Raw genomic sequence first — 144,179 nt, 5'->3', positions numbered from 1 at the left:
TTCCAGTGGATCAGAGACAGATTTTACACTTAAAATCAGCACAGTGGAGGCTGAGGATTTGGGGGTTTATTATTGCATGCAAGCTACACAGTGATACAAACTTTAACCAAAACTTCCTTGCCTAGGGCAGGCCAGCTGACAATGTGTTGCTTGACTGGAGAGGAGCAGAGCACATTGTATCTGTGAGAGAGGGAGGGGCTGAGAAACATGAGTAATTGTTTGCAACTGAGAACTCTAACTAGCCTCATCTGGCTAGATGAGTGGCTTGTCTAGATCTCAAGTGCCACCTATTTTCAGTCCTTGTAATAGCGATTGTGTCACCTCTGCATCAGAAAAATTTATTCTCATTAATCTAGCTAATTTTTGATGCTTTTAACTATTTTCATCAATTCTTTCAGTTTCATTTTTGTTGCTTTCTTTTAAAGAAGTATGTATGTTTATTAAATTCTTACTCAGATTTTTAAATGCTTAGATATCTATCCATATGGTTTTTTTATTCTTTCTAAGTAGACTTGGGAGCATTATTTTAAATATCTTTTAAAATAAATGTGTAGATTTTATTTTCTATGGGACATTGTAATCAGAAGTTCAATATGCTCATTTTGAGATTCACTTTTACTTGCTTTTCAGTGTTTCTTAAGTCTTTATGCTGATGTTGGTTATTCTGGCATAATTGCTGGGAGCTGGACCCATGAATGGGTTTCAGAGTGGATGTAAGGAACAGAGGAGGGGAGGGATGAGTAAGACACCAAGACTGGGATGCTTTGCATCTCTAACAATCAGAAATCAGCACCTAGTGTTTTTAAGATGCTTAGATAGGTTATAATTCTAAACAATTCTACATATACTGTAAAAGGAGTTCTGTTCTCTGATCTGTTGTCATTTGTCTTGTCCTGCTGAACCTTGTCAGCCTCTCTGGAGGTGAAACTATTCTAATTATTTTGCTTCATGGACTGTTTTAAGGGCAGAAAACAATCCTCAAAGCACAGAGAAAATTCCCAAGTAGGGTAAACTAAGATTACTTCCTTGAGTACAGGAGTTGTACATTTAGGACTTTCTTAGGGGTATACAGAAACAATTTTGTCAGAGAAAAGATGATTTAATCATTATTCCAATAGTTCTGCAATGGTGTAACATGCAGATACTAAAACTGATAATAAAAGGCCTCAGGTCAGCAATCACAGTATGTGGTTCAGCTTCACTGGTACCTTGTTAAAACAGTTACATTTTTCCCCTAGGAAATGGCTCTGCCACATATTTGTTGGCTTTACCAGTTTTATTTATGGTTTTCATAATGAAAGATATTCTTGTGGAAATATGCCTGGCAGTAGCCTGACAGCTAAAGGCTGTAATTAGTTTTTAGTGTGTATGCTATGCTAGTCTTCAATTATAGTAAGCATCAACAAATCCTTCAAGAGTCCCAGTGGCTGAAGCTTTGAAATCTGAGGTATGCTCCTTCTCAGTCATTGTATTCCCTGCATTCAAAGGCAGGTTTGGGGCAGGACATTAGGGTATCTATGGCTTTAGCAGGTTTCTTCACTGTTTCTCAATCTGTGAAGGATCCACATTCCTCTGTGTCTCAGGGTGCCTGTGGGATTACAAATGGAAAGGATACTTTGGTGAATGAGCATACAATGTGGACAGGATGCCCTCTTTGAAGAAGTATAAGAGTAAGAACTTTACAGCAACTCCCCTCAGTGCCTGTGAGGGATGATTCAGCAGCAAAAAAAAGACTTCTGCGACATCTATAGGATCAATAGAAACATAGCTTTGATTTCTATACTTTGACATGTACAGCAGTTGCTTTTGCATGCAAGTTGTTCTCATAAGGTAAATCAAGGTGCAGACAGAGAGCACGTCATATCCTTCTTGCAATGCCATATGATTTGTCTAAGTTCCTTAATATGTTCATGATGTCTCATTTCACCCCAGTGGGTTTTCTATATACTCCAGTGGAACATTATTTATTCTTTGCCCTAACTCTTGTGTAATGACACGTATAACAGGCCCCTCTCAACAGTTATTATTGTGGAGGTCTCCAGTGTCCTTGTGGATGTTATCTTGAATCAATGAATTTCTCTGTATTAGTCTGTCTGTGTATTAATCTGTCTATCTATCTGCCTATCAGTCATCTACCTAATTTCTTTCGTAACTATCTGGCCATCAATCTCTCTTTTTCTATCTATCTATCATCTATTGACCTATTTATATGTCTATCATCTTTTCTTCTCTTTCTCAATTACTCTGTCTGTCTCTCAACAATTACATATATGTATATGATTTTACTATTTCTAGCATCTTCCTACTCCTGCTGACCTCATCTTTCCAATTTATCCCCTTCTACTTTCATGCCCTTTCTTGCAGAGAAAGAGCCACAGATTCTTATGGTCATAGTTGCAATGCAAGTATAGCCATTTTCGTTTAGGAAATAAACCTGCTCAAGAATTTATTGAAAAAAGTTTCTTTGCCTCTCTCCTTCCTTGCCTTCTCTATGAATCCCTTCCTCCCCCTTTTTATGCAACTCACCTATCCTCTCCATATAGTCCTCCCTCCCTCCTTACCACCAGTCACTTTAAAAATAGTCTTCCACCACACTTAAAGATTTCTGTTGAAATGTGGGTTTCTGTTCATTATTAATAGTTAACAAGTGTCAATCATTCAGTTGTTCAATTAATGCTTTCTTAATTGGATGAGCAAAAGTTCCTCCAAAACAGAATGAACATGGAGATAAAGACTGAAAAAATTAAATTTAAGTCATGAATTTTACTGAATAATGAAAATGAAAGCCAGCATAGTCAAACACTTAATCTCAGAAAGTAGATGGAGACAGGGTTTCAACTGAGGTGCTTGAATTGTTCTGCAAAATAGTGGGGAAACAGAACTGATATATTTTATTTCATATGTTACAGGAGCACAGTGAATTGAACAACTTTTGGTGGCAATTGGAAATTATTGATGCACATAGGCACAAAATATGACAGAAAAGTAGAATAATAAAGATATATAATATATAAAAATATTTCAGAAAGTACAATGAGACAAAGATTTTCATAAAAATAAAAGGTATTGAGCACTTCACTTCCATTAGCTGATCAGCAAGAAACAAAATCAGGGACAGGATCCTTCTGGTTTCCATCAGCACCTGGAGCTGACCCTTGCCACAGCTCTCCATACCCATATCCTGCTGGGAGAGAGCTGGTATCTGAGGAGTGCTCACAATGCAAAGATAAGGACACCACGCAACCCATAAAACTCTTGTCCCAAAATTTTTCCTGTTTAATATAAATGCAAACACAAAGTCTGGGTGTGGTAACTGTATATGGGATGGATACCCAGGTGAGGCAGTCTCTGGATGGCCTTCATAGAAATCTTTAATTTGGAGAAAACTACTTTTTAAAGTCAATGATAGTGAGTAGGGAGGGAGTACTGGGGAGAGAGGATAGTGGGAAGACTGGATAAAAGAGGTGAGTGAGGGATGCATAGAGAAGGAAAGGAAGGAACTAGCCAGAGAAACTCTTTTTAATAAATTATAGCACAGGTTTATTTAAAGTAATGACTTCCTAAAGGAAAATGCAGCCTTTCATTGCAGGCATGATCATAAGAATCTGTGGTTCTCTCTCTCTCTCTGCAAGAAAAGGCATGAGATTAGAAGGGAGACCAACTGGGAAGATGAGGTCTGCAGCAGTAGAAAGAAGTTAAAAGATAGACATAGTAAAATGGTACAAATGTATGTAATTGTTGAGAAAGAGACAGACAGAGAATTTTAGAAAGAAAAATAGATGATAGATAGATAGATAGATAGATAGATAGATAGATAGATAGATAGATAGATAGTTGTAACGTAAGTAGGTAAATAGGATGAATGATAGGCAGCTAGATAGACAGACAGACAGATTCATTGATTCAAGATAGCATACACGAAGATGCTGAAGACCTCCAGAATGTAACTGATGAGAGTTGCATGTTATGCTTGCTCTTACACAAGAGGGAAGAATAAATACTCTTCGGTTGGAGTATATAGAAAAAACACTGGAAGAAATGAGACATCATGAAGATACTAAGGAACTCAAACAAATCATATGGCTTTGCAAGAAGGATATTGAGAGTTCTAACTCTGTACCTTGATTTACTGTATGAAAACAACTTGCACATGAAAGCAACTGCTGCAGTACATGTCAGAGTATACAATAAGAACTATGTTTCTATACTTCCTTTAGGTGCCCCAGAAGTCTTTGTTGCTTCTGAATCTTCCCTCACAGGCAATAAGGGAAACTGCTGTAAAGTTCTCACTCTTTTACTTCTTCACAGAGGGCATCCAGCCAGTATTGCATTCTCATTCACCAAAGCATCATGTCTGTAGTGGCTAGTTCTGGTTGTCAACTTGACTATATCTGGAATGAACTACAATCCAAAATTGGAAGGCTCACCTGTAATCATAATTTGGAGACCAAGAGATACAAATTTTTGACCATGAAGATCTTGAAGCTTACTGGCTATGAATTCCAGAAGATTAAGACAGAGAGATCTCTGCGTTCAAAGTCATCTGGTATTAAGTGTGGTGGCACACACCTTTAATCTGGACCACACCCTCAGCTGGAGACCTACATAAGGACATTGGAAGAAGGAAGAGACTTTTTCTTCTTTGCCTGCTAGTCCTGTGGGACTGAGCAATTACTAGATCCTTGGAATTTCATTCACTGCTGCTGCTGACCATTGCTGGGAGTTTGACTACAGACTGCAAGTCATCAACAAATCCCCTTACTATATGGAGACTACCCATATGTTCTGTAACTCTAGAGAACCCTGACTAATACAATGTCTATCAATAATCCCACAGACACCCTAAGACACAGACTAATGTCTTATTCCACAGATTGAGAAAGAATGGAGAAATCCGCTAAAGACACCAATGATGTCCTGCTCAAACCTGCCTCTGAATGCAGATAACACAGCAACTAAGAAGAACCACATCTCAGTAGGTGGACAAATTTCAGATTTCAAAAGATCAGCCACTGGGATACCTGCAGGCTTTGCTGATGTTGATTACAATTGAAGAAATACACAGACTACAATAACATACACACTGAAAACTAAATACAACCTACAGTTGCCAGACTACTCAGACATTCATTATAAAAACCATCAATAAAACTTGTAAAGCAAACAATTTCTTGGAACAGCTATTTCCTAGGTGAAAGGTGGAAATCATAAAGACAGAATAACTGTTTGAGAAGGTACCAGCAAAGCTGAGCCACATGCTATGATTGTTGACCTGGTGCCACATAATATCAATTTGAGTCTTTGCATATTACATTGGGGAACTATTGGAATAATGATTCAGTCATGTTTTCTCTGACAAAATTGTTTCTGTGTTCCCCTAAGAAAGTCCTAAATGTACTACTCCTGCTTTCAAGGATTTAACCTTAATTTATACTACTTGGGAATCTTTTCTTTGCCTTTGAAGATTGTTATATGCCCCTACGGACGTTCTTGAAACAAAATAAATAGAATAGTTCCAACTCAGAGGAGGCTGACAATGTTCAACAGGGCAGGACAAATGACAACAGTTCATGTCGGTGAACTTGTTTTACAATATACATATAATTTTGTAGAATTATGGCCTGAAAGATAAAAGACAATACATACTAACTACCTAGTAAGAACTCAACAACTAAAACTAGAATGACTAAGATAATATGATGCCATGTATAGGTGTTCCAAGATTATATAAAAGAGTGCAAACAATTACGCTGATACCAAAACCACACAAAGATCCAACAAAGAAAGAGAACTTCAGGCCAATTTCTCTTATGAATATTGATGCAAAAATACTTAATAAAATTCTTGCCAACCAAATCAAAGAACACATCAAAACGATCATCCACCATGATCAAGCAGGCTTCATCCCAGGGATACAGGGATGGTTCAATATAAGGAAATCCATCAATGCTATCCACTACATAAACAAACTCAAAGAAAAAAACTATATGATCATCTCATTAGATGCAGAAAAGGCATTTGACAAAATCCAGCATCCTTTCATGCTAAAAGTATTGGAAAGAACAGGAATTCAAGGCCCATACCTAAACATCGTTTAAGCAATATACAGCAAACCGGTAGCCAATATCAAACTAAATAGAGAGAAACTTGAAGCAATCCCACTAAAATCAGGGACTAGACAAGGCTGTCCTCTCTCTCCATATCTTTTCAATATAGTACTTGAAGTTCTAGCTAGAGCAATTAGACAACATAAGGAGGTCAAGGGGATACAAATTGGAAAGGAAGAAGTCAAAATATCACTATTTGCAGAAGACATGATAGTCTACTTAAGTGACCCGAAAACCTTCACCAGAGAACTCCTACAGCTGATAAACAACTTCAGCAAAGTGGCTGGTTATAAAATCAATTCAAGCAAATCAGTTGCCTTCCTATACTCAAAGGATAAGCAGGCTGAAAAAGAAGTTAGGGAAATGACACCCTTCAAAATAGCCACACACAATATAAAGTATCTTGATGTGACTCTAACCAAACAAGTGAAAGATCTATATGACAAGAACTTCAGGTCTCTGAAGCAGGAAATCGAAGAAGACCTCAGAAAATGGATGAATCTGCCATGCTCATGGATCGGCAGGATTAATATAGTTAAAATGGCCATCTTGCCAAAAGCGATCTACAGATTCAATGCAATCCCCATCAAAATCCCAACTCAGTTTACCACAGAGTTAGAAAAAGCAATTCTCAAATTCATCTGGAATAACAAAAACCCAAGATAGCTAAAATTATTCTCAACAACAAAAGAAATTCTGGGGGAATCAGTATCCCTGACTTCAAGCAATACTACAGAGCAATAGTGTTAAAAACTGCATGGTATTGGCACAGGGACAGACAAGTTGACCAATGGAATAGAATTGAAGATCCAGAAATGAATAAACACACCTATGGTCACTTGATCTTCGACAAAGGAGCCAAAAACATCCAGTGGAAAAAAGATAGCATTTTCAACAAATGGTGCTGGATCAATTGGAGGTCAGCATGCAGAAGAATACAAATTGATCCATTCTTATCTCCATGTACTAAACTTCACTCCAAGTGGATCAAGGACCTCCATGTAAACCCAGACACACTGAAACTAATAGAAAAGAAACTGGGGAAGACCCTTGAGGACATGGGCATGGGAGGGGGAGTTCCTGAACAGATCACCAATAGCTTATGCTCTAAGATCAAGAATTGACAAATGGGAGCTCATAAAATTACAAAGTTTCTGTAAGGCAAAGGACACTGTTGAAAGGACAAAATGGCAACCATCAAATTGGGAAAGGATATTCACCAACCCCACATCTGATAGAGGGCTAATATCCAATATATACAAAGAACTCAAGAAGTTAGACCCCAGGGAACCAAATAACCCTATTAAAAAAAAGGGTACCAATCTAAACAAAAATTATCACCTGAAGAAATTCAGAGGGCCAAGAGGCACCTTAAGAAGTGCTCAACATCACTAGCCATTAGGGAAATGCAGATCAAAACAACCCTGAGATTTCACCTTACACCTGTCAGAATGGCCAACGTCAAAACTCAGGAGACAGCAGGTGTTGGCAAGGATGTGGAGAAAGAGGAACACTCCTCCACTGCTGGTGGGGCTGTAAGATGGTACAACCACTTTGGAAATCAGTCTGGAGGTTCCTCAGAAAACTGGACATGACACTTCCGGAGGACCCTGCTATACCTCTCCTGGGCATATACCCAAAGGTTTCTCCGGCATGCAATAAAGATCCCACCCTCCCCATATGTCCCATTATGTTCATAGCAGCCTTATTTATAATAGCCAGAAATTGGAAAGAACCCAGATGCCCCTCAAAGGAGGATTGGATACAGAAAATGTAATATATTTACACAATGGAATGCTACTCAGCAATTAGAAACAATGAATTCACAAAATTTTTAGGCAAATGGTTTGACCTGGAAAATATCATCCTAAGTGAGGTAACCCAATCACAAAAGAATACACATGGAATGCAATCTCTGATAAGTGGATATTAATTAGCCCAGAAGCCCTGAATACCCAAGGCACAAATCGCATAACAAATGACTCCCATGAAGAAGTATAGAGAGGGTCCTGATCCTGGAAAGGATTGATCTAGCATTGGAGGGGAATATAAGGACAGAGAAAAAGGAGGGAGGTGATTGGAGAAGGGATAGAGAGAAGAAGGTTTATGGGACATATGGGGAGGGTGGGATCTGGTAAATGGGAAATCATTTGGAATGTAAACAAAGAATATAGAAAATAAAAATATTAAAAAATAGAGTGCAAAAAGAATAAAGTATTTGGAATTGTCATTCTTGGAAAAGACTGATTTACACCAGGTTATTATAATGATAATTAATATAGAAACAAAACAATTCCTTTTTTAAACAGATTCTTACAAGATTACAAATAAAAAGTACAATTTCTAAGTCTGAACACTCAGGCTTAGGAAAATCTGCAAATAATATGATTGACCACTAAACCATAATAACATAATGCTTAAAGAAGGGTGATTCACCTGGACTAACTCAGATTCTATCTTTATTCTAACCATCTTGAAACTACACAGTGCTCCCAGCCGAATAGTATATTTTGATTACTTTATTGATTGCTTAAGTACAAATGATTCATCGAATATTAAGAATAGGGAAATGGGGATCAAGGACTTCATCATAAAACTAGGTACACTGAATGTAATAGAAGAGATAGTGGAAAAGATCCTCAAATTCATGGGCACAAGAGAAAATTTTCTAAACAGAGCTCCAATGGCTCAGGATCTAGGAGTAAGAATTGATGAATGCAAGCTCATGAAACTTTAAAGCTTCTGTAAGCCAAAAGAAATCATCAATAGGACAAATCAGCAACTTACAGATTAGGGAAAAAATCTTCAATAACCCTATGCAAAGTACATAATGAACTCAGGAAGCTAACCACCACAAAACCAAACAACCCAATAAAAAAAATGGAGTATAGAACTAAACAGAGAATTCAAAACTGAGAAATCTCAAATAGCCAAGAAACACTTCAAGAAATGTTCAAAGTCATTTCTGAATAGCGAAATGCAAATCAAAACAACCTTGAGATTCCACCTTATGCCAATCAGAATGACTAAGATCAAAAATTCAAGTGACAGCACATGTTGGCAAGAGTGTGAAGAAAGATGAACATTCCTCCATTTCTGATGGGATTGCAAACTGGTACAACCACTCTGGAAATCAATCAGAAAATTGGACATAGCACAACCTGAGAACACAGATATACCACTTCTGGTCATATACCCAAAAGATTCCCCACCATGCCACAAGGACACATGCTCCCTATGTTCACAGCAGCCCTATTTGTCATAATCAGAAGCTGGAGACAACCCAAATGTGCTACAATGGAAGAATAGATTCACCAAATTTGGTTCATTAACACAATGGAATACTATTCATCTACTAAAAAAAAAAAGGACATCATGAGTTTTGTAGGCAAATGGATTGAACAATAAAATATCATTCTGAGTGGGGTACCTAAGACACAAAAGACATGCATGGTATGTGTTCACGAATGGATACTAGCCAAAAAATACAAAATACCCAGGACAAAATCCACAGAACTCAAGAAGGTTAACAGTCCAAATAGCCCAAGTGAGAATGTTTCTATCCCACTTGGGAGGGCAAAAAGAAAGCAGAGGGAAGAAGGACAAAAGGACCTGGGATGGAAGAGAGGAGAGCATGAGGGGCAGGGGAAATGGGAACACAACCAGGTATTGGGGGGACCAGGAGGGAGGCTCCAAGGGCCAACAGAATGAATGGGAGGTAAGAGAATCTCAAGACTCAAAAGGAGAGACCCTAGATGAATTGCCCAACAGTAGGGAGAAGAAACTTGTAGAATCCATCTTCAGTAGAAAGACAGGGCATCAAGTGAAGAGAAGGGGTTGCCTTCCCTTCCCTGTCCAAAGTCAAAAACTCTGATCCAGAATTGTTCCTGTCTGAAAGAACTGCAGGGACAAAAATAGAGAAGAGACTGAAGGAAATGTTATCCAGTCACCAGCCCAAATTGGGACACATCTCAAGGGAGGCTCCAAAGCCTGACACTATTACTGATGAACTTACGGACAGGAGCATAGCATGGCTGCCCTTCAAGAGGTCCAACAAGCAGCTGACATAGAAGCAGATACTTAAACACAACCAATGATTTTAAGTAACGTACCCATGTGGTTGAATTAGGGAAAAGCTGGAAGAAGTTGAGGAGGAGGGTTATCCCATTGGAAGGCCAGCAGTCTTAACTAACCAGGACCCCCAAGATCTCTCAGAAATGGAGTCACCAACCAGTCAGCATGCATAAGCTGGTCTCAGGACCCCAACACATTCATTAGAGGACTGCCTGGTTTGGCCTCAGTGAGAGATGATGCACCTAATCTTTGAAAGACTTGATGTTCTAGGGAATTTGAAGACCTGGCAGGTTGTGGAGAGATGTGGTGGTATAGGGACATCCTCTTAGAGACTGGGGAGGAGGAATGGGATTAGGAATTGTTGGAAGGTGCATTGGGAAGGGGATAACATCTGGACTGTACAAAAAGATTAAAGATAATAACAAAAAAAAGGATATTGATTTAGCGTTGATGATTACAAAGGTTTTGGGGTTTTGGTTTTGGGGTTTTGTTTTGTTTTTTACCTTGCTTGACCTGGAACCTTGAGCATACTATAAAACTGTGCCATGGATGAAATGATATAATCTGTATATCATTTCAAAATATGATGAATATTTTTGAATTTGTATAAAGAAATTTTCTGACATGCAAAGCATCCGTGTCTTGTTTTCTTACTCATCCCTCCCCTCGCTTGTTCCTTACATCTACTCTGGAACCCATTCATGGGTCCAGCCCCCAGTAATTATGCAAGAACCATGAAGATCAAAATAAAACTTAAGAAATATTGAAAATGAAGTAAAAGTAACTCTCTAAATGAGTCTACTGAATTTCTAGTTACAATGTGTCTCCAAAAATAAAATCTACACATTTATTTTAGAAGACATTTAAAACAATGCTCCCAAGTCTGCCAAGGAAGATTAAAAAAAAAAAAGCATGTGGATTGACAACGAAGCATTTAAAATTCTGACTGAGAATTTAACAAACACACATACGTCAGTAAAAGAAAGCAACAAAATGAAGCTGAAAGAATTGATGAAAAAATGGTTAAAATCATAAAAATCAGCTAGATTGATGTGATGAAATTCTCCTGATGCAGAGGCAACAACACAATGGCTATTACAAGGATGAACAGAAGAAGAAAAAAGACTGGAAATTGGTGGCACTTGAGATCTAATCAACCCACTCATCCAGCCAGATGAGTCTAGCCAGCGCTCTCAGCTGCAATTATTCATATTCCCCAGCCTCTCCCTCTCTCACATACACAGACTGCTCTGCTCCTCTCCAGTCAAGTGACACATTACCAGCTGGGCTGCCCCTGCAAAAAAATAAGTTTTTGTTAGGGTCTGTGTTACTGTGTAAGGAATATATGAACCTTGCCAGCAGTAATAAACTCCTAAATCCTCAGGCTCCACTCTGCTGATTTTAAGTGTAAAATCTGTCTCTGATCCACTGCCACTGAACCTGTCAGGGAACCCAGGGTCCACTTTGGACACCAGATAGATTAGTCGCTGTGGAGACTGCCCTGGTCTTTGTAATACCCAATGCAAATAGGTCTTTCCATCACTATATAAGAGGCTCTGACTTGACTTGCAAGAGATGGAGGCTGGTTGTCCAATGGTAACCGACAAAGACAGTGGAGTCTGGGTCATCACAACATCACCTTTGGTTTCTGAAATTATAATGCAGTAGTGTAAAGTCAAGTACCTTTCTGAACAATCTTTGTGACATCTATTATTTTATTCCTTTCAAGTAAGATCATGGCAGTTTTGTAACTTAAGAATATTATATATCAAAGGTTTTTTCACAAAACAAGTGATTTGAAGGTTTTAAACATCAGTCTATACCATTCCATCCAATCTATGTCAGATTATTGTCCTTAACACGGCTACTGTTCATCTGGAATTTCTCATTAGAATGTAACAGAACTTCACATGCCCATCCCAAAAATGTGATCTGTCCCATCACGTGAATGGACAGCACACACAGGCAGCCAGAGATCACCCTCCATCCCCATTCCCCTTCACCTTCAGCTCTCCTTACCCTGAATCCAGAGCATTAGCAGAAACAGGAACTGAGCACAACTCATCATTCTGAAGAAGTGAAATTAGGAGAGTGATCAGTGAAGGCAAGAGGACAGTTGAGATTTTATCTCAGGCCAGCAGGGCAAGGACCTCCCTAGGGAGCAATAAGCAAATGCTCTGGTTTGTATAACAGTGCACACAGAGGGGACAGTTTTGTTGGCTTCTTAAATGTGAAAAATAACTCAGAAAGTGAAATTAATAAAACCAAATGCGGTGACTAAAGAGAGAATAGCAGGATGAAAAAGGACTGTTAATGTAGTTCAATATAATTATCAATACAGATCAGCAAATTAGTATGTTTGTATAGTTAGAAATTTACTTAAAATTTGTCTATACACACATGAATAAATTGCAGAGAAGGAGAGGAGTATAATTGAGACACATAGCTACTTATCATCAGGGATGAAATGAGCTCCAAGAACTTTGTGTACACAGTCTCAAGCTCAGTACAAGAATACAAGATAGAACCAAATCATTCAACTCTTTTCAACTTACTGACTGTACTCTGACTCTTTATAAGAAAATATACTTTTAATTATAATTGAGAGAACACACTTAGGTGATTAATGTGATTCAAAAAAGTATATACTATAAGTATTATTATGCTTACTCTACATTCACAAAAATACACATATCTAATTATTAATGTATGTCTCATGCATAAACATATACATTTTTCTTATAACATTGAAATATTTTTGATCAGTTTCTCTTATTTTTACATATCAAATGAACTCTGGCCTTCTAGTAGTTCAGATTTACATGATTTTATTGGATCCTTTCTTTATTTACATTTCCAAGTTTATTCCTTTTTCCAGTTTCCCCCACAAGAACCCCCTATCCCATCATCCCTCCCCAGCTTCACTGTAGGTGTTCCTCCACCCACCCATTTCCACACTCTCCCTCCCCTTCCCCTCATCATTCCCTTACACTGGAGCATTGACCCTTCAAAGGACCAAGGGCCTCTTCTCCCATTGATGTCCAACAAGGTCATCCTCTGCTACATATGTGGTTGGAGCCATGAGTCCCTCTATGTGTACTCTTTTGGTTGCTGGTTTCGTCCCTGGGAGCTCTGAGGGCTCTGTTTAGTTAATCCTGGTTTTTTTATGAGGTTTCCAAACCCCTTCATCTCCTTCAGTCCTTTCCACAACTTCTCCATTGGAGACCCTGTGCTCAGTCCAATGGTTGGATGCAAGCATATGCTGCTGTACTTGTCAGGCTCTGGCAGAGCCTCTCAAGAGACAACTATACCAGGATCCTGACAGCAAGCACTTCTTGGCATCCAAAATACTGTCTGGGTTTAGTGACTATATATGGGGCAATCTCTGGATGGCCTTCCCATCAGTCCGTGATCCATACTTTGTCACCATATTTCCTTCCATGTATATTTTGTTCCCCCTTCTAAGAAGAAGCAAAGCATACAAACTTTGGTCTTCCTTCTTCTTGAAATTCATGTAGTCTGTGAGTTATATCTTGGGTATTCCTTGCTTTTGGGCTAATATACACATATCAGTGAGTGCATATCATGTGTATTTTTTTGGGACTAGGTAACTTAACTCAGGATATTTTCTAGTTCCATCCATTTGCCTAAGAATTTCGTGAAGTCATTGTTTTTAATAGTGGACTAGTACACCATTGTGTAAATATACCACATTCTCTGTACCCATTCTTCTGTTGAAGGACATCTGGGTTCTTTCCAGCTTCTGGATAGCTTCTGGATATTATAAATAAGGCTGCTATGATAATAGTGGAGCATGTGTCCCTATTATATGTTGGAGAATCTTTTAGGTATATGCCCAGGAGTGGTATAGCTGGGTCCTTCAGTTTTCTGAAGAACCTCCAGACTGATTCCAGAGTGGTTGCACCAGCTTGCAATCCCATCAACAATGGAGGTCTGTTCCTCTTTCTCCATATCCTCACCAACATCCATTGTTACCTGAATTTTTGATCTTAGCTATTCTGATTGGTGTGAGGTAGAATTTCAGGGTTGCTTTGATTTGCATTTCCCTGGTGACTAAGTATGTTGAACATTTCTTTACATGCTTCTCAGCCATTCATCTTTCCTCAGTTGAGAATTCTTTTTATCTTTCCCCCCCATTTTTAACAGGATTATTTGGTTCTCTGGGGTCTAACTTCTTGAGTTCTTTTTATACATTGTATATTAAGCCTCTATCAGATATAGGATTGGTAAAGATCTTTTCCCAATCTGTTGGTTGCCATTTTGTCCTATTGACAGTGTCCTTTGCCTAATTGAAGCTTTGCAATTTTATGAGGTCCCATTTGTTGATTCTTGATCTTAGAGCATAAGCCATTGGTGTTTATTCATATGTTTTTTTCAATTCTCAAATTTCATTTGAATGAAATCATACAGTACATGTTCTTCATGAATTAACTTAATTTTCACACTGGAAATGTTTCATTAAATGTTCACTCATGTTCTGTAAATAGATAAATAATATACCTCTGTTGCAGAATCTTCTGGTAATAACATTTATTCTTGCATAAGGACATTTTCTTTTTTCTTTTTTTTTTTTTGCCTTGAGTAGTTATCAATAGAGATACAATGAATGTTTTTATTTGATTACACTTAAACAGATATCTCCTTTTTTGCTTGTTCATACTGGTTTATTTGATGATGGATATGAATGTGTACATCTTATTGGGGTGTTTATGCTATGATGACCCAGTGTCCATGGTCCTTAGTGAGGTGTCATGGATATCTAAACCAGAGAACATAAAGGCAGTTAGGGACTGGCTCCAGTCCTGCTGATGAGGATACATTTCTATCTTGAGTGGATACATAGGGATGTACTTGACAGCTTCCTTATGCGATATAAAAATGAGTTCATTGACTGCAAATGGCTTTATGCAGCAATGACAATATTTTGTAAGCACAACGTTTTCACAGTCAGTGAGACATATATTTCTTTATACTCAAGAATAACTAATTATTCCATTACTATTTTAATATTTTGTTTTGTTTAGTGGTACAGAGAATAACTGTGCCCCAAAGTATCTGTGTAAATATGTTGATTATACTTAATTGTCAGCTCTCTTTGTATAATTTACTGTTCATTTTAATTTTTTCTCTAGTCATTCACTTCTTAATATGAACTTCATTTAGTTGCTACTACCTTCCAGATTTTTGAAGAAATGTTGCCACTGCTATTAAATAAATGACAAAATATTAAGTATAGCTACCTGTAGAAATTTGTTCATTACATTTGGCAACTGATGCAGTCTTGTTGCCTGTGTTAGCAATTATTTTCATAACTGTATTCTCACAAATATTTAGGGACAAATGACAGCTCAAGGACACCAAAAATAGAGCCTCAATTAGCTATACAGAAAGACTTTGAACAAATTGCTGTCCCCTCCAAAAATGTCAGAACAAGTGCATGCCTTTATAAAAGCCATTGTACATAGGGACAATTAACTCAGCTATCATGTAAACTACCTGAAAATTACCACAAAGCTGATGTAAACAAGGAACACTACAGCACTCTTAAAGTATAATACAGGGAATTTCTGTTTATCCCAAGTGTTTGAGATAAATTAATATAATACAAATTTTTGAGCCCTGAAAGAAGTTGTAATGCTAGATTTTAATAATGTGGCAAATGTCAGTCTGTAGAAAACATTGAGAAGAGACTTGGACATTTTCAAAACCTTTATTTCTTAAAGAACTACGAACTTTAAACATCGATAAACTCTTCAACAATGAAGACAATCTTTTTACTTATTTTTGCATAATGTATTTATTTTTGAATTTTAGTATAATTAGATCACTTTTAAAAATGGAGTAATGACTTCAGCGTGCACCTCATCAAAGAGAATATACATAGAGTAGTTCAGTATGAAAAACTACATACTATATTTTTTTGATCCTGGGCATGTGAGTTAAGTGATTAATACACTGCTATGTGTGTGTGAGAATACTTCAAGTACAGAAAACTGACAAACAAAACAATCCAATGTATGTAAGACAACATGAAATTCTATTCACTATTGATAGAAATGCAAATGGTCACATCACTTTGAAGGACAATCTGGTGATATTACTAGAAAGCATGATCTTTCTCTGTCATCCTGTGATCTCTTTAGTCACTTAAATGAGATTTAAATAAGTCACTTATTTAAATAAGTCACTTTAAATGAGATTTAAAGTCTTATATCCATACAAAAAGTAGCATGCCACATCAATTGCACCTTTTCTTTTTAAACTTTTAAAGCCTGGAAAAACATGATCCCCTGCTAGGAAGTGAATGGATAAATAACCTTGGGCATACCTAGCCATGGACTATCAGTGAGCACAAAGAAGAAATGAGATATTGATATCTGAATATCTACTGAGGTAATAAAGTTGCAAATTCCATAGTGAAGCCAGTCTGAATACTTCATTACCTATCTATTCAAATTATAGGATAATCAAGAAAACACAAAACTAAAACCAGAAGAAATCATTTTCCTGTTATTAGAGAGGAAGTGTTATGCATGGACTTCACAGTATTTCAGGACAGGGGAACAGCTCAGTATGTTCCACAATGGAGAATACATCCCAATATACTCCTTTTCAGAGGCAAAGCCATTATTTTTTTTTATTATTTATTCGATATATTTTTATTAACATTTCAAATGATTTCCCCTTTTCTGCCCCCCCCCCCCACTCCCCGAAAGTCACATAAGTCCCCTACCCTCGCCCTGTTCTCTCACCAACCCCTTCCCACTTCCCTGTTCTGGTTTTGCCTTATACTGCTACACTGAGTCTTTACAGAACCAGGAACCACTCCTCTGTTCTTCTTGTACCTCATTTGATATGTGGATTATGTCTTAGGTATTCCAGTTTTCCAGGCTAATATCCACTTATTAGTGAATGCATACCATGATTGATCTTTTGAGACTGGTTTACCTCACTTAATATGATGTTCTCCAGCTCCATGCATTTGCCTAAGAATTTCATGAATTCATTGTTTCTAATGGCTGAATAGTACTCCATTGTGTATATATACCACATATTTTGCATCCATTCTTCTGTGGAGGGATACCTGGTTTCTTTCTAGTTTCTGGCTATTATAAATAGGGCTGCTATGAATATAGTGGAGCATATATCCTTGTTACATGCTGGGGAATCCTCTGGGTATATGCACAGGAGTAGTATAGCAGGATCTTCCAGAAGTGACATGCCCAGTTTTCTGAGGAACCTCCAGACTGATTTGCAAAGTGGTTGCACCATCTTGCAATCCCACCAGCAGTGGAGGAGTGTTCCTCTTTCTCCACATCCTCGCCAACACCTACTGTCTCCTGAGTTTTTGACCTTAGCCATTCTGACTGGTGTGAGGTGAAATCTCAGGGTTGTTTTGATTTGCATTTCCCTAATGATTAATGATGTTGAACATTTCTTAAGGTGTTTCTCATCTCTCTGAAGTTCTTCATGTGAAAATTCTTTGTTTAGCTCCGTACCCCACTTTTTAATGGGTTTATTTGTTTCTCTGGGTTCTACTTTCTTGAGTTCTTTGTATATATTAGATATTAGCCCTCTGTCGGATTTAGGGTTGGTGAAGATCCTTTCCCAGTCTGTTGGTTGATGTTTTTTCCTTTTGACTGTGTCTTTTGTCTTACAGAAACTTTGTAGTTTTATGAGGTCCCATTTGTCAATTCTTGATCTTAGAACATAAGCTATTGGTGTTCTATTCAGGAACTTTTCCCCTGTGCTCATGTCCTCCAGGATCTTCCCCAGTTTCTTTTCAATTAATTTCAGTATGTCAGGTTTTATGTGGAGATCCTTGATCCATTTGGAGTTGAGCTAGGTACAAGGAGATAAGAATGGATCGATGCGCATTCTTCTGTATCCTCCAATTAAACCAGCACCATTTGTTGAAAAGACTATCTTTTATCCACTAGATGCTTTCAGCTCCTTTGTCGAAGACCAAGTGACCATAGGTGTGTTGGTTCATTTCTGGGTCTTCAATCCTATTCCATTGATCTGCTTGCCTGATATTGCACCAATACCATGCAGTTTTTATCACTATTGCTTTGTAGTAGAGTTTAAAGTCTGGGATACTGAATCCCCCTGAAGTTCTTTTACTGTTGAGAATAGTTTTAGCTATCCTGGGTTTTTTGTTATTCCAGATGAATTTGAGAATTGCTCTTTCTAGCTCTATGAAGAACTGGGTTGGGATTTTTATGGAAATAGCATTGAATCTGTAGATTACCTTTGGCAAGATGGCCATTTTAACTATATTAATCCTGCCCAATCCACGAGCATGGAAGGTTTTTCCATTTTATGAGATATTCTTCAATTTCCTTCTTCAGAGATCTGAAGTTCTTGTCATATAGGTCTTTCACTTGTTTGGTTAGAGTCACCCCATGGTACTTTATGCGGTTTGTAGCTATTGTGAAGGGGGTCATTCCCCTAATTTCTTTCTCAGTCTGCTTATCCTTTGAATATATAAAGGCTACTGATTTTCTTGCATTGATTTTGTAGCCAGTCACTTTGCTGAAGTTGTTTTTCAGCTGTAGGAGTTCTCTAGTAAAGTTTTTAGGGTCACTTAAGTATATGATCATATCATCTGCAAATAGTGATAGTTTGACTTCTTCCTTTCCAATTTGTATCCCTTTGACTTCCTTATGTAGTCTAATTGCTCTAGCTAGGACTTCAAGAACTATATTGAAAAGTTATGGAGAGAAGGGGCAGCCTTGTCTAGTCCCTGATTTTAGTGGGATTGCTTCAAGTTTCTCTCCATTTAGTTTGATGTTGGCTACCGGTTTGCTGTATGTTGCTTTTACTATGTTTAGATATGGGCCTTGAATTCCTGTCCTTTCCAAGACTTTTAGCATGAAAGGATGCTGACTTTTGTCAAATGCTTTTTCAGCATCTAATGAAATGATCATGTGGTGTTTTTTTTTTTTTTTTGAGTTTGTTTATGTAGTGGATAGCATTGATGGATTTCCTTATATTGAACCATCCCTGCATCCCTGGGATGAGGCCTACTTGATCATGGTTGATGATCGTTTTGATGTGTTCTTGGATTCGGTGGGCAAGAATTTTATTTAGTATTTTTGCATCGATATTCATAAGGGAAATTGGCCTGAAATTTCCCATTCTTAGTTGCATCTTTGTGTGGTTTTGGTATCAGCATAATAGCGGCTTCGAAGAAGGAGTTGGGTGGTGTTCCTGCGGTTTCTATTTGGTGGAAAAGTTTGAAGAGTATTGGTGTTAATTCTGCTTTGAAGGTCTGATAGAATTCTGCACTGAAACCATCTGGTCCTGTGCTTTTTTTGGTTGGAAGCCTATCTATGACCACTTCTATTTCTTTAGGGGTTATGGGTCTGTTTAGATGGTCTATTTGATCCTGGTTTAATTTTGGTAATTGGTATCTATCTAAGAAAATGTACATTTCCTCCAGATTTTCCAGTTGTGTTGAGTACAGGTTTTTGTAGTAGGATCTGATGATTTTTTGAATTTCCTCGGTTTCTGTTGTAATATCTCCGTTTTCATTTCTAATTTTGTTAATTTGGATACTTAATCTGTGCCCTTTGGTTAGTCTGGCGAAGGGTTTATCTATCTTGTTGATTTTTTCAAAGAACCAGCTTTTGGTCTTGTTGATTCTTTGTATGGTTCTCTTGGTTTCTACTTGATTGATTTCAGCCCTGAGTTTGATGATTTCCTGTCTTCTTCTCCTCCTGGGTGAATTAGCTTCTTCTTGTTCCAGGGCTTTCATTTGTTCCATTAATCTTCTAGTGTAAGCTCTCTCGAATTTCTTTTTGGAGGCACTCAAAGCTATGACTTTTCCTCTTAGTGCTGCTTTCATTGTGTCCCATAGATTTGTGTATGTTGTGCCTTCATTTTCATTAAATTCTAAGAAATCTTTGATTTCTTTCTTTATTTCTTCCTTGACCAAGGTATCATTGAGTAGAGTATTATTCAGTTTCCTTGTGTATGTGGGCTTTCTGTTGTTTTTACTGTTACTAAAGACCACTTTTACTCCATAGTGATCTGATAGGAGGCATGGGATTATTTCAATCTTCTTATATTTGTAGAGGTCTGTCTTGTGACCAACTATATGATCTGTTTTGGAGAAGGTACCATGAGGTGCTGAGAAAAAGGTATATTCTTTTGCTTTGGGATAAAAAGTTCTACATATATCTGTTAACTCCAATTGGTTCAAAGCATCAATTCGTTTAGTTGTTTCCCTGTTCTGTTTTCCTGATCGATCCATTGGTGAGAGTGGAGTATTGAAGTCACCCACAATTATTGTGTTAGGTGCAATGTGTACTTTGAGCTTTAGTATAGTTTCTTTTATGAATGAGGGCACCCTTGTATTTGGGGCATAGATGTTCAGGAGTAAGAGTTCTTCTTGTTGGATTTTTCCTTTGACCAGCAAGTAGTGACCTTCCATTTCTCTTTTGATGACATTAGGTTGAAAGTCAATTTTATCTGAAATTAGAATGGCAACTCCGACTTGTTTCCTGGGACCATTTGCTTGTAGAATTGTCTTCCAGCCTTTTACTCTAAGGTAGTTTTTGTCTTTGACATTGAGGTGTGTTTCCTGTATGCAGCAAAATGTAGGGTCCTGTTTACGTAACCAGTCTGTTAGTCTATGTCTTTTTATTGGGGAATTGAGTCCATTGATGTTAAGAGATTTAGTGGTTATTGCTTCCTATCATTTTTGATTATACTTTTATACGTGTATGGTTATCTTTTTTGGTTTTGATGAAAGAAGCTTAATATCCTGCTCTTTCCAGGGTATAGTTTCCCTCGTTGTAATGGTGTTTTCCCCCTATTATCCTTTGTAGGGCTGGGTTTATAGAAAGATATTGTGTAAATTTGGTTTTGTCATGGAATATCTTAGTTTCTCCATCTATAATAATTGAGAGTTTCGCTGGGTATAGTAGTCTCGGCTGGCATTTGTGTTCCTTAGAATCTGCATGAGCTCCGCCCAATATCTTCTAGCTTTCATGGTCTCTGGTGAGAAATCTGGTGTAATTCTGATAGGTCTTCCTTTATATGTTACTTGCCCTTTTTCTCTTACTGCCCTAAGTATTTTCTTTGTTTCGTACATTTGGGGTTTTGATTATTATGTGATGGGAGGTATTTCTGTTCTGGTCCAGTCTGTTTGGAGATCTGTAGGCTTCTTGTATATTCATGGGCATCTCTCTCTTTAGGTTAGGGAAGTTTTCTTCCATAATTTTGTTGAAGATATTTGTTGGCCCTTTAAGTTGTAAATCTTCACTCTCATCAATACCTATAATCATTAGATTTGGCTTTTTCATTGTTTCCTGGATTTTCTGGATATTTTGGGTTACAAGCTTTTTGCATTTTGCATTTTCTTTAACTGTTGAGTCCATGGTTTCTATGGTATCTTCGGCATCTGAGATTCTTTCTTCTATTTCTTGTATTCTGTTGTTGATATTTGCTTCTATGGTCGCTGATTTCTTCCCAAGGTTTTCTATCTCCAAAGTTGTCTCCCTTTGTGTTTTCTTAGTTGTTTCTACTTCTGTTTTTAGGTCTTGGAAATTTTTGCTCAGTTCTGTCATTTGCTTGTTTGTGTTTTCCTCTAATTCTTTAAGTGATTTTTGTGTTTCCTTTTTCATGACTTCTGCCTGTTGATCAAGGTTCTCCTGTATTTCTTTGCGTTTTCTCCTTATTGGCTTATGTATTCTCCTGAATTTCTTTCAATGATTTTTGTGTTTCCCTTGTAAGGGCTTCTAATTTTGGAGCCAATTTCTCCTGAATTTTTTTAAGTATGTCCTTCATGTGTTCCTGTACCAGCATCATGACCAGTGATTTTTAAATCCAAATCTTGTTTTTCTGGTGTGTTGGGGTATCCAGGACTTGCTAATGTTGGAGAATTGGGTTCAGAGGCTGCCATAATGCCTTGGTTTCTGTTAGTAATGTTCCTACGTTTGCCTTTAGCCATCTGGTTCTCCCAGGAGTTAGATGGTCTTATTGTCACTGGCTGGTGCTTCAACCTACTGTGGATTTTTAACGTTATCTCTGCAACACTGGATGACTGGGTTTCTTCTGGCACAGATTACTGATATGCTGGGTTCCTCTTGTGCCTTGGAGCCCTTCTCAGTCTTGCCTCAAGCAATGTTATACTTAGGTTGTCAAGGTCAACCAGGTGTTCTCTGTCTGCTCTATTATGGAGTGAAGATGTTGTGGTGGGGGTCACTCCCTCTGTTGATTCTCACATAGGACACAGGTCCTGTGATGGACTGGCTTGTAGTTGAACCGCCTATGTGCTCAGTTCCTGAGCACAGGCAGACCCCTGGCAGTTTGCACCACCAGAAATCTAAAGTTCAGGGTGATACAGTACCTAGTGATCGTTTTGTGTCCCGGCAGGCAGTGAGTATGGCAGCGGGGCTTCTCTCCTTCCACAGCTCCCTGGGCAGGACACCGGCCCTGAGCCCTGTGGGCTGGCAGACAAAAGTCACCTACTTGCTCAGTTCCTGAGTGCAGGCAGACCCCTGGTGGTTTGCACCACCAGAAATCTAAAGCTCAGGGTGATACAGTACCTAATGATCCTTTTGTGTCCCTGCAGACAGCAAATATGGCTGTGGGGCTTCTCTCCTTTCACAGCTCCCTGGGAAGGACACAGGCCCTGAACCTGGCGGGCTGGCAGACAAAAGCCGCCTAAGTGCTCAGTTCCTGAGTGCAGGTAGACCCCGGGCAGTTTGCACCACCAGAAATCTAAAGCTCAGAGTGATACAGTACCAAGTGATCCTTTTGTGTCCCGGCAGGCAGTGAGTATGGCCACAGGGCTTCTCTTTTTCCTGTGTTTCTTTAAGGGATTTATTTGTTTCCTCTTTAAGGGCATCTACTTGTTTATAGCATGTGAATATAAGCATGGCATGACTCTAGTAAGAATGGCCACTATAAGATATACACAACATGTTCAAACAGTCAAAATGCAGTGCCCAAAAAGAAATATGGCACCCCCTCTTGGACATCTGATCAAACTGCATTCCTGAGGCATGGGACACTTAAGGGAAAGAGAAACAAAATGTAATTCACTGACAGCAACAGGAAAAGTTACAAGGGAACTTGGAGAGGGCTCCAAGAAACATGTAAAGCTCATTTCAAATTTTAGTTGTTTTCCACAGAAAGGACAGATGAAATTAAGAATGTTACATCTTCATTTTTTATTCGATATATTCTTTATTTACATTTCAAATGATATGCCCTTTTCTGGGATCCCCCTCCCCAAATGTCCCATAAGCCCTCTTCCCTCCCCGTGTTTCCCAATCACACCCACCCTTCCCATTTCCCTGTTCTGGTATTCCTGCACTGAGCCTTCCTAGGAACAAATTATCATTCTGTGGTAAAACTGACATTTGAATTGGATTCCTTTACTTTGACTCTCAAACATGAAATGCTGTTATTAAGTTTCCTTAAATGCATTTAGGACAAGGTCAAGTATATGTGTACATAAATAGAAACACTCAAGAAGGATAATTTTAGTAGCAGATATTAAGGAGCAGACATAAAAATGGGACAAATGCATTCCCAAAACAAAACAATCAAACCAAAACACACAGCACATTTCCATTTACAGTGGAGGCCAGTTCAAGAGGAATGACAAACAGCTTTATAACTCATGGAAAGTGACCAACCATTAGCATGGCCATGATGCTTGTCCCTGAGAGAAGCAGGTCCCAAAGGACTGAATGTTCTGAGGACTCCATACTGTTATGGAGCACAGCTCTTCTCATGGCTCTGTCAGTCTTCTCATCCTTCCTCACCTGTGGGTTGTGTGAGGAACCTAGCGGGACTCCCAGCCCCTCACTGGGCAGTATCATTGGCACTCACAATAACAGTGCTTGATCTTCCTCAAGCATTGCTGCTAGAGCAGGTTAATGGTTCAGTCTTCACCCTAGGAGAGAACTTTGAAATGTAGATTATCAGCAACATCACCACCCTCAGAAAGAATTTGAAAAAAACTAATTGTTAATGAGGGTACATTGAGAATTTTTTGTTAGTGACTTTGAAGTAAAAAAAAAAATCTTAGGGAACAATTTCAAGTTCAGAAAAACAGTCGAGCTGATATTGATAATAGTTGAACTAGGATTTTTTGAAGTTAGGAAACAAGAACAATGGTTGTCTAACAAGCATTGACTGACATGACTGTAACTGAGGGCAGACTGAGGATTTAGGTGATGGTTAATGTCCTGGACCCATTTTTGCCCTCAGCATTCTGATATGATTTAATAAAAAATTGTTACTGAGTAGCTGTGCTCCCTGAGGATTTAAAGTAGGTATGACTGACTGCATTTTTTATACAGAGTTTTAAATTTGTGATACTTTTAAAATTTTTATGAGATTACTTTTTAAGATAAATACTAAAATAATTGATTCATTCTTTCTAACTGCAAATTGCTGCCTATGAGTAAATAAAACAGGCTGAAAAATTACCTTGTTAGCATACAATGTGTTAATCTTTAACAAGTTGTTTAGTTATGAATGCTTGTGGATTCTTGGAAATAATTTTGGATTTTTTTTTTACCTGCAATACATAATGATTTTTCATGTAGTGATATTAGGGGCATACAGTTGTTCCATAATCCTTCATTAGAAGAAAAATAGAAGGTTATCACATTGAAATATTCATATTGTTTGAATGATTTTGCTTGGATATATAAGCTATGAGAGAAAAAATAAAGTTGTTGGATCCAACTTGTTGGAGTTTGCTCCATCCACCAAAAGTGTAAATATGTGTGTGTGTGTGTGTGTGTGTGTGTGTGTGTGTAAAATGATTGGAGCCAACTCATTCAAGCAACTCCATCTACTCAGTGTGTGAATGTGTATATATGTGTATACATACATATGATATATATATGTATTTATATGTGTAAAGTCTTCAAGCCTGCTTGTTGGAACTTGTCTTACTACTTATACACACACAATCTCTCTGTCCTGTATGTATGAACATGTGTGTGTGTGTGTGTGTGTGTGTGTGTGTGTGTGTGTGTGCAAAATGGTTGGAGCCAACTCATTCAAGCTATTCCATCTGCTCAGTGTGTGAATGTTCATATATGTCTGTACATACATATGATGTATATATGTATGTTTATGTGTAATGTCTTTGACGCTTGCTTGTTGGAACTTCTCTTACTTCTTATACACACACAATCTCCCTCTCCTGTATGTATGAACATATGTGTGTGTGTATATGTGTGTGTGTGTGTGTGTGTGTGTAAAATGGTTGGAGCAAACTCATTCAAGCTACTCCATCTACTCAGTGTGTGAATGTGCATATATGTCAATACATACATATGATATATATGTATATATATATATATATATATATATATACATGTATATGTGTAAAGTCTTTGAAGCTTGCTTGTTGGAACTTGTCTTCTTATACACACACAATCTCTCTCCTGTATATATGTACGTGTGTGTGTATGTGTGTGTGTGCTTATCTTCCCTTTTTCCCCTTTTTTCCAGTTGTTAGTTGCCATCTACAGTGGCACCCAATCACTGACTCAGTTTACCTTGGTTGTCAAGGCTGATTTTTGACAGGTTACCTACAATAATTCTTTTACCAAAACTCTGTCTTAAAAGCAATAAAGATTCAATAGGTGGCAAAACTAGAGATTATGTACATAAAAAAGAGTCTTTTTTTCATCGAAGCTCATTCAAATAGAGCAGTATAGTGGCAGAAATATGAGGGGAACTGCTTATTTGAAATCTAAGTGCACATTTCCTGAGTGTTAAAAAATAAAGCTCCTGAAGACAGCTTGCCAAGATGCTATTGGTTAATCCAGTGAAAACTGCCATGAAGGGTCAGCTGACATGCCAGTATGCTTGGGCTCCCAGGAGACCAAAAATGGCTCCCAGATATGCTCAACAAGGACAAGACTGGGCATTCCCAAACTCCTGAACATTCAGGCACTGCTGAGTTTTGAGGAGTTGAGAGCAGAGTCAGGGATCTGTGGGCTGAGGGCAGAGTCTACTCCAGGCCAGGGAAAGGGGAACTCTGACTCCTCATCTCACTGGTTATTGTCTGTCCCGACCTGCAGGACAGTCAACAGGATTCCTTAAGCCACCTAGAAGAAAGGTGATGGGGTGACAAGACAATAGAGGCCAGACAGCCTGTCTAATCCCGATCAAGCTGTCAAACTTTAATTTTTACACAAGTCAATATAAAGGGAAGCATACAAAGTTTGGGAGAGGTAAAGGGGGAACAATCTCAGGGGGTTGGCATCATTTCTAAGAAACAGTTTCTCATAATTTCTGGTAAAGCTAGTTATTGCTGTTGGAATTCTGGCATGATAAAAGGGGGGTCATGAGGCAGTGAAGTGGAAAGGGGTTGCTATTGTAACCTATCTACAGATGAACTTCAAAAGTAGGGGGTTTTAAGATTTACGTAGGAATAGTTCCTGGCATGGAGATCTAAGTGAGAATGACTCCTGGTATAGAGGTCTCCTGGCACTGAAAGCCAGGTAGGGATGGCTCCTGGTATGGAGAGTTCTTGGCATTGAGTTCTAAGTGAGGATGGCTCCTGGCAATTGTCCTTAGCTTAGCTGTGATTGTGGCTGGAAGGACAGATAGGCATTTTGTGGGAGACTTCGGCTTCAGCTCAGTAGTCAAAGACCCCCTTCCATACTCCTCATGGCAATTCTAATGAAAGAGACAGTCCACAATTCTAAACTGTTTATTGACTGTTTATTTTGAACAAATGGATACATATCAAATGAACTTCTCAAGGTAGACCTGACAATAAATATCATTGTAGGGAGGAATGTCTGGGAAGGGAAACTTGGCTAAACCCTCAGGGCCTCTAGGTATTGTGTTTGAAGCATGGTTCACTTGCAGACGGACCACAACAGGCCAAAGATTTCCAGGTGAGGTTTATTGTAGAAAAAAAAAGGGCAAATGTGGCTGTGAAGAAGAAGGGGATAAAGGAGAGAGAGGTCAGAGTGGTCTTTCTTTGTTTGGATAGAGACTTAGCTGTTCAAAAGTAATGGTGGGAGGTGAACCAAGTGGATTCTGGGAATATGGTGACAGTTTCCTTGGCATCAGATGTGCAAGTTGCTGTCATCTATATATGATGTCACTAGGTTATGAGCCAATCCTGATACCAATACAAGGTACCTCATTAGCATGGAGAACACTTTTCTGGGTCTATGTGACCACAGGTCATATTTCCTGATGTGGGAAGTGTGGCACCTGTTCCAGGCCAAGAATTTGACAGGGAGCAGGAAGGCAGCCATCATCTCAGGAGTGAGTTTCTGGGTTCTCAACCAGCTCTATCCAGCTAGTTTCCTGGCATGGTTTACCATCCCACAAATAATTGCCCAGTAATGCTGCCCCCAATATCACTGCCCCTTGCTGGCTGATGGACTGGAGTTTCTCATTGGTTTTCCATCCCCATATAAACTTCAACTCTGCTCTACATTGAGTTTAGATTCCCTGAATACAGAATAAACTCTAAACATAATGTGTTGTTTTGTTAGGATCACATACTTTGCTCCCTTTCCACCAGCTGAGCAAGATGCCCAAAGGAAAGAAGGCCAAGGGGAAAAAAGTGGCCTCGGCCCCCTTCAAGAAACAGGAGGTCAAGAAGGTGGTCAATCCTTTGAGTAAAAGCCTAAGAACTTCTGCATTAGGCAGGACATCCAGCCCAAAAGAGACCTAACACACTTCATCAAATGGCCTGCTACATTAGGCTGCAGCAACAAAGAACCATTCTCTATAAGCAGCTCAGAGTACCTCCTGCCATTGACCAGTTCACCCAGGCCCTGGACAGGAAAACAGCTACTCAGATGCCTAAGCTTTCCCATAAGTACAGGCCAGAGACAAAGCAGGAGAAGACACAAAGGCTACTGTCCTGTACTGAAAAGAAAGCCACTGGCAAAAAGGACATCCCAAGTAAGAGAACACCTGTCCTCCAAGCAGGGGTCAATACAGTCACTGCCTTGGTGGAGAACAAGAAGGCTCAGCAGGTGGTGACTGCCCATGATGTAGACCCCATCGAGCTGGTGGTTTTCCTGCCTGCCCTGTGTCAAAGGATGGGGGTGCTCTATTGTATCATCAAGGGAAAGGCCAGGCTAGGGCGCCTGGTTCACAGGAAAACATGCACCACTGTTGCCTTCACACAGGTTAACTTGGAAGACAAGGGTGCTCTGGGTAAGATGGTGTAAGCTATTAGGACCAATTATGATGACAAGATCTGCCGCCACTGGGGAGGCAATGTCCTGGGTCTTAAGTCTGTGGCTTGCATTGCCAAGCTGGAAAAGGCAAAGGCTGAAGAACTCACCACTAAATTGGATTAATTGTACAGTAAGTTTCCTGTACATGTATATACAAATATAATTGCAAAATTATCTTCTAAAAAAGATTACATGTGTTTAAGATGTTGGTGCCTCTAAAGTTGGTGTTACAGGCAGTTGTGAGCCACTGACTATATTGGGAAATAAACTTGGGTCATTTGGAAAAGCAAGAAATCTCTCCAGCCCTAAATATAATCTTTAACTCTCATTGTACAAAATACTTTTGAACAAATTATTTACTCATGAATCCTTAGTTAGTAGCACAAGATAAGCATTGCACTTAGAATTGTGCCATTTTCTGCTTGACTTGCTGATCTCAACAACTTGGACTAAGCCTTCTCTGCTGTTTTTCATCCTGATGATGTGTTTGAACTCTTAATCTTCTCACCCCAACTGCATGTGATACTATCCTCAGCTGTAACTATTTTTCAAGCAATTTATCTGAGTTGTATTTTTAACAATATTTCTCAATTTTTTTTTAAAAAAAATCTTATTTTGGAAAAGCAAGGTTTATCTTAGGACAGGAGCTAGTGTCCTGTTGTTCCAATTAAAAAGTGCGTGAAGCTTGCAATGTAGCTCAACCTGTATAGTGCATGCCTACCATGTATGAAGCTCTGCATTCCATTCCTAGTATTGCAAAAACTTGGTGTGATGGACATAAGCTTGTATTTCCATTACTAGAGAGGTAGATGTGAGGAATTCAAACTCCTTCTTTGCTACATAGTGAGCTGAAGACTAGTTTAGTATATATGAAATTTTCCCACAAAAGGATTTGGGGGGGGGGCAGATATAGTAGCACACAGGGCTTTTTGAAAGATATTTAACTTATTCTTTGTGAATTTCAGATGATTCATCCCAATCCTACTAATATCCCCAGCCCTTAGTACCTGCCTTCTACCGTTGCGACCAACCAACACCCAAAGGAAAAAAAATCCATTGTGGAATCTGTAGTATGTAACATTGTGGACCAGAGAATACTCTATTTTACTTGCACCAGGCACACATATGGTATACAGACATGCAAGCAGCAAAACACCCATACATGTACAATTAAACAGAGCCACCACAATGTGGATATGGCATCACATTATCCAGTTGTCACCACATCATTTAACCAGGCAATCACATTATATCATCCTGTCATCACAATATTCAAATATCATATCACATGCCTCTCTGTGATGTCATAAAGAAGAACTGAGATGAGAATTTTTTAAAGACTCACTGTTATATTACGTGATGGTGTGACCCTGCAGGGATCTTGTGGCATCACAATGCTCAATAAACACTTGAATGTTCTCTATAACAGTTCAGGGTCCCACTGATTGCCATTGTGCATTGGCACATTGATTCATGGTGTTATCAAAATACTCAGTTGTGTCCTCACAATACTAAATCATATTATTACAAAGATTCATTTTGATATCACAAACCTAAATCATTAATTTAGGTCTTCAACTGGACTGACATATTGATTCATTGTGCAATTATAGTGATGAATTTTGGTGTCAAAATGCTCCATTAAGTCAACACATTGCCATATTACATATATATTAACATGCAATGAAGGCACTACAATGATGAAGTATGCCTTCGCAATGTTGAATTGTAATACATCAGAACATTATACCACTAAACTGCATTGTGACATCGTTAAAGCATTATTTTGACATAGTGAGCCTGTTTGCACTGTAACATGTGATTTTCCTTATTATGTCACAATCCTCAAATACTATTTCTCTGCTTCATTGTGACACCACAGCATAAATTAGATTATTCAATTCTGTGCATGACGGCCATGATCTGTTCTATACAGGCAGTTGAGGTAGGAAGAGATGGAAGTCCAGCATGAGTTACAGAGTAGAATCTCTTTTAAAACCAAAGAAGAAAATGGGCTGGAAATAAGATTCTCAGTGTGCTTTCCTGGCATGAGTCCCTGAATTTCATCTCCAGCACTGAAAAAATTGGTCATGGTGGTGCACAGTGGAGCAGGAAGACTCTAACTTCAAAGTTATTATAGGTATGCAGTTAGTTAAAGCTGGTCTAGTATACAGGACACCTTATAAAAATAGGGTAATAGTATAAAGTACTTTGAACCCTTGAGTTCCAGTATAAACATTTATGTGTGCGTGATAGTAATATATAGTATTTTGATATAGATTTGATATAGATTTATATATAGATAAGTAGTGATAGTAATATATAGTATTTTGTTTTTGAGACAAAGTTTTTCTGTGTAGCTCTGACTGGCAAGAAACATTATATAGACCAGACCATCCTAGAACTCACAGAGATCCAACTGCTTCTTCCTCCCAAGTGCTGAGATCCAAAGTGTTTGCTAGCAAGGTGTTTGTTTGCCAACATTATTTTTGATGTAAGACAGACTTTCCTATGTTATAGGTTGCCTTCCACCTCTCTTTGTAGACAAGGATGTCCTTGAACATCTAATCCTCTTGCTTTAGCCTCAGTGCAAATATTAGAGGTATGAACTATCATACCTAGAATATGGCTATATAAGCAAATGTCCCACTCAAATTCCCAATGAAATTCATACTAGTGCACTATGAATAAGGCCCCATTCATAGCTTCTCTGAAACTTTGATGAACCATCCAAAACTTCTGGCCTCTTTTTTTCATTACCACAGGGAAATGAAACCTGACATTAAAGTCATCTCCAAACAAATCTGAACAAGTTAAGTATCTTTATCTAATGTTTGGCTGTGGATTTCTGTTTCTGTTTCTATCAGCTGCTGTGTGGAGCCTCTCAGAAGGCAATAATGCTGGGATCCTATCTACAAGCATAGCAGAGGATCATTAATAGTGTCTAGGCTGGTTCTTGCCCTTGGCATGGGTCTCAATTTGGACAAGTCATTGCTTATCTATTCCTTCTGTCTCTGTTCCATTTTTATTCCTGCACATCTTATAGGCAGGACACATTGTAGGTTGAAGGTTTTGTTGGTTGTTAGGTGTACTAATCTCTCCACTGGGAATCCTGCCTGACTACAAGAAGTGGACATTTTAGGCTCCATATCCTCCACTACTAGGAATCTCAGTTAGAATCACCACAGGTCCGAGGTCCCTGGCAAGTCAAAGAGATATCCTACCCTGCTCTGCCCACCACATATATTCCTTCTTGCTTTCCTTACACTTGGTTCGCCCCCCCAGATTTTCCTCCTTGTCTCCTACAAACCCAGTTCCTTCCCTCAATTAACCTCGAATATCTATTTTATTTTCCCTTCTAAAATATTCAATTGGCCTTTTACATCAGATGTGGTATACCTGTGCCACATCTGGCATGGAGAGTGTCCTACTTCCTGATACTCTCTAGAGAAGCAACAGGAGCAGAGCATTAGGTAAGAATCACTGCCCACCCCCTAGACACCCAAAGCCACTCAGCTCTGGGACTTATTACCCAGAAACCTCCAGATCGACACTCCCCTTTTGGGCCTTCTACCCCTCCCTCCTCCCCCTTCACTGCCCCTTTCCTTAGGATGTGGTAGACCTGTGACACATCTGGCACCAAGAAGACCCTACTTCCTAATACTCTGTAGAGAACCAACAGGAGCAGGGCATTGGAGAACTGACAGGAGCAAGGCATTTGAGAATTGGCAGGAACAGGTTATTTGAGAACTGGGAGCAGCAGGACATTCGAACAGATAGAAGCAGGACATTTGAGAACCAGCATCAACAGGGCATCCAAGATCCATTAGTAGAAGATCATTTGAGAACAAGCAGTCTGCAGGGCATTCAAATCTTGCCAAGTCTGCCAGAGGGAAGACCCCATCACCTGATACTTCCTAGAGAATCATCTGTTTGCAGGGCATTGTACAGAAAGAGAATCCCAGGAGTACAGAAGTACAGACCTGCAGGACAGAGAAGATAGAGACAGCAAGACCAGCTAACACCAGAGATAATGATATGGCCAAAGTGAAACACATAATCATTACCAACAGAAACCAAGACAACATGACACCATCAGAACCCAGTTCTCTCACAACAGCAATTCCTGCATACTCCATCACATCAGAAAAGCAAGAACTAGATTTAAAATCACATCTTTTATTGCTGATGGAAGACTTCAAGAAGAACATAAATAACTCCCTTAAAGAAATACAAGAGACCATGAGTCAAAAGGTTGAAGCCCAAAAATCCCTTAACGAAATAGAAGAGAATATGAATCAAAAGGTAGAAGCCCTTAAAAAGGAAACACAAAGGTCTCTTAAAGAAATATGGGAGAAATCCTTAAAGAATTTCAGGGAAAAGCAGAAAAGCAAGTGAAGGAACTGAACAAAACTATCAAGGATCTAAAACTGGAAACAGAATCAATAAAGAAATTACAAAGTGAGACATCTCTGAAGATAGAAAACCTTAAAAAGAATTCAAGAGTCATAGATACAAGCATCAACAACAGACTACAAGAGATAGAAGAATCTCAGATGCTGAAGATTCTACAGAAAACATTATTTCAAAAGAAAAAGAAAATGCAAAATGCGAAATGTGAAAAGCTTGTAAGACAAAACATCCAGGAAATCCAGGACACAATGAGAAGAACAAACCTAAGGATTATAGGTATAGAAGAAAGGAAGGATTTACATCTTAAATGGCCAATAAATATCTTCAACAAAATTATAGAAGAAAACTTCCCTAACCTAGAGAGAGAGATGCCCATGAACACACAGGAAGCCTACAGAACTCCAAACAGACTGGACCAGAGAAAAAATTCCTCCCATCACATAATAATCAAAACACCAAATGCACCAAACAAAGAAAGAATATTAAAAGCAGTGAGAGAAAAACGTCAACTAACATATAAAGGCAGACCTATCAGAATTACACTAGACTTCTCAACAGAGACTATGAAAGCCAGAAGAGCCTGGGCAGAAGTGATACAGACCCTGAGAGAACATAAATGTTAACCCAGACTACAATACCCAGCAAAACTTTCAATTAGCATAGATGGTGAAAACAAGATATTTCACAAAAGCAAATTGACAGAGTATCTTTCCACAAATCCAGCTCTGCAAATGATAATGGGTGGAAAATACCAACACAAGGCAGCAAACCTCATGTAGAGAAATCAATAAGGTAATCTTTCATCAAATCCAATAGAAGATAGCTACACAACCAGAATGTCACCTTTAACTAAGTAGATAACAGTAAGCAACAATGGCTTTTCCTTAATATCTCTTAATATCAATGGTCTCAATTCCCCTACAAAAAGAAATAGACTAACAGACTGAATACATAAACAGGACCCAATGTTTGTTGCATACAAGAAACCCACCTCAGTGACAAAGATAGGCACTATTTAAGAATCAAAGGTTGGAAAACAATTTTCCAAGCAAATGATCCCAAGAAACAAGCTGGAGTGGCCAGACTTATATCAGATAAAATTGACTTTCAACCAAAAGTTATCTTTCAAAAAAAGATAAGGAGGCACACTTCATACTGGTCAAAGGAAAAGTCTACCAAGATGAACTCTCAATTCTAAACGTCTATGCTCCGAACGCAAGGGTACCCACATTCATAAAAGAAACTTTAATAAAGTTCAAAGCTCACATTGCACCCCACACAATAATAGTGGGAGACTTCAACACCCCACTGTCAAAAATGGACAAATCATGGAATCAGAAACTAAACAGAGATACACTGAAAGTAACTGAAGTTATGGACCAACCGGATCTAATGGATATTTATAGAACATTCCACCGTAAAGAAAAACAATATGCCTTCTTCTAAGCACCTCATGGTTCCTTCTCCAAAACTGACCATATAATTGGTCACAAATCAGGCCTCAACAGATACAGAAATATTGAAATTATTCCAAGTATCTTATCAGATCACCAGGACCTAAGGCTGGTCTTAAGCTCAAACAAAAGCAATGGAAAACACACATACACATGGACTTTGAACAATGCTTTTCTCAACAATAACTTGGTTAAGGAAGAAACAAAGAAAGAAATTAAAGACGTTTTAGAATTAAATGAAAGTGAAAACACATCCTAACAAAATTTATGGGACACAATGAAAAAAATACTAAGAGGAAATCTCAGAGCTCTGAGTGTCTCCAAAAAAGAGAATGAAGAGAGCTTACACTAACAGCTTGACAGTGCATATGAAAATGCTAGAACAAAAGGAAGCAAATACCTCCAAGAGGAGTAGACAGCAGGAAATAATCAAACGTAGGCATGAAATCAACCAAACAGAAACAAAAAGAACTATACAAAGAATCAACAAAAGAAGGAGCTTTTTTTTTTTTGAGAAAATCAACAAGATAGATAAACCCTTAGCAATATTAACCTGAGAGCACAGAGACAGTATCCAAATTAATAATAAAAATATTATTTATTTATTTATTTATTATTTAAAAATAAATCAGAAATGAAAATGGGGACATATCAACAGAATCTATGGAAATTCAAAAACTCATCAGATCCTACTACAAGAGTTTATACTCAACTAAGTTTGAAAACCTGGATGAAATGGACAACTTTCCAGATTCATACCAGACGCCAATACTAAAACAGGATCAGCTAAATTATCTGAATAGGTCCATAAATCCTGAGGAAATAGAAGCAATCATTAATAGTCTCCCATTAAAAAAAAAAAAGCCCAGGACCAGATGGGATTAGCAGGAGGGAATTCTATCAGATCTTCAAAGAAGAGTTAATACAGATACTCTTTCAACTTTTCCACAAAATATAAACTCAAGCAACACTATCCAAATAATTCTATGAAGCCACAATAATACTTATAGCTAAACCACACAAAGACCAAACAAGGAGAACTTTAGACCTGTCTCCCTCGAGAATATTGATGCAAAAATACTGAACAAAATCCTGGCCAACCAAATCCAAAACTGCATCAAAACTATAATTCACCATGATCAGGCAGGCTTCATTCCAGGGATGCAGGGATGGTTCAATATATGGAAATCTGTCAATGTAATCCACGGCATAAACATACTAAAGAAAAAAAAAACCCACATGGTCCTTTCATTAGATGCTGAAAAGGCTTTTGACAAAAATCCAGCATCCCTTCATGATAAAAGTCTTGGAAAGATTGGGAATCCAAGGCCCATACCTAAACATAGTGAAAGCAATATATTGCAAACCAGTAGCCAACATCAAACTAAATGGAGAGAAACTTGAAGCAATTGCACTAAAATGAGGGACCAGACAAGGTTGCCCAATCTATTCAATATAGTACTTAAAGTCTCTCCCAATCTGTTCAATATAGGACTTAAAGTCCTAGCCAAAGCACCAAAAGGAGGTAAAAGGTCTACAAATTGGAAAGGAAGAAGTCAAAATATCAATATTTGCAGATGATATAGTATACTTAAGCAACCTCAAGACTTCCATCAGAGAACTCCTAAAGCTAATAAACACCTTCAGCAAAGTGGCTGGATATAAAATTAACTCAAGTAAATCAGTAGCCTTCCTCTACTCAAAGGATAAACAAGATGAGAAAGAAATTAGGGAAATGACACCCTTCACAATAGTGGCAAATAATATTTCATACCTAGGTGTGACCCTAATGAAGCAAGTGAAAAATCTATATGACAAGCACATCAAGCCTCTGATAAAAGAAATCAAAGAAGGTCTCAGAAGATGGAAAGATCTCCCATGTTCCTGGATTGGTAGGATCAATATTGTAAGAATGGCCATCATTCCAAAAGCAATCTACAGATTCAATGCAATCCCCATCAAAATCCCAAATCAATTCTTCATAGATCTAGAAAGAGCAATTCTCAGATTCATCTGGAATAACAAAAAACCCAGGATAGCAAAGACTATTCTCCACAACAAAAGACCTTCTGGGGGAATCATCATCCCTGACCTCAAGCTCTACTATAGAGCAATTGTGATAAAAACTGTTTGATATTGGTATGCAGACAGGCAAGAAGATCAATGCAATAGAATTGAGGAACCAGAAAAGAACCCACACATATACAGTCACTAGATATTTGACAAAGGAGCTAAAAACATCCCATGGGAAAAAAACAGCATTTTTAACAAATGGTGCTGGATCAACTGGAGGTCTGTATGCAGAAAAATGCAAATCGACCCATTCTTATCTCCTTGTACAAAGCTCAAGTCCAAGTGGATCAAGGATTTACACTTAAAATCAGACACACTGAAGCTTATAGAGGGGAAAAGTAGGGACAAATCTTGAACACACGGGCACAGGGGAAACGTTCCTGAACAGAACACAAATGGCTTATGCCCTAGGAACAAGAATCAATAAATGGGACCTCATAAAATTGCAAAGCTACTTGAAGGCAAAGGCCATGGTCAATAGGACAAAACAGCAACCAACAAATTGGGAAAAAATCTTTACTAACCGACTTCCAATAGGGGGCTAATATCCAACATATACAAAGAACTCAAGAAGTTACTCTCCAGAGAATCAAATGTCCGTATTAAAAAATGGGGTACAGAACTAAACAGGAAAGTCTCAACTGAGGAAACTCGAATGGCTCTAAAGAACCTAAAGAAATTTTCAGCATCCTTAGTTATCAGGGAAATGCAAATCAAAACAACACTGAGATTCCACCTTACACTAGTCAGAATAGCTAAGATGAAAAACTAAGGGGACTGCAGATGCTGGTGAGGATGCGGAGAAAGAGGTGGGATTGCAAGCTGGTAAAACCACTCTGGAAATCAGTTTGAGGATTCCTCAGAAAATTAGACATACCACTCCTGGGCATATACCCAGAAGGTGCTCCTACATGTAATAAGGAAACATGTTCCACTGTGTTCATAGCTGCCTTATTTATAATAGCCAGAAGATGGAAAGAACCCAGATGTCCCTCAACAGAGCAATGGATACAGAAACTGGTATATATACCCAATGGAGTACTATTCAGCTTCTAAAAAGAATGAATTCATGACATTCTTAGGCAATAGATGGAACTAGAAAGTGTCATCCTGAGCAAGGTAACCCAATCACAAAAGAATGCACATGGTATGCACTCACTAATAAGCAGATTAAATATAAATAAATAAATAAATAAATAAATAAATAAATAAATAAATAAATAAAATATTCAATCATCTTCCCTTGGGCCCTCTTTGTTATTTGGCTTCTTGGGGTTTGTGGATTATACCATGGTTACCCTGTACATTATGACTAATATCCACTTATAATTGAGTACATACCATGCATATCTTTTTGGGTCAGGGTTACCTCACTTGGAATGATATTTTTAGTTCTACCATTTAGCATAAAAATTGATGATGTTCTTGTTTTATAATGTCTAACTACTATTCCATTCTATAAATGAACCCCATTTTCTTTCTCTATTCTTCAGTTGAGGGAAATTTGGTTTATTCCAATTTCTGCCTATTATGAATAAAGGTGCTATGAACATAGTTGAGCAATGACTTTGTGGAATGTTGGAACATATTTTGGGGTATATTTTTAGGAGTGGTAGAGCTCAGTCTTGAGGTTGAATTATTCCCAATTTTTTGCAAAACTGCAAGATTGATTTCCAGAGTGTTTGTAGAAGTTTACAGTCTAACAATGGAGGACCATTTCCCTTGCTCTGCATCCTCACCAGCATGAGCTGTTGCTTGAGTATTTGATCTTCGTCTTTCTGACAGGATCAAGTTGAAATCTCAGAGTCATTTTGATCTGCATTTACCTGATGAATGAGGATGCTGATCATTTCATATAAATGCTTCCCAACCACTAGAAGATCTTCTGTCAAAAATTAAGTTTATATCTGTACCTTGTTTTTAAATTGGAGTTACATAGTTTGTTGATATCTAGATTCTTGGGCCCTTTATAGATTCTGGATGTCATCCTTCTGTCAGATGTGGCATTGTTGGAATCTTTTCCTAATCTGTAGGGTGGTGTTTTGTCTTCTTGATAGTGTCCTTTGTTCCCTTATAGAATTTTTTTTGCAGTTTTATGAGGACCCATTTATTAATTGTTGGTGTTAGTGCCTGAGATATTGCTATTATGTTCAGGAAGTTCTCCCCTCTGCCAATGCACTCAAGGCTATTCCCCACTTTCTTTTCTATCAAGGATTACTAGGTGAGACCCTTACCCCAATTCCCTGCCTGCCAGCTCCTCTGGACAACTCTATCAATGGTGAGCTCTATCCTGATCCTCTGAACTTCATTTCCCTGACCAAAGCTCTGCCTGAATATCTGCAGGCCTGCTGCTGCTGGGGACAACCAGGTTAGTTTCTCAAACTCCAAAATCCTGCCTGCTGGGTTTCCTGAAAGCCCAGCAACCATGAGGTCTGCCCTGTCTGCTCTTTATTCCATCTTCCTGTCCTGACCTCAAACTACAATCTAGAAACTTGCCACTATCAGCAACCAACCATTGAGAACCCAACCCCAATTCCCTACTTGGATATTTAGGCCAAGTTTCAAGAAATGTGCTGCCAACTCTACTCCATTACCTGGGCCACAATTCTACTTACATCCCTGGAGGACTTCTGCTGCCCAGGATTAACAGAAGTCTGCAACCGCCAGGGAACACCAGCTCTACCTGCATCATTAGAGGTCTACTTCCAAAGGGACAGGCATCTGCAAAAACTAGTGACAACCAAATGGCTAAAGGCTAGTATAAAAATATAATCAACAAAACCAGGGCAATATGGTACCACCAGAACCTATTTATCCTACAACAGCAAGCTCCGAATATCCTAACACTCCTGAATTGCAAGTAAATGGTCTTATGTCTAATTTTATGAAGATAGTAGATACCATTAAAGATAAATTATTAAATCTGTTAAATACATACAGGAAAACACAATCAACCAGGTGAAAGAAATGAACAAAACTGTTCAAGTCCTAAAAATGGAAATAGAATCAATAAAGAAAGCACAAACTAAGGCAATCATGGAGATGGAATGCCTAGGAAATTCAGTTTTATTCACTTATAAAGACCTATGGAGGATATTAGAAGGGAGGCTCCATCATAAGGATGGGAACCAGACCCAAAACAACACAGAAATAGATAATTCCATATGAAAAAAGAGAAACACACACACACACACACACACACACACACACACACACACACATGAGTACCAGCACCAACATCAAAATAACAGGAGCTAACAATCATGGACAATTAACATCTGTCAACATCAATGGTCTCAATTTCCTAATAAAAAGACACAGGATAACAGAGCAGAAGTGTAAACATGATGCACCATTCTGCTGCATACATGAAACACATCTCAACAAAAGAGATGAACATATTTTTTTCAGAGTAAATGCCTGGAAAAAGATATTCCTTATTACTGCGGCAAAATCTTCTGGGTATATGCCCAGGAGTAGAAAAGCAGCATCCTCCGGAAGTATTATTCCCAGTTTTCTGAGGAGCCATCAGACTGACTTCCAGAGTGGTAGTACCAGCTTGTGACCCCACCAGCAGTGGAGGAGTGTTTCTCTTTCTCCACATACTCGCCAGCACCTGTTTTCTCCTGAGTTTTTGATCTTAGCCACATTCTGACTGGTATGAGGTGAAATGTCAGGGTTGTTTTGATTTGCATTTTCCCGATTGCTAAGTATGTTAAACATTACTTTAGGTGCTTCTCAGCCATTTGATATTCCTCAGGTGGAAATTTTTTGTTTAGCTCTGTACCTGATTTTTAAGGGGGATATTTGTCTCTCTGGAGTCTACCATCTTGAGTTCTTATATATCTTGGATATAAGGGAAAATTAGTCTAAGGTTCTCTTTTTTTGTTGGATCTTGTTTGGTTTTGGTATCAGCAAAACTGTGGCTTCATAGAATGAGTTGGGTAACATTCCTTCTGTTTTGATTTTGTGGAATAGTTTGAAGAGTAGTGGCATTAGGTCTCCTTTGACTGTCTGATAGAATTCTGCACTAAAGTCACCTGGTCCTATTTGTTTTTTGGATGGGAAAATGTTAATGATCACTTCTATTTATTTAGGGGTTATGGGTACATTTAGATGGTCTATCTAATCCTGATTAAATTTTGGTGATTGGTATCTGTCTAGGAAATTGTGCATTTCCTCCAGATTTTCCAGTTTTGAGTATAGGCTTTTGTAGTAGGATATGAAAATTTTTTTGAATTTCCTCAGTTTCTGTTGTTATATCACACTTTTCATTTCTTATTTTGTTAATTTGTGTACTGCCTCTGTGCCTTCTGGTTAGTCTGACTAAAGGTTTATCTATTTTGTTGATTTTCTCAAAGAACCAGCTCCTACTTTTGTTGATTCTCTGTGAAACTTTTTTATTTCAACTTGGTTGATTTCAGCCCTGAGTTTCATGATTTCCTGCCTTCTACTCCTCTTGGGTGTATTGGCTTCTTTTTGTTCTAAAGCTTTCAGGTGTTCTGTTAAACTGCTAGTGTATGCTCTCTCCAGCTTATTTTTATAGGCACTCAGAGCTATGAGTTTTCCTCTTAGCACTGCTTTCATTGTGTCCCATAAATTTGGGTATGTTGTGCCTTCATTTTCATTAAATTCCAAAAAGTCTTTGATTTCTTTCCTTATTTCTTCCTTAACCAAGGTATCCTTGAGTAGAGAATTTTTCAGCTTACATGTGTATGTGGACTTTTGTTGTTTTTGTTACTATTGAAGACCACCCATATTCCATAGTGATCTGATAGGAGGCATAGAATTAGTTTGATCAGTTTATATCTGCTGATGTCTGTTTTGTGACCTCTTATATGGTCAATTTTAGAGAAGGTACCATGAGGTGCTAAGAAGAAGTTATATCCTTTTGATTTAGGATGAAATGGTCCATAGATATCTATTAAGTCGATTTGGTTCAAAACTTCGGTTACTTTCACTGTGACTCCGTATAGTTTGTGTTTCCCTGATCTGTCCATTGAAGAGAGTAGAGTGTTTAAGTTCCACACAATTACTGTGTGGGGTGTAATAAATGCTTTAACCTTTAGTAAGGTTTCCTTTACAAATGCAGATGCCCTTGTACTTGGGGCATAGATGTTCAAAATTGAGAGTTCTTCCTGGTAGATTTTTCCTTTGGCCTTCTGTACTTTTTTGATGACTTTTGGTTGAAAGTATATTTTATCTAATATTAGAATGGCTACTCCAGCTTGATTCCTGGGACTATTTACTTGGAGGACTGTTTTCCAGCCTTTTAATCTTAGGTAGTATTTCTCTTTCACACTGAGATGCATTTCCTGCATGCAGCAAAATGTTGGATCTTGTTTACAAATCCAGTCTGTTAGTCTGTCTTTTTATTGGGGAATTGAGTCCATTGATGTTAAGAGATATTAAGGAATAGTGATTGTTGCTTCCTGCTGTATTGATGTAATTTTTGTGTTTGTGTGATTATCTCTTTTGGGGGGTTGTTGAAAGGAGAATACTTTATTGCTTTTTCTTGTGTGTAGTTTCCTTCCTTTTGTTGGTGTTTTCCATTCATTATCTTTTGAAGGGCTGGATTTGTGGAAAGATACTGTCTAAATTTGTTTTTGTCATGAAAAAACTTGGTTCTCCATTGATGGTAATTGAGAGATTTGCTGGATATTGAAGTTTGGGTTGGCATTTGTGTTCCCTTAGGGTCTGCATGACATCTGCCCAGGCTCTTCTGGCTTCCATACTCTCTTGTGACCTGTATCTGCCCACTGTTCTAAAAGAATAGCAGCCAGCAACCTAATCTGCCTGCCTCATTGAAGAACAAGAAGAACTGGTTTCCAGCCTTCAGGTGAGGGGCTTGGCCTGGCTTTTTTGCTTGGAAAAGAGAGGCATTAAAGATGGAGACTTGAACCAGAAACCATGTGTTTTTGTGTCTCTCCATGTGATTTCTCTTGCCCCCCCCCCATTCCTATTCCCATCTCTCCTTCCAGAGAACCCGTTGTTAGAATGTGTGAGCTGGGCTCTACATATGGCACTCAATGTGGATTATAACTGGAAACGGAGAGGCAGAATGAGGTATCTTGTCTGGATGGAGCTCCAAAAAAAAAAAAAAAAAAAAAAAAGAAAAAGAAAGAAAAAGAAAAAGAAAAGAAAAAGAAAAAGAAAAAGAAAAAAGAAAAGAAAAAAAGTTTATGTATCCGGCATGGTAAGCAACAGGTTATTAATTTAGCGCTAATAATGTCATTTATTTCTAAAGAATGTTGCTGCAGAATTGTGTAGAGATACAGGCTAGACTGATTCAGTGTAGGCCCTAAACTGAGATCAGCTAGGTTTTGAAGACAACAATGGAACAGGGAATTAATTTAGTTAGGCAATTGTCTGCAGTCTAGAACTGCACCAGGCAAGAGAAATAGGGCATAAAATAATATAAAACAAAATAAAAAGAGTAAAAAACAAAAAAACAACAAAAATTTCTAGAAACAAAGAAAAGAAAGAAGGAAAAATGGATTTGGTTACATTGCAGGCGCGCTTTACTTTCTGTTTTCGGTGCACCGACTGTCCTCGTGCACATTTGTGTCATCTTGTTTTTGTGTGAATGACTGTTTATTTGTTTCATGTTGAAAAAATAAAAATTGATGACAATTTTATCTGCTGGCACCTCTTGAGCCAGCCACAGGCTTATTTAAAGCTGCGTGCAGCATGCTAACCTTTTTTTTTAAAGGCCACTAGCCTCCAGCTTTGGAAAACTTTGGTTTAACTTATAAGATTTGTGTAATTGCTTTGTACTTGTTTTTAATTGGTCTTAATGTTATACGGTTTTACAGGTCTTAACTATGGAGTTATAGATATAGAGGCTAGATTTGGCTGATGGCTTAGAGCTGCAGCCATATAGAACACATGGTGACCCGCTAAGTTTGCTTCAATACAAGAAGCTGATATCTTAGATTGTTTTAATATATTTTATTTATAAAAATTTCTTTTGTTTTATAAAATATTTGTTTATAAAAATGTTTGTTTATAGAAAAAAACAGGCCTTTGCTTATTGGTTTTTTTAAAATCATTAAATAAATAATTTTCAAAGGTTATTAAAATAAGTTAATTGTCTAAGACATCTCTTTAAGCTTGCCACAGGACAACTTAATCGTCTGTTTTCAAGGCAGATATAAATCAACAGGCAAAGGATAGATAGTTTTACAGATAAATGCTACTATAATCAGCTATTTATGATATATGTTCACGGCCATTCCTTGGCAAAAGTAACATTAATATAGAATCACATTTTTTGCTCTCAAAATAAAGTTTTTTTACATTCTTCAATAAAGATATTGATGTGTTGTTAAAATGTTATAGAGATATTTTAAAGAAATGTTTTCAGAGCCTTATAAAATGTTTATTCCTTGCTTTAAGCAACAATTAAATTATTTATTATTAATGGTTGATCTATTACATGGCAAGCCTTTTTAGGCAAAATTAATAATTGTTATCCAAAAAATAAGTTTTTACAATTTGCTGTATATTTCTATACATAGATCCCATAAAGATTATATCAACTATGGGAATAAAGTTTATATAATCAGATCACACGTCTATTCCTTTAAGTTTTCCCTGCTTTAGCACTTGGGTACTATAGCAGCTATTTCTAAGATGTTAAAAATAAATCTTTTAATCATTATATATATATATATATATATATATCATGGTTTACAATTGCTTAAAATTGTTCTCTTTTTAATACTACTAATTCTTAATTTTTACAATTGTTTATACAAATATAATTCAAATTTCAAAGGATATGTTCTCTAAATATCCTTTATATATTTAAAAGCTAACCCAAAGCCTGGAGAGACAGCCATGGGTGCTGAGAGCTGGACTCTTGTATTTTATGTTTGTAAGCCTGGAGAGATAGCTCAGCCACTAAAGGCTAGGCCCTCATTCATGTAGCATGGGAGTTCATATCCCAGCAACAACATGGTGGCTCATAACCACCTATAGTGAGATCTAACGCCCTTTTCTGGCATGTCTAAAGACCACTACAACATCCTTATTTATAATTAAATCTTTAAAAAGGTGCCTGAACAAACCCCCTTGGGGCAGGGCACATAAAATGTGTATCCCAAACAGGCTATATAGAAACATTCGAATGTACAAACATATTTAATATTTATATCATCAAAAGGGTAATGGCTAAAAAATAATTTTATATTTTTATATACATCAAATTATAAAGATTTGTTCTTGATGTACTCAATTTCTACTTCTACCACATAATGGTGTTGATTCTAGAGGACTTAATTAACTTTTACAGATAAATGATACTCATATTTCTAATTTAGAAAATCAAAATATGTGCATATAACTATGATTCATTTTTGGGCATTCTAGTTGCAACTGCTCTAGCAAAAACGAACTGAGAATGCTACGTTTATTTTCTATAATTACATAGTTATTGCCTATGTTATATGCTTGGTGTTCCAACGTGGACAGGAACAAACATTAAACTGGCCATTTAATAAATAAGGGTTATTCATTTGAGATATCTTTGACAATTTGATTCTTTATTATTCTCAAAGATGAGGTAATATAAAACATTTAAAAAAAAACAAAACAATATCCTCTTAAAAAAGAAAAAGAGAGGGGAACTGCTATCCCCATGCATATAATTTGAATTATGCATATATATTTTAAGGTATATATATATATATATATTTAAAGAAAAATGTAAAATTTAGATGCCAAGGAAATGCTTGATAAATATATATGACATCCTATCACTAGGCATGCTGGTACCTAGATAAGATGGAAGAATTCATTTATTGACATGGCTATTATCCTCAAGATAGATTAATAATGTTTTTTAGATGTGCATGAGGTTGTATTTCCTAATATGACCTTTATAGCCTCTGCATAATAATATTCTTTTGATTTTCATAGATGGCTCTTCTGAAGGGAGAGCGAGATGTCTTATTTATAATCAACAGGTGGTTATAGAAACACCTGGGCTCAGCTCAGTTAGCAAAGCTGACAATGGTATTAAATGTTTTTCAACCTATAAATAATAATTTTAATCCTTTTACAATTCTGTATGCTACAGAATTTGTCCTTTTATTAGAAACCTATTCCACATTTAATTTTAATATGCATTCAGGATCTGTCTTTTCACTATTGTAAAACAATGCCCTAACTGCCTTTCCTTATCTCTAGCTGCTCATTTCGGGGCTGATCCATGTGGCCTTATGCCCAATAATTTTTGACAAATGGATGTAACTCATTATGCAAAATTGGAAAATTAAAGTTTATACATGTTTGCATTGATACTTGTTCAAGATTTTTTTTTCCTTCTCTACATTTGGGAGAAGCCTCTAAATGTAATCACTCATTGTTCACAAGCTTTTTATACCATGGGATTACCCAAAGTCATTAAGATGGATAATGGGCCAGCCTACACTGGCAAAAACTTTATCTCGTTTTGTAAAGAATTTGATTTTAAACATAAAACTATAATTCCTTATAACCCAATGGGTCAAGGAATTATTGAGCATGCACATCGCACTCTTAAAAATTGACCTTTTAAAACAAAGAAGGTGGAAACTATACCCTTCGAGATCATCCAAAGCCCATTGGCAACTTGCCACTTCTAATTCTAATGTCATGGTTAAATGGTAGGACACTTTAACTAATACATGGAACAGTCCAGAACCTGTTTTATATGGAGAAGAAGTTCTATTTATATTTTCTCTCAAAAAGAAGATGGAGCCCGATGGCTGCCAATAAGATTGATATGGCAGGAAAATAGAGACCCTGAATCAACTGGTAAGTATGACTAATTCAATAATGTTCTTAAAGCTGCTTCTCCCATATTGGGAAGGTAGGCTGCTTTTCCTCTAGCCATTAATTTACAAGCCAGGTTTTATTCCTGAGCTACTAATTTACAACAAAATTAAATACCATGGTCCCTCCAGAGAAACAGTCCCAACAGTTTTTCCTTTTAATCTCTTATTTTGTGATTCAAGCAGGTATCTTTCAGATACAGCACTCAAAGGTGGGCAGCTACAGCAATGGCTTCCAGCTACAGCAATGGTGGGCTGCTATGAAAGCCAGCCAGCTCATATTCATAAGACATTTACTTTACCAGTGGATCTCCACAAATGAAGCTGCATAGAACTCAGATTTATGCATGTTTGTTAGTTAAACAAACATGGGCACCGGTAATGAGGTGCGAGACAAGGCACTGCAAGGGAAAAAGGAAATGTCCTTGTAGCCGCCCACGGCCACATGTGAACTGGAGACCTGGAAGAGGATTCTCATTTTGTAAAGAATTTGGTATTAAACATAAAACTGGAATCCTTATAACCCAATGGGTCAAGGAATCGTCGAGCGTGCTCATCACACCCTTAAAAACTGGCTTTTTAAAACAAAGAAGGGGAATCTATACCTCCCCCCAGGTCACCCAAAGTGCATCTTGCTTTTGTTTTGTTCATTTTAAATTTCCTGCAGACTGATTCTAAAGGTCTACCTGCAGCAGACAGGCACTGGCAGCCTACCAGTTCCAATTCCTATGGCATGGTTAAGTAGCGGGACCCTTTAACTAATACATGGAATGGTCCAGACTCTGTTTTAATTTGGGGGAGAGGGTCAGTTTGTATTTTTTCTCAAAAAGAAGATAGAGCACGATGGCTGCCAGAGAGATTCGTAAGACAGGTAAACACACCCTAAAGCTGCTGGTAAATATAATTAATTCACAAAGGCATTCCCTAAGCCACTTCTCACTTACTTGGGAAGAAAGGTTCCTTTGTGTTCTTACAGTTAATTTGCAAGCCACGCCTCTTGCCTGAGCCACAAATTTGCAATCAAATTGAACGCCTTGGGCCTTCTGATACTGACCAAACAGGTTTTTTCTCTTAATCTCCTTTTGTATTTCAAGCAGGTATCTCTCAGATTCATCACTCAGAAGATCAGCCTCTACAGCAATGGCCACCAGGATGAGGATGGGTGGCTATAAAGGCCAGCCAGCCAGCTCGTATTCACAGAGCATTTACTTTACCAGTGGATCCTCGAAAATGAGGCTGCATAGTATTCAGAACTATGAATGTTTGTTAATATAACAAATATGGGCATCAGTTTGAGGTGTGAGGCGAGGCACTGCAAGGGAAAAGGAAAAATCCTGCTTCCGAATTTCCCTGAAAAGCACGTCCAGCTGCATAGGGGTTGGCATTGAGAGACTGTCCTTAAATTATTAAGGCAGTCTATTTCCCCTCCCTTTAAAAAGATGTCGTTTAATGTTTAAGGGGGTCGGACATCTATTTTTCCCTCACTGGTTAAAAGCCAGTCGTCCATTGGATGAATATATATATATATATATATATCCACTGAGTTTTTAAAAAAAAGGGGGGAATTGCCCCTTCCCCCACAGCACTGAGCTGTACTTCCCAGTCCATTCGCGACATCCCTGGCTGGCAGCGCCTAGCCTTCTGCTGGGAACAATACAGCTGCTTTCACCTTGACAACCAAGGCTGCCTCAGGGCAGTCTCACCTGGAGACCAGTAGAGACCCGCTAGATTCAAAGCAGGCGACCCGCTGAGAAGTGGAGCCAAGGAGTATTCGGCCTACTCCTTGATGTGTGTGTGTGTGGGGGGGGGGGGGGCAGGGTTGTTTTCTAAAGACTATATATTTTGGCTAAAATATAGAGTAAAGTCAGTCTTGATCAGCAAACTGTCGTCTTGACTCAAATCTCTTTCGTTGCCTTCCCGTTTATCCCCAGAATTCTCTTCCAGGTCTCCAGTTCACATGTAGCTCCGGGCGGCTACATGTCCTGCTTCTGAATTTCCCTGAAAGTAAGTCTGGCTGCATAGGGGTCAACGTTGAGAGACTGTCTATTTCCCCTCCCCTGAAAAGGACGTCAATTAATATTTAAGGGGGTCAAGGCCAATGTTTTCCCTCACTGGTCAATGCCCATCGTCTTTTGATGAATATATTTATCCACTGTTTTTTCTTAAAATTAATAAAAAGGGAGGAATTGTGATGTCCTCCTGCCCACTGTTCTAAAAGAATAGCAGCCAGCAACCTGATCCACCCGCCTCATTGAAGAACAAGAAGAACCTGTTTCCAGCCTTCAAGGGAGGGCCTTGGCCTGCCTTTGTTGCTTGGGAAAGAGAGGCATTAAAGAAGGAGACTTGAACCAGAAGCCATGTGTTTTTGTGTCTCTCCATTTGATTTATCTCACCCCAGTTCCTATACCCTTCCAGAGAACCCACTGTTAGAATGTGTGAGCAGGACTCTACACTCTCTGGTTAGAAGTCAGGTGTAATTCTGATAGGTCTACCTTTATATGTTACTTGACCTTTTTCCCTTACTGCTTTCAATATTCTTTCTTTGTTTAAAACATTTGGTGTTTTAATAATTATATTTCTTTTCTGGTCAAATCTATTCGGAGTTCTGTAGGCTTCTTGTATGTTCATGGGCATCTCTTTCTTTAGGTTAGGGAAGTTTTCTTCTATAATTTTGTTGAAGACATTTACTGGCCCTTTCAGTTGGAGATCTTCATTCTCTTCTATGCCTATAATCCTTAGGTTTGGTCTCCTCGTTTTTCCTGGATTTCCTGGATTTTGGGTCAGGAGCTTTTTGTATTTTTCATTTTCTTTGATTATTGTATCAATGCTTTCTCTGGTATCTTCTGCATCTGAGATTCTCTCTTTCATCACTTGTATTATGCTGTTGTTGCTTAGATCCATGACTCTTGACTTCTTTCCTACATTTTCTATGTCCTGAGTTGTCTCCCTTTGTAATTTCATTATTGTTTCTACCTCCTTCTTCAGATCATGGATGGCTTTGTTTAATTCCTTCACCAGTTTTGTTATGTTTTCCCTTAGTTCTTCAAGGGCTTCTCGCTGTTTACTTGTGTTCTCTTGTATTTCTTAATGGGAGTTATTTAAGTCCTTCTTGAAGCCTTCCATGATGCCCTCCATCAGCATCATGGCCTGTGATTTTAAATCCAAATCTTGCTTTCCTGGTGTGTTAGGGTTTCCAGGACTTGCTCTTGTGGGCGAATTGGGTTCAGATGGTGCCATATAGCCTTGATTTCTGTTAGCAACATTCCCACATTTGCCATTTGCCATCTGGTTATCTCTGGTGTTAGTTGGGCCTGCTGTCACCAGCTTGAGCTTGCCCCTTTTGTGTGTGTGAGCTGCTTTCTCCTGGCACAAATTGCTGTGGTGCTGCAGAATTCCTATATGTAGATGAAGTCCTTGTTCAGTGTGTCTCAAGTGATCCTCTACTCTGGTGAAACCTGCCTACCAATCTGTTGCACAGTCACAGAAGCAAAGATGACAGCTGAGACCAACTTTCTTGTAGTTGTATTTGGGTATGTACCTCTGTGGCCCCAATCAGCTCTGGATGCAGGCTATACTGGCTGTCTCCTCCTCACTGGCTGCTGGGTGTATAGCTGGCTTCCTGCACTGCTTGGAGATGGCATGCTGTGGCCGAGGCTGTTCCCAATCCAGAGGCAGAGACCAGAAGGCTCTTGCCATAGGCCTTCTGACTGTATCCTCGACTCTTCAGGGCTGGACTAAACCTGTGCAGGCTGCCTCTTCCTAGCTGACTGCTGGGTTTATAGCTGGCTTCCTGCACTGCTTGGAGATGGTGTGCTGTGGCTGAGGCTGTTCCTGATCCAGAGGCAGAAACTGGAAGCAAATAAGAACTTTTAACTTAGTAGTAACTGACTATTTGGAATTACATATGTGTTTTTATAACTTCATTACACTTTATCAGTCTTCAGTGTACCAACATTCTTGTGGTAAATGGTCATCACAGTCATTCCTCACATAGATATCAAGACTACCTTTCTCTTCAGTTTCCTTCATTGAGTTACCATCTCCAAAAAAAACTAAAACAAAAAAGAAATCAAGTAGGATTAGACAGAGAGATGCTATGCTGAAAAATATTAGGAAATACAAAATGTTGAAAATGATAGCCTTATTTCAGTGGTGCTATCTGAACATACCCGGTCTTGTAGATAGTGTGCTTCCATTTATGTTGACCCAGCCTTTCGTAGTGGAGTATAACTGCTCCCTGCTGTAGGCAGCAGAGACTGTATCTATTTTTCTATAGAGGAGAAACTTCATTCCTAAGAGTAGGTCTTCCTCCTCCTGGCTACTTTTCACACAGCTGCAACAAGCAGGGGATTTGCATATTGCTCTCTAGAGATCTCCCCTGCAGGTCCATGAGAAAAGCTAGCCTCTCTTTCTGCCTGGAATACTCAAGATTTCATATCATGTTCTCAGAATGAGGTGCCCAGCTCAGCTTCTGAGGCTGCTTGTGCTCTGTATCCCTGGTGAAGTGAAAAACCTGGGGTTTAGAGGATGAAGGGATGGAAACTTGTGCTTTTGTGGCAGCTCTAACAAGTTCCAAAGCAGAAGGTTTAGGTGATTTCTAGAGAGTCTCTGTGCTCTTTCTATTATATGTTGAACACTTTTAGACTATGGATGAAAGTCATGACTTCAATAAGTAGGAAGTTGATAAAGTAACATACTATCATCAATTTTGTGCACCATGTCATTTCTTTTGTTTCAGAAGTCACTGTGGATATTGTGATGACCTAGGCTGCACTCTCCAATCCTGTCACTTCGGGAGTGTCAGTTTCTATCTCCTGCAGGTCTAGTAAGAGTCTCCTGAATAGTAATGGTGATACTTACTTTTATTGGTTCTTGCAAAGGCCAGGAGAGTCTCTTCAGTTCCTTGTATATCGGATGTACAACCTTGCCTCAGGAGTTCCAAACATTTTCAATGGCAGTGAGTCAGGAAGAGATTTAATACTGAGAATCAGTAGAGTGGAGGCTGAGGATGTGAGTTTATATTATTGTACACATAGTCTACAATATCCTCACACAGTGATACATCCTTTAAAAAAAAACCTCACTGCTTGAGGTGGCAAAGCTGCCTGGTTCCTTATCTGGATGTAATATGATGTGGTCAGCATGGCAAAGTGAAGCCATTCTTAAGAGACACTGTTTTCTCTAACTTTCAGCTTTGGAAACAATGAATCCCTAGGAATCCCTTTGCATGAGAGTTCAGCAGATATCACTCAGTGTCTTGCAGGATGATAGATACAAGGGCACCTACTTTCTCCAATGGCAGTCAGGATCACACCTTGAACAGGGCTGCTTCAGTGAGCATATCTTTGACTCTCTGTTTAAGCTTCAATCTCATTTTAGGACTGCACATGTCTGATAGTTCTCTGGATATATTCCCCCCCATTTTTCAGTGTGGTTGCAATGAACAAAATTTTCCTCTTCTGGATTTTACTTTCCAGTAGGATTGTTGAGGATAGGATTTTAGTCCAGTCTTGGTGTGCAATATGTGAATCTATGTTATGTAGCAATGGGAGATTCTCTGAGACTTTGTAAGATAAAGATGCTGAAAGATTAAATATCATGAGTCACTGAGTCCTCAGAACACATGGTGCCTATACATTAATATACACAGAACTAAAAGTATTACAAAACTAATCAACAAGGAAACAAACTGTCCAATGTGTAACTGGGTAATGAAATAGACAGTTCTCAAAAGACACAATATGAATGAACAACAAACAACCTCTGACTCTTGAGATCTTTCTAACCCTCTTCTGTAATGGGCCCCGAGTCTTTGAAATAAGGTGTGCTATAGATGCCCTTTTTGTGGCTGTGCACACTACTGAAACTTATTCATGGTTCCTGGACCTTTGGTGAATCTTTGTTTTAGCTATCATTTACTACTTACACTTCTCTAATGAGGTCTGAGAGATGTATTATTCTATAAATAGAGAGATATAAACTTTGAGGGTAGTTTGAAACTGATTTTATTTAGCAAAAATATTAATAGTAAGTTGGCTGCTTGCCTGTGTGAAAATTCTGAAAACTTGATTCTTGGCTACACCTCAGTAGCATGCCTATGTTTCTTTCAGTGTGGTAAATCTTAAACCTAGTTTTAAATAGTTATTGAATAACTGATAACCACTGAGCCACTGTTGGTCACATTATCAAATCATCAAGTCACCAAGTTTTTGCATGGCTAAGCACTTCCTATTTTACTGCGGCCAGGTCATGCAGCCCAATTGGAGGAATGGAGTCTACAGATTGTCAATAGCTTTAGGACCCCATACTTCAGTTGTTGGGGTCCTGCAAGAAGACCAAGCTAAACATCTGCTTCATAGGTGTAGCTGGCCTAGTTCTAGCCTGTATATGCTCTTAAGTTGGTGGTTCAGTCTCTGAGAACCCCCAAGGGTCCATCTTGTTTACTCTTTTGGTCTTCCTATTGGAGCTCCTATCCTATTTGGGTCCCTCATTTGTTCTCCGAACTCTTCCATAAGAGTCCATGAGTTCTGTCCAATGTCTGACTGTGAGTCTTTGCATTTATTTCAGTTAGCTCTTGTTTCCCAGAGGATCATTGTGCTAGACTCTTTATTGCAAGTATAAGAGTATATCATTAATAGTATTAGGGATTGGTGCTTGTTCGTGGATGGGTCTCAAATCAGGCTGGTCATTGTTTGGCCGTTCTCTCCGTGCCTGGTCAATCTTTGTCATTGTATTTCTTATATACAAGGTAAATTTTGGCTTTATAGATTTGTGGGTGGGTTGGAGCCCTTATCCCTACACTGGAAGTCTGTCGGGCTATAAAACAAATAAGTTTCATATCTCCCCTGCCAAGTCTCATCTAAAGCCATCCACATAAACTCTTGGGATCCTCCCACATCATAGGTTTCTGGTATGTCCCAGAAATGCCATCAGCACTCTATGCCTACCAGCTGCAGATTTCCATTCATTTCTCTTGCCCTCTGGCCATCTCTTCTGTCTCTCCCCACCTCATTCTCAACCCCACCATTCCTCTTTTCATATACCCTCTTTCACCCAATTCCCTCCCTCCCTCCAACTTCCTCCTATGACTATTTAATTTCCTTTTTTAATGAGATTTAAGAATCTTCACTTGGGCCTTCCTTCTTCTTTTCTTCTTGGGTATGTGGAAAAAACCTTTCTATACTGCCCGTTATGGCTAATATCCATATATAAGTGAGTACATACCTTGCATTTACTTTTGAGTTTGGATTACTCAGGATGATATCTTCTAGTTCCATTTATTTACCCGCAAAATTCATTATGTCCTTGCTGAGTATTGCTAAATTATGTAAATAAACCACATTTCCTGTATCATTTCTTCATTGGAGGAGATTCTGGGTTGTTTCCAGTTTCTAGATATTACACATAAAGCTGCTATGAACATAGTGGAAAGTGTGTCCTTGTGGGATGGTGGAACAATATTTGGTCATCTATCCGGGAGCAGTATATCTGGGTGTCCAGGAAGAAGTATTGACAATTTTCTAAGAAAGTGCCAGATTGATTTCCAGAGTGGCTGTACAAGTTTGCAATCACAGCAATGGAGGAGTGTTCCCATGTTGCACATCCTCATCAGCATGTGCTGTTGTAGCTTGAGTTTTTGTTCTTAGTCATTCTGATAGGTGGACTCTAATGGTCATTTTGATTTCCATTTCCTTGATGACTAAAGACTTTGAACATTTCCTTAAGTGCCTATTTGAGATTCTTCTGTTGAGAATTACCAATTTAGCTCTGTACCTCATTTTTAATTGAGTTATTTGGTTTGTTGATGTCTAACTTTTTAGGTTTCTTATATATATATATTAGATGTTAACTTTCAGTCAAATGTAAAGTTGGTGAAGATTTTTCCCCAATCTATAGGCCACAATTTTATCCTATTGACATGGTCCTTTGTGTTACAGATGTTTTTCACCTTCATGAGATGCCATGTATAAATTGTTGATCTTAGTTCCTAACCTATTGGTGTTCTGTTCAGGAAATTGTCTTCTGTACCATATTTGTTCAAGTCTCTTTACCCCTTTCCCTTCTATTAGATTGTATCTGATTTTATGTTGAGGCCATTTTTCTGAGGCCTGAGATTTTGCTGCATAATAAATATAGTTCTATTTGCATTCTTCTACATGAAGATCGACCAGCACCATTTGTTGAAGACCTTTTTTCTGCTACATGGTTTTTATTTCTTTGTCAAGTATCAAGTGTTCTGGAATGTGTGGGTTTATCTCAGGGTCTCCAAAAAATACAATCGATCAGCTTTTCTGTTTCTATATGAACACCATTCAGGTTTTATTACTATTGGCCTACAATACAGCTTGAGATAAGGAATGGTAATACCTACAGAAGCTATTTTATTGTTTAGGATTGTTTTAGCAGTCCTATTTTTTGGTTAATTTTGTTTGTTTTGTTTCTCTCAAATGAAGTTGAGAATTGCTCTTTCCAGGTCTGTAAAAATTTGTATTGGGTCCTGCCTACAAGACATGCAGAAACTAAGATGGAGCAGTGTCACATCCAACCTCACTGGCAAGGAAAGATGCAACACCAGGGAGTTTCTTCCTTCTAACAGTTAATTTTGGGAACCTTGAACAAAGCTTATTTTCTTCTTTTGGTGGCCCAGAGCCCTCTCCCTGCTGCCATATATAGCCTATTCAGCCCCGTCTGCCATAGAAAGATAGCGTGCAGCTTCCTGATAGGTGAACTAAGTAAATTCTTCATTAGCATTTAAGTGTGATAACAAATACAGCACACTGCACATGTACTAAAGTAATTTACCACCAGAGAGCTGCATCTGGCCAGCGCCATCTTGTAATGGAGATGAACAAAAGGTGGCTTACTACAGAGCAGAAATGGAGGGTATGGTCAACCAATGACTGTCCCAAATTGAGACACATTCTATGGTCAAGAACCAATACATGGCACTATTATGGAATTCTGTTGTTTGTAGACCAGAACCTAGCATAACTGTACTCTGAGATGCTCCTCCAAGCCTCAACTCAAAGAGTAATCCACAACTGAAAATTAGATGGAACTCAGGGAATTTTATCAAAAATTCATTGTGTAGCATTTAAATAATATCATGATTATATTTATGAAGATAACTTGGGTTTTGGTATTAGGTATACACATTTTCAGTGTGCCTCTTCTATTTAGCAGAAATTGCTTTATAATCTTTCCTTTTTGGATTTTTCAAAATGTGGAAGAAGATTCTGCTTGCAATTCCTCGAGTAGAGGGAGGCATAGCTCTTGCATTTTTAACCAGAGTGATTGCAACTCAGCAAGTGGTTTCTCTAAGGATTTCACATACTCAAGACTTTCTAACTTTCTATTTTCAAATAGTTATACACTCATAAGAAATTCTCAAAAGCATATAGGCAGGATCTTTGCTCCTTGCACACAGCCTTCTATTGGATTGATATCTTCAATAATAAGACAAATGAGGAAATTGAAAAAATTTCATATTATTAATTATCTCATTTACAGTTGCCTACATGGATTCTGTGTGTGCACATTCCATGGTCACATAAATAGTCTGTGTTTTCAGAACCATACTCATTTATTCACCTACACTGCTACCACAAAACTCATGGATGTCACAACTCCTCCCCAATCCTTTACTTAAATAAGCACTACAGAAAAAGCTTCCCACAACACAGACAATTTTGCATTGGTTTACATTATTTTCTAGTCCTTACGAGCTGTATGCACAAAGATTTACCTTCCCTTTGACTAAGAGCAGAAGTCCATAATATTAAAGAACCTTATTTTACTTGTTTACTAAGTGAGTAACATTTAAGTAGTTACTCATTTCTAGCTACTTCTGGAAGAACCCTTATTAACCATTTTTCAGTAGCTTCTGTGTGAAAATATGCTTTCATTTCTCTGTGAAGATACCCAAGACATTTTTTAAAACTGAATTGTGCAATAACTCTTGTTTTAGTGGTAGAATGATTTCTCAAAGTACTTTTAGTGTTATCACTTTATACTCCTATTAACAAATATGATTATCCACTTCTCTTGAATGCTTACAAGCATAATGGTATTCCATGTACAGATTTGAGGTGTCTTTCTATACCAACTTATGATGTTTAACTTTCTTTACTCTCTTTGCATCTTCCTGATATCTTATTAAGGGAATTATCCATTTCTATCTTTTTCCATGTTCTGATTAGACTTTATATTGTCTATCGGGTAGTTTTATTCATTTCCAATTTTATTGTTCTTTTTACTCTCGAAATGGAAGTCCTAACTGAATACACAATTGCCATGCACTATAGACTGAAATCCATCACTACATCCAACACCTATAGTGTTAGACTTAGTTTTTGAATTCTAAATAATTGATTCCCTCTTATTGATTTGGGATTAGGTCAGCAAACCATACAAACTCAATTCATCATTTTCATTGTCTGATTGCTAGCTCTAATAGTACATTTTCACTTTACTGCTATTATCTGATTAAGTTCTGCATTTTGGTGTTGCTATTTGTAATAAATTAATTAACCACTCATATGTATTATAACTCATTCTCTCTGCACATCCACTCTTTTGGGATAGTATATTGAATTGTTTTATTCTATTATCCATCAATTTTTTATTAATATATAAATCCATATAATGGTGCGTATTTTCTTAGTGTATTTTTCTTTAATTTATCCACAGAGTTATTTTTACTATGTGTCCTTTTTGTTTGACATGACTTTTAGTAATTTTAATTCCAAAGTGTCCTTTAGTATTTTCTTCACATATTCCAGTGTATGTAAAAACATATGTCTGTGCCAATATGTGCATGTGTGTGTGTGTGTGTGTGTGTGTGTGTTTGTGTGTGTGTGCTTCCTTTGAAATTCTTTGCTAACTTGTCTTCATATAAAACTTGGCAAGTAAACTGATACATTAAAAAGAATTTAATTTTGTTTAAGAACTAGCTATATTTTCTAAATGCTTGCCAATATATTGTCCTCTTATGCAGGAGTAATTCTCATTTCCATTTCCAAATCCTGAATGTTTTGTATAAAAATATAGATGTATAATAAACAGAAAATACTGTATGCAAGGTGCAGCTCTTACCAGTTCCATTGGCAACTCTCTTGCTTCAAAGACAATAAAATGTTAAAACATGGTCTTTATTCCTAGAGAGTTGTGTTCTAGTTTAGTGTCATGAATTTACACTAGAATATGGATGTTTAGAATCATGAGCTGATAGTTGAGCTAATAATTGTGATATTTAGAATTCAGACAAAGGTCATGTTTATGAGGAACTCTCTTAAGCACCTTCTATCACAAACTATAAGATGTAATGAGGTTAAAGAGGGATAATATCCCTGGGGCAACTGTTGAAACCTAGTTATGTGGGAATCATTTCAGCTGTAAAGAAACTCTATGTGAAGCCTTGCACAATCCATTCAACCCTGCCTTTCTACCCAGTACCACAGTAAATGTAATTTGCATGCTGCCATTACCACCTCAGCCTCTCTGATGACATACAATGCAGACCATCAAGCTGCCTGGGAAGCTGGCTATGACTCAAGGTCATGACAATGCTGTCCAGAGGTCATCTCCTCAGATATCTTTTCCTCTGTATCTCTGCTAAGGGAAGCAGTTTCTTTTCCTCATGACATTTGCTAAGTTTTCACAGTCTCTACAAAATTCTATAGTTTACAAAAAAGTTGAGAGTCTTTACTTTATTTAATTATGGAACATTTTACTTGTCTTTCTTACATTTCTTCCATAAACAGATTCTAGGGCAGAAACAACTGTGACCAACTCTCCAGAATCCCTGTCCATGACTGCAGGAGTAAAAGTCAGTCTCAATTGCAGAACCAGCACAGATATCGATGGTGATATGGACTTGTACCAGCAGAAGGCAGGGGAAGCTCCTAATCTCCTTATTTCAAAAGACAATACTCATTGTCATGGAGTCCCAACCCGGTTCTCCAGCAATGGTTATGGCACAGATTTTGCTCTTGCAATTGACAACATGCTCTCAGAAGATGCTTCAGATTACTACTGTTTGCAACACGATAACATGCCTCTCAAAGTTCTTTGTCCTCTTACAGAAACCTGTAGATGCTGTCAGTGACACTGTGTCAGCTGCTCCTGTGAAGCTGTTCAGTGTGTGAACATGGCAGTCATTGGTGTTTATTGCCACCATGCACATGCACTATCACTTCCTTTTTCTGTTGCTGAAGCCTCCTCAGACCCCTTCCTAAAACCCTTCACTTAGGAGAGACAGGGACGCCAGTTAACCTGCTTCACAGCAGAAGTACTAAGTTCCTGTACGTTGACACACTCACTTACACCTTGGGGATCAAAATAATTTAATTTGTGGGTCAGAGGTCATCACCATCTAGGTGCCTGCAGCTCAGCCAGGGGAATGTCTGAACTACAGGGAGTCCCTCATTTAGATGGAGCCCTGCAGTCCGAGATTGCTACCATCTTTGCTCCTGTAAGCAAGCAGCCAGCCCAGCCAGAGACCTGTTCCACATCTGACATGGGGAAAATCCCACAACCTAATACTCGCTAGAGAACTGGCAGGAGCAAGTTAATTGCCACCATCCCTTTTCATCAGATGTGGTAGACCTTTGCCACATCTGACATGAGGAAAATCATATTTCCTGATACTCACTTGAGAACAGACAGGATCAGGTTATGCAGTAGAAGCAGGAGCATTCAAGAACCAGCATCAGCAGAGCATTTGAAACCCAGCAACAAGCTTTGTCCTGGACCGCTGGCCATACAGAGTGATCAGCACTTGGAGAGGGTCCACAGGTTGTCCACTATCTTTACTACTGGGTAGACAAGACAGGCAGCACCAGGTAGACAGAGACAACCCGAGTATAGCATAACTTGGGACAAGGTATACTAGGGCTCCAATGGCACCCAAGAGGAGGGCAGCACATCAGCAACCCATCAGCAACCTGTGCCAGGGGAAACTGAGTCATGCGGGAGTGCAGAAATAACCTTACAGGTCCACAAGAAGTTCAAGCACCAGCCAGTGACAGCAGAAACAACTAACACCAGAGATAACTGTATGGCAAAAGGAAAATGCAAGAACTTCACTAACAGAAATAAGACAATATGGCAGCAATTTAACCCAATTCTCCAACAACATCAAGTCCTGGATACTCCAACACACCAGAAAAAAAAATATATTTGTATTTAAAATCACTGGTCATGATGCTGTCAGAGAAACACAAAAATCACTTAAAGAAATTCAGGATAATAAGGGTCAACAGAGAGAAGCCAATAAAGAGGAAATGCAAAAATCACTAAAAAAAAAAAAAATGGAGGAGAAATTGAGTCAACAGGCAGAAGTCATGAAAGGAAAAACAAAAAGTGACTAAAGAAATACAGGAAAACACAAACAAACAAGTGAAGGGACTGAGCAAAACCATCCAGGATCTATAAACAGAAGTAAAAACAACTAAGAAATCACAAAGAGAGAGAACTTTGGATATAGAAAACCTTGGGAAGAAATCAGGGGCCATAGATGCATATATCAGCAACAGAATACAAGAGATAGAAGAAAGAATCTCAGATGTCGAAGATACCATAGAATACATTGATTCGACAGTGAAAGAAAATGCAAAAAACAAAATACTTGTAACCCAAAACATGTAGGAAATCCAGGACACAATTAGAAGACCAATCCTAAGGATTATAGGTATAGATGACTGTATAGATTTACAACTTAAAGGGCCAGCAAATATCTTCAACAAAATTATGGAAAAAAACTTCCCTAAACTAAAGAGAGAGTTGCCCACGAATATACAAGAAGCCTACAGAACTCCAACAAGACTGGACCAGAACAGAAATACCTCCTGTAACATAATAATCAAAACCCAAAATGTACTAAACAAAGAAAGAATAGTAAGAGCAGTAAGAGGAAAAGGCCAAGTAACATATAAGAGAAGACTGATTAGAATTACACCATACTTCTCACCAGAGACCATGAAAGCTAGAAGATCCTGGGCAGGTGTCATGTAGATTCTAAGAGAACACAAATGCCAGCCAAGGCTACTATACCCAGCAAAACTCTATCATCATAGATGGAGAAACCAAGATATTCCATGATAAAACCAAATTTACACAATGTCTTTCCTCAAACCCAGCCTTACAAAAGATAATAGGTAGAAAACACCAATACAAGGAGGGAAGCTACACCCTGGAAAAAGCAAGATAGTAACCTTCTTTCATGCAACCCAAAAGAAGATAACTACTCAAATAAAAATAACATCAAAAATAACAGGAAGTAATACTCACTATTCCTTACTATCTCTTTACATCAATGGACTCAACTTACTAATAAAAAGACATAGACTAACAGACTGGATATTTAAACAGTACACTACATTTTTCTGCTTACAGGAAACACACCTCAGTGTCATAGAAAAACACTACCTCAGAGTAAAAGGCTGGAAAACAATTTTACAAGCAAATGGTCTTAAGAAACAAGCCAGAGTAGCCATTCTAATATCAGATAAAATTGACTTGCAACCTATAGTCATCAAAAGAGACACTGAGGGACACTTCTTACTGGTCAAAGGAACAATCAACCAAGAAGAACTCTCCATTCTGAATATCTATGCTCCAAATGCTAGGGCACCTTCATTTGTAAAAGAAATTTTACTAAAGCTCAAAGCACACATTGCACCTAACACAATAATTGTGGACAACTTCAACACTCCACACTGTTCAATGGACAGATCAAGTAAATAGAAATTAAACAAGGACACAGTGAAACTAATTGAAGCATTGGACCAATTGGATTTAATATATATATATATATATATATATATATATATATATATATATATATATATATATATATATATATATATATATAACATTTTATCCCTAAGCAAAAGAATATGTCTTTTTTTCAGCACCTCATGGTACCTTCTCCAAAGCTGATCATATAATTGGTCACAAGACAGACCTGAACAAATAAACGAAGATCAAACTAATCCCGTGCCTCCTATCAGATCACTATGGAATAAGAGCAGTATTCAGTAGCAAGAAAAACAACAGAAAGGCCACATAAACATGGAGTCTGAACAATAATCTACTCAATGATATCTTGGCCAAAGAAGAAAGAAAGAAAGAAAGAAAGAAAGAAAGAAAGAAAGAAAGAAAGAAAGAAAGAAAGAAAGAAAGAAAGAAAGAAAGAAAGAAAGAAAGAAAGAAAGAAAGAAAAAATCAAAGACTTTTTATAGAATTTAATAAAAATGAAGGCACAACATAACAAAATTTATGGGATACAATGAAAGCTGAACTAAAAGAGGAAAGCTCATAGCCCTGAGTGCCTCCTAAAAGAAAGTGGAGAAAGCATACACTAGCAGCTTACCGGTACATCTGAAAGCCTTGAAACAAAAAGAAGCTAATTCAAAAGGAGTAGAAGATAGAAAATGGTCAAACTCAGAGCAGAAATCAATCAAGTAGAAACAACAAAACCAGGACCTGGTATTTTCGAGAAAATCAACAAGATAGATATACTCTTAGCCAGACTAACCAAAAGATACAGAGACATTATCAAAATTAACAAAACTCGAAATAAAAAGGGAGATATAACAACAGAAATTGAGGAAATTCAAAAAATCCTCAGATCCTACTACAAAAGCATATATCCAACACAACTGGAGAATATGAAGGAAATGGACAATTTCCTAGACAGATACCAAATACCAAAATTAAATCAGGATCAAATAAATCATCTAAGCACTCCCATCACACCTAAAGAAATAGAAAGAGTCATAGAAATCTTCCAACCAAAAAAAAAAAAAAAAAAAAAAAAAGAGCACAGGACCAGATGGTTTTAGTGCAGAATTCTATCACACCTTCAAAGAAGACCTAACACCAATATTTTTCAAACTATTCCACAAAATAGAAACAGAAGAAACACTACCCAACTCGTTCTATGAAACCACAATTACACTGATACCAAAACCACACAAAGATCCAACAAAGAAGGAGAACTACGGGCCAATATCCCTTATGAATTTCAATGCAAAAATAGTCAATAAAATTCTTGCCAATTGAATCCAAGAACACATCAAAATGATCATTCACCATGATCAAGTAGGCTTCATCCCAGGGATGCAGGGATGGTTCAATATATGGAAATCCATCAATGAAATCCACTGTATAAACAAACTCAAAGGAAAAAAAAACACATGGTCATTTCATTAGTGGCTGAAAAAGATTTGACAAAATTCAGCATCCTTTCATGCTAAAAGTCTTGCAAAGAACAGAAATTCAAGGCCCATACCTAAACATAGTAAATGCAATATACAGCAAAACCCTAGCCAACATCAAACTAAATGGAGAGAATCTTGAAGCAATCCCACTAAAATCAGGGACTAGACAAGGCTGCCCCCTCTCTCCAAATCTTTTCAATATAGTACTTGAAGTTCTAGCTAGAGCAATTAGACAACATAAGGGGGTCAAAAGGATACAAATTGGAAAAAAAAAGTCAAACTATCACTATTTGCAGATGATATGATAGTACACTTAAAAAAAAAAACAAAAACAACTCCACCAGAGAGCTCATACAGCTGAAATGTTGCTGGTTGATTCACAAAATCAACTCAAGCAAATTAGTAGCCTTTCTATACTCAAAGGATAAGCAAACAGAGAAAGAAATTAGGGAAATGACACCCTTCACAATAGCCACAAACATCATAAAGTATCTTGGGGTGACTTTAACCAAACAAGTGAAAGACCTATATGACAAGGACTGTAGATCTCTGAAGAAGGAAATTGAAGACCTCAGAAAATGGAAAAATCTTCCATGCTCTTGGATTGTCAGGGTTAATATAGTAAAAATTGCCATCTTGCTAAAAGCAATCTTCAGACCCAATGCAATCCCCATCAAAATTCCAACTCAGTTCTTCATAGAGTTAGAAAGAGCAATTCTCAAATTCATCTGGAATAACAAAAAACCTGGACACCTAAGAACATTCTCAACAATAAAAGAACCTCCAGGGGAATCAGTATCCCAGACCTCAAGCAGTACTACAGAGCAAAAGTGTTAAAAACTGCATGGTATTGGTAAAATGACAGGCAGGTAGATCAATGGAATAGAATTGAAGACCTAGAAATGAACCCATACACCAATGGCCACGTGATATTTGACAAAGGAGCTGAAAACATCCAATGGAAAAAGACAGCCTTTTCATCAAATGGTGCTGCTTCAACTGGAGGCCAGCATGCAGAAGAATGCAAATTGATCCATTCTTATCTCCTTGTACTAAGCTCAACTCCAAGTGGATCAACGACCTCCACATAAAACCTAACACACTGAAACTAATAGAAAAGAAACTGGGGAAGATCCTTGAGGGCATGAGTACAGGGAAAAAGTTCCTGTACAGAACACCAATAGCTTATGCTCTAAGATCAAGAATTGACAAATGGGGCCTCATAAAATTACAAAGTTTCTGTAAGGCAAAGGACACTCTCAAGAGGACAAAATGGCAACCAACAAATTGGGAAAGGATCTTCACGAACCCTACATCTGACAGAGGGCTAATATCCAATATATACAAAGAAGTCAAGAAGTTAGGCTCCAGAGAGTCAAATAACCCTCTTAAAAAATGGGGAACAGAGCTAAAGGAAGAATTTTCACCCAAAGAACCTTGAATGGCTGAGAAGCACCTTAAAAAATGTTCAGCATCAGTAGTCATTAGGGAAATGCAAATCAAAACAACCCTGAGATTTCACCTTACAACAGTCAAAATGGCTATGATTAAAAACTCAGGAGACAGCAGGTGTTGGAGAGCAGATGCTGGTGAGGATGTGGAGAAAGAGGAGCACTCCTGCATTGCTGGTGAGATTGCAAGCTCATACAACCACTCTGGAAATCAGTTTGGCAGTTGTTCAGAAAATTAGACATAGTACTACCTGAGGGTCCAGCTATACCACTCCTGGGCATATACCCAGAAATTGCTCCAACATGTAATAAGGACATATGCTCCACTATGTTCATAGCAGCCTTATTTATAATAGCCAAAAGCTGCAAAGAACCAAGATGTCTTTCAACAGTGGAATGGATACAGGAAATATGGTATATTTACACAATGGAATACTGCTCAGCTATTTAAAAAATAGATGGGACTAGAAAATATCATTCTATTATAGTAAGGTAACTCAGTCATAAAAAAACGCATATGGTATGCACTCACTGGTAATTGGATATTAGCCCCAAAGCTCAAAATAAACAAGATACAATTCACAATCCACATGAAGTTCAAGAAGAAGGAAGTTCAAAGTCTTCCGGAACTCGGAGCTCTGGTTCTTCTGAGAGAAGGAACAAAATAGTCACAGGAGCAGTCATTGAGATAAAGTGAAGAGCAGAGACTGAAGGAAAGCCCATCCAGAGACTGTCCTACCTGGGGATTCATCCTGTAAACAGTCACCAACCCCTAACACTTGTGAATGCCAAGAAATGCTTACCAAAAGAAGTCTTATATAGCTGTCTCCTGAGAGACCCTGCCTGAGCCTTACAAAATACAAGGCAGATGCTAGCAGCCAACCATTGGACTGAGCATGGGGTCCCCAATGGAGGAGTTAGCGAAAGGACTAAGGGAGCTGAATGGGTTTGCAACCTCATAGAAAGAACAGCAGTGTCAACCAACCAACCCCCCCAGAGCTCCCAGGGATTATGCCATCAGCCAAGGGGCACACATGGCTCAAGCTACATTTATAGCAGAGGAATGCCTTGTCAGGCATCAATGAGAGGAGAGGTCCTTGGTCCTATGAAAGCTCAATAAATGCCCCAGTGTAAAGAAATTGAGGGAGGTTAGGTAGGAGTGGGTTGGGTGGAGGAACGTCCTTAAAGAAGCAAAGGTAGGAGGATGGGTTAGGGGTTTTCTGGGTGGGGAGGATCCAGGAAAGGGAATTTACATTTGAAATGTAAATAATGAACATATCAATAAAAACATAAAAAATTAAAAAAAAATATGTAGAGACATAAAAAAAAGTCAATGATAGTGAGGAGGGAGAGAAGGCTACATGAAGAATATAGAGTGGTGGCTGGATAGAAAGGGGGAAAGAGGGATACATAGAAAAGAAAAGTAAGGACAGAGGCAGAGAATCTCTTTTCAATAAGTGACAGGACAGGTTTATTTAAAGAATTGACTTCCTAAAGTAAAATGACTAAACTTGCATTGCCGCCATGATCATAAGAATCAGTGGCTCTCTGGAAGAAAAGGCATAAAAGTAGAAGGGAGACCAATTGGGAAGAAGTCAACATGAATAGGAAGGGGCTAAGAGGTAGAAATAGTAAAATGGTATATATATGTATTTAATTGTTGAGAAAAAGACAGTCAGACAGCCGTAGTAATTGAGAAAAGAGAAAAATAGTTGATAGATAGAGGATATATGATAGATAAAAGGATAGATAGATAGATAGATAGATAGATAGATAGATAGATAGATAGATAGATAATAGAATGATTGATGGACACATAGTGGTTAATTAAGAAGGTAGATGATTGATAGGAAGATAGACATATTAATACACAGACAGAGAGATTCATTGACTCAAGATAAAATCCATGATGACCCTGGAGATCTCCAAAACAATAACTGTTGAGAGGTGATTATTATGTTTGCCCTTACACAAGAGTTAGAGGGAAGATTAAATAGTGTTCAGTTGGGGTATATAGAAAAACCACTGGAGTGAAATGAGACATCATGAAGATAATAAGGAACTTAACTCACATGGCATTACAAGAGCCATATGAAGTGTTCTGAGTCTGTACCTTGATTTACTATATAAGAAAAACTTGCATGCAAAAGCAAATGCTGTACATGTCAGAGTATAGAGAAGTAATATTTATGTACCTATAGATCCTATAGATGTCCCAAAAGTCTCTGTTATTTCTGAATCTTCCCTCACACACACTGTGAGGAGCTGCTGTAAAGTTCTTACTCATTTACTTCTTCATAGAGGGAATACAGTCCATATTGTGTTTTCATTCACCAAAACATTCTGTCCATCTGTAAACCCACAGGCACCCTAAAACACAGAGAAATGTGGATCCTTCACAGATTGAGGAACAGTGGAGAAACCTGCTAAAGCCACAGACACTCTGATGTCTTTGAGTGCAGGGAACACAATGACTGAGAAGCATACTTCAGATTTCAAAGCTTCAGACACTGGAACTCTTGGAGGCTTTGTTGTTGTTGATTACAATTGAAGACTAGCACAGCATACACACTGAAAACTAATTACAGCCTTTAGCTCTCAGGCTACTTCCTAGGCATATTTCCACAAGAATGTCTTTCATTATGAAAACCATAAATAAAACTTGTAAAGTCAACAATTATGTGGCAGAGCCATTTCCTAGACAAAAGGTGTAAGTCATGAAGCAAACATAGCTATTTTGAGAAAGCTGAGCCGAATGCTGTGATTGCTGACCTGAGACCCTTTATTATCATTTTGAATCTCTGCATGTTACACTCTTTGGGAACTATCGAATAGTGATTCAGTCATGTTTTCTCTGACAATTTTTTTTTCTGTATTCCCCTAAGAATGTCCTAAATGTACTACTTTTGTTCTTAAGCGAGAAACCTTAGTTTACCCTACTTGGTAATCTGCTCTGTGCCTGGGATATTTTCATTTTCCCCTAAGGCAAGTGATGTAACAAAATAATTAGTTTTATCTCAGGAGAAGCTGACAAGGTTCAGCAGAACAGGATAAATGACCACAGATCATAGCACAGAACTCCTTTTACAGTATATGCAGAATTTATTAAAATTATAAACTACAAGATAAAAGGGCATACATACTAAGACACTAATAAAAACTCAGCAACAAAACCTAGAATGACTAAGATAATATGATACCATGTATAAGTGATGCAAGTGTGGTATAAAAGAATGCAAGATCAAAAAAGTATTAGGATTTGTCATTCTTGGAAAAGATTGGTTTTCGCCAGGTTGTAATAATATTAATTAATGTAGAAACAAAACAATTCCTTTATTAAACAAAATCTTATAAGATTACAAATAACATCTACAAAAATTACTAAGCTTGAACACTCAAGATGAAGCAAATCTTCAAATAATATGATTCACCACTAAAACATAATAATATACAGCTTAATGAAGAGTTATTCACATGGTCTGACTCTCATTCTACCTATAATCTAGCCATGCATCTTGAAACCACAAGGTGGTGCCAGCTGAAGAAAAGGCTGTTATATTCTTGCTTACTTGGTGCTTCCTTGAGATAAAATGAATTGTAGAATTTTAATAATAAGGATATGGAGTTGATGACAATAAATTTTTTCATGTATAACCTGCAACCCTGGGCATACTATGAAAGTCGTATGCTATGAAAGTATGCCAAGGGCAAAATGATATGATCTGTATTTCTTGAGACCATGATTTTTTGAATCTGTACCAATAAAAGGAAATTTTCTTACTATTCGTCTTTTAGAGTTGCAAAGCATCCCAGTCTTGGTATCTTATTCATTCCTCCACTCTCCCATTCCTTACATCCACGCTGGCCCCCATTCATGGGGCCAACTACCAGCAATTATGCCAAAATCACCAAGATCAACATAAAGACTTAAGAAACATTGAAAAGGAAGTAAAAGTAAATTTCTAAATGAATATACTGAATTTCTGGTTACAATGTTCTTTAGAAAATTAAATCTACACATTTATTTTAAAAGATATATAAAATAATGCTTCCAAGTCGACTTAGAAAGATAAAATAGTATATTGAAAACATAAAGGCATTTAAATCTAAATGTGAATTCAACAAACACACATACTTCATTTAAAGAAATCAACAAAAATGAAAATGAAAGAATTGATGTAAATGAGTTAAGCTCATCAAAACACAGGTAGATTAATGAGATGAAATTCTGCTGCAGAGGCAGCACCATGGCTATTACAAGGAGGACTGCACATTGGTGGTACTTGAAATCTAGTCAAACCTCTCATCCAGCCAGATGAGTATAGCTAGAGCTCTCAGCGGGAAATAATTACTCTAGTTCCCCATCCCCTCCCTCTCACACACACACAAAGTATTCTGTTCCTCTCCAGTAAAGCTTGGAGCACCTTGCCAGCTGGGCTGCACTAGGCAAGGAAGTTTTTGTTAGGGTCTATATCACTGTGGGAGGAACATAAAGACTTTGCATGCAGTAATACACCCCCAAATCTTCAGGCTGCATCCTGCTGATTTCAAGTGTAAAATCTGTCTCTGATCCACTGCCACTGAACCTATCAGGGACCCCAGGGTCCAGTTTGGATACCTGATACATTAGGCGCATTGGAGACTGGCCCGGCCTCTGTAAAAACCAATTCAAATATGTCTTTCCATCGCTATCTAAGAGGCTCTGACTTGACTTGCAAGAGATGGAGGTTGGTTGTCCAATGCTAACCAACAAAGACCGTGGAGTCTGGGTCATCACAACATCACCACTGGTTTCTGAAATTGTAATACAATATTGTATTATGCAAACTTCATGAACAATCTTTGTGAAATCTTTTATGTTATTCCCCTCAAGTAAGATCCTGGCAATTTTTGCGATTTAAAAATATTATATATCAAAGTTTTTATCACAAAATAAGTGATTTGAAGTGAAATGTCAGTCTATACTTCCCCATCCAATCTATGCAAGATTATTGATCTTGATACAGCTACTATCCCATCTGGAATTTCTCATTAGGGTTTAACAAAACCTCACATAGCCATCCTGCAGAATGTGACCTGCCCCATCTAAAATGAACATAGGCACCCAGCGATCACCCTTCATTGCCATTGTCCTATATTCCCTCCCTCTCTCCTTACCCTGAATCCAGAGCACAAGCAGAAATGGGAACTGGGCAGGATTCATCATTTTTGACAAGATGAACCTAGGAGAGTGATCAGAGAAAGCTTGAAGACAGTTGAGGTTTTATCTCAGGACAGCAGGGCTAGGACCTTCCTAGGGAGCAATATGTAAATACTTTTGTCTATATAACTGTGTACATAGAAGGAACAGATATGTGGGCTTCTTGAATGTAAAAAGTAACTCAGAAGGTGAAAGAAATAAAAGAAAATGTGGTTACTGAAGGGAGAATGGCAAGATGTTAAAGGACTGTTAATGCAGTTCAAATCACTTATAAATATGGATGAACAAATAAGTCTTTCTGTATAGTTTGAAATTTACTAAAATTTTGTCTAAATACACACGACCAAATCACAGAGAAGGAGTGGGGAATGTAATTGAGGCGCACAGGTAGCTATGATCATGGATGAAATGAACTCAAAGAACTTTGTGTTCATAGTCTCTAGTGCCTTGCAAGAATACCAGATAGAAGCAAATCATTCAACTCTCTCTTCAACTTATTGACTGTACTCTGATTCTGTATTAGAAAATATTGTTTTAATTAAAATCAAAGAAGCACACTTAAAGAATGTGATTAGAAGGGGCTTCCCACCATCTTCACTCCCACATGGGCAGGACAGGCAGCTCCAGGTACACGGAAAGTTTTACATCACTTGGGACTCAGACTGCCAGGCTTCTGCCTGCGCCCAAGACCTGGGCAGCTCTGCAGTTTGTCCCTGTCCCACCATGTCATGGGTCATTTGCCCTGTAGAGTAATCGGCACATTGAAGGGCTTCCTGCCACCATCTTCACTCCAAGACAGACAGGATAGGAAGCTGTAGACACACAGAAACAACCCTGAGTATAACATTGCTTGGGGCAAGGCACACCAAGGCTCCAAGGGCACCCAAGTGTAAGGCAGCCCATCTGCAATCTGTGCCAGGGGAAACCAAGTCATCCAGAGGAGCAGAAACAGCCTTACAGGCTTACAGAAGGTTCAAGCACTAGACAGTGACAACAGGACCAATTAATGCCACAGATAACCAGATGGCAAAGAGCAAACATAGGATCATTACTAACAGGAATCAAGGCAATATGGCAGCATCTGATCTCAATTATCTGAAAACAGCAAACACTAGATACCCCAATACACCAGAAAAAAAAGATTTGGATTTAAAATCATTGGTCATGATGCTTTTAGAGGAACACAAGAAGGACATAAAAAAAATCTCTTAAAGAAACAGAGGAGAAAAAGGGATCAAAAGGTAGGAGCCCTTACAAGTGAAACACAACAATCATTTAAAGAAATTCAGGAGAATATGGGTCAACAGATAGAAGCAATAAAGAAAAATGCAAAAATCACTTAAAGAAATACAGGAGAACTTGGGTCAACAGGCAGAAGCCTTGAAAGAGGAAACACAAAAGTCTCTTAAAGAATTACAGGAAAACACAAACAAACAAGTGAGGAACTGAGCAAAGTGATCCAGAATCTAAAAACAGAAGTAGAAACAACTAAGAAATCACAAAGGGAGACAACTTTGGAGATAGAAAACCTTGGGAAGAAATCAGGGGTCAAAGATGCAAATATCAACAACAGAATACAAGAGATAAAAGAATCTTAGATGCCGAAGATACCATAGAAAGCATTGAAACAATAGTCAAAGAATATGCAAAATGAAAAAAAAGCTTGTAATGCAAAACATCCAGGAAATCTAGGACACAATGAAAAGACCCAACCTACGACTTATAGGCATAGATGACAGTGAAGATTTACAACTTAAAGGGCCAGCAAATATTTTCAACAAAATTATGGAGGAAAACTTCCCTAACCTAAAGAGAGAGATGCCCATGAATAAACAAGAAGCCTGCAGAACTCCAAACAGACAGGACCATAACAGAAATATCTCCTGTCATATAATAATCAAAACCCCAAATCTACTAAGCAAAGAAAGAATATTAAAGGTGGTAATAGAAAAAGGTCAAGTAAAATATAAAGGAAGACCTATCAGAATTATACCACACTTCTCACCAGAGACCATGAAAGCTAGAAGATCCTGGGCAGATCTCATGCAGACTCTAAGAGAATACAAATGCCAGCCAAGAATATTATACCCAGCAAAACTCTCAATTACCATAGATGGAGAAACCAAGATATTCCATGACAAAACCAAATTTTCACAATATCTTTCCACAAACCCAGCCCTACAAAGGATAATAGGTAGAAAACACCAATACAAGGAGGGAAACTACACCCTGGAAATTCAAGATAGAAACCTGTTTTTATCAAAACACAAAGAAGATAACCACTCAAACATTAAAAAAACATAAAAAAAATAGCAGGAAGTAATAATCACTATTCCTTAACATCTCTTAACATCAATGGACTCAATTCCCCAATAAAAAGACATAGACTAACAGACTGGATACTTAAACAGGACCCTATATTTTGCTGCATACAAGAAACAAACCTCAGTATCAAAGACAAACACTAACTCAGAGTAAAAAGCTGGAAAACAATTGTATAAGCAAATGGTCTCAGGAAACAAGCTGGAGTAGCCATTCTAATATCAGATAAAATTGTCTTTCAACCTAAAGTGATCAAAAGGGACACAGAAGTACACTTCTTACAGGTCAAAGGAAAAATTCACCAAGAAGAACTTTCAATTCTGAACATCTATGTTTCAAATGCAAGCGTACTTGCATTGATAAAAGAAACATTACTAAAGCTCAAAGCATACATTGCATCAAACACAATAATTTTGGGTGACTTCAACACTCCACTGTCCTCAGTGAACCAATTGGGAAAACAGAAACTAAACAAGGACACAGTGAAACTAGTTGAAGCATTGGACCAATTGAATTTAATATATATATATATATATATATATATATATATATATATATATATATATACATATGTAAACATTATAAATAAAACATTTCATCCTAAAGCAAAAGAATATAACTTTTTCTCAGCACTTCATGGTACGTTCTCCAAAATCGACCATATAATTGGTCACACGACAGACCTCAATAGATATATGATCAAACTAATCCCATGCCTCCTATCAGATCACTATGTAGTAAGAGTGGTTTTCAATAGCAAAATAACAACAGAAAGTCCACATACATGTGGAAGCTGTACAATACTCAACTCAGTGATACCTTGGTCAAGGAAAAAAATAAATCAAAGACTTTTTAGAATTTAATGAAAATGAAGGCAGAACATACCCAAATTTATGGGACACAATGAAAGCAGTGCTAAGAACAAAATTGATAGGCCTGAGTGCCTCTTAAAAAGAAAATGGAGAGAGCATACACAGGAAGCTTAATGGCATACCTTAAAGCCTTATAGCAAAAAGAAGCTAATTCACCAAAGAAGAGTAGAAGACAGGAAATCATGAAACTCAGGGCTGAAATCCATGAAGTAGAAACAAAGAGAACCATACAAAGAATCAACAAAACCAGGAGTTGGTTGTTTGAGAAAATCAACAAGATAGATGAATTCTTAGCCAGACTAATCACAGGACAAAGAGAGAGCATACAAATTAAGAAAATTAGAAACAAAAAGGGAAATATAGCAACAGAAATTGAGGAAATTCAAAAAAATCATCAGATTCTGCTACAAATACAATACTTAACACAATTGGAGAATCTGTACGAAATGGACAATTTCCTAGACAGAAACAAAATACCAAAATTAAATCAGGATCAAATAGATCATTTAAACAGTGCTATAACCCCTAGAGAAATACAAATGCTCATTGAAAGTCTTCCAACTAAAAAATGCATGGGACCAGATGGTTTTAGTGCAGAATTCTATCACACCCTCAAAGACCTAACACTAATACTCTTGAAACTATTCAAAAAATAGAAACAGAAGGAATACTACCCAACTCGTTCTATGAAGCCACAATGACACTGATAACAAAACCACACAATGATCCAACGAAGAAAGAGAACTTCAGACCGATTTCCATAATGAATATCGATGCAAAAATACTCAATAAAATTCTTACCAATGGAATCCAAGATTACATCAAAACAATCATTCACCATGATCAAGTAGGCTTCATCCCAGGGATGCAGGGACGGTTCAATAAATGGAAATCCATCAATGCAATCCACTACATAAACAAACTCAAAGAAGAAAACCACATGGTCATTTCATTAGTGGCTGAAAAAGATTTGACAAAATTCAGCATCCTTTCATGCTAAAAGTCTTGGAAAGAAGAGGAGTTCAAGGCCCATACCTAAACATAATAAAAACAATATACATCAAACCAGAAGCCAACATCAAACTAAATGGAGAGAAGTTTGAAGTAATCCCACTAAAATCAGGGACTAGACAAGGCTGCCCCCTCTTTCCATATCTTTTCAATATTGTACTTGAAGTCCTAGCTAGAGCAATTAGACAAGATAGGAGGTCAAAGGGATACAAATTGGAAAGGAAGAAATCAAACTATCAGTATTTGCAGATGAAATGATAGTATACTTAAGTGTTCCAAAAATTTCCACCAGAGAACTCTTACAGCTAATAAACAACTTCAGAAAAGTGGCTGGTTATAAAATCAACTCAAGCAAATCAGTCGCTTTTCCTACTCGAAGGATAAGGAGGATGAGAAAGAAATTAGAGAAATGACACCCTTCACAATAGCCACAACCAGTATAAAGTATTTGGTGTGACTTTAACCAAACATGTAAAAGATCTGTATGACAAGAACTTCAAGTTTCTGAAGAAGGAAATCAAAGAAAACCTCAGAAGATGGAAAAATCTTCCATGCTTGTGGATTGGCAGGATTAATATAGTAAAAATGGCATCTTGACTAAAGCAATATACAGATTCAGTGTAATCCTGATCAAAATTCCAACTCAGTTATTCATAGAGTTAGAAAGAACAATTTTCAAATCCATCTGGAGTAACAAAAACTCCAGGGTAGCTAAAACTTTTCACAACAGTAAAAGAACCTCCAGGTGAATCAGTATCCTGGACCTCAAGCAGTAGTGTTAAAAACTGCTTGGTATTGGTTCAGTAACAGACAGGTAGATCAATGGAATAGAACTGAAGAAATGACCCCACACACCTATGGTCACTTCATCTTTGATAAAGGAGCTAAAACCATCCAGTGGGGAAAAAAAGTCTTTCAACAAATAAATGGTGCTGGTTCAACTGGCGATCAGCATGTAGAAAAATGCAAATTGATCCATTCTTATCTCCTTGTACTAAGCTCAACTCCAAGTGGATCAAGGACTTCCACATAAAATCAGACACACTGAAACTAATAGAAAAGAAAGAGGGGAAGACCCTTGAAAACATGGGCACTGGGGAAAAGTTCTTGAATAGAACAGCAATAGCTTATGCTCTAAGATCAAGAATTGACAAAAGGGACTTCATAAAATTACAAAGTTTCTGTAAGGCAAAGGACACTGTCAAAAGGACAAAACAGGGCAACTAACAAATTTTTAGGCAAATGGTTGGAACTGGAAAATATCATTCTAAGTGGGGTAACCCAATCACAAAAGAATACACATGGAATGCAGTCACTGATAAGTGGATATTAATTAGCCCAAAGGTTCTGAATAGTCAAGACACAATTAACATATCAAATGATTCCCAAGAAGTAAGGAGAGGGCTCTGGTCCTCAAAAAGGTTTAATGCAGCAATGTAGGGGATTTTCAGGACAGAGGAGTGGGAGGGGGTTGATTGGGGAAGGGGCAGAGGGAAGAGGGCTTATAGAACTTATGCAGTGGGGGGAACCATTAAAGTAGAAATCATTTGTAATTTAAACAAAGATTATAGAAAATAAAAAAAGACTTTTTAGAAGTTAATAAAAATGAAGGCATAACAAAACAAAATTTATGGAACATAATGAAAGCTGAACTAAAAGAGGAAAACTCATAGCCATGAGTGCCTCCAAAAAGAAAATGGAGAGAGCATACACTAACTTTCCCCCCTCCCCTTCTTCTCTTCCTCTCAATTCCCTCCAGCTTTCTACCTCCTGTCAGTATTTTTGTTTCCCCTTCTAAGAATCCCTGAAATAATTGGAGGTCAGCATGCAGAAGAATGAGAATCCATCCATTCTTAACTCCTTGTACTAAGCTCAACTCCAAATGGATCAAGGACCTCCACATAAAACCTGACACACTGAAACTAATAGAAAAGAAATTGGGGAAGACCCTTGAGGACATGGGCACAGGAGAAAAGTTCCTGAATAGAACACCAATAGCTTATGCTCTAAGATCAAGAATAGACAAATAGGACCTCATAAAACTACAAAGTTTCTGTAAGGTAAAGGACACTGTCAACAGGACAAAACTGCAACCAACAAATTGGGAAAGCATCTTCATCAACCCTAAATCTGACAGAGGGCTAATATCTAATATATACAAAGAACTCAAGAAGGTAGAACTGAGAGAACCAAATAACCCCATTAAAAAGTGGGGTACAGAGCTAAACAAAAAAATTTCACATGAATAACTTTGGAGGACTGAGAAGCAACTTAAGAAACGTTCAACATCATTAATCATTAGGGAAATGCAAATCAAAACAACCCTGAGATTTCACCTCACACCAGTCAGAATGACTAAGGTAAAAAACTCAGGAGACAGCAGATGTTGGCGAGGATGTGGCGAAAGAGGAACACTCCTCCACTGCTGGTGGGATTGCAAGATGGTACAACCACTTTGGAAATCAGTCTGGCAGTTCCTCAGAAATCTGGGCATGACACTTCCGGAGGATCCTGCTATACCACTCCTGGGCATATACCCAGAGGATTCCCCAGCATGCAATAAGGACACATGCTCCACTATGTTCATAGCAGCTATGAACACTCCGGAAGTTTCTTTTTTGTATCCATTCCTCCATTAAGGATGTAGATTTGTAGTATCCAGAAGCTGGAAAGAATCCTTAATGGAGGAATGGATACAAAAAATGTGGTATATTTACACAATGGAGTACTATTCAGCCATTAGAAACAATGAATTCATGAAATTTGTAGACAAATGGATGGAGCTGGAGAATATCATACTAAGTGAGGTAATCCAGTCTCAAAAGATCAGTCATGGTATGCACTCACTGATAAGTGGATATTAGCCTAGAAACTTTGAATACCCAAGACATAATCTACATATTAAATGATGTCCAAGAAGAACAGAGGAGTGGCCCCTGGTTCTGGAAAGACTCATTGCAGCAGTATAGGGGAATACAAGAACAGGGAAGTGGGAAGGAGTAGATGGGGGAACAGTGGGAGGGAAGAGAGCTTATGGGACTTTCAGGGAGTGGAGAGCCAGAAAAGGGGAAATCATTTGAAATGTAAATAAAGAATATACTGAATTTTTTTAAAAAAAAAAAAAAGAATGCCTGAAATATCCACACTTTGGTCTTCCTTATTCTTGAGCTTCATATGGTCTCTGAGTTGCATCTCTATTTTGATTTTTAGATTTTGGGCATTTTTGTTCAATCCCTTCACCTATTTGATTGTATTTTCCAGTATTTCTTTAAGGGACTTTTTTTGTTTCTTCCTTAAGGGCTTCCTCCTGATTGCCTGCTTTTTCCTGTATTTCTTTAAGGGAGTTATATCTGTCCTCATTAAAGGCCTATATCATCTTTGAGAGATGGAATTTTAGGTCAGAATCTTGCTCTTCTGGTGTGTTAGAGTATCTAGGGCTTTCTGTGGTAGAGGAACTGGACTCTGATGGTACCTAAATTACATTGACTTTTGTTGTATGTGTTCTTCAACTTGCCTTTTCCATCTGGTTTTATGAGGTGTTAACTGGCTGGGAATCTCAGATTAGAGCAGGATTCCTTGGATGCAAGTAGAGTGTTTGACCTGGATTAGAGCAGGCCTCTTGGGAAGTGGGCAGTGCTACCACTTGTTAGTGTTGTCCTCCTGTGTCCCTGGTAAGAGCAGTTGTCCAAAGAGACTGGCAGGGTTATGGAGTGGGTGAGCTAGCACACCTATCTTCTACAGGTGCAGATGGTAAGTCAGACTGGTAGGGCAATGGAAGTAATTTCTTACTTAAAAAGCTAACGATGAAGGCTGGATTGCATAAAATAGCCAATATTCTAACAAGAAATAAAATTTCCCCTTCCATACGAAAAACATAATTACGAGAAATGCTCAAAAATTTGTGCAAAATAATCACTCTCTGAATGCAAAGGTACCCATTTGTCCTCTTCTTCCATAGTTAGGATTCTCAGAACTCACTCTTAAATTGTTTGAGTCTTATTCAACCATAGAATGAGTACTGGTTGTATATAATTATCTTAGACAGAGTGAAGGAGTTAGAGAAGGAACAAATAGAATCTTTATAAGAGTACTTTGAAAATCTGGTATAATTTGATAACTATAAATTGTTATATGACGTTGCTATTTGGTTTTCTTCTTTAGATGTTCAGGATCTGACAAAGAAACTCCAATGTGTTTATTTCAGTCAATTCCAGGGTAGATGCCATAAATATTCCAAAATGGTTTGGGAAGCATGGGTAACTTGCAGGCCGTCCTCATTCCATTCTAGGGCTGCAAAGGACTTGGAGGACAATGTATACTCAGGGTTCAAAAATTACTTGAGACCTGGAATGTTTTGACTACAATCTGCTGTGCTGTAGTAAGCCACCTTTTGTTCATCTCCATTACAAGATGGCGCTGGCTGGATGCAGCTCTCTGGTGATAAATTACTTTAGTACATGCGCAGTGTGCTGTATTCATTATCACACTTACATGCTAATGAAGAATTCACTTAGTTCGCCTATGGCAGACTGGGCTGAATAGGCAATATAAGGTCAGGCAGGGAGAGGGCTCGGGCCACCAAAGGAAGAAAATAAGCTTTGTTCAAGGTTCCCGAAATAAACTGTTAGAAGGAAGAAACTCCCCGGTGTTGCGTCTTTCCTTGCCGGCGAAGTTGGACGTGACACTGTGCCTAAATGGAGACTCATATCATATCTTTTCCACTTGAACACCATTTTGTTGAGGGGTCATTTGACATATTGAGGTCAATTATCTAGATTATTTGGTTCTATTTTCATTTCTTTAGGTTGCTTATGTTACTGGTACTGTGTTCATGTGGATCGCATCCTTCTTGACTTCTTCTTAAACAAATTTATTTGTTATATCCGGGCATCTCTTGCAAAATCAAAGTTACTTCCCATGGAAATCATAGTGGTGTGTATTATTTTAATTGAAAGTTGATTTTATTTGATATTAGAATTTGCTACTTCAGCTTGTTTCTTGGGACCATTTGCTTGGAAAACTGTTTTCCAATCTTTTACTCTGAGGTAGTGTCTGCCTTTGTCACTAAGGTGTGTTTCCTGTATGCAGCAAAACATTGGGTCCTGTTTATGTATACAGTCTGTTAGTCAAGGTCCTTTTATTGGGGAGTTGAGTCCATTGATGTTAAGGAAAAGTGACTATTACTTCCTGTTATTTTGTTGTTAGAATTGGAATTTTGTTTGTGTGGGTTTGTTAAACGATTACTTTCTTGCTTTTTCTAGGGTGTAGTTTTCCTCCTTATTTTGGTGTTTTCCATTTTTATCATCTGTAGGGCCGGGTTTATGGAAAGATATTATATAATTTTGATTTTGTCATGGAATATCTTGTTTTCTCCATTTATGGTAATAGAGAGTTTTGCTGGGTATAGAAGCCTGGGCTGGCACCTTTGTTCTCTTAGGGTCTGTATGAGATCTTCCCAGGATCTTTTAACTTTCATAGTCTCTGTTGAGAAGTCTGGTGTAACTCTGATAGTTCTGCCTTTATATGTTACTTGACATTTTTCCCTTACTTCTTTTAATATTTTTTCTTTGTTTGGTGCATTTGGTGTTTTCATTATTATGTAACAGGAAAAATTTCTGTTCTGGTCCTGTCAGTTTGGGGTTCTATGGGCTTTTTATGTTTGTGGGCATCTCTTTCTTTAGGTTAGGGAAGTGTTCTTCTAAATTTTTAATGAAGATATTTTCTGGGCCTTTAAGTTGGGAATCTCACTCTCTTCTATATCAATATCCTTAGGTTTGAACTTCTCATTGTGTTGTGGATTTCTTGTATGTTTTGGTTTAGGAGCATTTTGCATTTTCTTTGACTGTTGTGTCAATGTTTCTTATGGTATCTTCTGCACCTGAGAATCTCTCTTCTATCTCTTTTATTCTGTTGGTGATGCTTGCAACTATGACTCCTGATCTCTTTCCTAGGTTTTCTAACTCAAGCGTTGTCTCCCTTTGTGATTTCTTTATTGTTTCTATTTCCACTTTTAGATATGGAATTGTTTTGTTCGTTTCCTTCTCCTGCTTGTGTTTTTATAATTCTTTAAGAGATTTTTGTGTTTCCTCTTTAAGGGCTTGTCCTGTGTTGCTTTAAGGCAGTTATTTGTGTGCTTCTTAAAGTCCTCTATCATCATCAAGAGAAATGATTTTAGATCTGAATCTTGCTTTTCTGGTGTGATGGTATATGCAGGACTTGTTATGCATGGAGAATTGGGTTCTGATGATGCCAAGTAACCTTAGTTTCCATTGCTTATGTTCTTACCTTCCCTCCCACCATCTGGTTATGGTAACTGCCCTCACTATATATGATTGGAGCCTGTCCTTGCTGTGATCTTGTTGTGTCAGAAATCTTGAGTCAAGCTGTCTCTGTGATCCTGTGATGTTGGGATCCTGCATTCCTGAGATCCTTGGTATGTCTGAGCTCCTGAGAGTAAAGCTACCTCTGGAACGCTGAGACGCTGGTGTGACCAAGCTCCTGGAATTCTGAAATTCCGTGATCCTGTGGTCCTGGGCATGTTAGAGCACCTGTGAGTGGAGCTTCATCTGGGTGTTGTGGGACTGGCTGCAGAGTTCATGCCCAAGGTCTTTTCAGGGCTCTGAAACCGATAGGAAGGAATTCGGGTCACTAGTTAGGTGGGGTTCCTGAATCCCTAGATCCTGTTGGTCCCAGTTACTCCTGGTAGGACAGATGTTGTATCCTCCTCAACTGTTATCCTACCAGCACTACAGTTTTTAATTGGATTGTTTGGTTTGTTATGTTTGGTTTCTTGAGTTCTTTAAATATTTTGGATATTAACCCTCTATCAGATGTGAAATTGGTGAAAACATTTTCCCAGTCTGTAGGCTGCTATTTTGTCCTGACAATAGTGCCTTTGACTTTCAGAATATTTTCAGTTTCATGAGGTCCCATTTATTAATTGTGCCAATGTGCTCAAGACTATTGGTAAGATAATAAGAAGTAAAGCAATTGGTGAGATAACAAATATATATCCTGTCTAGAGTGATAATGGGACATACCATGAAATTTCTCAAGGAACCACATTATTATGATGTGCTAGTTTGAATAGGTATAGCCCAGAGAGACTCATGTATGTGAAAGCTTGACCCATATAGAGTGGCACCGTTAGAATTGTAGCCATGTTGAAGTTGGTGTGGCATTGTTGGGAGATGTGTGTCACTGTGGAGGTGGGCTTTCAAGTTGTACATGTGTTCAAACTATCCCCAGGCATAGGCTTCTTCTGATTCCTTCATATCAAGAGGGAGACCTCTCATCTATTTCCCCATAACCACATTTGCCTGACCCATGCCATGCTTACCACTGTGATGGTGACTGGCTAAACTTCTGATACTGTCCCCAGTTAAATATTTCTCTTTATGAGCGCTGCCATGAACCAGCTATCTCTTCACAATAAAGGAAACCCTAACTAGGACAATAGACAAGAAAAAAAAAAATCAAACACAGGGTTGAAAAGTCAATTAGAATCAAAGTGTAAATTACAAAGAATCAATGAAATAAAGATGTAGTTCTTTGAGAAAAATCAGAAAGATAGCCAAAACCTTAACCAAACCAACGAAAAGGCAGAGAGACAATATCCAAATTAACAAAAACAGAAATTACAGGGTCTGAACTAGGTTCTCTGCATACATGTTAGGGTTGTGAGCTTGGTGCTCCTCTGAGACTCCTAACAATGTGTGTGATGTTTGCCTCAGACTTGTTTGTATGCCCTTGTAACCATTTTACTCCTACTGCATTGTCTTGTGCACTTTTAAATGAGGATATATGGCTTGTCTTATAACAACTGTTCTGTTGACATCTCTGAAAGGCCTTCTATTTTTTTGAAGGAAAACTGAAGAGTGGATTAGAGGGAGAAGTCAGTATGGGAGAGTGAAGGGAATGGGAGCATTGGAGGTAGGGAAAACTGTGATTGGGTTGTAATATATGAGAAAAAATACACTTAAAAATGTATTTATATTTATGTTTTATCTGCATACATATATGTGCCCCATGGTGTCACTTAAGATCATAATAGAGTAGTCAATCTCATGGAAGAGGACTCACACACTGCTGTGTTGCCATGGGGTTTTTGAGATCCTAATCTAGGTTCCCTGACAAGAACAAATGGTCTGAACTGGTGAGCAACATCTATAGTCCCTGTCCCATTTTGGAAAAATCTTTCTACATTGTATAATCTTTGTTGTATAGAATTGATTCACCCAACGTGTCTAACACTAAAATGTTCCAGAGTACAATAATATACAGTGCATTTTCACAGTCTTAAAATGCATGTTATTTCTAAATAAAAACTGTCTGTCTAGGCAAACTGCATGTAGACACTGCAGCAGAATGAATCAGGATAGAATGAAACCACTGAAGCTGAGAGAGAGTTATTGCAATGACTAGTGAGAGTGACACATTCACCAGGCTGGGTTTGTTGTTGTTGTTGTTGTTGTTGTTGTTGTTTTTATGTTTCAACTCTGTAAATTTTTTGTTATTTATTCGATATATTTTCTATTTACATTTCAAATGATTTCCCCTTTTCTGGGTCCCCACTCCCCAAAAGTTCCATAAGCCCTCTTCCCTCCCCCTATTTCCCCATCCACCCCTTCCCACTTCCCTGTTCTGGTATTCCCCTATACTGCTGCAATGAGTTTTACAGAACCAGGGGCCACTCCTCTGTTCCCCTTGGACATTATTTAATATGTGGATTATGTCTTGGATATTCCCCTTTTCTAGGCTAATATCCACTTATCAGTGAGTGCATACCATGATTGATCTTTTGAGACTGGGTTGCCTCACTTAGTATAATGTTCTCTAACTAGATCCATTTGTCAAAGAATTTCATGAACTCATGGTTTCTGATGGTTGAATAGTACTCCATTGTGGAAATATACCACATTTTTTTGGATCCATTCCTCTGTTGAGACAAGCTGGGTTCTTTCCAGCTTCTGGCTATTAAACAGGGCTTCTATGAACATAGTGGAGCAAGTATCCTTATTGCATGCTGGGGATTCCTCTGGGTATATGCCCAGAAGTGGTAGAGCAGTGTCCTCTGGAAGTGTCATGCCCAGATTTCTGAGGAACCACCAGACTGATTTCCAAAGTGGTTGTACCATCTTGCAATCTCATCAGCAGTGGAGGAGTGTTCCTCTTTCTCCACATCATCGCCAACACCTGCTGTCTCCTGAGTTTTTAACCTTAGCCATTCTGACTGGTGTGAGGTGAAATCTCAGGGTTGTTTTTGATTTGCATTTCCCTAATATTAATGATGTTGAACATTTCTTAAGGTGCATCTCATCCATCTGAAGTTCTTCATGTGAAAATTCTTTGTTTAGCTCCGTACCCCACTTTTTAATAGAGTTATTTGGTTCTCTCGGGTCTTCCCTCTTGAGTTCTTTGTATATGTTAGATATTAGCCCTCTGTCGGATTTAGGGTTGGTGAAGAGCCTTTCCCAATCTCGTGGTTGACATTTATTCCTTTTGACAGTGTCCTTTGCCTTAGAAAACTTTGTAATTTTATGAGGTCCCATTTGTCAATTCTTGATCTTAGAGCTTATGCTATTGGTATTCTGTTCAGGAACTTTTCCCCTTTACCCATGTCCTCGAGGGTCTTCCCCAGTTTCTTTTCTATTAGTTTCAGTGTGTCAGATTTTATGTGGAGGCCCTTGATCCACTTGGAGTTGAGCTTAGTACAAGGAAATAAGAATGGATCAATTCGGCACCCAGAGGCAGTCTGGGAGCTCACAGCACAGCTCATTCCAGCTTAGGCTTCAGTCCTGAGGCCTCTGGCGGTAGCCCTCAGACCTCTCCTCTTCCAGATCCAGATCGGCCTGAGCAGCAGCGCCACATCTCCAGGTCCTGAAAGAGGCAGGTGGGACTTCCGAGCAGCCAGCGGGAGAGGTCGGTGTGCTCCAGTGAATCCAGCGGGCCCCAGCAGGAGCCTTCAGGTGCCTGCTTTGGGATCTGAACAGCCTGGGCCACAGCACTCGGTCTCCAGGAAGTGCGGGGGACCTGGTGTGCACCCAGAGGCAGTCTGGGAGCTCACAGCACAGCTCATTCCCTGTGGCACAGAGCTTAGGCTTCAGTCCTGAGGCCTCTGGCGGTAGCCCTCAGACCTCTACACTTCCGCATCCAGATCAGCCTGAGCAGCAACACCACATCTCCAAGTCCTGAAAGAGGCAAGTGGGGCTTCCAGGCGGCAGGCGTGGAGAAGTTGGTGTGCTCCAGTGAATCCAGCGGGCCCCAGCGGGAGCCTTCAGGTGCCTGCTTCAGGGTCTGAACAGCCTGGACAACAACACCCTGTCTCCAGGCAGTGCAGGAGGTAAGCTGTGCACCAGAGGCCACCTGGGAAGGGGCAGCTTGCACTGGTAGGTCCAGCATTGACAACACCAACTAACACGAGTGAGAACTAGATGGCAAAAGGCAGACGCAGGAACGTCACTAACAGAAATCAAGGCAATATGGCAACATCTGTACCCAATTCTCCTTTACCACCATGTCCTGGATACCCCATCACACCAGTAAAACAAGATTTGGATTTAAAATCACTGGTCATGATGCTGGTACAGGAACACATGAAGGACATACATAAAGAAATTCAGGAGAAAATGGATCAAAAGTCCATTGCAAGCCCTTGCAAGGGAAACACAAAAATCATTGAAAGAAATCCAGGAGAATACAAAAGCCAATAACGAGGAAACACAAAAAACACTTAAAGAAATACAGGAGAACTTTGGTCAACAGGCTGAGGTCATGAAAGAGGAAACACAAAAATCTCTTAAAGATTTACAGGAAAGCACAAACAAGCAAGTGAAGGAGCTAAGCAAAACAATCCAGGATCTAAAATCAGAAGTAGAAACAACTAAGAAAACTCGAAGGGAGACAACTTTGGAGATAGAAAGCCTTGAGAAGAAATCAGTGGACATAGATGCAAATATCAACAACAGAATACAAGAGATAGAAGAAAGAATCTCAGAAGCTGAAGATACCATAGAAACCATGGACTCAACAGTTAAAGAAAATGCAAAAAGCAAAAAGCTTGTAACCCAAAATATCCAGGAAATCCAGGACACAATGAGAAGACCAAACCTAAGGATTATAGGCATAGATGAGAGTGAAGATTTACAGCTTAAAGGGCCAGCAAATATCTTCAATAAAATTATGGAAGAAAACTTCCCTAACCTAAAGAGAGAGATGCCCATGAATATACAAGAAGCCTACAGAACTCCAAACAGACTGGACCAGAACAGAAATACTTCCCGTCACATAAGAATCAAAACACCAAATGTACTAAACAAAGAAAGAATATTAAAGGCAGTAAGAGAAAAAGGCCAAGTAACATATAAAGGAAGACCTATCAGAATCACAGCAGACTTTTCACCTGAGACTATGAAGGCTAGAAGATCCTGGGCTGATCTCATGCAGACTCTAAGAGAACATAAATGCCAGCCTAAACTACTATATCCAGCAAAACTCTCAATCACCGTAGATGGAGAAACTAAGATATTCCATGACAAAACCAAGTTTACCCAATATCTATCCACAAACCCAGCCCTACAAAGGATAATAGGAGGAAAACACCAATACAGGGAGGGAAACTTCACCCTGGAAAAAGCAAGATAGTAACCTTTCATCAAACCCAAAAGAAGTTAAGCAATCAAATTTAAAAAAATAACGTCAAAAATGACAGGAAGTAACAATCACTATTCCTTAATATCTCTTAACATCAATGGACTCAATGCCCCAATAAAAAGACACAGACTAACTGACTGGATACGTAAACAGGACCCTACATTTTGCTGCTTACAGGAAACACACCTAAGGGTCAAAGACAAACACTACCTTAGAGTAAAAGGATGGAAGACAATTTTACAAGCAAACGGTCTCAGGAAACAAGCTGGAGTAGCCATTTTAATATCAGATAAAATTGACTTTCAACCCAAAGTCATCAAAAGAGACCCTGAGGGACACTTCTTGCTGGTCAAAGGAAAAATACAACAAGAAGAACTCTCAATTCTGAACATCTATGCTCCAAATGCCAGGGCAGCCTCATTCGTAAAAGAAACTTTATTAAAGCTCAAAGCACACATTGCACCTAACACAATAATTGTGGGTGACTTCAACACTGCACTTTCCTCAATGGACCAATCAGGAAAACAGAAACTAAACAGGGACATAATGAAATTAATTGAAGCTTTGGACCAATTAGATTTAACAGATATATATAGAACATTCTATCCTAAAGCAAAAGAATATACCTTTTTCTCAGCACCTCATGGTAACTTCTCCAAAATCGACCATATAATTGGTCACAAGACAGACCTCAACAAATATAAGAAGATCAAACTAATCCCATGCCTCCTATCAGATCACTATGGAGTAAAAGTGGTCTTCAATAGCAACAAAAACAACAGAAAACCCACATACACGTGGAAATTGAACAATATTCTACTCAACGATACCTTGGTCAAGGAAGAAATAAAGAAAGAAATTAAAGACTTTTTAGAACACAATGAAAATGAATACACAACATACCCAAATCTATGGGACACAATGAAAGCAATGCTAAGAGGAAAACTCATAGCCCTGAGTGCCTCCAAAAAGAAAATGGAGAGAGCATACATTACCAGCTTAATGACACACCTGAAAGCCCTGGAACAAAAAGAAGCTATTTCACCCAGGAGGATTAGAAGGCAGGAAATCATCAAACTCAGGGCTGAAATCAATAAATTGGAAACAAAGAGAACCATACAAAGAATCAACAAAACCAGGATCTGGTTCTTCGAGAAAATCAACAAGATAGATAAACCCTTAGCCAGACTGACCAAAGGGCACAGAGAAAGTATCCAAATTAACAAACTTAGAAATGAAAAGGGAGATAAAACAACAGAAACTGAGAAAATCCAAAAAATCATCAGATCCTACTACAAGAGCCTGTACTCAAAACAACTGGAGAACCTGGAGGAAATGGACAATTTCCTTGATAGATATCAAATACCAAAATTAAATCAGGACCAAATAGATCATCTAAACAGTCCCATAATGCCTAAAGAAATAGAAGGATTCATAGAAAGTCTTCCAACCAGAAAAAGCACAGGACCAGATGGTTTCAGTGCAGAATTCTCTCAGACCTTCAAAGAAGAGTTAACACCAATTCTCTTCAAATTATTCCACAAAATAGAAACAGAAGGAACACTACCCAATTCCTTCTATGAAGCCACAATTACGCTGATACCAAAACCACACAAAGATCCAACAAAGAAAGAGAACTTCAGACCAATTTCCCTTATGAACATCGATGCAAAAATACTCAATAAAATTCTTGCCAACCGCATCCAAGAACACATCAAAACGATCATCCACCATGATCAAGTAGGCTTTATCCCGGGAATGCTGGGTTGGTTCAATATATGGAAATCCATCAATGCAATCCACTACATAAACAAACTCAAAGAAAAAAAAAACACATGGTCATTTCATTGGATGCTGAAAAAGCATTTGACAAAATTCAGCATCCTTTCATGCTTAAAGTCTTGGAAAGAACAGGAATTCAAGGCCCATACCTAAACATAGTAAAAGCAATATACAGCAAACCAGTAGCCAGCATCAAACTAAATGGAGAGAATCTTGAAGCAATCCCACTAAAATCAGGGACTAGACAGGGCTGCCCCCTTTCTCCTTATCTTTTCAATATTGTACTTGAGGTACTAGCTCAGGCAATTCAACAACATAAGGAGGTCAAAGGAATACAAATTGGAAAGGAAGAAGTCAAACTATCATTATTTGCAGATGACATGATAGTCTACCTAAGTGACACAAAAAACTCCACTAGAGAACTCCTACAGCTGATAAACAACTTCAGCAAAGTGGCAGGTTATAAAATCAACTCAAGCAAATCAGTGGCCTTCCTATACTCAAAGGATAAGCAGGCTGAGAAAGAAATTAGGGAAATGACCCCCTTCACAATAGCCACAAATAGTATAAAGTATCTTGGGGTGACTCTTATCAAACATGTGAAAGATCTGTATGACAAGAACTTCAAGACTCTGAAGAAGGAAATGGAAGAAGACCTCAAAAAATGGGAAAACCTCCCATGCTCATGGATCGGTAGAATCAATATAGTTAAAATGGCCATTTTGCCAAAAGTAGTCTACAGATTCAATGCAATACCCATCAAAATCCCAACTCAATTCTTCACAGAGTTAGAAAGAGCAATTATCAAATTCATCTGGAACAACAAAAAACCCTAATTTCTTTCTCAGCCTGCTTATCCTGATACTGATTCCCCCAGAATTTCTTTTGCTGTTGAGAATAGTTTTACCTATCTTGGGTTTTTGTTATTCCAGATGAATCTGAGAATTGCTCTTTCTGACTCTATGAAGAACTGAGTTGGTATTTTGATGAGGATTGCCTTCAATTTCTAGATTGCTTTTGGTAAGATGGCCATTTTAACTATATTAATCCTGCCAATCCACGAGCATGGAATATTTTTCCATTTTCTGAGGTCTTCTTCGATTTCCTTCTTCAGAGGCCTGAAGTTCTTGTCATATAGGTCTTTCACTTGTTTGGTTAGAGTCAACCCAAGATACTTTATGCTGTTTGTGGCTATTATGAAGTGTGTCATTTCCCTAATTTATTTCTCAGTCTGCTTATCCTTTGAGTATAGAAAAGCTACTGATTTGCTTGAATTGATTTTGTAACCAACCACATTGCTGAAGTTATCACCTGTAGGAGTTCTCTGGTAGAGTTTTTTGGGCCACTTAAGTATACTATCATGTCATCTACAAAGAGTGATAGTTTGACTTCTTCCATTCCAATTTGTATCCCTTTGACCTCCTTATGTTGTCTAATTGCTCTAGCTAGCATTTCAAAAACTCCATTAAAAAGATGTGGAGAGAGGCAGAAGCCTTATCTAGTCCCTGACTTTAGTGGGATTGCTTCAAGTTTCTGTCCATTTAGTTTGATGTCGGCTACCGGTTTTCTGTATACGGCTTTTAATATGTTTAGATATGGGCCTTGAATTCCTGTTCTTTCCAAGACTTTTAGCATGAAAGGATGCTGAATTTTGTCAAATGCTTTTTCAGCATCTAATGAAATGATCATGTGGCTTTTTTCTTTGAGTTTGTTTATGTAGTGGATAACATAGATGTATTGAACCATCCCTGCATCCCTGGGATGAAGCCTACTTAATCATGGTGGATGATCATTTTGATGTGTTCTTGGATTCGGTTGGTAAAAATTTTATTGAGTATTTCTGCACAGATATTCATAAGGGTTTATTGACCTGAAATTCTCTTTCTTTGTTGGATCTTTGTGTGGTTTTGATATCAGAGCAATTGTGGCTTCGTAGAATGAGTTGGGTAGTATTCTTTCTGTTTCTATTTGGTGGAATAGTTTGAAGAGTATTGGTGTTAGGTCTTCTTTGAAGGTCTGATAGAATTCTGCACTAAAACCATCTGGACCTTTGCTTCTTTTTTGTTTGTTTTGTTTTGTTTTGTTTTGTTTGGAAGGCTTTCTATGACCCCTTCTATTTCTTTTAGGGTTATGGGTCTGTTTAGATGATCTATTTGATCTTTATTTAATTTTGGTATGTGGTCGCTTTCTAAGAAATTGTCCATTTCCGTCACTTAGGTAGACGATCATGTCGTCTGCAAATAATGATAGTTTGACTTCTTCCTTTCCAATTTGTATCCCTTTGACCTCCTTATGTTGTCGAATTGCCCGAGCTAGTACCTCAAGTACAATATTGAAAAGATAAGGAGAAAGGGGGCAGCCTTGTCTGGTGGTCCCTGATTTCAGTGGGATTGCTTCAAGTTTCTCTCCATTTAGTTTGATGCTGGCTACCGGTTTGCTGTATATTGCTTTTACTATGTTTAGGTATGGGCCTTGAATTCCTGTTCTCTCCAAGACTTTAAGCATGAAGGGATGCTGAATTTTGTCTAATGCTTTTTCAGCATCCAATGAAATGACCATGTGGTTTTGTTCTTTGAGTTTGTTTATGTAGTGGATTGAATTGATGGATTTCCGTATATTGAACCAACCCTGCATTCCCAGGATAAAGCCTACTTGATCATGGTGGATGATCGTTTTGATGTGTTCTTGGATTCGGTTGGCAAGAATTTTATTGAGTATTTTTGCATCGATGTTCATAAGGGAAATTGGTCTGAAGTTCTCTTTCTTTGATGGATCTTTGTGTGGCTAGAGAGCTCCTACAGCTGATAAACAACTTCACCAAAGTGGCAGGTTATAAAATCAACTCAAGCAAATCAGTGGCCTTCCTATACTCAAAGGATAAGCAGGCTGAGAAAGAAATTAGGGAAATGACCCCCTTCACAATAGCCACAAACTGTATAAAGTATCTTGGGGTGACTCTTACCAAACATGTGAAAGATCTGTATGACAAGAACTTCAAGACTCTGAAGAAGGAAATGGAAGAAGACCTCAAAAAATGGGAAAACCTCCCATGCTCATGGATCGGTAGAATCAATATAGTTAAAATGGCCATTTTGCCTAAAGCACTATACAGATTCAATGTAATACCCATCAAAATCCCAACTAAATTCTTCACAGAGTTAGAAAGAGCAATTATCAAATTCATCTGGAACAACAAAAAACCCAGGATAGCTAAAACTATTCTCAGCAACAAAAGAAAATCTGGGGGAATCAGTATCCCTGACCTCAAGCAATACTACAGAGCAATAGTGTTAAAAACTGCATGGTATTGGTACAGTGACAGACAGGAGGATCAATGGAACAGGATTGAAGATCCAGAAATGAACCCACACACCTATGGCCACTTGATCCTCGACAAAGAGGCTGAAAACATCCAATGGAAAAAAGATAGCCTTTTCAACAAATGGTGCTGGTTCAACTGGAGGTCAGCATGCAGAAGAATGCGAATTGATCCATCCTTGTCTCCTTGTACTAAGCTCAAATCCAAATGGATCAAGGACCTCCACATAAAGCCAGACACTCTGAAGCTAATAGAAAAGAAACTGGGGAAGACCCTTGAGGACATCGGTACAGGGAGAAAGTTTCTGAACAGAACACCAATAGCGTATGCTCTAAGAGCAAGAATTGACAAATGGGACCTCATAAGGTTACAGAGTTTCTGTAAGGCAAAGGACACCATCAAGAGGACAAATCGGCAACCAACAAATTGGGAAAAGATCTTCACCAATCCTACATCAGATAGAGGGCTAATATCCAATATATATAAAGAACTCAAGAAGTTAGACTCCAGAAAACCAAACAACCCTATTAAAAAATGGGGTACAGAGTTAAACAAAGAATTCTCACCTGAAGAACTTCGGATGGTGGAGAAGCATCTTAAAAAATGCTCAACTTCATTAGTCATTAGGGAAATGCAAATCAAAACAACACTAAGATTTCATCTTACACCAGTCAGAATGGCTAAGATTAAAAATTCAGGAGACAGCAGGTGTTGGAGAGGGTGTGGAGAAAGAGGAACACTCCTCCACTGCTGGTGGGGTTGCAAATTGTTACAACCACTCTGGAAATCAGTCTGGCGGTTCCTCTGAAAACTGGGCACCTCACTTCCAGAAGATCCTGCTATACCACTCCTGGGCATATACCCAGAAGACTCCCCACCATGTAATAAGGATACATGTTCTACTATGTTCATAGCAGCCCTATTTATAATTGCCAGATGTTGGAAAGAACCCAGGTATCCCTCAACAGAAGAGTGGATGCAAAAAATGTGGTATATATACACAATGGAGTACTATTCAGCCATTAGAAACAACGAATTCATGAAATTCTTAGGCAAATGGATGGAGCTAGAGAATATCATACTCAGTGAGGTAACCCAGACTCAAAAGGTGAATCATGGTATGCACTCACTAATAAGTGGATATTAACCTAGAAAACTGGAATACCCAAAACATAATCCACACATCAAATGAGGTACAAGAAGAAAGGAGGAGTGGCCCCTGGTTCTGGAAAGCCTCAGTGAAACAGTATTCAGCAAAACCAGAACGGGGAAGTGGGAAGGGGTGGGTGGGAGGACAGGGGAAGAGAAGGGGGCTTACGGGACTTTCGGGGAGTGGGGGGGCTAGAAAAGGGGAAATCATTTGAAATGTAAATAAATTATATCGAATAAAAAAAATTAAAAAAAAAGAAATATAATAAATTAAATATAAGTAGAGTAATATAAAAAAAAAAAAAGAAAGAAATTGTCCATTTCCTCCAGATTCTCTAGTTGTGTTGAGTACAGGCTTTTGTAGTAGGATCTGATAATTTTTTGAATTATCTTAGTTTCTGTTGTTATATCTCCCTTTTCTTTTCTAATATTGTTAATTTGAATACTCTCTATTTGCTCTTTGGTTAGTCTGGCTAAGGGTTTATCTATCTTGTTGATTTTTTCAAAGAACCATCTCCTGGATTGTTGATTCTTTGTATGGTTCTCTTAGTTTCTACTTGATTGATTTCAGCCCTGTGTTTTATGATTTCCTTCCTGTCTTCTTCACCTCCTGGGTGAATTAGCTTCTTTTTATTCCAGGGCTTTCAATTGTGCTGTTAACTTTCTAGCATATGTTCTCTCCAATTTCTTTTTGGAGGCACTCAAATCTATGAGTTTTCCTCTTAGTACAGCTTTCATTGTGTCCCATAAATTTGGGTATCCTGTGCCTTCATTTTCATTAAATTCTAAAAAGTCTTTGATTTCTTTCTTTATTTCTTCCTTGACCACGATTGCTCAGTTTCCATGTGTAAGTGGGCTTTCTGTTGTTTTTGTTGTTATTAAACACAATTTTACTCCATAGTGATCTGATAGGAGGCATGGGATTATTTCGATCTTCTTATATTTGTTGAGGTCTGTCTTGTGACCAAATATATGATCGATTTTGGAGAAGATGCCATAAGATGCTGAGGAAAGGTATGTTCTTTTGCTTTTGGATGAAAAGTTCTCTCTCTCTCTCTCTCTCTCTCTCTCTCTCTCTCTATATATATATATATATATATATATATATATATGTGTGTGTGTGTGTGTGTGTGTGTGTGTGTGTATGTGTGTGTATATGTGTGTGTGTGTATGTGTGTGTGTGTGTGTGTGTGTGTGTGTGTGTTAAATCCGATTGTTCCAAAGCTTTAATTAGTTTCACTGTCTCCCTATTTAGTTTCTGTTTTTCTGATCGGTCCATTGAAGAGAGTGGAGTGTTGAAGTCACCCACAATTATGTGTTAGGTGTAATGTGTGGTTTCAGCTTTAGTAAAGTTTCTTTTATCAATGAGGGTGCCCTTGCATTTGGAGCATAGATGTTCAGGATTGAGAATTCTTCTTGGTGGATTTTTGCTTTGACTAGCAAGAGGTGTCCTTCCATGTCTCTTTTGATGATATTAGGTTGAAAGTCAATTTTATCTATATTAGAATGGCAACTCCGGCTTGTTTCCTGAGACCATTTACTTGTAGAATTGTCTTTCAGCCTTTTACTCTAAGGTAGTTGTTGTCTTTGACACTGAGCTGTGTTTCCTGTATGCAGCAAAATATAGGGTCCTGTTTACTTATCCAGTCTGTTAGTCTATGTCGTTTAATTGGGAATTCAGACCGTTAATGTTAAGAGATATTAAGGAGTAGTGATTTTTGCTTCATATCATTTTTATATTAATTTTAAACTTGTGTGGTTACCTTCTTTTGAGTTTGATGAGAGAAGATTATTATCCTGCTTTTTCCAGGGTATAGTTTCCCTCCTTGTATTGGTGTTTTTCCCCCTATTATCTTTGTAGGGCTGGGTTTGTGGAAAGATATTGTGTAAATTTGGATTTGTCATGGAATATCTTCGTTTCTCCAGCTATAGTGATTGACAGTTTCACTGGGCATAATAGTTTTGGCTGACATTTGTGCTCTCTAAGAGTCTGCATGGACTCTACCCAGGATCTTCTAGCTTTCATGGTCTCTGGTGAAAAATCTGGTGTAATTCTTATAGGTCTTACTTTATATGTTACTTGTCCTTTTTCTCTTACTGCCTATAGTATTCTCTGTTTTGTACATTTGGGATTTTGATTATTATGTGACAGTAGGTATTTCTGTTCCAGTCCAGTCTGTTTGGAGTTCTGTAGGCTTCTTGTATATTCATGGGCATCTCTCTCTTTAGGTTAGGGAAGTTTTCTTCCATAATTTTGTTGAAGATATTTGCTGGCCCTTAAGTTGTAAATCTCCACTCTCATCAATGTCTATAATCCTTAGGTTTGGCTTTCTCATTGTGTCCTGGACTTCCTGGATGTTTTAGATTACAAGATTTTTGCATTTTGCATTTTCTTTGACTGTTGAGTCCATGGTTTCTATGGTATCTTCAGCATCTGAGATTCTTTTATCTCTTGTATTCTGTTGTTAATATTTGCAACTAAGGCCCCTGATTTCTTCCCAAGGTTTTTTATCTCCAAAGTTGTCTGCGTTTGTGCTTTCTTAATTATTTCTACTTCTGTTTTTAGATCCTGGATGTTTTTGCTCAGTTTCTTCACTTGCTTGTTTGTGCTTTCCTGTAATTATTTGAGAGATCTTTGTGTTTCCTCTTTCATGACTTATGCCTGTTGATCAAAGTTCTCCAATATTTCTTTAAGTGATTTTTGCATTTTCTCCTTGGCTACTATCTTTTGACTCATATTCTTCTGAATTTCTTTAAGTGATTTTTGTGTTTACCTTTAAAAAGCTTCTAGCTTTTGATCATTTTTCTCCTGAATTTCTTTAAGAGATTTATTTATGTTCTTCACGTGTTTCTCTCACAGCATCATGACCAATGATTTTAAATCCAACTCTTGTTTTTCTGGTGTATTGGGTTATCCAGGATTTGCTGTTGTTGGAGAATTAGGTTCAGATGCTGCCATAATGCCTTGGTTTCTGTTAGTAAAGTTCCTACTTTTGCCTTTAGCCACCTAGTTCTCACTAGTGCTAGATGGTCTTATTGTCACTGGCTTGTGCTTCAACCTCCTGTGGACTTTAAGGCTATTTCTGTGACACTGGATGCCTGGGTTTCCTCTGGCCCAGATTGCTGATGTGCTGCCTACCTCTTTAGTGCAGTTGGAACCCTGCTGAGTCTTGCCCCAAGCAATGTTATACTTGGGTTGTCTCAGTGAACCAGGTGCTCCCTGACTGCTGTCATGGAGCAAAGATAGTGGCAGAGAGTCACTCCCTCTGCTATCCCCATGTAGGACACAGGCCCCACAATAGACTGGCTGGTAGACGAACCGCCTAAGTGCTCAGGTCCTGAGTGCAGGCAAACCCTGGCAGTTTGTGCCCCCAGAGCTCTTAAACTCAGGATATCTCAGTACCTGGTGTTGTTTTTCTGCACCAGCAGGTAGGGATGATGGCAGTGGGGAGTCACTCCCTCTGCTGATCTCCACGTAGGACCTTTTATTTTAAATAAATCAGCTTTTCTCGTGTCAAATACATATCAATAAGGTGTCTTTTAATTTTGGAAAATATATTATTTAAGAAATTAATGTGAGTCTGGTAAAAAAAAAAACAGTGAAATAAACAAAGAAAACAGAAAAACTAAACCCTTGAAACTGAGATATAAGCTTAAACAGCAAGCATGTGACACTAATTATAATATACTTTTCCAAACAGTGGCTTAAACTCTCACATATGCTGAAGTCAAAGAAAGATTCCCAGGAGACCTTTGTGAAAAAAGACAATACATGATATCCAGAACAAGAATTATGTAAAAATCAGGTTTATTGATTTTATTTTTATTTCAATTTAAATTAAATGTTCTTCTTTATTTATATCTTTCTCTATTTCTTCATTAGAATTTATTATTTGCATATTTCCTTAATTGTGTATTTCTTCAATTAATGTCCAATTTGGTTTGGTTTAAAAGATATAAAATATAATTGTGTTTGTGTGTGTGTATGTATATACATTTTTATATGTGTGTGTGTGTGTGTGTATATATATATATATATATATATATATATATATATATATATATATATATATATATATATAATTTGTGTACCATACATTATATTTTAGGCCATATTCCTTCTGCTAAAAAGCATGAAGTATGTTCTGAAACTAACATATAAAATTTTATGACAAAATTTGTTAAGAATTTTTGCTCATTAAGACTCACTCCAATTTTATTTCTTGATGATGAATTAATGGAAATGAAGGATGAGAATTTTATTGTATGAAAACCTTTGTCTCTTTGTAGATTCTGAAATATTTTCTTTATATATTACATATCTTTATGTATTCTATTTTTCTGCTTATGTTTATCAGTAGTTTCCAATTGTCCCCAAAAGTTGTTAAATTTACTGTATTCTTGTAACAAATGAAATAAAATATATCAGTTCTATTTTACCATTATTTTGCAGTAAAATCAAGTACCTCAATTGAAACTCTATCTCCATCTACACTCTGAGGTTCTCACTATTATATGCATAACTCCCTGTTGGTTGAAATTCTCATTATTCAGTAAAATTGATGACTTATGTTGAAATCATTTTCTGGCTTGTCATCCATGTTCATTATGTTTTGGAGGATCTGTTGCTCATTCAGTTAAGAAGGTATTAGTTGAACATATAAATATTTGATTTTTGTTACCTATTAATAATGAACTGAAACCAATGTTTCAAGAGAAATCTTTGGTGTGGAGGAAAGTTAATTTTTAAAGTCAGTGATAGTGAAGAGAAAGGGAAGACTAGATAAAAGGGGAGGGAGGGATACATATCTTTTCAATAAATGATTGGACAGGCTTTAAAAAAAATGACTTCCTAAAGAAAAATAACTAGAATCGCATTGAAGTCAAGATCACAAGAATCTGTGGCTCTCTGAAAGAAAAGACATGAAAGTGGAAGGGAATACCAAATGAGAACATGAGGTCAGCATGAGTAGAAAGAGGCTAAAAGATAGAAATAGTAAAATGGTATACATGTATGTAATTGTTGAGAAAGAGACAGAAATAGATAGGAAAATAGATAGATAGATAGATAGATAGATAGATAGATAGATAGGCAGACAGACAGACAGACAGACAGACAGACAGATGTTAAGTAAGTAGGTAGATAGATGATTGAGGCAGATATACAGACAGACAGATTCACTGAATCAAGGTAGCTTCCACGAAGACCCTGGAGACCTCCAAAAAAATAACTGATAAAAGAAGACTGTTATTTTTTACACAAGAGTTAGCGCGAAGAATGAATACTGTTCATTTGGAGTATATAGAAAAATTCCTGCAATGAAATGAAACATCATGAAGACACTAAGGTACTAAAACAAATGGCATCGCAATAAAATTATGAAGTGATCTGAGTCTATCTTGATTTACTTTATGAGAACAACTTGCATGCAAAAGCAACTGTTGTGCCTGTCAGAGAATACAAGTAAGAGGTATATTCTTAAACTTCCTGTAGGTGCCCCAGGAGTCTTTGTTGCTGATATATTTTCCCTCACAGGCACTGTGAGGAGCTACTGTAAAGTTCTTACTCTTTGTTTCTTCATAGAGGGCACCTGATCAGTATTGTATTCTCATTCGCCAAACTATAATGACCCTTGGTAATCCCACATGCACCCTAAGACACAGAGGAACATGGATACTCCACAAATTGAGAAACAGTGGGGAAACCTGATATAGCCATGGACACAAAGATGTCCTGCCCAGAATCGGATTTGAATGCAGATAAGATTCAAACTAAGAAGAACCAAATCTCAGTAGGTGGGCAAACCTCAGATTACAAAGGATTGGCCACTGTGACACTTGTAGGCTATGTTGATGTTGATTACAATTGAAGAATTACACAGAATAGCATACACACTAAAAACTAAGTACAACCTGCAGCTGTCAGGCTACTTACCAGACTTGTTCCCACAAGTATGTCTTTCATTATGAAAACCATCAATAAAACTTGTAAACTCAACAATTACGTGGCAGAGCCATTTCCTAGGCAAAAGGTGTAAATCAGGAAGGCAGAAGAGCTGCTTTGACAAGGTGACAACAAAGCTGAGCTACATGCTGTGATTGTTAACCTGAGGCCTTTTGTTATCAATTTGAGTCTCTGAATATTACACCCACGGGGGCTATTGGCATTAGACTCAGCCATGTTTTCTCTAACAAAACTATCTCTGTCTTCCTCTAAGAATGTCCTAATTGTACAACTCCTGTTTTCTAGGAAATAACCTCAGTTGAGCCTATTTGGGAGTCTTCTCTGTGCCTTGATGAATGGTATATGCCCCTAAGAAAGTTTATTAAATAAAACAGTTAGAATAGTTTCAATTCAGAGGTAGCTGACAAGATTCAGCATGACAGAACAAATGACAACAGAGCATAGCACAGAAATACTAATACAGTATATGCCGAATTTCTTAGAATTGTAACCTACAAGATAAAAGGCCACACATACTAAGCCCCTAGGAAGAACTCAGCAACAAAAGCTAGAAGGGTTAAGATAACATGATACTATGTATAGGTAATCCAAGAATGATATAAAAGAATACAAGAAGAATGAAGCATTGGGATTTGTTTTTGGATAAGATTAGTTTACTTCAGTTTGTTGTAATGTTAATTAATGTAGAAAAATAACAATACTTTCATTAAGCCAATTCCTATAAGATTACAAATAAAATTTCAACAATCCCAAATCCTGAACTCTCAGGCATAGGCAAATCTGAAAATAATGTGACTGACCATTAAAATATGATATACTGCTTAAAGAAGGGTAATTTGCTTAGACTGGCTCAGATACCATCAAACTCTCTAATCATCTTGGAACCACAAGGTTATTGCTTGCTTGCTTACTTGCTTACTTAAGCTAAAATGATTTGTAGAATTTTAAGCATAAGGATATAGAGTTTGGCCACAGCATGCCATCTCCAAGTGACTCCGGAAGCCAGCTATACACCCAGCAGACAGGCAGAAGAGGCAGCCAGTACAGGCTGCATTCAGAGTTGATCAATGCCACAGGGATACAAACCCAAATAAAACTAGAAGAGAGTGGGTCTCAGCCACCATCTTTGCTCCTATGACTGTGTAACAGATTGGTAAGCAGGGATCATCAGAGTAGAGGATCACTTGGGACACACCCTGCCAGGACTCCACTTGGACCCAGGAGGTGGGCAGCAACACAAGCCAGCGGGGCAGCTATGCTGACAGGAATCATCTGCCCTGAAGGAAGGCAGGTAGAGGGAGTCCCACACTGGGAAGTGAGCTCCCCATCCATGCTCTGCTAACTGTGTAGAGTGGCAGAATAATAGGCAGGGATCACCAGAGTAGAGGATGGCTTGGGACACACACTACCAGGATCCACCTGCACCCAGGACTCAGCAGCACCACAGCAATCTGTGCTAAGGGAAAACAGGTCACCCAGCATTGTTGAGATTTGCCTGCAGGCACACAGGAAGAACAAACACGAGCCAGTGACAGAAGGACCAACTAACACCAAAGATAACCAGATACCAAAAGGCAAATGTAAAAACATTGCTAACAGAAATCAAGGCAATACTGCATAATTCGAACTCAATTCTCCCACAAGAAGCTCTGGATACCCCAACACTCCAAGAAGCAACCTCCCTGGGGGTGCACACGGGCTCCATCTGGTCCACAGACACAATCTGGGGCAAGGCCTCAGGCGGAAGCCCTCAGCTCTACTCTCTCCGCTTCCAGATCCAGATCAGCCTGGGCAGCAGCACCACATCTCCAAGTCCTGCAAGTGGCTAGCTGGGCTTCCGGGCGGCCAGCTGGGAGAAGTCAGTGTGCTCCAGTGAATCCAGCGGGCCCCAGCGGGAGCCTTTGGGTACCTGCTTTGGGATCTGACCAGCCTGGGCAGCAGCACCCTGTCTACAAGCAGTGCAGGAGGTAAGCTGTGCACCAGAGGCCAACTGGGAAGGGGCAGCTTGCACGGGTGAGTCCAGCACTGACAAGACTAACACCAGTGAGAACTAGATGGCAAAAGGCAAACTCAGGAACGTCACTAACAGAAATCAAGGCAATATGGCAACATCTGAACCCAATTCTCCTCTACCAACATATCCTGGATACCCCATCACACCAGTAAAACAAGATTTGGATTTAAAATCACTGGTCATGATGCTGGTACAGGAACACATGAAGGACATACTTAAAGAAATTCAGGAGAAAATGGATCAAAAGTTAGAAGCCCTTGCAAGGGAAACACAAAAATCATTGAAAGAAATTCAGGAGAATACAAAAGCCAACAAGGAGGAAATGCAAAAAACACTTAAAGAAATACGGGAGAACTTTGGTCAACAGGCTGAGGTCATGAAAGACGAAACACAAAAATCTCTTAAAGAAATACAGGAGAACTTTGGTCAATAGGCTGAGGTCATGAAAGAGGAAACACAAAAATCTCTTAAAGAATTACAGGAAAACACAAACATGCAAGTGAAGGAGCTAAGCAAAACCATCCAGGATCTAAAATCAGAAGTAGAAACAACTAAGAAAACTTAAAGGGAGACAACTTTGGAGATAGAAAGCCTTGGGAAGAAATCAGGGGACAGAGATGCAAATATCAACAACAGAATACAAGAGATAGAAGAAAGAATCTCAGATGCTGAAGATTCCATAGAAACCATGGACTCAACAGTTAAAGAAAATGCAAAATGCAAAAAGCTTGTAACCCAAAATATCCAGGAAATCCAGGACACAATGAGAAGACCAAACCTAAGGATTATAGGCATAGATGAGAGTGAAGATTTACAACTTAAAGGGCCAGCAAATATCTTCAATAAAATTATGGAAGAAAACTTCCCTAACCTAAAGAGAGAGATGCCCATGAATATACAAGAAGCCTACAGAACTCCAAACAGACTGGACCAGAACAGAAATACTTCCCGTCACATAAGAATCAAAACACCAAATGTTCTAAACAAAGAAAGAATACTAAAGGCAGTAAGAGAAAAAGGCCAAGTAACATATAAAGGAAGACCTATCAGAATCACAGCAGACTTTTCACCTGAGACTATGAAGGCTAGAAGGTCCTGGGCAGATCTCATGCAGACTCTAAGAGAACACAAATGCCAACCAAAACTACTATATCCAGCAAAACTCTCAATCACCATAGATGGAGAAACTAAGATATTTCATGACAAAACCAAGTTTACCCAATATCTATCCACAAACCCAGCCCTAAAAAGAATAATAGGAGGACAACACCAATACAAGGAGGGAAACTTCACCCTGGAAAAAGCAAGATAGTAACCTTTCATCAAACCCAAAAGAAGTTAAGCATTCAAATTTAAAAAATAACGTCAAAAATGATAGGAAGTAACAATCACTATTCCTTAATATCTCTTAACATCAATGGACTTAATGCCCCAATAAAAAGACACAGACTAACTGAATGGATACATAAACAGGACCCTACATTTTGCTGATTACAGGAAACACACCTCAGGGTCAAAGACAAACACTACCTTAGAGTAAAAGGCTGGAAGACAATTTTACAAGCAAATGGTCTCAGGAAACAAGCTGGAGTAGCCATTTTAATATCAGATAAAATTGACTTTCAACCCAAAGTCATCAAAAGAGACCCTGATGGACACTTCTTGCTGGTCAAAGGAAAAATACAAAAAGAAGTACTGTCAATCCTGAACACCTATGCCCCAAATGCAACGGCACCCTCTTTCATAAAAGAAACTTTATTAAAACTCAAAGCACACATTGCACCTAACACAATAATTGTGGGTGACTTCAACACTGCACTTTCCTCAATGGACCGATCAGGAAAACAGAAACTAAACAGGGACACAATGAAACTAATTGAAGCTTTGGACCAATTAGATTTAACAGATATATAGAGAACATTCTATCCTAAAACAAAAGAATATACCTTTTTCTCAGCACCTCATGGTACCTTCTCCAAAATCGACCATATAATTGGTCACAAGACAGACCTCAACAAATATAAGAAGATTGAACTAATCCCATGACTCCTATCTGATCACTATGGAGTAAAAGTGGTCTTCAATAGCAACAGAAACAACAGAAAACCCACATACACGTGGAAACTGAACAATACTCTACTCAATGATACCTTGGTCAAGGAAGAAATAAAGAAAGAAATTAAAGACTTTTTAGAACACAATGAAAATGAAAACACAACATACCCAAATCTATGGGGCACAATGAAAGCAGTGTTAAGAGGAAAACTCATAGCCCTGAGTGCCTCCAAAAACAAAATGGAGAGAGCATACATTACCAGCTTAATGACACACCTGAAAGCCCTAGAACAAAAAGAAGCTATTTCGCCCAGGAGGAGTAGAAGGCAGGAAATCATCAAACTCAGGGCCGAAATCAATCAAGTAGAAACAAAGAGAACCATACAAAAAAATCAACAAAACCAGGAGCTGGTTCTTTGAGAAAATCAACAAGATAGATAAACCCTTAGCCAGACTGACCAAAGGGCACAGAGAAAGTATCCAAATTAACAAACTTAGAAATGAAAAGGGAGATATAACAACGGAAACTGAGGAAATCCAAAAAATCATCAGATCCTACTACAAGAGCCTGTACTCAACACAACTGGAGAATCTGGAGGAAATGGACAATTTCCTTGACAGGTACCAAATACCAAAATTAAATCAGGACCAACTAGACCATCTAAACAGTCCCATAATGCCTAAAGAAATAGAAGGAGTCATAGAAAGTCTTCCAACCAAAAAAAGCACAGGACCAGATGGCTTCAGTGCAGAATTCTACCAAACCTTCAAAGAAGAGTTAACACCAATACTCTTCAAACTATTCCACAAAATAGAAACAGAAGGAACACTACCCAATTCCTTCTACGAAGCCACAATTACGCTGATACCAAAGCCACAAAAAGATCCAACAAAGAAAGAGAACTTCAGACCAATTTCCCTTATGAACATCGATGCAAAAATACTCAATAAAATTCTTGCCAACCGAATCCAAGAACACATCAAAACGATCATCCACCATGATCAAGTAGGCTTTATCCCGGGAATGCAGGGTTGGTTCAATATACGGAAATCCATCAATACAATCCACTACATAAACAAACTCAAAGAACAAAACCACATGGTCATTTCATTGGATGCTGAAAAAGCATTTGACAAAATTCAGCATCCCTTCATGCTTAAAGTCTTAGAGAGAACAGGAATTCAAGGCCCATACCTAAACATAGTAAAAGCAATATACAGCAAACCGGTAGCCAGCATCAAACTAAATGGAGAGAAACTTGAAGCAATCCCACTGAAATCATGGACCAGACAAGGCTGCCCCCTTTCTCCGTATCTTTTCAATATTGTACTTGAGGTACTAGCTCGGGCAATTCAACAACATAAGGATGTCAAAGGGATACAAATTGGAAAGGAAGAAGTCAAACTATCATTATTTGCAGACATGATCGTCTACCTAATTGACCCAAAGAACTCCACTAGAGAGCTCCTACAGCTGATAAACAACTTCAGGAAAGTGGCAGGTTATAAAATCAACTCAAGCAAATCAGGGGCCTTCCTATACTCAAAGGATAAGCAGGCTAAGAAAGAAATTAGGGAAATGGCCCCCTTCACAATAGCCACAAACAGTATAAAGTATCTTGGGGTGACTCTTACCAAACATGTGAAAGATCTGTATGACAAGACCTTCAAGACTCTGAAGAAGGAAATGGAAGAAGACCTCAAAAAATGGGAAAACCTCCCATGCTCATGGATCGGTAGAATCAATATAGTTAAAATGGCCATTTTGCCTAAAGCAATATACAGATTCAATGCAATACCCATCAAAATCCCAACTCAATTCTTCACAGAGTTAGAAAGAGCAATTATCAAATTCATCTGGAACAACAAAAAACCCAGGATAGCTAAAACTATTCTCAGCAACAAAAGAAAATTTGGGGGAATCAGTATCCCTGACCTCAAGCAATACTACAGAGCAATAGTGTTAAAAACTGCATGGTATTGGTGCAGTGACATGCAGGAGGATCAATGGAACAGGATTGAAGATCCAGAAATGAACCCACACACCTATGGCCACTTGATCCTCGACAAAGAGGCTGAAAACATCCAATGGAAAAAAGATAGCCTTTTCAACAAATGGTGCTGGTTCAACTGGAGGTCAGCATGCAGAAGAATGCGAATTGATCCATCCTTGTCTCCTTGTACTAAGCTCAAATCCAAATGGATCAAGGACCTCCACATAAAGCCAGACACTCTGAAGCTAATAGAAAAGAAACTGGGGAAGACCCTTGAGGACATCGGTACAGGGAGAAAGTTTCTGAACAGAACACCAATAGCGTATGCTCTAAGAGCAAGAATCGACAAATGGGACCTCATAAAATTACAAAGTTTCTGTAAGGCAAAGGACACCATCAAGAGGACAAATCGGCAACCAACAAATTGGGAAAAGATCTTCACCAATCCTACATCAGAGGGCTAATATCCAATATATATAAAGAACTCAAGAAGTTAGACTCCAGAAAACCGAACAACCCTATTAAAAAATGGGGTACAGAGTTAAACAAAGAATTCACACCTGAAGAACTTCGGATGGCGGAGAAGCATCTTAAAAAATGTTCAACTTCATTAGTCATTACGGAAATGCAAATCAAAACAACCCTAAGATTTCATCTTACACCAGTCAGAATGGCTAAGATTAAAAATTCAGGAGACAGCAGGTGTTGGAGAGGGTGTGGAGAAAGAGGAACACTCCTCCACTGCTGGTGGGGTTGCAAATTGGTACAACCACTCTGGAAATCAGTCTGGCGGTTCCTCCGAAAACTGGGCACCTCACTTCCAGAATATCCTGCTATACCACTCCTGGGCATATACCCAGAAGACTCCCCACCATGTAATAAGGATACATGTTCTACTATGTTCATAGCAGCCCTATTTATAATTGCCAGATGCTGGAAAGAACCCAGGTATCCCTCAACAGAAGAGTGGATGCAAAAAATGTGGTATATATACACAATGGAGTACTATTCAGCCATTAGAATCAATGAATTCATGAAATTCTTAGGCAAATGGATGGGACTAGAGAATATCATACTAAGTGAGGTAACCCAGACTCAAAAGGTGAATCATGGTATGCACTCACTAATAAGTGGATATTAACCTAGAAAACTGGAATACCCAAAACATAATCCACACATCAAATGAGGTACAAGAAGAAAGGAGGAGTGGCCCCTGGTTCTGGAAAGCCTCAGTGAAACAGTATTCAGCAAAACCAGAACGGGTAAGTGGGAAGGGGTGGGTGGGAGGACAGGGGAAGAGAAGGGAGCTTACGGGACTTTCAGGGAGTGGGGGGGCTAGAAAAGGGGAAATCATTTAAAATGTAAATAAATTATATCGAATAAAAAAAAGAAAAGAAAAAAAAAAAAGAAATAGAAGTGGTCATTGACAGTCTCCCAACCAATAAAAGCACCAGAACAAATGCACTTAGTGCAGAATTCTATCAGACATTCAAAGGAGACCTAATACCAACACTCTTCAAACTATTTTACAAAATAGGAACAGAAAGAACAATATCCAACTCCTTCTATGAGGCCACAAAACCACACAAACATCCAACATGACAAGAAAATTTTACACCTATTTCCCTTATGAATATCGACGCAAAAATATTCAATAAAAGTCTTGCCAATGGAATCCAAGAAAACATCAAAATAATCATTAACCATGACCAAATAGACTTCATCTCAGGGATGCAGGGATAGTTCAATAAACGAAAATCCATCAATGTAATACACTACATAAACAAACTTGAAGAAAAATCCACATGGCCTTTTCATTAGATGCTGAAAAAGCATTTGACCAAATTCAGCAACAATTCATGTCAAAGGTCTTGGAAAGAAGAACAATTCAAGGCCCATACATAAACATAATAAAAGAAATATACAGCAAACCAGTATCAAACTAAATGGAGAGAAACTTGCAGCAATCCTACTAAAATCGGGGACTAGACAAGGCTGCCCTCTCTCTCCATATTTATGCAATATAGTACTTGAAGTTCTAGCTAGAGCAATTAGACAACAAAAGGAAGTCAAAGGGATACAGATTAGAAAGGAAGAAATCAAATTATCACTATTTGCAGATGATGTGATAGTATATTTAATTGACCCAAAAATTCAACCAGAGACCTCCTACAGCTGATAAACAACTTCAGCAAAGTGGCTGGTTATAAAATTAATTCAAGCAAATCAGTAGCCTTTCTATACACAAAGTATAAACAGGTTGAGAAAGAAATTAGGGAAATGACACCCTTCCCAATATCCACAAACAATATAAAGTATCTTGCTGTGACTCTAACCAAACAAGTGAAAAATCTATATGACAGGAACTTCAAGTCTTTGAAGAAAGAAATGAAAGCAGACCTCAAAAGATGGAAAAATAGATATTTGCGGTAGCAGTGGCTGCTCCAGCTGAAGGGCCATCAGCGGTGGAACCAAGGCGACACAGGGTCCAGTTAGGCCCTGCGCCCACGACCACTGACCTTCGCTGACCAGCCGGGCGGCAAGCAACTGCGGTTCTGCGGAGCCTTTCGCTGCACTGCACGGAAGCCACTTCAGAACTCGGCTTCCCGCCAGTCAGGAGAGACTCACCTCCATCTTGAACCCGGGCTCCAGAGATCGGTCAGACTGAGGTACACAAACATAATCCTAGGCCCAACACCGCAGGGGTCTGAGCCAGACGGGCGTTGGCCTGCACCCAGGCCCTGGGCTGTTCGAGTGGCCATCGGGGCGCCAACCCAGCCAGGAGTTTTTTTTTTTGCCCCGGCCGGCGCACGCGCTGCCATTTTGCCTACAGGAGCCAGAGTGCTCGGGAGGGCAGAGACTGCTAACAAGCGTAGCCTGAGGCTAACAAAACGGGGGTCTAGGCCCCAAAAGGCACAGGACTGACCCCTAGAACTGGGCGGCTTGGTGGGCCTTCTGTGTGTCAACCCGCCCAGGAGGTTATTAGCACAACAGACTCTCCCGGTGCTTTCGGGGAGCGCGGACGCGCACGCCCGCCATCCGGGTCACCTGGCGGACCCAAATAACAGACATAGCCCTAGGGGAACTTTGCTCGGACCTTGGCCTCCCAGGCGTTTGCCTGGACTCAGGGCCCGGGCGACAAGGCTAACCTAGTGTGCGCCAGCCCGGTTTCCCAGGCGTTTGCCTGGACTCAGGGCCTGGGCGACAAGGCTAACCTATTGTGCGCCAGCCCGGTTGGGGAAATCGGCTGCCCAGCGGAGTGAGCGGAGCACAGGGGAGGTCACAGCAACATTCACCTTCGGAGCTCCCTGGGGGTGCACACAGGTTCCACCTGGTCCACAGACACAATCTGGGGCAAGGCCTCAGGCAGAAGCCCCCAGCTCAACTCTCTCCGCTTCAGATCAGCCTGGGTGGCCGCCACATCTCCAGGTCCCTCAAGAGGCTAGTGGGGGCTTCCGGGCGGCCAGCTAGGAGAAGTCGGTGTGCTCCAATAAATCCTGCGGGCCCCAGCGGGAGCCTTCAGGTGCCTGCTTCGGGATCTGAACAGCCTGGACAACAGCACCCTGTCTACAGGCAGTGCAGAGTGTAAGCTGTGCACCAGAGGCCAACGGGGAAGGGGCAGCTTGCACTGGTGAGTCCAGCACTGACAAGACCAAGTAACACCAGTGAGAGCTAGATGGCAAAAGGCAAACGCAGGAACGTCACTAACAGAAATCAAGGCAATATGGCAACATCTGAACCAAATTCTCCTCTACCAGCAAGTCCTGGATACCCCATCACACCAGTAAAACAAGATTTGGATTTAAAATCACTGGTCATGATGCTGGTACAGGAACACATGAAGGACATTCAGGAGAAAATGGATCAAAAGTTAGAAGCCCTTGCAAGGGAAACACAAAAATCATTGAAAGAAATCCAGGAGAATACAAAAGCCAACAAGGAGGAAATGCAAAAAACACTTAAAGAAATACAGGAGAACTTTGGTCAACAGGCTGAGGTCATGAAAGACGAAACACAAAAATCTCTTAAAGAAATACAGGAGAACTTTGGTCAACAGGCTGAGGTCATGAAAGAAAAAACACAAAAATCTCTTAAAGAATTACAGGAAAGCACAAACAAGCAAGTGAAGGAGCTAAGCAAAACCATCCAGGATCTAAAAACAGAAGTAGAAACAACTAAGAAAACTCAAAAGGAGACAACTTTGGAGATAGAAAGCCTTGGGAAGAAATCAGGGGACAGAGATGCAAATATCAACAACAGAATACAAGAAATAGAAGAAAGAATCTCAGATGCTGAAGATTCCATAGAAACCATGGACTCAACAGTTAAAGAAAATGCAAAATGCAAAAAGCTTGTAACCCAAAATATCCAGGAAATCCAGGACACAATGAGAAGACCAAACCTAAGGATTATAGGCATAGATGAGAGTGAAGATTTACAACTTAAAGGGCCAGCAAATATCTTCAATAAAATTATGGAAGAAAACTTCCCTAACCTAAAGAGAGAGATGCCCATGAATATACAAGAAGCCTACAGAACTCCAAACAGACTGGACCAGAACAGAAATACTTCCCGTCACATAAGAATCAAAACACCAAATGTTCTAAACAAAGAAAGAATATTAAAGGCAGTAAGAGAAAAAGGCCAAGTAACATATAAAGGAAGACCTATCAGAATCACAGCAGACTTTTCACCTGAGACTATGAAGGCTAGAAGGTCCTGGGCAGATCTCATGCAGACTCTAAGAGAACACAAATGCCAACCAAAACTACTATATCCAGCAAAACTCTCAATCACCATAGATGGAGAAACTAAGATATTTCACGACAAAACCAAGTTCACCCAATATCTATCCACAAACCCAGCCCTAAAAAGGATAATAGGAGGACAACACCAATACAAGGAGGGAAACTTCACCCTGAAAAAAGCAAGATAGTAACCTTTCATCAAACCCAAAAGAAGTTAAGCAATCAAATTTAAAAAATAACGTCAAAAATGATAGGAAGTAACAATCACTATTCCTTAATATCTCTTAACATCAATGGACTCAATGCCCCAATAAAAAGACACAGACTAACTGACTGGATACGTAAACAGGACCCTACATTTTGCTGCTTACAGGAAACACACCTCAGGGTCAAAGACAAACACTACCTTAGAGTAAAAGGCTGGAAGACAATTTTACAAGCAAATGGTCTCAGGAAACAAGCTGGAGTAGCCATTTTAATATCAGATAAAATTGACTTTCAACCCAAAGTCATCAAAAGAGACTCTGAGGGACACTTCTTGCTGGTGAAAGGAAAAATACAACAAGAAGAACTCTCAATCCTGAACATCTATGCTCCAAATGCAAGGGCACCCTCTTTCATAAAAGAAACTTTATTAAAACTCAAAGCACACATTGCACCTAACACAATAATTGTGGGTGACTTCAACACTGCACTTTCCTCAATGGACCGATCAGGAAAACAGAAACTAAACAAGGACACAATGAAACTAATTGAAGCTTTGGACCAATTAGATTTAACTGATATATATAGAACATTCTATCCTAAAACAAAAGAATATACCTTTTTTTCAGCACCTCATGGTACCTTCTCCAAAATCGACCATATAATTGGTCACAAGACAGACCTCAACAAATATAAGAAGATAGAACTAATCCCATGCCTCCTATCTGATCACTATGGAATAAAAGTGGTCTTCAATAGCAACAGAAACAACAGAAAACCCACATACACGTGGAAATTGAACAATACTCTACTCAATGACACCTTGGTCAAGGAAGAAATAAAGAAAGAAATTAAAGACTTTTTAGAACACAATGAAAATGAAAACAAAACATACCCAAATCTATGGGACACAATGAAAGCAGTGCTAAGAGGAAAACTCATAGCCCTGAGGGCCTCCAAAAAGAAAATGGAGAGAGCATACATTACCAACTTAATGACACACCTGAAAGCCCTAGAACAAAAAGAAGCTATTTCACCCAGGAGGAGTAGAAGGCAGGAAATCATCAAACTCAGGGCCGAAATCAATCAAGTAGAAACAAAGAGAACCATACAAAAAATCAACAAAACCAGGAGCTGGTTCTTTGAGAAAATCAACAAGATAGATAAACCCTTAGCCAGACTGACCAAAGGGCACAGAGAAAGTATCCAAATTAACAAACTTAGAAATGAAAAGGGAGACATAACAACGGAAACTGAGGAAATCCAAAAAATCATCAGATCCTACTACAAGAGCCTGTACTCAACACAACTGGAGAATCTGGAGGAAATGGACAATTTCCTTGACAGATACCAAATACCAAAATTAAATCAGGACCAACTAGACCATCTAAACAGTCCCATAAAGCCTAAAGAAATAGAAGGAGTCATAGAAAGTCTTCCAACCAAAAAAAGCACAGGACCAGATGGTTTCAGTGCAGAATTCTACCAGACCTTCAAAGAAGAGTTAACACCAATACTCTTCAAACTATTCCACAAAATAGAAACAGAAGGAACACTACCCAATTCCTTCTACGAAGCCACAATTACGCTGATACCAAAGCCACACAAAGATCCAACAAAGAAAGAGAACTTCAGACCAATTTCCCTTATGAACATCGATGCAAAAATACTCAATAAAATTCTTGCCAACCGAATCCAAGAACACATCAAAACGATCATCCACCATGATCAAGTAGGCTTTATCCCGGGAATGCAGGGTTGGTTCAATATACGGAAATCCATCAATACAATCCACTACATAAACAAACTCAAAGAACAAAACCACATGGTCATTTCATTGGATGCTGAAAAAGCATTTGACAAAATTCAGCATCCTTTCATGCTTAAAGTCTTGGAGAGAACAGGAATTCAAGGCCCATACCTAAACATAGTAAAAGCAATATACAGCAAACCGGTAGCCAGCATCAAACTAAACGGAGAGAAACTTGAAGCAATCCCTCTGAAATCAGGGACCAGACAAGGCTGCCCCCTTTCTCCTTATCTTTTCAATATTGTACTTGAGGTACTAGCTCGGGCAATTCGACAACATAAAGAGGTCAAAGGGATACAAATTGGAAAGGAGGAAGTCAAACTATCATTATTTGCAGACGACATGATCGTCTACCTAAGTGACCCAAAGAACTTTACTAGAGAGCTCCTACAGCTGATAAACAACTTCAGCAAAGTGGCAGGTTACAAAATCAACTCAAGCAAATCAGTGGCCTTCCTATACTCAAAGGATAAGCAGGCTGAGAAAGAAATTAGGGAAATGACCCCCTTCACAATAGCCACAAATAGTATAAAGTATCTTGGGGTGACTCTTACCAAACATGCGAAAGATCTGTATGACAAGAACTTCAAGACTCTGAAGAAGGAAATGGAAGAAGACCTCAAAAAATGGGAAAACCTCCCATGCTCATGGATCGGTAGAATCAATATAGTTAAAATGGCCATTTTGCCTAAAGCACTATACAGATTCAATGCAATACCCATCAAAATCCCAACTCAATTCTTCACAGAGTTAGAAAGAGCAATTATCAAATTCATCTGGAACAACAAAAAACCCAGGATAGCTAAAACTATTCTCAGCAACAAAAGAAAATCTGGGGGAATCAGTATCCCTGACCTCAAGCAATACTACAGAGCAATAGTGTTAAAAACTGCATGGTATTGGTACAGTGACAGGCAGGAGGATCAATGGAACAGGATTGAAGATCCAGAAATGAACCCACACACCTATGGCCACTTGATCCTCGACAAAGAGGCTGAAAACATCCAATGGAAAAAAGATAGCCTTTTCAACAAATGGTGCTGGTTCAACTGGAGGTCAGCATGCAGAAGAATGCGAATTGATCCATCCTTGTCTCCTTGTACTAAGCTCAAATCCAAATGGATCAAGGACCTCCACATAAAGCCAGACACTCTGAAGCTAATAGAAAAGAAATTGGGGAAGACCCTTGAGGACATCGGTACAGAAAGAAAGTTTCTGAACAGAACACCAATAGCGTATGCTCTAAGAGCAAGAATTGACAAATGGGACCTCATAAGGTTACAGAGTTTCTGTAAGGCAAAGGACACCATCAAGAGGACAGATCGGCAACCAACAAATTGGGAAAAGATCTTCACCAATCCTACATCAGAGGGCTAATATCCAATATATATAAAGAACTCAAGAAGTTAGACTCCAGAAAACCGAACAACCCTATTAAAAAATGGGGTACAGAGTTAAACAAAGAATTCTCACCTGAAGAACTTCGGATGGCGGAGAAGCATCTTAAAAAATGCTCAACTTCATTAGTCATTAGGGAAATGCAAATCAAAACAACCCTAAGATTTCAACTTACACCAGTCAGAATGGCTAAGATTAAAAATTCAGGAGACAGCAGGTGTTGGAGAGGGTGCGGAGAAAGAGGAACACTCCTCCACTGCTGGTGGGGTTGCAAATTGGTACAACCACTCTGGAAATCAGTCTGGCGGTTCCTCTGAAAACTGGGCACCTCACTTCCAGAAGATCCTGCTATACCACTCCTGGGCATATACCCAGAGGATTCCCCACCATGTAATAAGGATACATGCTCTACTATGTTCATAGCAGCCCTATTTATAATTGCCAGATGCTGGAAAGAACCCAGGTATCCCTCAACAGAAGAGTGGATACAAAAAATGTGGTATATCTACACAATGGAGTACTATTCAGCCATTAGAAACAATGAATTCATGAAATTCTTAGGCAAATGGATGGAGCTAGAGAACATCATACTAAGTGAGGTAACCCAGACTCAAAAGGTGAATCATGGTATGCACTCACTAATAAGTGGTTATTAACCTAGAAAACTGGAATACCCCAAACATAATCCACACATCAAATGAGATACAAGAAGAAAGCAGGAGTGGTCCCTGGTTCTGGAAAGACTCAGTGAAACAGTATTTGGCCAAACCAGAACGGGGAACTGGGAAGGGGTGGGAGGGAGGACAGGGGAAGAGAAGGGGGCTTACGGGACTTTCGGGGAGTGGGGGGGGGCTAGAAAAGGGGAAATCATTTGAAATGTAAATAAATTATATCGAATAAAAAAAAACATTTATTGATAATAAAAAAAAAAAATGAGATACAAGAAGAAAGGAGGAGTGGCCCCTGGTTCTGGAAAGACTCAGTGAAACAGTATTCGGCAAAACCAGAACGGGGAAGTGGGAAGGGGTGGGAGGGAGGACAGGGGAAGAGAAGGGGGCTTACGGGACTTTCGGGGAGTGGGGGGGGCTAGAAAAGGGGAAACCATTTGAAATGTAAATAAATTATATCGAATAAAAAGAATTAAAAAAAAAAAAGATGGAAAAATATTCCATGTTCTTGGATTGGCAGGAGTAATATAGTAAAAATGGCCATCCTGCCAAAAGCAATATATAGATTCAATGCAGTCCCCATCAAAATCCCAACTCAGTTCCTCATAGAGTTAGAAAGAGCAATTCTCAAATTCGTCTGGAATAACAAAAAACCCAGGATAGCTAAACTTCTCCTCAACAGTAAAATAATTTCTGGGGGAATCAGTATCCCTGACCTCAAGCAGTACTATAGAGCAATTGTGTTAAAAACTGCATTGTATTGGTAAAATGACAGGCAAGTAGATCAATGGAATAGATCTGAAGACCAGGGAATGAACCCACACACCTATGGTCACTTGGTCTTTGACAAAGGAGCTACAACCATCCAGTGGAAAAAAAGATAGCCTTTATAACAAATGCTGCTGGTTTACCTGGAGGTCAGCATGCAGAATATTGCAAACTGATCCATTCTTATCTCCTTGACTAAGCTTAAGTCCAAGTGGATTAAGGACATCCACATAAAACCAGACACACTGAAACTAATAGAAAAGAAACTGGGCAAGACCCTTGAGGACATGGGCATAGGGGAAATTTTCCTGAATGAAACACCAATGGCTTATGCTTTAATATCAAGAATTGACAAATGAGATCTCAAAATTTACTAAGTTTCTGTAATTCAAAGGACATTGTCAAAAGGACAAAATGGCAACCAACAAATTGGGATAAGATCTTTAGCAATCCCACATCCAACAGAGGCTTATATCCAAGATATGCAAAGAATTCAAGAAGGTAGACTGGAGAGAGCCAAAAATCTCATTAAAATGGGGTACAGAGCTAAACAAAGAATTTTCAGCTGAGGAATATCCAATGACTGAGAAACACCTAAGAAAATGTTAAAATCAATGAATTCATGAAATTTTTAGACAAATGGATGGACTGGAGAGATTTATCCTAAGTGAGGTAAAGAAGTCTCAAAAGAAAACTTATGTTATGCACTCACTGATATGCGGATATTAGCCTAGAAGCTTGGAATGCCCAAGACACAGTTCACATATCAAATAATGCCCAAGATGGAAGGAGTGGTCCCTGGTCCTGGAAAGGCTTAGTACAGCAGTGTAGGGGAATACCAGGACAGGGATGAGGGATGGGGTGGAATGGGGAACAGGGGGAGGGAAGAGAGCTTATGGGACTTGGGTGAAGGGGGAGCCGGAAAAGAGGAAAACATTTGAAATGTAAATAAAGAATATATCATATAAAAATGCTATAGAATTGATGATAATGAATTTTTTTCAACCTATGTTTAACTTGGAACCAAGGGAATACTAGAGAAGTATGCCCAGGATTAAATTTTATGATTTGTATTTCATAAAACCATGATTGTTTTTGAATCTGTATAAATAAATTTTCTGACTTGCAAAGTGTCTTACCCATTCCTCCTCTACCCTGTTCCTTACATCCACTCTAGGACCTAATCATGGGGTCAGCCCCCAGCAGTTATGCCAGAATTTCCATCATCAACAAAAAGACTTAGGAAACATTGGAATGGAAGTAAAAGTAAATCTCTGAATATAGAGAATTTCTGGTTACAATGTCCCTTAGAAAATAAATCTACATCCGGGTCGTGGTGGCACATGCCTGTGCTGGGAGTCAGAGGCAGGTGGATTTCTGAGTTCGAGGTCGGCCTGGTCTACAGAGTGAGCTCCAGGACAGCCAGGGCTATACAGAGAAACCCTGTCTCAAAAAATCCAAAAAACAAACAAAACAAAAAGAAAAAAAATTTAAAAAAAGAAAATAAATCTGCAGATTTATTTTAAAAGATATTTGAAATAATATTTCCAAGTCTACGTAGAAAGATAAAAATGCATATGGACAGACATCTACGCATTTAAAAATCTAAGTGAGAATTTAATAAACATACATACTTCATTTTTTAAAAAGCAGTGAAAATTAAGCTCAAATAGTTAATGAAAAATAGTTAAATCATCAAAAATCAGCTAGACTAATGAAAGAAAATTCTTCTTACTCAGAGGCAACACAATGGCTATTACAAGAAGGACCAGAAACTGGTGGCACTTGAGATCTAGACAAACCACTCGTCTAGCCAGATGAGTCTAGCCAGAGCTCTCAGCTGCAAACAATTACTCATATTCCTCAGCCCCTCCCTCTATCACACACAGAGTTCTCTGCTCCTCTCCACTCAAGCAGCGTCTTGACAGATGGGCTACCACAGACAAGGAGGTTTTTGTTAAGGTCTATATCACTGTGTGAGGAACATATGAACCTTGCATACAGTAATAAACTCCCAAGTCCTCAGGCTCCACTCTGCTGATTTTAAGTGTAAAATCTGTCTCTGATCCACTGCCGCTGAACCTGTCAGGGACCCCAGAGTACAGTTTGGATACCTGATAGATTAGGCGCTTTGGAGACTGGCCTGACCTCTGTAATAACCAATTCAAATAGGTCTTTCCATCACTATATAAGAGGCTCTGACTTGACTTGCAAGAGATGGAGGCTGGTTGTCCAATGGTAACCAATAAAGACAGTGGAGTCTGGGTCATTACAACATCACCTTTGGTTTCTGAAATTATAATACAATAGTGAAAAGTCATGTACAAACTTTCTGAACAATATTTGTGAAATCTTTTATGTTATTCCTTTCGAGTAAGATCATGGCAGTTTTGAAATTTAAGAATATTTTATATCAAAGGTTTTTTCACAAAACAAGTGATTTGAAGGTTCTAAACATCAGTCTATATCATTCCATCCAATCTATCCCAGAGTATTGATCTTAGTACAACTACTGTTCCATCTGGAATTTATCATTAAGATATAACAAAACCTCACATTCTGGAAAATGTGACCTGCCCCTTCACAAATGCACAGCACACATAGACACAGAGATCACCCTCCAATGCCATTGTCCTCCGTTCCCTCCTGCCCTCCTTACCCTGAATCCAGAGCATGAGCAGAAACAGGAACTGGACAGGACTCATCATTTTTGAGGAGATGAACTTAGAGTGATCAGGCAAGAGGACATTTGAGATTTTATCTCAATCCAGCAGGGCAAGGACCTCCTTAGGGAACAATATGCAAATTCTCTGGTCTGTGTATCAGTGTACATAGAAGGGACAGTTACATGGGCTTCTTGAAGGTGACAAATAAAAGAAAAAATGAAAGAAGTGAAACAAAATTTGATGACTGAAGGGAGAAGTGATGGATGTTAAAGGACTGTTTTTATTTGAATGAAATCATACAGTATATATCCTTCAGTGAATTAGGATGTTTCTTTAAATGTTCACTCATGTTCTTTGAAAAAGTAAGTAATATATCTCTGTTGCTGGATCTTTTGGTAACGTTACCATTCATTATTACATATGAACATTTTCTTGTTTTTTACCTGAGTATTTATAAGTAAAGATACTATGAATGTTTTAATCAGATTGCATATGAACATAATCTTTAACTTGAGCAGTTCAAATCACTTATAAATATCAACAAATTAGTCTTCCTGTGTAATTTGAAATTTACTTATTTTTTCTATATGCACAGTAATAAATTGCAGAGAGTGAGGGGAATGTAATAGAAACACACAGCTAGTTATAATCATGGGTGAAATGAGCTCCCAGAACATTGTGCTTAGAATCTCTTGTGCATTGCAACAATACAAAGTGGAAACAATTCACTCAACTCTCTCTTCAACTGAATGTACTCTGACTCTATATTGGAAAATATATTTTTATTATAATCAAGAAAACATGCGTAAAGCATGAATGTGATTTAAAAAAAAGTGTTCACTATAAGGATTCCCATACTTACTGTACATTCATAAAAATGCATATACTTAATTATTAACATATGTCCATAGTTAAACAAATACATCATTCTCATAACATTCAATCATTTTGATCAATTTATCTTACTCTACATATCAAACTAACTCTGAACTTCTGGTGGTTCAGAATTATGTATTTTTAGTTATATGTTTTCTCTTCTCAATTTTCATTTGAATGAAATCATACAGTATGTATCCTTCAGTGAATTAGGATGTTTCTTTAAAGGTTCACTCAGGTTCTTTGAATAAAAAAATAATATATCACTGTTGCTGGAACTTTTGGTAATGATAACATTTATTACTACTTATGGACATTGTTCTTGTTTTTTTTTTTTCTTTTTTTTTTTTATTATTCGATATAATTTATTTACATTTCAAATGATTTCCCCTTTTCTAGCCCCCCCACTCCCCGAAAGTCCCACAAGCCCCCTTCTCTTCCCCTGTCCTCCCACCCACCCCTTCCCACTTCCCCGATCTGGTTTTGCTGAATACTGTTTCACTGAGTCTTTCCAGAACCAGGGGCCACTCCTCCTTTCTTCTTGTACCTCATTTGATGTGTGGATTATGTTTTGGGTATTCCAGTTTTCTAGGTTAATATCCACTTATTAGTGAATGCATACCATGATTCACCTTTTGAGTCTGGGTTACCTCACTTAGTATGATATTCTCTAGCTCCATCCATTTGCCTAAGAATTTTATGAATTCATTGTTTCTAATGGCTGAATAGTACTCCATTGTGTAGATATACCACATTTTTTGCATCCACTCTTCTGTTGAGGGATACCTGGGTTCTTTCCAGCATCTGGCAATTACAAATAGGGCTGCTATGAACATAGTAGAACATGTATCCTTATTACATGGTGGGGAGTCTTCTGGGTATATGCCCAGGAGTGGTATAGCAGGATCTTCTGGAAGTAAGGTGCCCAGTTTTCGGAGGAACCGCCAGACTGATTTCCAGAGTGGTTGTACCAATTTGCAACCCCACCAGCAGTGGAGGAGTGTTCCTCTTTCTCCGCACCCTCTCCAACACCTGCTGTCTCCTGAATTTTTAATCTTAGCCATTCTGACTGGTGTAAGATGAAATCTTAGGGTTGTTTTGATTTGCATTTCCCTAATGACTAATGAAGTTGAGCATTTTTTAAGATGTTTCTCCGCCATCCGAAGTTCTTCAGGTGAGAATTCTTTGTTTAACTCTGTACCCCATTTTTTAATAGGGTTGTTTGGTTTTCTGGAGTCTAACTTCTTGAGTTCTTTATATATATTGGATATTAGCCCTCTATCTGATGTAGGATTGGTGAAGATCTTTTCCCAATTTGTTGGTTGCCGATTTGTCCTCTTGATGGTGTCCTTTGCCTTACAGAAACTTTGTAATTTTATGAGGTCCCATTTGTCAATTCTTGCTCTTAGAGCATACGCTATTGGTGTTCTGTTCAGAAACTTTCTCCCTGTACCGATGTCCTCAAAGGTCTTCCCCAGTTTTTTTTCTATTAGCTTCAGAGTGTCTGGCTTTATGTGGAGGTCCTTGATCCATTTGGATTTGAGCTTAGTACAAGGAGACAAGGATGGATCAATTCGCATTCTTCTGCATGCTGACCTCCAGTTGAACCAGCACCATTTGTTGAAAAGGCTATCTTTTTTCCATTGGATGTTTTCAGCCTCTTTGTCGAGGATCAAGTGGCCATAGGTGTGTGGGTTCATTTCTGGATCTTCAATCCTGTTCCATTGATCCTCCTGCCTGTCACTGTACCAATACCATGCAGTTTTTAACACTATTGCTCTGTAGTATTGCTTGAGGTCAGGGATACTGATTCCCCCAGATTTCCTTTTGTTGCTGAGAATAGTTTTAGCTCTCCTGGGTTTTTTGTTGTTCCAGATGAATTTGATAATTACTCTTTCTAACTCTGTGAAGAATTGAGTTGGGATTTTGATGGGTATTGCATTGAATCTGTATAGTGCTTTAGGCAAAATGGCCATTTTAACTATATTGATTCTGCCAATCCATGAGCATGGGAGGTTTTCCCATTTTTTGAGGTCTTCTTCCATTTCCTTCTTCAGAGTCTTGAAGTTCTTGTCATACAGATCTTTCACATGTTTGGTAAGAGTCACCCCAAGATACTTTATACTGTTTGTGGCTATTGTGAAGGGGGTCATTTCCCTAATTTCTTTCTCAGCCTGCTTATCCTTTGAGTATAGGAAGGCCACTGATTTGCTTGAGTTGACTTTATAACCTGCCACTTTGCTGAAGTTGTTTATCAGCTGTAGGAGCTCTCTAGTGGAGTTCTTTGGGTCACTTAGGTAGACGATCATGTCATCTGCAAATAATGATAGTTTGACTTCTTCCTTTCCAATTTGTATCCCTTTGACCTCCTTATGTTGTCGAATTGCCCGAGCTAGTACCTCAAGTACAATATTGAAAAGATAAGGAGAAAGGGGGCAGCCTTGTCTGGTCCCTGATTTCAGTGGGATTGCTTCAAGTTTCTCTCCATTTAGTTTGATGCTGGCTACCGGTTTTCTGTATATTGCTTTTACTATGTTTAGGTATGGGCCTTGAATTCCTGTTCTCTCCAAGACTTTAAGCATGAAGGGATGCTGAATTTTGTCAAATGCTTTTTCAGCATCCAGTGAAATGACCATGTGGTTTTGTTCTTTGAGTTTGTTTATGTAGTGGATTGTATTGATGGATTTCCGTATATTGAACCAACCCTGCATTCCCGGGATAAAGCCTACTTGATCATGGTGGACGATCGTTTTGATGTGTTCTTGGATTCGGTTGGCAAGAATTTTATTGAGTATTTTTGCATCGATGTTCATAAGGGAAATTGGTCTGAAGTTCTCTTTCTTTGTTGGATCTTTGTGTGGCTTTGGTATCAGCGTAATTGTGGCTTCGTAGAAGGAATTGGGTAGTGTTCCTTCAGTTTCTATTTTGTGGAATAGTTTGAAGAGTATTGGTGTTAACTCTTCTTTGAAGGTCTGGTAGAATTCTGCACTGAAGCCATCTGGTCCTGTGCTTTTTTTGGTTGGAAGACTTTCTATGACTCCTTCTATTTCTTTAGGCATTATGGGACTGTTTAGATGGTCTAGTTGGTCCTGATTTAATTTTGGTATTTGGTATCTGTCAAGGAAATTGACCATTTCCTCCAGATTCTCCAGTTGTGTTGAGTATAGGCTCTTGTAGTAGGATCTGATGATTTTTTGGATTTCCTCAGTTTCCGTTGTTATATCTCCCTTTTCATTTCTAAGTTTGTTAATTTGGATACTTTCTCTGTGCCCTTTGGTCATTCTGGCTAAGGGTTTATCTATCTTGTTGATTTTCTCAAAGAACCAGCTCCTGGTATTGTTGATTTTTTGTATGGTTCTCTTTGTTTCTACTTGATTGATTTCGGCCCTGAGTTTGATGATTTCCTGCCTTCTACTCCTCCTGGGCGAAATAGCTTCTTTTTGTTCTAGGGCTTTCAGGTGTGTCATTAAGCTGGTAATGTATGCTCTCTCCATTTTCTTTTTGGAGGCACTCAGGGCTATGAGTTTTCCTCTTAGCACTGCTTTCATTGTATCCCATAGATTTGGGTATGTTGTGTTTTCATTTTCATTGTGTTCTAAAAAGTCTTTAATTTCTTTCTTTATTTCTTCCTTGACCAAGGTATCATTGAGTAGAGTATTGTTCAGTTTCCACGTGTATGTGGGCTTTCTGTTGTTTCTGTTGCTATTGAAGACCACTTTTACTCCATAGTGATCAGATAGGAGTCATGGGATTAGTTCAATCTTCTTATATTTGTTGAGGTCTGTCTTGTGACCAATTATATGGTCGATTTTGGAGAAGGTACCATGAGGTGCTGAGAAAAAGGTATATTCTTTTGTTTTAGGATAGAATGTTCTATATATATCTGTTAAATCTAATTGGTCCAAAGCTTCAATTAGTTTCATTGTGTCCCTGTTTAGTTTCTGTTTTCCTGATCGGTCCATTGAGGAAAGTGCAGTGTTGAAGTCACCCACAATTATTGTGTTAGGTGCAATGTGTGCTTTTAGTTTTAATAAAGTTTCTTTTACAAAAGAGGGTGCCCTTGCATTTGGGGCATAGATGTTCAGGATTGTCAGTTCTTCTTTTTGTATTTTTCCTTTGACCAGCAAGAAGTGTCCCTCAGGGTCTCTTTTGATGACTTTGGGTTGAAAGTCAATTTTATCTGATATTAAAATGGCTACTCCAGCTTGTTTCCTGAGACCATTTGCTTGTAAAATTGTCTTCCAGCCTTTTACTCTAAGGTAGTGTTTGTCTTTGACCCTGAGGTGTGTTTCCTGTAAGCAGCAAAATGTAGGGTCCTGTTTACGTATCCATTCAGTTAGTCTGTGTCTTTTTATTGGGGCATTAAGTCCATTGATGTTAAGAGATATTAAGGAATAGTGATTGTTACTTCCTATCATTTTTGACGTTATTTTTTAAATTTGAATGCTTAACTTCTTTTGGGTTTGATGAAAGGTTACTATCTTGCTTTTTCCAGGGTGAAGTTTCCCTCCTTGTATTGGTGTTGTCCTCCTATTATCCTTTTTAGGGCCGGGTTTGTGGATAGATATTGGGTAAACTTGGTTTTGTCATGAAATATCTTAGTTTCTCCATCTATGGTGATTGAGAGTTTTGCTGGATATAGTAGTTTTGGTTGGCATTTGTGTTCTCTTAGAGTCTGCATGAGATCTGCCCAGGACCTTCTAGCCTTCATAGTCTCAGGTGAAAAGTCTGCTGTGATTCTGATAGGTCTTCCTTTATATGTTACTTGGCCTTTTTCTCTTACTGCCTTTAGTATTCTTTCTTTGTTTAGAACATTTGGTGTTTTGATTATTATGTGACGGGAAGTATTTCTGTTCTGGTCCAGTCTGTTTGGAGTTCTGTAGGCTTCTTGTATATTCATGGGCATCTCTCTCTTTAGGTTAGGGAAGTTTTCTTCCATAATTTTATTGAAGATATTTGCTGGCCCTTTAAGTTGTAAATCTTCACTCTCCTCTATGCCTATAATCCTTAGGTTTGGTCTTCTCATTGTGTCCTGGATTTCCTGGATATTTTGAGTTACAAGCTTTTTGCATTTTGCATTTTCTTTAACTGTTGAGTCCATGGTTTCTATGGAATCTTCAGCATCTGAGATTCTTTCTTCTATCTCTTGTATTCTGTTGTTGATATTTGTATCTCTGTCCCCTGATTTCTTCCCAAGGCTTTCTATCTCCAAAGTTGTCTCCCTTTGAGTTTTCTTAGTTGTTTCTACTTCTGATTTTAGATCCTGGATGGTTTTGCTTAGCTCCTTCACTTGCATGTTTGTGTTTTCCTGTAATTCTTTAAGAGATTTTTGTGTTTTCTCTTTCATGAGCTCAGCCTGTTGACCAAAGTTCTCCTGTATTTCTTTAAGAGATTTTTGTGTTTCGTCTTTCATGACCTCAGCCTGTTGAGCAAAGTTCTCCTGTATTTCTTTAAGTGTTTTTTGCATTTCCTCCTTGTTGGCTTTTGTATTCTCCTGGATTTCTTTCAATGATTTTTGTGTTTCCCTTGCAAGGGCTTCTAACTTTTGATCCATTGTCTCCTGAATTTCTTTATGTATGACCTTCATGTGTTCCTGTACGAGCATCATGACCAGTGATTTTAAATCCAAATCTTGTTTTACTGGTGTGATGGGGTATCCAGGACATGTTGGTAGAGGAGAATTGGGTTCAGATGTTGCCATATTTCCTTGATTTCTGTTAGTGACGTTCCTGCGTTTGCCTTTTGCCATCTAGATCTCACTGGTGTTAGTTTATCTTGTCAGTGCTGGACTCACCAGTGCAAGCTGCCCCTTCCCAGTTGGCCTCTGGTGCACAGCTTACCTCCTGCACTCCTTGTAGACAGTGTGCTGCTGCCCAGGCTGTTCAGATCCCAAAGCAGGCACCCGAAGGCTCCCGCTGGGGCCCGCTGGATTCACTGGAGCACACTGACTTCTCCCAGCTGGCCGCCCGGAAGCCCAGCTAGCCACTTGCAGGACTTGGAGATGTAATGCTGCCGCCCAGACTGATCTGGATCCGGAAGCGGAGAGAGTAGAGCTAAGGGCTTCTGCCTGAGGCCTTGCCCCAGATTGTGTCTGTGGAGCAGATGGAGCCCGTGTGCACTCCCAGGGAGTGCCGACGGTGTATGCTACTGTGACCTCCCCTGTGTTCTGCTCACTCCGCTGGGCAGCCGATCTGCCAACCGGGCTGTCGCACACAAGGTTAGCCTGGCCGCCCAGTCCCTGAGTCCAGGCAAAAGCCTGGGAGGCCAAGGTCCGAGCAAAGTTCCCCTACGGCTTTGACTGTTAATTGGGTTTGCCAGGTGACTAGGATGGCGGGCGTGTGCGCCCGCGCTCCCTGAAAGCGCCGGGAGAGTCTGCTTTGCTAACAATCACCTGGGCGGGTTGACTCACAGATGGCCCACCAAGCCGCCCAGTTCTTGGGGTCAGTCCTGTGCCTTTTGGGGCCTGGACCCCCGCTTTGTTAGCCTTAGGCTATGCCTGTTACAGGTCTGCCCGCCTGAGCTCTCTGTTGTCCTGCAGGCAAAATGGCGGTGGCGCGCTCGCAGGCCTGGGCAAAAAACCTCCTGGTTGGGTTGGCACCCCGATGGCCCCCCGACCCGCCCAGGGCCTGGGTGCAGGCCAACGCCCGTCAGGCTCAGACCACCGCGGTGTTGGCCTCGGATTATGTTTGTGTACCTCAGTCTGTCCGATTCCTGGAGTACGGAACCAAGATGGATGCTCCTCTCCTGACTGGTGGGAGGCCGAGTTCTGAAGTGGCCTCCGTGCAGGAAAGGTGCCGCACAACTGCAGCTGCTTGCTGTCCGGCTGGTCAGCGAAGGTCAGTGGTCGTGGGCGCAGGGCCTAAGTGGTCCCTGTGACGCCTTGGTTCCACTGCTGATGGCCCTTCAGCTGGAGCAGCCGCTGCTGCCGCTGCTGCCGCCGCAGCCGCCGCCGCCCTGCGAGAGCTGTTCTTGGTTTTTTAACTTCAGTATTTATAAATAAAGATACTATGAGTGTTTTTATCAGATTACACATGGACATAATCTTTATCCTGAGCAGACACATGGCTGTGTGTTAGACAGCTTTCAAATGAGAAATAAAAAATAGTTCATTGACTGTAAATGGCTTTATGCAGCAACAACATTTTGTAAGCACAACCTTCTCCCAGCCATTAAGATATATATTTCCCCCAGCACTTGGGAGGCAGAGGCAGGCGGATTTCTGAGTTCAAGGCCAGCCTGGTCTACAGAGTGAGTTCCAGGACAGCCAGGACTACACAGAGAAACCCTGACTCAAAAAACCAAAAAAAAAAAGACATATATTTCCCTAAACTCAAGAAATAATTGATTATTTTATTATTATTTTAATATTTTTGTTTACTAGTAAAAGGGAGAAACTATGCCCCAAAGTATCAATATAGATGCACTGCTTATACTTAATGTTCAACTATCCTCGTATATTTCACTGTTCATTGTAATTTTTTCTCTGGGTCATTGAATAATTAATAGGAACTTCATTTTGGTGCTAGTGCCTTGAAGATTTATGAAGAAACATAGCTGCTGTTATTAAATAAGAAAGCAAGATATTACATGTAGTTGCCTGTAGAACGGTATTGGTTACATGTGGCAACTGACTCAGTCAGGTTATCTATGTTAGCAATTATTTTCATAATTATATTCTGAAAAACACATGGAGACCCAAATGATACCTCAAGAACACTGAAAATTGACTCTCAATTAGCAATACAGAAAGATGGTGAACAAAATGCTGTCCCTTGCACAAAAGTCAGAACAAATGTGTATCTATATAAAAGTCTTTAAACATGTAAGCACAATTAAATCATTCCTTATGTAAGCTACCAGAAAATTATCACAGAGCTGAATATAAACAAGAAATCAGAGCACACTTAAAGTAGAATATGGGGACACTCTATTTATCTCCAGGTTATGAAATAAGTTAGTACAACAGCAAATTGATGAGACATGAAAGGTGTATAAGACAGACTTTAATGATGTGGCAAATACTAGTCTGTAGAAAACACTGCAAAGAAAGTAGGGCATTTACAAAACATTTAAGAAAAAACTACTGACTCTAAAAATCAAAGAACACTTCAACAATGAATGCAATCTTTTTACTTATTTTTTCATAATGCATTTCTCTTTTCAAAATTATACTATAATTGTATCACATTTGAAAATGGAGTGATGACCTCAGCATGTACCTAATCAAAGACAATATACATAGAGTAGTTCAGAATGAAAAAAATACATACAGTATTTTTTGATCCTGGGCATGTAAGTTAAGTGATTAATATACTGCTACGTATCTCTGAGAATGTTGCAAGTAAAGAACACTGACAAACAGAATGATCAAGTTTATGTGCAACAATCTGAATTTCTATTCACTGCTGATGGACATGCAAATGGTCACACCACCTCAAAGGAAAATCTGGTGATATTACTACAAAACATCTGCTTTCTCTGTCATTCTGCAAGCTCAGTAGTCATTTAAAGGATTTAAAATTTCTTGCCATACAAATCCAGAACGGAGAACCTATTGCAGCATTAAAAAAAAAAAAAAAAAAAAAAAAAAAAAAAAAAAAAAAACAACTTTTAAATCCTGGAAATAAACATGATCCCTTTCTATAGGTGAATGGATAAATACCCTTTTGCATACCTAGCCATGGAATATGATTGAGTACAAAAAGGAGATAAGATATTGATATCTGAAAATTCATGGAGGAAACAACATTTCATAATCGATATAGAAGCCAGTCTAGATACATCATTCCCTTATTATTCAATCTATAGAATATTAAAAAACCCACAAATCTATACATCACAAAAATCATTAGTGTTTTGCTGTTATTAGCTTTGAAAGGCTCTGCATGCACTTCTCAGTATTTCATGGCATGGGAACAGCTCTGTATGTTCCACACTGGAAGATTCATCCCAACATATACCTTTTCAGAAACAAAGTCATCAATTATATAAGAACACAGCAATGCTCTGAGGAAATCATGTTATCTGTGTGGCAATAAGAGTCTTCTAACCCCAAGTGAGTTCACATATTGCCACAAATGCAGCATTATGGTGGAAGATGCTCATAAAGGGAGAAATGAGCATGCTCATGGACCAAGGGGACACATACAGCTACATTGATTCTTAAACTTCCATGTCTCCAAAAGGAATATATGTGTTTTGCATCTTGACAGTAATCCATAACATAATGTTTGTAAAAATCAACTTTACTTGCCATTAATTTAAACTCATATCAACTGAACTTGAGTCTACAGAATGGTGGAAACTTCTAGTCCCATATGGATCTTGATAGTCTCATGATCTTGTTTCCATAAAGAGTCACAATGTTCATTTTGCAAAATATTGGGACTTGTTTTTCTGAGCTGTGGTGGAGAGTTTGGGGAAGTCATATAAACAAAAATGAATTTGCTTATGAAAGCAGTTCACTCAACATAACAATATGTTGTGTTTTTGCATTGACCTCTGTGAGCCTGGAGAATATTTCTTGATATGGATTAGAATACTTCCAATTGCACATGGGAAAAAATAGATATAACTTAATATCTTCATTCAGGCTTAAGTGTCTTTGTTTTCAGTTGTGACTAAGTGGAACTAATAGTGCTTATTATATTGGGAAAACCATTCTCAGGTATGTGATTGTGTATGTGAAGTTGAGTAAAGTCAGTTCATCTGGAAGGGAGCATTTGGTGTTTTCTCAATTAAATGTGCCAATAAACTACAGGCCTAATTGAACCTGAGAAATGCTAATAACCACTTAAATGTCCCATCAGAGGCAGATGGGCAGCTCAGGTTCACACTTCTGCTTTCTGATGTTGGTTCATGTTATGTATTACCAAAAGTAGGAAATTATGACTCTGGTGACAGTAATAAGTTCCTCAATTACGATTTCAGGATGTTGATGCTGTCTGTGAGCTGCTACCACTGAACCTTGGGAGGATTTCAGAGATGAGATCAGTACCATACTTGATGAGGAATCTTGGAGTCTGGCTTGGTTTTTTGTTGGTATCAGTCCATATGTATGGCACTGTCCTCATAGAATGGAAGTTGATGGTAACTTGTTTCCCTAGAGTCATATTCGGGATATCTGGAGACTGGGTCATTAAATTGTCACTTCGGGAGACTGAAACCACGTGAAACATAAATTACAATATGGCTATGTACATGAAAAGCATCTCTAAGCAACTTAGAAAAGTAGAAGGAATATTGTTATTTTCTCAATTTTACATGTAAACCATAAGAATTACATAAGATACAGATTTCCCAAATGAAGAAAAATATATAGATATTTAAGTAATATCCCTTTATTTCTAATAGTCTGACTGGAAATAGAGAGGAATATAAGCCAAACAAGCTGTGGTAGTGGGAGCATTTCCCTGCTTCTCTGTGTATATGCTTATCATGAGACAGGACAAGATATACCATTATTATGATGTTCTACGCCTCGGGTAGACAATTTGAAAGAGGAACTTATGTAAATAATAGGAGTTTCAAGTTGCTTTAAATACTGACACAGGATTGCAGGCTCCCAGGTCCCTACCTGAACATATTATGTTTCCCTCTGCTGGTAATCTGATAAAATTTAATTTAATAGCATGTGGTTTATTTTTCATATTCATGGTTGAATAATGAGCATAATCTAATATGTTTCTTGGAGTTGCTGAATTCATATGGAAAGACTAAAATCTCATACATTTGTTTTCAATCCCAATCACTACTGACTCCCTTACTTTGTCTCAGGATTTGCACAAGAGTCTATAATTGTCTAAGCATAAAGCATCTATCCTCCCAATATGTCAGTGATATCATGTCAATTAGACACTTTAAACTCGAAATGCCAATGATTTGTATGAATGGAATTCAATTTTCCAGAATATGTCCTTTGTCTCTAAGAGGGTATGCTTCCACCCATCCATCCACTCCTGCCTCACGCCTATAGCATACCCCTATGCTGGGGCATCAAGCTTCCACAGATCCAAAAGCCACCCCTCCCATTGATGACAGCTAAGACAGTCCTCTGCTGCATGTGTAGCAAGATCATTGGACCCATCCATGTATACTCTTTAGCTGGTGGTTTACTCTCTTGGGAGCTCTGGGGGCTCCTGTTAGCTTATACTATTGTTCTTCCTATGTGGTTGTAACCCCCTTCAGCTCCTCACTTCTTTCCCTAACACTTCCATCGGTGTCAACGGGCTCGATGGTTGGCTGTGAATATCTGCATCTGTTTAGGCAGGTGCTGGCAGACAGGTAAACCCATGGGACAGGTAAACCAGGCTCCTGTCAGCAAGTATCTCTGGGTATCACCAATAGTGTCCCATTGTGCCCCATAGATTTGCCTGTGTCATTACTTTCACTGAATTCCAGGAAGTTTTAATTTCTTTCTTTATTTCTTCCCTGACTAAGTTATCATTGAGTTGAGAGTTGTTTAGTTTCCTTGGGTTTGTGGGTTTTCTGTTTTTTGTTGTTGTTATGGTTGTTCATTTGGTTGTTTCTTATTGCTTTCTAGACTTAGTCCATGGTTATCTTATAGGATCCATGGGATTATTTTAATTGTTTTGGGTTAATTGGGGCATGTTTTGTGACCAATTTATATGGTCCAATTTAGAGAAGATACCAGGAGGAGCTGAGAAGATGGTATAATCTTTTGGTTTAGGATGAAATGTACTGTAGATATCTGTTAAATCCATTTGGTTCATAACCTCCATTAGTTTCACTGTGTCTTGGTTTAGTTTTTGTTTCAATGACATGTCCATTGGAGAGTGCAGTGTTGAAGTCTCCCTCTTATTATTTCGTGTGAGGTTCAATGTGTGTTTTGAGCTTTAGTAAAGTTTCCTCTATGAATGTGGGTTCCCCTACATTTGGGACATAGATTTTGAGAATTGAGAATTACTTTTGATGTATTTTTCCTTTGAAGAATGTGAAGTACCCTTTACATCTTGCTTGAAAACTTTTGGCTGAAAGTCTATTTTATTAAATATTAGAATGGAAACTCCCTCATGTTTCTTGGGACTATTTCTTTATCAGACATTTTTCCATCCTTTAACTCTGAAGTAGTGTCTGTCTTTGTCATTGATGTGTGTTTCTTGTGTACAACAAAATGTTGGATTCTGTTTGCATATCCAGTCTGTTAGCTTAAGTCTTTTTATTGGGTAATTGAGTGTGTTATTATTGAGAGATATTAAATACAGATCATTGTTAGTTTCTATTATGTTTGTTGTTGTAGATGACATTATGTATGTGTGATTCTCCCATTTTTTGTTGTCAAATGAATAATTTCTAACTTTTTATCTTTAGTGTAGGCTACCCTTCTTTTGTTTGGGGATTTTCTTCTAGAATCCTCTGCAGGGATGAATTAATAGATAGATATTGTTTAATTTTGATTTTATTGTGGAATATCTTGGTGTCTCCATCTGTGATGATTGAGAGTTTCACAAAGCATAGTAGCCTGGGCTGGCATTTGTGTTCTCATAGGGTCTGCATGAATTCTGTCCAGGCTCTTGTTTTTGGAGTCTTTTCTGATAAGTCTGGTGTAAATCTAATAGTTCTATATTCATGTTGCTTTTACTTTTTCCCTTACAGCTTTTAATATTTTTTGTTCTTTGCATTTACCATTTTGATTATTATGTGATGAGAAGATTTTCTTTTCTGATCCATTCTATTTGTTGTTCTATAGCCTTCTTGTACATTTATGGCCATCTCTTTCTTTAGGTTGGGGAAGTTTTCTGTTTTTTTTTTTTTTTTTTTTTTTTTTGTTGAAGATATTTTGGATACTTTGAGCTGGGAATCTTTACTCCCTTCTATTTCTATTATTTGTAGGTTTGCACTTTACATTGTGTCCTAGATATCCTGGATGTTTTGGATTAGGAAGCATTTTTTATTTTTTGAATTTTCTTTGACTGTTGAATCAATATTTTCTAAAGTATCTTCTACACCTGAAATTCTCTCTACTTTCCCTTGTATTTATTATGATGTTGATACTTGCATCTGTAGCTCCTGAACCCCTTCCTAGGTTTTCCATTCCCAGGGTTGCCTCCATTTTTGTTTCTTTATTGTTTCTACTTCCATTTTCAGATCTTGGACTACTTTCTTCAATTTCTTCACCTCTTTGCTTGTTATCCTGTGTTTCTTTAAGAGATTTATTTGTTTTCTCTCTAAGGGCTTCTACCTGTTTACTTGTGTTTCTTTATTTTTTCAGTGAGTTACTTATATCCTCCTTAAAGAACTCTGTTGTCTTCATGAGATGGAATTTTAGTTCGACAACCTGTTTTGCAAGTGTGTTGGGATATTCATGGCTTATTGTGGGGGTAGAACTAGGTTCTGATGGTGCTTATGGTCTTGTGCCTGCCTATCTCCATTTGGTTATCTATATTGTTATCTGGCCTGGGTGAGTCTGTCTTGAGCCTGCCTCATGTGTCCCTGGATTGCAGCAGGTCTCCTGGGAGACCTGTGGCCCTGAGAGAAGCAGGTGTCCTGGGAGGCCTTCACATTGTGGAGTCATCAGAGCGGCATGCATGAAGATGATCTGTTGCAGTGGCTGCAGTGGATATTCTGGGAGGCCTTCAGAGTGTGGGGCCTGTTGTCTTGTTGTAGCAGGTCTTCTGGCAAGACTTCAGACAGTGGGGGTCTTCAGAGGGGCAATCATGATAATCTGCCCTGTTGTGCTGGGTACAGTAAATCTCCTGCCAGGCCTTCACATGGTGAGGTCTGTTATCCTGGGTGGAGCAGATCTACTGGGAGGCCTTAGACTATTGTGTCTTCAGAGGGGCAACCAAACTGATGATCTGCCCCTGGAGAAAGCACAGGCCAGAAGGGAGCTGGAGTTCAAGCACAAGGGATGGGTCTCTACTCCACTGGGCTCCTAGTGGAGTAAACCTCCTAGGGAGGTCCCAGATGGTACAGTTATTTGGGAGGGCTCCTTACCATTTGACCTGGATGCAGCATATATCTTGGATGGCCTTTAGACTGGGGTCTTCAGGGAAGAAGAAAAGCTGATCATCTACCCAGATAGAAGGTGGAGGAAAGATGGGCAAAACATATTTATTAACTTAGAAAAATATACTTACTTTGTGAAAATCTTCAATCCACCACATAAAATTAAGATTATAAACAATGTTATGTCATCACCTGAAAAAATAAATAAATAAAAAGCTCCTCAATGACCAATGTGTAGTTCTGATATCATGACACGATAGACATATGTGTGACACCTTAACAAATATGTACCTCATTTTCTACTCTGGGAATCCAATCTGCAAAGGCTTTTAGTTTGCTAGAGTACCACAGTGATCACTCTTAAAGTGGAAGCAAGGTTTATCATCAGCCTTAACAGATGAAACTCATTCACTGCTGAAGTCTGTCCACTGGTAGTGATGGTGATTCATAATTTTACTTGTCTTTCATCTTGATGTAGCATTCTAATTTAAATCAAAGTCTCAATTATTTATCTAAAGTTTAATGTTAAAGAATTATGTCGAGTTGTATGCAAACAATCAAAATCTCATGTCACAGAGAAATACATAAAAAATACATTGTTTCAATTTGAGATAAACTGTTTTTCAACTTAATTATAAAGTCAACTGTGATATTTTAAAGTGAACAGTAATATTATATTAATTGAAATGCCATTGTCATTAAAAAGCTTTAAAACATTATTTTTATATTTACACATATATATATGAAAAATACAAAGGACATAGTTAATGAAATTCTATATGAATATCCAGTTCTTAGAATCTAAAAGTCTTTCAAATATACTCAATGCAAATCATTTATAATAGGTTTATATAAAAGTTACTAAATTTACACAGCTATAGAAGAAAATATATAAATTTTATTAACACATAAAAGCACAAAATTAGAAACAAGTAGGAACAATGGAAGGAAAATATTCAAAGCAACAAGAATCTGGTAGCACGTTTCTATCAGTCTGTAACTGTATATGTAATGTGGAATAAAACATGAATTTAAAATGTCGGGGTTGGAGAGATGGTTCAAAGATTAAGATCACTGACTGCTCTTCCAGAGGTCCTGAGTTCAGTTCCCAGCAACCATCGATAATGAAAGCTAGTGCCAAAAAATAACAACAGCTGGATGGAGATTTAAGAAGTTATGGAGTCAGTGAATACTTTACACAAATAGAAATTGAAGAGAGTAGCATGTGCAATATCTATATAATTAAAATAGATTTTAAATCAAAAACATGAAATGTGATAAATGACTGAATTATACAAAAATGATGCAATGTAGAAGAGGAATATGTCTCAATTTCCTGTCTGCTTTACTGGATAATAGTGAGTGAAAGTGTACACATGAGCTGTTAGATCAGAACAGGTTTTCACTCACCTTTATCAGCTTAATTCCTATTTGCTAATAGAGCACTTATTCAACATTCTGCTGAGGCAGTTTGTCTGTTATTGTAGCAGATGATGCCAGAAATGCATGGCTCTTGGGGTGTAGCCAAGACATTCAAACTTCAAGGCTATTAGTTGTAAGCAATAATTGGGAGTTCCTTAGCACATCTGTCTCTCTAACACAGATAAATAACTTATTTTCCAGTTGGGCCTTCTATATCAAGGAACCAGGGATGTTTCTGTTGATGTCTACATCACTGTGGGAGGAACATTTATAGCTTGTATACAGTGATAAACACTGAAATCCTCACTGTCCACTATGCTGATGCTAAGTGTGAAATCTGTGCCTGACCCACTGCTACTAAACTTTTTTTTTTCTGGAAACCCAGAAAATCATTTGGAAACTTTGTTGATGAAGAGCTGTAGAGCAGGTATCAATACAAATATGTTTTTTGCATAACTTCATACACTTTTCTAACTATACCTACAAGAGCTAGAGGCTTGATCTCAGAAGCTGACACTCAAAGAGGCTGGAGTTTAGGTCATCACAACATTAGAGCTGTAAGCTAAAATGAAAACAGAGGAGTAAAAAACTTAAGGACATACAAAAAATGTTTGTGATTTCTATTCACTATGTATTTCAACTAAGATATGTGCTTTTACATACAATTCCATGTATGTATATATATATATACATACTAAAATTTCCTTTTTGAGAAAACAAGTAAACTGAAAGCCCGAGAGGGCTTTAAGGCAATATTTATACCACCCCATTCCATCCATGTCATAATTTTCATTACAGTACAAGTTCTCTTCCCTCAGAAACCTCCCTCAGATACATTGAAACCTCACAAGCACCATCCTGGAGGATAAAAATATCTGCTCATACATGGCCAGAACACATAAGGCAAGCTGTTAGACCCACACACATCATCTCTACCATTTTTCTATTCTTACCTATCACTGTCTTATTTAGTTTTCAACTTGATACATGCCAAAGGCATGTGTGAATAGACAACTTCAATTCATAAAATGCTTCTATCTGATTGACCTATAAACTGGTCAGTGAGGGTATTGTCTTGATTAATGATGGATGTGAGAAGGCCCAGCCCAAGGTCATCAGTTCTACCTCTAAGTAGGTGATGCTGTGTGGTATAGGAAATCAGGCCTGGATATGGTTCTATGTGAAAATTCACCATTGTAATCCACTATAAAAGTAAACTCTGAAGAAATATATCACCATCTCCTTAGGTACTGAAAAAGAAATTGACAAAAACAATCTATTTCATGTTCCACTCCTAGGAGAGATCAGGAAATCAAGACCCATACTGAACCTTACTAAAATAGAATACAGCAAACCAACAACCAATATCAAATTAAATGAAGAGGAACTTGAAACAATTCCCTTAAAATCAGGGACAAGACAAGGCAGCCCACTGTCTCCTAATTTATTTAATATTGTATTCAAACTTCTGGCTAGAGCTGAGATCAAGGGGATGCAATTTAGAATGGAAGAAATCAAGGTATCACTATTTGAATACAATATGATGCTATATGTAAAAGATGACAAAAAATCTACCACAGACATTCTACAACTGATAAACAACTTCAACAAAGTGGTTGAATATAACACTAACTCAAATAAGTAGTCTCTTTTTTACAAATGATAAATGGACTAAGAAAATAAGAAAAATCACACTTCACAGTAGTCACAAATAGTATATAAAATATATATTATATATTATCTTAGTATATAATATCTTAGTGTAACTCTAAGCGAAGAAAGAAAAGGTCTATATGATAAGAACATCAAGTCTCTGCAGAAAGAAATTAAAGAAGATCTCAGCAGAATAAAAAATCTCCATGGTCATGAATTGGCAGGATTAATGTAGTAAAAATGGCCATCTTTTCAAAATCAGTTTACAGATTGAATGCAATCCCCACCAATATTCCAACTCAATTATTGGTAGAGTTAGAAAGAAAAATTTGCAGATTCATTTGGAATAACAAAAAGACCAGGACAGTGAAAACTATTTTCAACAGTAAAAGAAATTTGGGGGGAATAACTTTCTCTGACCTCAGCCCGTACTACAGAGTAATATTGCTATAAAATTTTATGGTGTTGGTAGAAAGACAGACATGATGATCGTTGGAATAGAATTGAAGACCCAGGAATCAACCCACATACCTACAGTCACTTGATATTCAACAAAGGAGCTAAAACCATCCAGTGGGGAAAAACACAGCATTTTAAATTAATGGTGCTGGTTCATCTGGAGGTCATCATGTAAAAAATGCAAATCACAACATTCTTATCTCCATGTACTAAGCTCAAGTCCAAGTGCTTCAAGAACCTCCACCCAAAACCAGATACAGAGAAACTGACAGAAGGGAAAGTGGTGAAGAGCCAGGAACACATGAGAACAGGAGAAAATTGCCTGAACAGAACAGCAATGGCTTATTCTGTGGGCAAACCAGAAAGCCCTGGGGAAAAAAAAGCTAATTCACACAGTAGGAGGAGAAGACAGGAACTCATCAAACTCAGGGTTGAAATCAATCAAGTAGAAACTAAGAGAACCATACAAAGAATCAGCAAAACCAGGAGCTGATTCTTTGAGAAAATCAACAAGATAGATAAACCCTCAACAAGACTAACCAAAGGGCACAGAGAAAGTATTCAAATTAACAAAATTAGAAATGAAAAGGGAGATATAACAATAGAAACTGAGGAAATTCAAAAAAAATCATATCCTACTACAAAAGCCTATACTCAACACAACTGGAGATCCTGGAGGAAATGGAAATTTTCTTAGACAGATACCAAATACCAAAATTAAATCAAGATCAAATAGATCATCTAAACAGTCCCAAAACCCCTAAAAAATAGAAGGGGTCATAGAAAACCTTCCAACCAAATAAAGCAGAGGACTAGATGGTTTTAGTGCAGAATTCTATCAGACCTTCAAAGAAGACTTAAAACCAATAGTATTCAAACTATTCCACAAAATAGAAACAGAAGGAACACTACCCAACTCTTTCTAAAAAGCAACAATTACGCTAATACCAAAATCACAAGAAGATCCAAGAAAGAAAGAGAACTTCAGACCAATTTCCCTTATGAATATCGATGCAAAAATACTCAAGAAAATTCTTGCCCACCGAATCCAAGAACACATCAAAACTATCATCCACCATGATCAAGTAGGCTTCATCCCAGGGATGGTTCAATATAAGGAAATCCATCAATGCAATCCACTACATAAACAAACTCAAAGAAAAAACCCAAATGGTCATATCACTACATGCTGAAAAAGCATTTGACAAAATTCAGCATCCTTTCATGTGAAAGTCTTGGAAAGAACAGGAATTCAAGGTCCATATCTAAACATAGTAAAAGCAATATACAGCAAACCAGTAGTCAACATCAAACTAAATGGAGAAAAACTTGAAGCAATCCCACTAAAATCTGGGATTGGAAAGGCTGCCCCCTCTCTCCATATATTTTCAATGTAGATCTTGAAGTACTAGCTAGAGCAATTAGACAACATAAGGAGGTCAAAGGGATACAAATTGGAAAGGAAGAAATCAAACTATCACTATTTGCAGATGATATAATAGTATACTTAAGTGACCCAAAAAACTCTACCAGAGAACTCCTACAGCTGATAACTTCAGCAAAGTGATGGTTACAAAATCACCTCGAGCAAATCAGTAGCCCTCATATACTCAAAGGATAAGCAGACTGAGAAAGAAATTAGGGAAATGACACCCTTCACAATAGCCACAAACAACATAAAGTATCTTGATGTGACTCTAACCAAACATGTGAAAGATCTGTATGACAAGAACTTCAGGCCTCTGAAGAAGGAAATAGAAGAAAACCTCAGAAAATGGAAAAATTGTCCATGCTCGTGGATTAGCAGGATTAATATAGTTAAAATGGTCATCATGCCAAAAGAAATCTACAGATTCAATGCAATCCAAATCAAAATTCCAACTCAGTTCTTCATAGAGTTAGAAAGAGAAATTTTCAAATTCATCTAGAATAAGAAAAAACCCAGGATAGCTAAAACTATTCTCACCAGTAAAAGAACTTCTGGGGGAATCAGTATCCCAGACCTCAAACATTACTACAGAGCAATAGTGATTAAAAACTACATGGTATTGGTACAATGGCAGGCAAGTGGATCAATAGAATAGGACTGAAGACCCAGAAATGAACCCACACACCTATGGTCACTTGATATTTGACAAAGGAGCTGAAAACATCCAGTGGAAAAAAGATAGCTTTTTCAACAAATGGTGCTGGTTCAATGGAGGTCAGCATGCAGAAGAATGTGAATTGATCCATTTTTATCTCCTTGTACTAAGCTCAAGTCCAAGTGGATCAAGGACCTCCACATAAAACCTGACACACTGAAACCAACAGAAAAGAAACTGGGGAAGACCCTTGAGGATATGGGCATAGGGGAAAAGTTCCTGAACAGAACACCAATAGCTTATGCTATAAGAACAAGAATTGACAAATGTGACCTCATAAAATTACAAAGTTTCTGTAAGGCAAAGGACACTGTCAAAAGGACAAAACTGCAACCAACAGATTGGGAAAGGATCTTCACCAACCCTAAATCTGACAGAGAGCTAATATCCAATATATACAAAGAACTCAAGAAGTTAGACCCCAGAGAACCAAGTAACCCTATTAAAAATGGGGTGCAGAGCTAAACAAAAAATTTTAACCTAAAGAACTTCTGGATGGTTGAGAAGCACCTTAAGAAATGCTCAATATCAATGGAAAAAAGATAGCCTTTTCAACAAATGGTGCTGGTTCAACTGGAGGTCAGCATGCAGAAGAATGCGAATTGATCCATCCTTGTCTCCTTGTACTAAGCTCAAATCCAAATGGATCAAGGACCTCCACATAAAGCCAGACACTCTGAAGCTAATAGAAAAGAAACTGGGGAAGACCATTGAGGACATCAGTACAGGGAGAAAGTTTCTGAACAGAACACCAATAGCGTATGCTCTAAGAGCAAGAATTGAAAAATTACAAAGTTTCTGTAAGGCAAAGGACACCATCAAGAGGACAAATTGGCAACCAACAAATTGGGAAAAGATCTTCACCAATCCTACATCAGATAGAGGGCTAATATCCAATATATATAAAGAACTCAAGAAGTTAGACTCCAGAAAACCGAACAACCCTATTAAAAAATGGGGTACAGAGTTAAACAAAGAATTCTTACCTGAAGAACTTTGGATGGCAGAGAAGCAACTTAAAAAATGCTCAACTTCATTAGTCATTAGGGAAATGCAAATCAAAACAACCCTGAGACTTCATCTTACACCAGTCAGAATGGCTAAGATTTAAAATTCAGGAGACAGCAGGTGTTGGAGAGGGTGTGGAGAAAGAGGAACACTCCTCCACTGCTGGTGGGGTTGCAAATTGGTACAACCACTCTGGAAATCAGTCTGGCGGTTCCTCTGAAAACTGGGCACCTCACTTCCAGAAGATCCTGCTATACCACTCCTGGGCATATACCCAGAGGATTCCCCACCATGTAATAAGGATACATGCTCTACTATGTTCATAGCAGCCCTATTTATAATTGCCAGATGCTGGAAAGAACCCAGGTATCCCTCAACAGAAGAGTGGATGCAAAAAATGTGGTATATCTACACAATGGAGTACTATTCAGCCATTAGAAACAATGAATTCATGAAATTCTTAGGCAAATGGATGGAGCTAGAGAACATCATACTAAGTGAGGTAACCCAGACTCAAAAGGTGAATCATGGTATGCACTCACTAATAAGTGGATATTAACCTAGAAAACTGGAATACCCAAAACATAATCCACACATCAAATGAAGTACAAGAAGAAAGGAGGAGTGGCCCCTGGTTCTGGAAAGACTCAGTGAAACAGTATTCAGCAAAACCAGAAAGGGGAAGTTGGAAGGGGTGGGTGGGAGGACAGGGGAAGAGAAGGGGGCTTACAGGACTTTCGGGGAGTGGGGGGCTAGAAAAGGGGAAATCATTTGAAATGTAAATAAATTATATCGAATAAAAAAATTAAAAAAAAAATAAATGTTCAATATAATTAATCATTAGGGAAATGCAAATCAATACAAACCTGAGACTCCACCTCACACCAGTCAGAATCGCTAAGGTTAAAAACTGAGGAGACAACAGTTGTTGACAAGGATGTGGAGAAAGGGGAACACTCCTCCACTACTGGTGGGATTGCAAGATGGTACAACCATTTTGAAAATCATTCTGGTGGTTCCTCAGAAAACTGTACATGACTCTTCCAGAGGACCCTGCTATACTTCTCCGGGGCATATACCCAGAGGATTCCCCGGCAGGCAATAAGGACGCATGCTCAACTATGTTCATAGCAGCCCTATTTATAATAGCCAGAAACTTGAAAGAACCCAGATGTCCCTCAAGAGAAGAATGGATACAGAAAAATTTGTGGAATATTTATACTATGGAATAGTACTAATCTATTAAAAACATTGATTGCATGAAATTCTTATGCAAGTGGATGGAACTGGAGAAGTCATCCTGAGTGAGGTGGCCCAATCACAAAAGAATATACATGGTATGCACTCACTGATAAGTGGATATTAGTCCAGAAGCTTGAAATACCCAGGAAACAATTCACATAGGAAATGATGCCCAAGAAGAAGGAAGGAGAGGCCCATGGTCTAGAAAGGCTCAGTGCAACAATGTAAAGGATGTGCAATTGGAAACGGGTTTATTGGGGAACAGAGGGAGGGAAGAAGGCTTTCGGGGAGGGTGGATCCTTGAAAGGGAAAATCATTTGAAATGTAAATAAAGAATTTACGAATTAAAAAATTAAAGATATAACAAGACTATTTGATAAAACAGGGTGTTTTTTTTCAAATTAAGAGAAAAAATGGATGTCAAAAAACAAGAAATATTTAAAACTCTGGAATGCACATCACTGAAGAAGTATATCTCCATGATATATTATACTTAAGATGTCAAAATGAGAAGCATGGGAGAAATATTAGAAGCTGGAGTATAAATAAAAAAACAAATAAAATATTTAAAAAAAGAAATGTTCAAAATCCTTAGTTATGAGGGAAATGCAAATCAAAACAAACATGAAAGTCCACCTTATACCTGTCATAATGGCTAAGATCAAAAACTCAAGCTACAGCACATGCTGATGAGGATATGGAATAAGGGAACTTTCCTACACTGCTGTAGTTGCAAACTTGTATAGCCACTCTGTAAGTCAATATGGCACTTTCTCAGAAAACTGGTAATAGTTCTACATGAACACCCAGACAAACATTGCTGCACCATACCACAAGAACACATGTTCCACTCTGTTCATAACATCTTTAGGTGCAATACCCAGAAACTGAAAACAACCCATATGCCCCTCCACTGAAGAAACAATACAGAAAATGTGGTTTGTTTACATAATTGAACTACTCAGATATTAAAAACAAGAACATAATGAATTTTGAAGGTAAATAGGTAGAACTAGAAAATATCATCCAGAGTGAGGTAACCTAAAAGGGGAAATGTATCATATGTATAAGTTGATATTAACCATAAATGTCAGTATAGCCACATTATGTTCCAGACACCCAAAGAAGCTAAAGAAGAAGGAAGGCCCAAGTGAGGATTCTTGAAGCTCATTTAGATGGGGAAAAATAGTCATGGGAGGTAGATAGATGGAGGGAATTGGATGAAAGAAGGTATATGAAGACGGGAGTGGGGGCCAGGGTTCAAAATCAGGTATGGGGAGAGACAGGAGAGATGGCTAGAAGGCCAGAAGAATGATTGGAAAACTGCAGCTGGTGGGCATAGAGGGGTGGGGGCATCTCTAGAATATGCCAGCAACCTATATTGGGGAAGATCTCAAGAGTCAGTGGGGATGACCTTAGCTGAGACTCAGAGTAGTAAAGCTATGGAACCTGTTTGTTCTATAGCCAGACAGACCTCCAGTGGAGGTATAATGACACCAATCTACCCACAAAACTTTAAACCCAAAATTTGCCCTATATATAAGAAATACAAGGACAAAGATGGGCCAGAGACTCAGAGAATGGCCAACCAGTAACCAGCCCAAGTTGTAAACCATCTCATGGATAAGCACCAATCTCTAACACTATTGTTGATACTGTTATGCTTGCAATCAAGAATCTAGCATAACAGTCCTCTGGGAGACTCCACCTAGTAGCTAACTGAAACAAATGCAGAGACTCATAGCCAAACATTGGACAGAAATCAGTGACTCTTATGAAAGAGTTGGGAGAACAAGTGAGGGACCCAAATTGGATAGGAGCTCCAACATTAAGACCAACAGAGTCAGCAAGCTGGGCCCTTGGGGGCTCTCAGAGACCGAACCACAAACCAAAGAGCATATATGGGCTAGACCTAGGCCCACTACACCTATGTAGCAGATGTGCAGCTTGGCCTTCTTACAGGACACCAACAACTGAAGTAGAAGCTGTTCCTAAAGCTTTTTCCTATCAGTAGACTCCATTCCTCTTATTGGGCTGCCTGACATGGCTTCAGTGCAATAGGAAGTGCCTAGCCCTGCAAAGACTTGATGACTTGATGAAATGATAATGTGACCACGAGTGACTCTGATGTTACAAGTTATTCAACAGCAATTTAAAATTAGGTTTAAGATTTGCCACACTGGAAGAAACATACACCTATTACTGAGGTGTAGCCAAGAACCGAGTTTCAGTCCAGCAGCCAACTTTCAAGTATCATTTTGCTAAATAAAATCAGTGCAAAACTACCCTTAAATTTTATATCTCTCTATGCATAGAATAATATATCTCTCAGACCTCATTAGAGAAATATAAATAGAGGATGATAGCTAAAACAAAGATTCACCAAAGGTCAAGAAACAGTGAATAAGTGTCAGTACTGTGCTCAGCCACAAAAAGGGCACCTATAGCATATTTTATTTCAAAGGTTCATGGCCCATTATAGAAGAGGGACAGAAAGATCGCAAAAGCCAGAAGTTGTTTATTGTTCATTCATGCTGTGTCATTTGAGAATTGTCTATTTATTTCATTACCCAATAATGCATTGGACTGTTAGGTTACATGTTGATTAGCTGTGCAATATTTTAGTTCTGTGTCTATTAAATAATACTTCCACGTTTAATGTATAGGCACCATGTGTTCTGAGGACCCAGAGACTCATTATTTTGAATCTTTCAACATTTTACATTCTCAGAGAATCTCCCATTGCTATATAACATAGAATCACATATTACACACCAAGACTGGACTAGAAACCTATCCTCAATAATCCAACTTGAAAGTGAAATCCCGAAGAAGAAAGTTTTATTCATTGCGACCACACTGAAAAATGGTGGGAAAATATATCCAGAGAACTATTAGACTTGTGCAGTACTGACATGAGGCTGAAGATTAAACACAGAATCAAAGACATGCACACTCTGCTGCACGGAAGCCACTTCAGAACTCGGCCTCCCGCCAGTCAGGAGAGGCTCACCTCCATCTTGGTTTCTGACTCCAGAGAGATTGGACAGACTGAGATCAGCCTGGGTGGCGGCACCACATCTCCAGGTCCCACAAGAGGCTAGAGGGGCTTACGGGTGGCCAGCTGGGAGAAGTCGGTGTGCTCCGGTGAATCCAGCGGGCCCCAGCAGGAGCCTTCGGGTGCCTACTTCGGGATCTGAACAGCCTGGGCAGCAGCACCCTGTCTACAGGCAGTGCAGGAGGTAAGCTGTGCACCAGAGGCCAACTGGAAAGGGGCAGCTTGCAATGGTGAGTCCAGCACTGACAAGACAAACTAACACCAGTGAGAACTAGATGGCAAAAGGCAAACGCATGAACGTCACTAACAGAAATCAAGGCAATGTGACAATATCTGAACCCAATTCTCCTCTACCAACATGTCCTGGATTCCCCATCACACCAGTAAAACAAGATTTGGATTTAAAATCACTGGTCATGATGCTGGTACGGGAACACATGAAGGACATACTTAAAGAAATTCAGGAGAAAATGGATGAAAAGTTAGAAGCCCTTGCAAGGAAAACACAAAAATCATTGAAAGAAATCCAGGAGAATACAAAAGTCAACAATGAGGAAACACAAAAAAACACTTAAGGAAATACAGGAGAACTTTGGTCAACAGGCTGAGGTCATGAAAGAGGAAACACAAAAATCTCTTAAAGAATTACAGGAAAGCACAAACAAGCAAGTGAAGGAGCTAAGCAAAACCATCCAGGATCTAAAATCCGAAGTAGAAACAACTAAGAAAACTTAAAGGGAGACAACTTTGGAGATAGAAAGCCTTGGGAAGAATTCAGGGGACAGAGATGCAAATATCAACAACAGAATACAAGAGATAAAAGAAAGAATCTCAGATGCTGAAGATTCCATAGAAACCATGGACTCAACAGTTAAAGAAAATGCAAAATGCAAAAAGTTTGTAACCCAAAATATCCAGGAAATCCAGGACACAATGAGAAGACCAAACCTAAGGATTATAGGCATAGATGAGAGTGAAGATTTACAACTTAAAGGGCCAGCAAATATCTTCAATAAAATTATGGAAGAAAACTTCCCTAACCTAAAGAGAGAGATGCCCATGATTATACAAGAAGCCTACAGAACTCCAAACAGACTGGACCAGAACAGAAATCCTTCCTGTCACATAAGAATCAAAACACCAAATGTTCTAAACAAAGAAAGAATATTAAAGGCAGTAAGAGAAAAAGGCCAAGTAACATATAAAGGAAGACCTATCAGAATCACAGCAGACTTTTCACCTGAGACTATGAAGGCTAGAAGGTCCTGCGCAGATCTCATGCAGACTCTAAGAAAACACAAATGCCAACCAAAACTACTATATCCAGCAAAACTCTCAATCACCATAGATGGAGAAACTAAGATATTTCACGACAAAACCAAGTTTACCCAATATCTATCCACAAACCCAGCCCTACAAAGGATAATTGGAGGAAAACACCAATACAAGGAGGGAAACTTCACCCTGGAAAAAGCAAGAAAGCAACCTTTCATCAAACCCAGAAGAAGTTAAGCAATCAAATTTTTAAAAAAACGTCAAATTGATAGGAAGTAACAATCACTATTCCTTAATATCTCTTAACATCAGTGGACTTAATGCCCCAATAAAAAGACACAGACTAACTGAATGGATATGAAAACAGGACCCTACATTTTGCTGCTTACAGGAAACACACCTCAGGGTCAAAGACAAACACTACCTTAGAGTAAAAGGCTGGAAGATAATTTTACAAGCAAATGGTCTCAGGAAACAAGCTGGAGTATCCATTTTAATATCAGATAAAATTGACTTTCAAACCAAAGTCATCAAAAGAGACTCTGAGGGACACTTCTTGCTGGTCAAAGAAAAAATACAACAAGAAGAACTCTCAATCCTGAACATCTATGCTCCAAATGCAAGGGCACCCTCTTTCGTAAAAGAAACTTTATTAAAACTCAAAGCACACATTGCTCCTAACACAATAATTGTGGGTGACTTCAACACTGCACTTTCCTCAATGGACCGATCAGGAAAACAGAAACTAAACAGGGACACAATGAAACTAATTGAAGCTTTGGACGAATTAGATTTAACAGATATATAAAGAACATTCTATCCTAAAACAAAAGAATATACCTTTTTCTCAGCACCTCATGGCACCTTCTCCAAAATCGACCATATAATTGGTCAAAAGACAGACTTCAACAAATATAAGAAGATCGAACTAATCCCATGCCTCCTATCAGATCACTATGGAGTAAAAGTGGTCTTCAATAGCAACAAAAAAAAAAAAAAACAGAAAACCCACATACACGTGGAAACTGAACAATATTCTACTCAATGATACCTTGGTCAAGGAAGAAATAAAGAAAGAAATTAATGACTTTTTAGAACACAATGAAAATGAAAACACAACATACCCAAATCTATGGGACACAATGAAAGCAGTGCTAAGAGGAAAACTCATAGCCCTGAGTGCCTCCAAAAAGAAAATGGAGAGAGCATACATTACCAGCTTAATGACACACCAGAAAGCCCTGGATCAAAAAGAAGCTATTTCACCCAGGAGGAGTAGAAGGCAGGAAATCATCAAACTCAGGGCCGAAATCAATCAAGTAGGAACAAAGAGAACCATACAAAAAATCAACAAAACCAGGAGCTGGTTCTTTGAGAAAATCAACAAGATAGATAAACCCTTAGCCAGACTGACCAAAGGGCACAGAGAAAGTATCCAAATTAACAAACTTAGAAATGAAAAGGGAGATAAAACAACGGAAACTGAGGAAATCCAAAAAATCAACAGATCCTACTACAAGAGACTGTACTCAACATAACTGGAGAATCTGGAGGAAATGGAAAATTTCCTTGACAGATACCAAATACCAAAATTAAATCAGGAACAACTAGACCATCTAAACAGTCCCATAATGCCTAAAGAA

General features: G+C 38.5%; 1 gene segment (V, D, J or C); it reads right to left on the bottom strand.

Annotated features, from left to right (window-relative positions):
- Positions 1 to 68,302: 68,302 nt before the first annotated feature.
- On the bottom strand, positions 68,303 to 115,528 carry LOC127677961 (immunoglobulin kappa variable 2-30-like). The segment is given in 3 exon segments: positions 68,303 to 68,452; positions 114,880 to 115,055; positions 115,425 to 115,528. Coding segments are annotated over 3 exon segments (375 nt in total).
- Between the last annotated feature and the right edge of the window lie 28,651 nt (positions 115,529 to 144,179).

The sequence above is a fragment of the Apodemus sylvaticus genome, chromosome 2, assembly GCF_947179515.1.
Source record: "Apodemus sylvaticus chromosome 2, mApoSyl1.1, whole genome shotgun sequence".
Classification (NCBI taxonomy): domain Eukaryota; kingdom Metazoa; phylum Chordata; class Mammalia; order Rodentia; family Muridae; genus Apodemus; species Apodemus sylvaticus.
The sequence above is the reverse complement of the archived record's forward strand: the minus strand, read 5'-3'. Positions and strand labels throughout refer to the sequence as shown.